This window comes from Canis lupus, chromosome 16 (genome assembly GCF_011100685.1).
Source record: "Canis lupus familiaris isolate Mischka breed German Shepherd chromosome 16, alternate assembly UU_Cfam_GSD_1.0, whole genome shotgun sequence".
NCBI classification, from domain to species: Eukaryota; Metazoa; Chordata; class Mammalia; order Carnivora; family Canidae; genus Canis; species Canis lupus.
In genome coordinates, this window is record NC_049237.1 from 14,957,829 (window position 1) to 15,089,759 (window position 131,931).

Genomic DNA, 131,931 nt, shown 5'->3' on the forward strand with positions numbered 1-131,931 from the left:
TTTTTGCCTGCCATCTTTTGCTTCCATTTAACCTGTTCGCATATTCTATCTTTTCTGTACCTTTTGGCTCCCATAAGTTTCTGTGTACCGTGACACCATGTGACTCTGATTCTTTTTTCCCTTCAGATTCTGAAGTGTGGGATCTGACTCCGCTCCTCTTCCCATACCAGGCCATGCAAGTTTCCAGCCAACCCTTGGATTGGCTGCCCTTGATTACATGCTCATCTAGATTCTGTCAGCTGTACTCAAGAGGAAAGGTCCTGTGTTCCCAACACCAGAGTCTGTGGGCCTGGTAGATTTACTTGGGAATGGCAAATGGTGGCACAGTCCTGCACTCCTAGTACTACTAGGATAGGGAAGTTACTAGGGGTAAGACCACCTGGGTAGGGGTGAGAAACTGGAGTCTGGTCCTAGCTAAACACTGTCTACCTACTTGATAAAGAGCAAGCCCTTAATTTGTGCAGATCTCACTTTCCTAATTCAGTCAGAACACAATGGTAATATAAACTCCCTTCCAAGTCCAAGACCACAGAATTTTTCACATGGGTCCTGTTTTCCTTGTCTGGTTTCTCCTTGCATTCTGCCCTATTGAGAGATTGCTTTGACACAGCAGAACAAACACCTCCGAGAGGTATGCGTTCTTAGAATCTCATTCTAACCATATAATTACTCCAAAGCCATACAAACTGACAAAGTTCTAGCAAAACTATAAAATTTTAAATATGCAGTATGCATTTGATTGCATTTTTTTTAAACCTAGGAAAATAAAAAGACATACCAAAACAGTAATGATGGTTTTAGGGTACTCAGGTCATTCAGTGTGGTTATTTTTCCCTCCAAGTGTTTATAATGTAAAATATTTTTATATAGCATTTATAATGCTTTTATAAGAATAAGAATTATTGGAATGGAAAAGTTCTTGGAAAGGAAGTCAGGAGGCCAGAGTTTTAATCTTGCCCTGGTTTTCTCATTCCTAGTATGAGGCTAATACCCACTTTACCAACTTTACATAGATGTTGGATACTCAGACAAGGGAAGGTCTTTAGAAGTGCTTTGAAACATTTCAGGCCTAAGAAAGTGTTGACATAGTAGATGCAGAATTACTTGTTGACTAGTTAAACAATTTCCTGGATGTTGTTGGTGCTTCTTTTCATTCAAGACTGGGCGGTAGTCATTTCTTCGCTTGCGGTCGGCTTGCCTGTGCTGGGGAGAAGCTAGCCTGAGATTGCATTTGGGGAGCAGTGGGACAACAGTATGTGTGAGCATAGGTAGAAGACAAAGTTTGCTGCAGAAAGTGTTGGGTCGACCTATTTAATGCGTTGACTTCTACCAGCAATTTATACAGGATAACCAGTTTTATGTACATGAGGAATTATAACAGGAAGGCAAGTACATTACTGGAGATATTGGGTTCAGCAACCAGAAAATAGGAAAGAAAAAATATATGTCAGTTCTTGGCTTTGAATTAAAGTTTTAAAAAATTGTGTAGGAAAAACAGAATCTGCAAGCCAACCTCACTGAGTAAACACCAGGGAACAATAATTAAATCAATCCTGTATTTATTAGCCACTAAATAATAATTCAGGACATTCATTTCCACGTGGTGATTCTGTGAGCTGAGACAAGCACATGTAGAAGGAGACTATTACACTGGTTTCTTCTTGGCTGGACATTAGAATAACTTCGGGTACTTGAAAGAAATATTTATGCCAGGCATAAATGGCATGATCTAATTTGCGGGGTGGAGCCTGGGTGCTTTGTTTGTTTGTTTGTTTGTTTTGCTTTGTTTTTTAAAGTTTCCCCATGTACCTGCAAGTTTAGAAGATCAGAGAATGAGGGATCCCTGGGTGGCTCAGTGGTTTAGCGTCAGCCTTTGGCCCAGGGAGTGATCCCAGAGTCCCAGGATCGAGTCCCACATGGGGCTCCTTGCATGGAGCCTGCTTCTGTCTCTGCTTCTCTCTCTCTGTCTCTCATAAATAAATCTTTATAAAAAAAAAAAATAGAAGATCATAGAATGAGAAAGTGAATTATTGGACTGGAAATGACCAGTGAGCCTGCTTTAGTGGAGCTAGGTACTGTGGACTGCAGATTAATAAAGTGCAGATGAATCCATAATGGGGGACATCATAATTTAGTAGGAAATAAGGCTATGAGAATTGTTGGAAAAATTGACTGATCCCTGTAGGTTAGGCCCTCTAGAGGCTGTGGGAAAAGCAGCATTCACTTCAGCTGTGCCCACTGCAGTCTCCGTCCAGAGACCTGGTATATGAAACACGGGCAGGATCCTGGATGAGCGCAGATGGGAACCTGATGGGTGCCTGTCTTGTACCCAGACTTCTGCTATGACGCTAGCATTTGCTGAAGAATGAAAAGGGACCATGGTGATGTCATTACCAGCTCGGATTTAACATAACAGGTGGTTTCACACCCTATTTGTTGCATTTAGAAAAACCAATATTATTCTGTATTCACTCTGGACTTCGTTTGGAATGAATTTTGACCATTTTTAGTAATCAAATCCACATTTAAAAATGAAAGGGACACCCCACTGAGAAGATTCAAGAAAACATACTGCAATTGTTAATTCCTGACACAAAACCTGTCTTCTGCATCTACAGGTTTTCTAAGCCCCAGATAGGTACCTGTTGCGGTTGAACTGTTGAGTAGCTAACTCACTTAGTCACCCAAGCAATTACATGTTTATTAAGACTGAGCAAAGTAGCACACAGTCATTAAGAACTGAAGAAAAGCCAACCAACTTCACTGTCTACTGTGTCAAGACTTGTAAAGAAGGTGATGAAATGCCTATTTGAAGTAGGCTGAGAAAGGAGGGGAAAAAGCATTTTCTCTAAACTTTCTGAAAAGCAGGAATCTTTCAGAAGTAAGTGAAAAAGAGGGAAAGTGTGTGTGTGCATGCTTAAGCTTGAATGAAAATGGCAAAAGGTAGATTGGAAAAGGCAAACATGCTGAAAACAAGAGGCAGCCGACCTTAAAACTGGGTGCTAGAAAATATTTTTCTGTGATCCCCACAGCAACACTTTCTGCCTTTTTTTTTTTTTTTTAAGATTTTTTATTTATTTCATTCATGAGACGGAGAGAGAGAGGCAGAGGGAGAAGCAGGCTCCATGCAGGAAGCCTGATGTGGGAACTGATCCAAGGACTCCAGGATCAGGCCCTGGGCTGAAAGGCAGGCACTTAACCACTTAGCCACTCAAGCATCCCACTTTCTGCCTCTTTCACATGGTGTGCTCTCTCCTCCATGAGCTCCACCTCTGATTTGTCACACTTAGGTGACCAGTGATTTGGACACCTACAGGTTCCCCTTCCTTTGGAGGCTGGCATAGCTAGATCCTCAAGTGAAGACAGGAAGTTGTAACCACTGACCTGTCTGTGGGTGAGGGGAGCTGCGGGTGCTCACCTTTCTCCTTCCCATGGATTATTTTGTCGTCCTTAAGCCTGCTTGTTGAATTGGGCGTGGGGAGACCCCAAGATAAAAGTGCAAATCTGATTACCCTGTTACCTTAGCTGAGGGAATCTGGAGGTTTCCTTCCTCAAATAAAGCTGGTAGTTGTTGAAGGGGCATGGAGCACACAGGAGAACCACCAATGTCTTGAAAATGGTGGAAACATGTATTGGGATTCTCCAGAGAAACAGATCTGAAAGGATATAGAGAGATATGTGAAAAGAGGCTTATTCTAGGAATCAGCTTCTCTAATTGTGGAGGTCAAGAAGTTCTGTGATCTGGGATCCCTGGATGGCTCAGCGGTTTAGCACCTGCCTTTGGCCTAGGGCATGATCCTGGAGTCCAGGTATCGAGTCCCACATCAGGCTCTCTACATGAGACCTGCTTCTCCCTCTGCCTGTATCTCTCATGAATAAATAATAAAATCTTAAAAAAAAAAAAGAAGAAGAAGAAGAAGTTCCATGATCTGCCATCTGCAAGCTGGAAAACCAGGAAAGCCCAGTGGTGGAATTCATTCTCAGTCCAAACGCCCAAGAACCAGGACAGTCAACATATGAGGATAGGAGAAGATATATGTCCCAGCCCAAAGAAAGAGCTAATCTGCCCCTCCTCCACTTTTCTCTTCAGACCCTCAAGGGATTGGATGGTGCTCACGCACATTTGTAAGGGCATCCTCTCAAATCAGCCTACTGATTCAAATGCTAATTTCTTCAGGAAACACCCTCACAGGCACACCCAGAAAGGTTTTTTACCAGCTATCTGGTCTTTCCTTGGCCCCATTCAGGTGGGGCTTAAAATTAACCATCACGACACATGCATCTCCTCTCCTTTGGCCTCTCCCACATCTTCCGGTTGGGCATCTATCATACCCTGTCCAGAACAGTAGCTATAGAATTCCTAGAGAGGAGATGAAAACAGTTCCCACCCAAGGGACAGTGGGGCCAGTCCTGGGTCCTTCTCTTTCAAGAGATGCTTATTAATAATGATACTTGACATTTTATTTTTTTAATATTTTATTTATTTATTCATGAGATACACAGAGAGAGAAGAGAGAGGCAGAGACACAGGCAGAGGGAGAAGCAGGCTCCACGCAGGGAGCCTGACATGGGACTTGGTCCCAGGTCTCCAGGATCACGCCCTGGGCTGCAGACGGCGCTAAACCGCTGCGCCACCGGGGCTGCCCCATATTTGACATTTTAGAATCCACATTACCCAGCTGCTCACTCTGCTCCTCAGTAACTTAGATAACTGCCTCACAGTTACCCAGTTATTCAGAGATGCGAGCCTAGTGACCAAACAGCTCTCCCAATACAGGATCTCTCCCTCCCCAGTAGAGCTCCCAGCCCTGTCGGCCCATCGGTCCCTAGAGTACCCATCAGAGGGTCCATGGCCAGTGCTGCTACAGCAGCCGCCTCCTCACACCCTTATTGTTTGTCTTCTGGGAGGATTCCCTCCCTGAGCCCCTCCTTCACTTCCCCCCTGCTGTAGCCACTACCAGGTTTTTGTGGCCTATGGTGGCTAAGCGTGGCCATTAGGAAACAACACTAGTACAATGAAACCTGTGCGTTTAAATTCTGTTTGAATGGAGTCGCTTTGCACATATCATGGCAGTGGGCAGTGAACTGTACTTTTGGCCCTGGGCAGCCACCCCAGCTGCAAGGGTCTAAAGTGTGGCTGGCTTTGTGAAAATCTACCCTCTGTGAAGGAGAAACATGATGTGGATGTACTATGATGGTCACTTATTGTGTAAGCCAGTTATTGTAACTAGTTTAATGCTTAAGGGAAGTAGTTTTAACTGTTTTTACTGAAAAGATGGCTTAAACCTTTGGGACTAACCCAGCCTCGCTTTCCCACCTTTAGGAAGACAGGAAGATAACCTCTTTCTTTCTTTCTTTCTTTCTTTCTTTCTTTCTTTCTTTCTTTCTTTCTTTCTTTCTTTCTTTCTTTCTTTCTTTCTTTTTTTTTTTTAGATTTTATTTTCTCTTGAGAGACACAGAAAGAGAGGCAGAGACATAGGCAGAGGAAAAAGCAGGCTCCCCACAGGGAGCCCAACGGGATTCCATCCTGGGACCCCAGGATCATGCCCTGAGCCCAAGGCAGATGCTCAACCACTGAGCCACCCAGGAGGCCTGATGATCAATGATTGGTGGGTCAGAATATGTGCTCTGAAATATGTCTCACTAGTGGAAATGTGTTTACCTGTGGCTTTCCAGACTCTGCTTGTCTGGTTCCCCTAACAACAGTGGACATATTTACAATCAAGAGGCAGCTTGCAGCCAGGGAATGGAGGGAAAGAGATCACAGACTTCCAGGAACATTATCTTCACTAGCCTGTAAGCTCCTGGAGGATAGGCTGGTCCACAGATACTCACTCTGTACCTGAAAAGGGTAGCTAGCTAACAGAGAGAGCACTTGGTAATTGTTCTGAATATGATGCTCTAAGCACATGTGTCACTTGGGCCGATAATGCCCTTTATTTTACTAAGTGCAGTGGGACAAAAGGGTACCCAGTCTGGGATAATTCTGTGGCAAGTCTGCCTCTACACAGGAGAGTAAGTAGTTCTGGAGATCCCTGTCTTAAGAAGATAGGAACTAAAAAAAAAAAAAAAAAAAAAAAAAAGAAGAAGAAGATAGGAACTAGTTATTTAGGAAGACAAAAGGATAATTATAGGATAATTTAAGGATAATTATAAGACTCATTTTTGTTGGGTGCCTACTATGTGCTAAGTACTGATCTCATTTGACTTTACAACTGTGGAGCACACATTATTTGCTTCATCTCTATAAGAGACTGAGGGAAGCTCAGAGAAGTTAAATTGCTCATAGCTAGAGAGCTGTGATTTTTGGAACTTAAACGCAGGTATATCCAGCTGCAAAGCCCACCCTCCGCCTAAGCAGTACCTGGCACATGGTAGCTGCTCAGTAAATATCTGTGGAATAAGGAAATTTCCCATCCTCATCCTGTCTTCTCTATCTGCCTACCTGGACCTTCCCTTGATTCCTCCTCTGACCTGGCTTGATGTTTCAAAGTAATGTTGACATTATGTTTAAATTCTTTTTTTTTTTTTTTTTTTTTTTTATTTATTTATGATAGTCACAGAGAGAGAGAGAGAGAGAGGCAGAGACACAGGCAGAGGGAGAAGCAGGCTCCATGCACCGGGAGCCCGACGTGGGATTCGATCCCGGGTCTCCAGGATCGCGCCCTGGGCCAAAGGCAGGCACCAAACCACTGCGCCACCCAGGGATCCCCAATGTTGACATTATGTTTAAAGGTTTTGGAAGAGGCTGTTGTTAAAGTGCGGTGCTCCTGACCTGGGAGGAAGAGCTTGGCCCTCTTCTGACACATTAGCCCAGATCACTTCTGCATCATCCAGACCAACGCAAAGGCCTGGAATTGGTCCTGGTAAATTTGGACTGGGGAGGGAGAGTGGGAGGTAAAGCCTTCCATGAGGGAAGGGCAAAGGCCAGAAGATAGAGTCTGCGGACACAATTATTAATCTCGCAAAATTTCCAAAAAGGTCAGGCCCCATTTTCCCTTGGGATGCCCAATACATATTTGCAGGATTAACAGAAACCAGAAGCTGGCTTTGTTCGGGACTTCAGGGCAGGCCATCCCACACCGAGGGTCCGCCGAGCGTCTCCTCCCAGGAACACTTGGGGGGGGGGGGGCGTGGCCCGGGCCCCGAAGTGGCCCCCGCCGGTCCCGGCGGGCGGGCAGGAGCTCGGAGGCCATTGGCTGGCGAGCTGGCTGCGCAGGGGCGGGGGCGCCGCCGAAGGGGACTGTTTGCTCCTACGGGCTGTAGATGGAGCTGTCCGGCCCCGGCGAGGGGGAAGGCGCCTGGAAAACGTTCTTCTTCTCCCTGGCCGGCCCGAGCGGGGAACAGGACTCCCAGGATGCAGTTTGTGTCAACACGGCCGCAGCCTCAGCAGCTGGGCATCCAGGGCCTGGGGCTGGACAGCGGGAGCTGGAGCTGGGCCCAGGCTCTGCCCCCGGAGGAGGTCTGCCACCAGGAGCCGGCGCTGCGCGGGGAAATGGCCGAGGGAATGCCGCCCATGCAGGTGGGTGCAGCCCCCGCCCAGCGCCATGGCCGCGCCGCCTGGCCGTGGGGGCGGGGCGCGGGGCTGCGGGACCCGGGGTGCGGGCGCGGGCGCCGGGCGCTGGGCGCCGAGGGGAGCGGGGCGGGGGCGCCCTCGCCGCCGGAGGGCCCTCGGCGTGCGGGCGCAAGAGCTCAGGCCCGGGGGGCGGGTGGGCCGGGGCGCGGACGGACTCGCGCGGCCGGCGGGGCGCAGCGGCCCGGAGCAGGCCCGGCCGCGAGTCCCGCGCCCCCCGGCGTCCTCCGAGCAGGCCCGGCCCGCGCGCGCCGCCGAGCAGCAGGCCCCGAGGCCGCGTGCGGGCCGGGCCCGGTGCGGGCGCCCAGAGCAGGCCCCGCGGGAAGGGGGCAGGGACCCAGCGGGGCGGCGACCGCCGCGCCTACCCCGGCCCGGGCTCCCGTCCGCGGCACTCGTGCCCCGGCCCGCGGTGTGCGCGCCCCGGGGACGCAGCGGGGCACCCCGTCAGCTTGACGCCGTAGCCACTTTGACAAAAAGATTTTTTTCAGTGTCGTGTTGCCGTCTCTCGCGGAGTATAAGGAGTAATTCACTTTTCCCGTGCACCGGCTGTGACGGAGGAAAGGGCCATTGAGAGGTGACTTTGTCTTCTTTTCAGCCGGTGGCAAACTTGGCTGCACTTTGGAGTCACCCGAGCAGCGTTTAAGACTCCTGATGCTCCACTTCGTCCCCAACCCGTGCAATCCCGTCTCTGGGTCGAGAGTAGACCCCAGTCAGTTCTTGAAGCTCCCTGAGAATCCCAGTGTGCACGAGTTTGAGAGCCGGTGCTTTGGGGTTGTGTACTGTGAAGCGGGCCGAGGTTGTGCGGATAAGACCTGAGTAGCGCTCCCGGGAGAGTGAGGCCGGAGGCTGACCCCGCAGAAGCAGCCCACCCCCCGCGCCCCCACCCTGCTCTCGGGCTGCTGCTCACCCTGGCTCTGAGAAGTTAGCCAGGAGTTGCTGTGCTATGTTGTGTGAGATCATTTTTCAGCCTTACATCTCCAAACCTTACAAAAGTCTATTGGGCCCAGTGGTGCTCTTAACTTCCAGTGTCAGCTCTGTAAACTTCTGTGGGTGGGGAGGAGTGAAGCCTCTATGAGCTCAGATGGATGGCTTCGATGGAAGAAACATCACCTCTTCACTTAACAGGTCTGGGACCCAGGGCCCTGCTTCCTTTGACCCCCATGTTGTGGAGCAGAGTGATTTCCTGGGAGCTGTGGGGTGTTTCTCTGTGGCTGTCACAGCTGCCCTGAGTTAGAGAGGGCAGTTGGCAGGCCTGTCCCTGCCAACCTGTTTTCATTTTAGAACATAGGAATAAGGACTTGTATATGGAAGAAAGGCTGCTCATCTGCTCACTCGGGCTCTCTGGGGTCTCCCTTGGTCACGGCTCTGCCAGGTATGGTGGCAGCAGCATTTACCTGCACTGTTTTTTTGTTACTGGCAGCACTTAGGGCTGCTCCAGTTGCCAGTGAAACCAGGAGCTGTAGAATGACTAGCCACGTCTCTGTGCCTCAATTCCATCATCTTTAAAGCAGAGATAATCATTCTTGCCCTAACCTGCTTAGAGATTGCAGGGAAGATTAGGGTCAGATGACTTACAAGAGAATTCTTACGTTGGAACAGAAGGCACTAGGCAACTCTAGAGATACTTGATCATCGAGTCTAGCCCCTGAAGAAAGTGGCTGTTCTGTGAAAGTGGTATGTGACATTGTAGACCTGCGAAAGGTCAGGTGGGCAAATGAGTGACCATTTTGACGCCTGCAGGCGGGAAATGGGAAGGTTGGCCAGTGGCTCCTTAGGCTCTTATTGGGAACAGAAATGAACGCCAGAGCCCGGTGCCGTGGTAGCATGGCAGGAGAGCAAGAATCTGTGGCATCCCATTAGTTGTTCCTTGACCTCAGAACCCCCTCCCCTCTCACACAGGGTCTCAATCCCAGGCTGTCACTTTCTCCCTCTGCACACAGGCTCAAGAGTGGGACATGGATGCCCGGCGACCGATGCCTTTTCAGTTCCCGCCCTTTCCGGATAGGGCACCTGTCTTCCCTGACCGCATGATGAGAGAGCCCCAGCTGCCTACGGCAGAGATCTCACTCTGGACTGTGGTGGCTGCCATTCAGGCCGTGGAGAGGAAGGTGGATGCCCAGGCCAGCCAGCTGCTAAATCTGGAGGGGCGGACGGGGACAGCCGAGAAGAAGCTGGCGGACTGCGAGAAGACTGCCGTGGAATTCGGGAACCACATGGAGAGCAAGTGGGCTGTGCTGGGGACCCTGCTGCAGGAGTACGGGCTGCTGCAGAGGCGGCTGGAGAACATGGAGAACCTGCTGAGGAATAGGAACTTCTGGGTGCTGCGGCTGCCACCGGGCAGCAAAGGAGAAGTCCCCAAGGTACGTGGCGGTCCCAAGGGGCAGGGGTAGAATTGAGGACCAGCACATGTGAACAAAACTCTTGATTTCATTTGGCCAGAAAACTCTCTCTCCATCTTGCAGGATTTCAGCGTCTCTTTCTCTCTCTCATCTGAATGCAGTCGAGGCAAACCATGCTAACTGGAATTGCTAGAAATTTGTGACCATTGCCTCTGCAGGCCTTTCTTGTACCTCAGAATTCATGCTCCATTTCACCCTTCCATTCCCTCTACTGCACCTGCCCCCATTCCCCAGTCCCCAGCCCCGGATCATCAACACTACAGTGTCCATTGATGACACAACCTTGTGATCCACTGAGAACATGGACATCACTGTGAGAAGCACACGTGCAGCTGCTACATCCACCCAACGCTGCCTTCCTGATTCCTGCGCCCTAGCCAGTTCACCCTTCACTGACCCCCCAGCTCACCCTGGCCTTCTCTTTCTCCTCTATGTCATCAACTCTCCCCCCTACCGATCGGTCTAGGTGTTCTAGAACATCACCCATCTCTGTGATGAAAACCTCCCTAGGCTCTGCCTCTTCCAGCAAGTGCCTCATCTCTCTGCTCCTTTTTAGAGCAGATTTCCTTAAACACATCATAGTTGCTGTCTCCAGTTCCTTCCCTCCCTCTCCTTTTTAACCTTTTTATTGTAGAAAACCCAAACACACAAGTAGGTAGAACAGTGTGATGGACCATCATGTGCCCATCATCTAGCTGCAACAGCTGTCGGCTCTCAACTAGTCTTGTTTCCCCTAAGGCCCCACCCACATCCCATTTTACTTACTTACTTACTTTATTTTAAAGATTTTAATTATTTATTCACAGAGAGAGGGGCAGAGACATAGGCAGAGGGAAAAGAAGCAGGCTCCATGCAGGGAGCCCGATGCGGGACTTGATCCCAGTACCCTGGGATCACACCCTGAGCCGAAGGCAGACGCTCAGCCACTGAGCCACTCAGGCATCCCTCTCCCATTTTATTTTGAAGTCAACCTCAGACATCAGTCTTTTTTTCTTTATTTCTTTTTGGTAATATTTCAGCACATAGATCTAAAAGGTAAAGACCCTTTTTCTGAAGTGAAACTTTGGTGTCACTATCACCACAAAAAAGCCGTAGCCTACTCAAGTAGCCAGTCAGTGTTCAAATGTTCTTTTCTTCCAAACACGTTTTAGTTTGTTTTCTGTTAGTTTGTTTGAATCAGAACTTTAAGAAGGTGATATATGTTTTAGGTCTTGTGGAATTTCTTGGTTTCCTCCTCCATTTCTTTCACTTTCTCCTTGAAATCTGTCTTTTTTTTTTTTTTTTTTTTAATTTTATTTATTTATGATAGTCACACAGAGAGAGAGAGAGAGAGGCAGAGACACAGGCAGAGGGAGAAGCAGGCTCCATGCACCGGGAGCCTGACGTGGGATTCGATCCCGGGTCTCCAGGATCGCGCCCTGGGCCAAAGGCAGGCGCCAAACCGCTGCGCCACCCAGGGATCCCTTGAAATCTGTCTATAGAAGAAGCTAGGCCATACGTCCTCGTGGCGTTCTGGCTGTCGGGATTCTGCCCCTGTGTCCATCGTCTCATTGAACTTGTGCCCCTATTCTCAGTATTTCAGTAAATTGGTGATTGGATCATTGTCCTGGATACTTCTGCCAATCAAGCTTTTGTTCCCACCTTTCCATCCTTTCAGTCTCACCAAAGTCCTCATGGTGTCCACACCTAGTTCTGCCTTCATCCTCTCTGCCCTGCAGGTGGCATTGTAGGCAGGTGGCCACGCCCTCTTTGAAATACCTTTCTGTGTGATCCAGGTTACCTCTCTGAGAGTAGCTCCATCTCCATCTTCTTCACTGGTTTCACCTCTTAGGTTTGGAGTGGTCCAGCGCTGGGTGTTGACCTTCGGTCCATCCTCTACACTTGCTCCTTCCTGATTTCATTCAGGCACCAAGTTTAAATGCAGCCCATGTGCTGTCAGCTCCCAAAGCAGTATCCCCCGCCCACTCTCTCTCTCTTGCCCAGATTCCCTTCTTGAATGCCAGATTCACATGCTCACCTGCTACTGCAGCAGGATTCAGTAAATATCTTAGGTTTAACACTACCAAATTGTCCCATCTTCTGCCTGAAACCTGTTCTTCTCCATCCTCGTCTCTGTGAAGACAGCTCTACCCTTCCAGTTGCTCCAGCTGAAACTTTTGGGGTCATGTTTGCTTCTTCTCTTTCTCAACCCTCCTTCCAATATATTAGGAAACACCGAGTTTTCTTCAAGATCCTGTCCATAGTCTGACCACTCCGTTCCACCTCTACCGCTCCCACCATCATCTGATGAGAGCCACCATCACCTCACCTCTATTGCCATGGCCTCTCACCTGGTCTCCTTGTTTCTGTCCTTGTCCCTCACCCTATACAGTGTATTCTCAACAGAGCAGCCAGAGCAATCTTTTAAAAATATAAATCAGTTAACCTCTGCTTAAAATCCCCAAAGGGCTTCCCACCCCATGCAGCATAAATGCCCCTATTCCGTCAGGGACCTCATCTGCAGCCCACTCTTTCTAACCTCATCTCCCCTCTGCCCCTTTCATACACTCCTTTGCAGCTACAGTCTCACCTCAGGGACTTCCCTTCACTGTTAAGCTCTCTCCCTGGGTACCTGCCCGGCTCCCTCCCCATCGCTTCCATCAGGGGTCTGCCCTTCCATGGCCTCTCACCACAAAAGAACCACATCCCCCAATCCCAGCACACTCTTTTCCCGTCCCTGCTCTCATTTTCTCTAAGGCACTGTGCCATCGGGCACCTTAAATATTTGCTTCTTGTTTTGTCTTCTTGGTTGGTTTTCCCTGACCAGAAGGTAATTTCTGCTTGGCTCATTGGTGAGCCAAGCAGAAATACTTGACTTGATTAGTCAATACTGACTTTTTTTTTTTTTTTTTAGATTTTATTATTTATTACTCATGAGAGACAGAGAGAGGCAGAGACACAGGCTCCCTGTAGAGAGCCTGATGTGGGGGGACTCAATCCTGGGACCTGGGATCACAACCTGAGCCGAAGGCAGACACCCAACCGCTGAGCCACCCAGGTGTCCCTCAATACTGACTTTTAGCTAGTATCCAAAAAGTATTTGCCGAGTGACTGTCCAGCTGGAGAGCTCACGCTTCCACATGAGGGACCAGATCTTCTAGGTCTCTTTATCTGCCAGTGACTTGGCCAGCAGAGTTGTTTGGTGGTGATTTATTGAGGCCTCATAGAATTGACTTGTAATAGCGGTCTGGTTCCTCCCTAGAACCTCCCCTCCCACTGCAGCCACAGAGATTCCTGTTTGGTATGGTTTGGCATATTGGTTCTCTGGCCCAATCAGCATCTCCTTACACGCTGCCCTCTCCTCCTATCTGTGCTGCATGTTTTATTTTTTATTATTATATTTTTTAATTTTTATTTATTTATGATAGTCACAGAGAGACAGAGAGAGAGGCAGAGACATAGGCAGAGGGAGAAGCAGGCTCCATGCACCGGGAGCCTGACGTGGGATTTGATCCCGGGTCTCCAGGATCACGCCCTGGGCCAAAGGCAGGCGCCAAACCGCTGCGCCACCCAGGGATCCCTGTACTGCATGTTTTAATTCAGTGTTGTGTCCTCACATGGCACTTCTTTGTGTCCCCTGCACAGGATCAGGCATTAGGAATTCTGAGTTGACATGAGTCCTCACGGAATGATAGAATAGTTATGGACCTGGAATCAGGGGACTAGGGTTGGTTGGCTTGTTTTACAGACTTTATTTGGGGCGGCCCTGGTGGTGCAGCGGTTTAGTGCCGCCTACAGCCCAGGGTGTGATCCTGGAGACCCGGGATCGAGTCCCACGTCGGGCTCCCTGCATGGAGCCTGCTTCTCCCTCTGCCTGTGTCTCTGCCTCTCTCTGTGTATGTGTCTCTCATGAATAAATAAATAAAATATTTTAAATAAATAAATAAATAAATAAAGACTTTATTTATTCATGAGAGACAGAGAGAGGCAGAGACATAGGCAGAGAGAGAAGCAGGCTCCCTACAGGGAGCCCAGTGTGATACTTGATCTCAGGATCCCGAGATCACAACCTGAGCCAAAGGCAGATGCTCAACTGCTGAGCCTCCCAGGTGCCCCGAGGACTAGGGTTTGAATCTTGGCTTTGCCATGAACTGTCTTCCCACAACTGGTCAAGTATGTTTTTGGTCGTCTCTGAACCTCCTTAGTCCCTCTTGAAAGAAGTGAAGTATAAGTAAGTAATTTCGTGAGTAAGTACCCAGCTGGCCCTTCTGTGTTTCTGTGTTCTCCTCTGTAAGATGAAGATGGTAACACATTTAGGACATGGGTTGTGAGGATTCACTGATTTTGTTGATGAACAGCACTAAGTAGCCCGTTGTTTTATTTATTTATTTTTAGCCCGTTGTTTTAGTTATCTATTGCTGTATAACAAATTACCCCAAACTTAGCAGCCTAAAAAAAGTTATTATTTACCACCTTCCAGTTTCTGTGAGTTAGGAATTCAGGAGCAGCTTGGCTGAGTGGTTCTGGCTCAGTCTTACGAAGTTATAAGCAAGCTACTGGCTGAGTTTATGGCCATCTGAAGGCTTGGCTGAGGCTTGAAGATTGGCCTCCAGGATGGCCCACTCACTCAGCTGTTGGCAAAGCCTCAAGTTGGCTGTTGGCAAAGCCTCAAGTCCCCACCTCCCAGCATGGCCGCTTGAGTGTCCTCACAAAATGGTGGCTGGCCATCTTGCGGAATGCGTGATGCAAGAGAGATCAGGTTGGAGCTGTAATTTATTTGTTAGAAGCCAGTCACTAGGGCAGCCTGGGCTCAGCGGTTTAGCGCCACCTTCAGCCCAGGGCATGATCCTGGAGACCTGGGATCCAGTCCCACATCGGGCTCCCTGCATGGAGCCTGCTCCCTCTGCCTGTGTCTCTGCCTCTCTCTTTCTCTGTGTTTCTCATGAATAAATAAAATCTTTAAAAAAAAAAAAAAAAAAAGAAGAAGAAGAAGCCAGTCACTAAATCCTGCCCACACTCAAGGGGAGAAGAATTAGGATCTACGTTTTGAAGGGGTTGTCAGAGAATTTGTGGACATATTTTATTTTATTTTATTTTTAAAAAGATTTTTAGGGCGCAGCCTGGGTGGCTCAGCAGTTTAGCTCCTGCCTTCGCCTGGGGCGTGATCCTGGAGTCCTGGGATCGAGTCCCACATTGGGCTCCCTGCATGGAGCCTACCTGACTCTCTCTTTATTCACTCATGAATAAATAAATTTTTTTAAAAATCTTTAAAAAATAATTTTTTTAAATTAAAAAATAAAAAGATTTTTATTTCTTTGAGAGAGAGCAAAAGAGAAAGAGAGAGAGAGAGAGCACAAGCAGTGGGGAGGAGCAGAAGCAGAATCTCCACTGAGTAGGGATCCCTATGCAGGGCTTGATCATGACCTGAGCTGAAGGCAGACACCCAAATGACTGAGCCACTGAGGTGCCCTGTGGACATTTTTTTTTTCCTGTGGACATATTTTAAAACCAAGCCATGAAGCACCATGAAAAAGTTAATAAACGTTGCTTGTGATAGTTATAACTCCTTGTGTACTATTGGCCATTCTAAATGCATCCTCTTTGTCGCAATCAAGGAAGGCTGTTGTCTCTCAGATCCTTCGTGCCTCTTGGATTCCATTGTGTCTGTTAATTGGCTGACAGATAATTCACAGGCAGTCTTTTCTGTCCAGCTAGGCTGTAGGCTCCCTGCGGTCTCTGGCCTGTCTCAGACTTCTGCTGTATCCTGGCACAGGGAAGTTTTTATGTAGTGATGTCTATTTCCAACTGTGAGAGTATGATTCCAGAATTGTGCGTAGAAGTGGTAGGGTGATGCAGAGGAGTTGGCATGTTGGAAAAGGCGATGAACTTGGTTTTGATTTTATCTAGTTTGAGGTACTTAAAAGGTGATTAAATGGAGCCACTCAAAGGGCTGTTGAAATCTGAACTCTGAAGGAAGCAAGGAAAACTGAAGAGTATCGTCTACAAAGAGGTAACCACTGAAGTGGTACAAAGAATGAACTTGCCAAGGAAAAAATGAAGGAACAGAGAAGGGGAAGAGCAGAGCCTTGGGATTGGGGGAAGAAGAGAAAGCAGTGAGCTGGGTGACAGGAGGAAGCAGAGTCGTGGAAACCAAGCAGAAGATGATTCCAGAAAGGTGATCTGACTTTGCAAAGAGGAATGAAAGAGTAAGGGTTAACAAGAGGCCACTGACGGCCTTCCAGGATGTGGTTTGAGAGGGAGAGGCAGCTGGGGGTCATAGACAGATTTTAAGAGGTTGAGGGATGCATGGATTGTGAAGAAGAAAACATAAATCATGTCTCTTGGGGTGTTTCAAGTGAAGAGGGAGAGTAGAGTCACTTGATACAGCAGAGTTGAGTGGCAGTTCATCTTAGGTCGGATGACCCTCAGGGGAAAGCCATTGGAGAGGGAGAGCCTGAGATGCCAGAGAGAAAAGTTTGTTCAGGTTGAGTTTCATGGACAGGAGATGGAGGAGAAATGAAGGGCACATTAGCAGGGGGTTGGCTTGGTGAGAAGGGCAAGGGAGCTTGCCAACTCTACCTGTGATCAGGATCCAGGCCAGATGGAGAGGACGGGGAGGGCTGGGGAGAGAGAAGAGTTTGAAAGAAGCCCCCAGGGAGCACAGGAAAGCTCAACAAGATCCACCAGAGGCTTCCAAAGCAGCCTTGAGACTAGTCCCAGCCTTGGGACTAGCAGTGGGAATGTATGGTGGATATCACCTGTAGAATCTTGTACTTTTGTCTAGGGGCAGGACGTGAAAAGAAGAAAGTGGTCTGTATCAGTTTTCGCAGGTTGGGGGTTTGCCCAAGGCTCTTGTAAGGCCCAGGAAATTGAAAGTTCAGTTCTGTCTTTAATAGTGGGTGGTAGGAAAAAAAAAAAAAAAAAATAGTGGGTGGTAGGTAAGCTGTCAGTGGGTGGCAGACAGGTGTGCACAGCACACCTGCACAGGATGCCCTCGGGGATATGAGCACCTGATGTGAGAACAGACATTTCTAATTTATGCAAAGGCGCTGCCCACTCACCAAGCTCTGCACCAATGGGCCCAGTGCCCGAAGGAACGTGTGCAAAGGGGCCACATAGGCCAGCTTTGGCCTAGTGTACAGGTTCAAAGACTGGAATTAGGGCCGAGGAGAATAGAGGGGTTGGATTTGAGAATGCGAGCAGAGGGCTGGTCCCAAGGGTGCGAGAGTGGGGGATGGGGTGGGGGCGCTGTATGTCTGAGAAGGGTAGTTCAGGTATTAAAGCCATGAAGGGAAACCAGTTTGAACGATTCGATCCAAGGCGAGGCCATGCTGGTGAGCATCTGAGATGAGTACAGGCAAGGACCCTTGTCAAACCGAAGCAACAATTTCATAGGACAGACGAGACTGCCTAGAATAATAAGGGACTGGCATCTGGCGACGGATGACTCAGGCTGCGGTGAAACTTCCTAGTATTGGCAACAGCCATTCCGTACAATCAACAAATATTTACTGGCTCCAAGCTCTGTGCCTCTAGATGCTTGGATATAGCGGGGAACCATACAGATTGCTATCCTGGAGCGTTAGCACATGCCCTTAGATTTACATGTTCTAATGATAAAGATGTAACTGTATGCCTTACTGGGGTAACCTGACTGGAAATACAGGTTTTTTTTTTTTAATATATTTTTTAAAGATTTTATTTATTTATTCTTGAGACAGAGAGAGAGAGAGGCAGGCAGAGGGAGAAGCAGGCTCTGTGCTGGTAGCCCAACGTGGGACTCGATCCCGGGTCTCCAGGATCACGCCCTGGGCTGAAGGCGGTGCTAAACCGCTGAGCCACCCAGGCTGCCCAAATACAGGTTTTATAACCGGGTTTTACTGTACTTGGCTCACTGATACCCATGCTGAGAGAACCTTCCATACCTCTGTTACCCCGAGTGCCAAAAGCAGCACATTGACTTGGGCTTTACCTTCAGGTACCTGGTTTCCCTAAAAGTAACAATACAGAGGATATGGTTAAATGCTAGAAATAAAGAGAAAGAAAGAGGAAGGAAGGAAGGAAGGAAGGGAGGGAGGGAGGGAGGGAGGGAGGGAAGGAAAGGAGAGGAGAGGAGAGGAAAGGAAAAAGAAAGAGGAAGGAAGGGAGGGAGGGAGAGAGAGAAAGAAAGAAAAGGAAGGAAGGAAGGAAAAGAAAGCAGTCTCGACTATCCTCGTTTTGGAAGCACGAAAAGATAAGAATAGAGTGGGCTGACTGCACTACAATACACTGGGCTGGGACTGGGGGGGATGAGGAGCCCTGGGAGCCAAAGCCAAGCTCTGGGGCAGGAAGGGCCCGAGGCCTGTGGAGGGGAGGCTGTGGGGAGAAGCAAGCAGGTGCCTGACAATGACTTCTGTTGGTCCAGGTTCCCGTGACGTTTGTCGACATTGCCGTTTACTTCTCTGAGGATGAGTGGAAGAACTTGGATGAATGGCAGAAGGAGCTTTACAACAACCTTGTGAAGGAGAACTATAAAACCCTGATGTCCCTGGGTAAGAGTGCCTTTCCTCCTCTGGGATGGGCAGTTTTTGCAGAGGGCAGTGAAATGCTTATCAACCCGCGTGCCCACCACCCGGGCAGAGTGTCATATTTATCCCTAATGGAAACACAAGAAACTGTCTGCTTCCAATGCTCTAAAGATAGAATGATTCTAACAAGGTGATAGATAAAAACCCAGTAACGGGCCTGTCATTATAGCACTGAGGGCTGTGCTGCTTATGTTCTGGAGCACGGCCACTCTGCGTCATTGGCACGGGACTATGTGCGACATCCCGCTAGCCTTGAATGAGCCACAGTCTGTCGTTGGCTTTCAGGGTCCAGCTGTTTCCACACCAGAAGTTGGGTATCTGTTGTTTTTAGGGTTCCTCCGAAGAGATCAGCTGACATATATCATGGTTCACAACTAGAGGGGCTCTGCTGGGGAAGGCCGGTGGGGTGGGGGAGACTTCTGCCGCTGCCCTTGATCGGGATCCATTGCTCAACCTCACTGTGTCCTTCCTTCCCTTCCAACTCGTTGCAGACCCTGAGGGTGCAGGGCCCAAGCCAGATGCTCCTTCCCAGGTTGAGCCCAGGGAAGAGCCTTGCGTGTGGGAGCAGCGTGACCCAGAAGAGAGAGAAATCCTAATGGACCCAGACACAGGTGATGGCAGTTGAAAAGAGCCCCGGGGCTGGGGGCAGGGCAGGAGAGGAGCCTTGCCATCCCTGCATGAGCTCGAGAGGGGTCTGTCGGGTTGTTTGTGAGGCTGGTTCTGCCCAGGAGCGCCCTGGGCTTGTGTATCTATTGGGTCAGAACCAGGCAACAGCTCTGGAGGCCCAGGTGAGCTGGACAGAGGAGGGGAGGAGCAGGCTTGTAGCCTCTCGGGCCTGAGCTCAGCCTGCAGTGGGGGCTGAAGACCTGGGAATGGCCTGGGCCCGGCCCCAGGAGGGTGGATGGGCAGTGGGGCCTGCCTGGATACTTGGTTCTGCTGGGGCCACGTCACAGACAGACTCACCCTCTGGCCTTTCTCAAGAAGGGGACATTCAGTTCCCGAGGAGACCTAGTTCCTGACAGCACTGCACCTGGTCAGCTCTCGTTGGGATGGAAAGTGCCAGGCTCTAGTCCCGGCAGGGCCCTGGACACCTTTCCCCAGGGCCTCAGCTCTCCTGAGTCATGCTGCCCTGTGAACAGCTGAGCCTGAGCCATGTTCTCTGCCATACTGTACAAACTCTGCTCTTCCTTAGAAGGTTGTCCAGAGGCGGCCCCCTCCTTTCCAGTGTTTTCTCTTCATTGGGATGTAATTCATGTGCCATAAATAAAGTCACCCTTTTAAAGTGTATAATTCAGTGGTTCACAAAGGTGTGCAACCACCCCTATAATCTAGTTCCAGAACATCTTCATCACAGGAAACCCTGGGCCCATGAGCAGGCACTCCCACGCCCCACCCCCTGGTCCCCATTGATGGACTCTCTCTACTGTGTATTTGCCTGTTGTGGACGATTCATCTGAACGACCCCTTCCTGGTCTTCAAGCACCACAGGTGCTGAGGTCAGTGCTGTGGCGACCTTTCACGTGTGAAGCCCTCAGCAGTTTCACCTTGTTGTCATTCATCCCCATGCATGAGCTGGGACAGTGACCGCTGTGTCCATGCTATGGGAGGAATGAGCAGGCTGAGAGCCAGAGAGGCTGGATGACTCACCTGCTGGGCTGAGAACAGAGTTGAAAGCAGGATCCAAGTCCTTTGGTTCCTTCTCTAATCATCCCCCTGCCACCTGAGCTTCCCACTGCCAGGGCTAGTGCATCGCACCATGGAACCTCAGAAGGGTACACCAATTTGTCACAGCTTGGGATCCCAGAGAGGATATGTCACTGTCTCGTGTGCATAAGGATGCTGTGCGTTATCCACCCAGAATGGGCCAGTCGGAAAGCTTGTTCATAATTGGTGTGTGTGTGTGTGTGTTCACGTGTGTGTCTGCTGTGTCTGTCTGTATGTGTGTTTTTTTTTTTTTAATTTATTTATTTTTTATTTATTTATGATAGTCACAGAGAGAGAGGCAGAGACATAGGCAGAGGGAGAAGCAGGCTCCATGCACCGGGAGCCCGATGTGGGATTCGATCCCGGGTCTCCAGGATCGCGCCCTGGGCCAAAGGCAGGCGCCAAACCACTGCGCCACCCAGGGATCTCTGTATGTGTGTATTTCTTTCTGACTGGGGTGAAAAATGAAAATGAACGTTTTGTACACAGAGATCAAACTTCTGGCATAGTCCTGATTAGCCCCAAACCCAGGTGGGGCAGTTTCTGGAGCTCTCTCCCAGCCTTATTACACTTCATCCTGCAGCTTGAGTTACCCCTTTGTCCTGAATTCTGATTATATCTCTGCTCCCAGGACCTTCTGCCTCTTAGGGGTGACCCCCTGCCAAGAACCCGAGGCCCCTGTGCTAACAGGTGCTGTCAGCTGCATTCATCACCCAAAGAACATCTGGGTGATGATTGATTGTTCAGAAAAAAACACCAAATGGCCATACTTCTCTCTCCCCAGAAGCAGAGCCCCTGGTGCCTGCACAGGATTCGTCCTCTCAGGTGAAGCGAGAGGAAGCCCTGTGTGTCCGGAATCAGCGGAGCTTGGAGGAAAGAGCCATCCCCACGGAGTCCATTACTGGTGAGTGAGCCCCAGAGCTGCCCCAGCCAGGGATGGAGAGGAAAGGTCCAGCATGGCCTACAGGCCCGTGCTGATATCCACGGACCAGCGCTGAAAATGGCATTAATGATTTGCCACACATCTGGGTGTAGCTTGTCTTGTTTCCTCTCTTTTTTTAAATCCTTTCTTAACTATTCCTTCTTTACCTTGAAAAGGAGCATCAGGGCAGAGGTACTAAGTGTAAAGAAACCTCATGATGAGGGGCTATGGTCAGGGAATAAATATATCAGTCCACAGGACCTGCTCCTGAGCAGGAAGAGGTTTCATTGTTCTCAACAAGTATTCACAGGCTGTTGCCTCTGTGCTGGGGAGGGGAAGGTCCGGGGAGCTCCTCCTTGAAGGCCCTGTCACTGGACTCTGTGTGTGAGAACCCTCTTAGAGCATTAGGGTTCTCCAGAGAACCCATAGGGTGTGTGTATGTGCCCACATGTGGAGAGACACAGACAGACTGGTTTTAAGGAACTGGCTTCAGTGGTTGTAGAGGCTGGTGTGTCCAGGATCTGCAGGGTAGGCCAGCAGGCTGGAGACCCAAGAATCTTCTGGCTGGTTTTCCTCTGCCTTGGGGGTGGTCTGTCTTTTTCTATGGAAGCCTTCACCTGTTGGGCTGAGGCCCACCTGCATTATGGAAGGCAAGAGCTACCAATTAATTTTTTATATATATATATTTTATAAGATTTTATTTATTCATGAGAGACACACAGAGAGGCAGAGACATAGGCAGAGGGAGAAGCAAGATCCCTGCAGGGAGCTCAGTGTAGAACTTGATCCCAGGACCCCGGGATCATGACCTGAGCCAAAGGCTGATGCTCAACTACTAAGCCACCCAGGTGTCCCAGGGCTACCGATTTAAATATTAATCTTCTCAGGCAGCCAAGGTGGCACAGCAGTTTGGAACCTGCCTTCAGCCCAGGGTGTGATACTAGAGACCCGGGATCGAGTCCCATGTTGAGCTCCCTGCATGGAGCCTGCTTCTCCCTCTGCCTGTGTCTCTGCCTCTGTCTCTGTGTCTCTCGTGAATAAATAAATAAAATCTTAAAAAAAAAAAAACATTCATTTTCATTTTTCACCCCAGTCAGAAAGAAATACACACATACAGGGATCCCTGGGTGGCTCAGCAGTTGAGCTCCCTGCATGGAGCCTGCTTCTTCCTCTGCCTGTATCTCTGCCCCTCTCTCTCTCTATATATATATCTATTGTGAATAAATAAATAAAATCTTTTAAAATAAATAAATAAAAAATATTAATCTTCTCTTGAAAAAAAAAAAAAAAAATCCTGGGGGATCCCTGGGTGGCTCAGCGGTTTGACGCCTGCCTTTGGCCCAGGGCACAGTCCTGGAGTCTCAGGATCGAGTCCCACATCAGGCTCCCAGCATGGAGCCTGCTTCTCCCTCTGCCTGTGTCTCCGCCCCTCTCTCTGTGTCTATCATAAATAAATAAATAAATAAATACATACATACATACATACATACATACATACATACATACATAAATCTTTTAAGAAAAAATCCTTTTACAGAAACATCTAGAATAATGTTTGGGCAAATATGTAGGTACTGTGGCCTGGCTGTCACAAAATTACCCCTCACCAGATCTAGTAACATACTTATCTACAGCTTAGAGCTCCCCAAATCTTAGCCCTCCTTAGTCAGAGCCTCACCACCCTCAGGTAAGTGATAGTAGCATCTGACCGGGGAAAGGCGACTCCCTGTCCATCAGGTGTGCTCTGGACAGCGGCACAATATTACTGTCTTCAAAGAAATCTGTAAGAGATAAGAAGGCAATAAAGTTAAATGAGGTTTAATAGACCACAGAAGAAAGAAGATGTAACACACATCTTAGAAAAATCCCAGTAAGAGGTTCCTGGGAGGCACTGTCAGTGAAGTGACTGACTCTTGGTTTTGGCCCAGGTCACGATCTCAGGGTTGTGAGATCGAGCCCTGTGTGGGGTTCCCGTGCTCAACAGGAAATCTGCTTAAGAGTCTCTCTCCCTCTCCACCCTCCCTTTGCTCACATGCTCACTTGGTCTCTCTCTCTAAAATAAATAAATCTAAAAAAAAAAAAAACCTAAAAATCCCAATAAAATGGTGGATTTCAGTGGCTTCATGGAAGGCATTGTGTCCTGGAAAATCCCCGCAGAAGGACTATCTCTGTCAGTAGTGGTGCTCTATGCTCAAGCTGAGTTTCACTCTAACGACTGAAGTGCCTGTCAGCTAAGCATCTGCCTTCAACTTGGTTTGTCAGCTCAGGGTCCTGAGGCCTTTCAGGCCCCTGAAGGGCCATATCTCTGCATCGGGCTCTTTGCTCAGAGGGGAGTCAGCTTCTCCCACTATTCCTCCCCACTAGCTCGTGTTCTCTCTCTCATGCTCTCTCTCAAATAAATAAATAAAATCTTAAAAAAAAAAATAGAAAGGAAAAGAAAGACTCTCTTGAAGTGTCACCATGAGTGACACTCCCCAAAGTACACACTTATTTACAGCAAAAACTCCATTAGTTGGGGCCCAGCCAACTTAAACCTTTAATTAATTAGCATAATTTAATTATTCCTGAATTTTAGGGAAAAGAAAGAATAGTAGGAAATGAGAGATTTACTCAGAGCACAAACTTGCAGGCATTTTGTGTCCCCTGACACTGTCACTGCTCTGTTCCCACAAGCAGACTCACCGGCCTCTGCCCAGGACCTCTTGTCCCGAATTAAACAGGAGGAGCACCCATGTGTATGGGATCAGCAGGATCTGGCAGAGAGAGATATTCCAACGGACCCCAATTCAGGTGAGCAAGTTACCAGGATGAATGTCAAGGACAAGGACCCTTATTGGGTTGTATAATTGCTGGGAAATCAATCTGGTCACTTTTGGTTAAAGGCTAATGAAAGGCTCAGAGAATAAACTAGTGTGTTCCTCAGCAACATCATACAGATTTGCAGTCTAACCATTTGTAAAGTACAGAGGACTTTTCTAAGAGAATCATTAAATTGATAATTTATCGTGTCAATGTAACTGATACTAAAATTATTTGAACAATGGCAGTTTTTGAACAAGAACTATAACGAGAAAGGCTTTTAAAAGTTCTGTATATTTCTGTGACAGAAAGAAAGGAATTTACATTTTCTGCAATTTTTCGTGAGTGAAGACTAGTTAAATATCTTCCAAGAAACTTCTGGGTAGGGTCCAGGCGTATGAAACAATGAAGAAGCTCCATCCGTCTGGGGCCTGCACACATGTGTGTGCCTGGGTGTGGGTGTGTGTGCACGCATGTGCAAAGCGCACGTGTGTGTGTGTGTGTGTGTGTGTGTGTGTGTTCACATGTGCTTGCAATGCTGGCAAAGTCCAGCGTCCTCCCATTTGGTTATGACCCCAGAGTCTCATCCTACCCTGCATACCAGAAAGAGAAGAGCAGACATAAAAATCTAACATTCCTTCTTGTTTCAACCCTGGAGAAATTGAAATGATCCAGGCCAGAGAGGAAGGCCAACCCTTCGGATAAGAGTCAGAAGTCTGTACTACGGTTCTTGCGAGACCTTTGTTTACCGCTTCTGCCACTGCTGGTTCTTAAGTCCTACTACTCATCCCTTGGTCCCTTGGGCTGTCAGACACCAGGCTTCCCTCTGGGGTCTGGGGCTCAGTGGACAGAGCTGGAAGACGCAGGATCTGATCTTGGTTCTGTGTCTGCACAAACTTTGGGTCGAGCCTCCTCCTCCCTGGCCAACTCCAGATGAAGCGAACACAAGTGAGCCTGAGGAGACTTGGGTTGGTGAGGATGGCCAGTAATGAAACAAAGAGACCACAGCTGCCGTGTGCTGTATGAGCACGAGCCATGGCCTTTGCATGTGATGGTTTTCTAACCTTTGATGGCAGGCTTGGTGGAAATGAACAGCATCTAAGACTGCCTTCTTTCTGTGAACAGAGTCTCTGATCTCAGCACATGACATTTTGTCATGGATCAAGCAGGAGGAGCAGCCATACCCATGGGGTCCACGAGACTCAATGGAAGGAGAGCTCGGATTAGATTCTGGCCCCAGTGAGTAATGCACCCTTTGGGGCCCCTGGGTATTTCGTCCATGGTGATGATTGCTTGCCTCAGCCACCCTTCCCACCCCCCACCCCCGTAGGGTGATGTTCTGTTGTGGCAGCCTTCACCCGTCTGTATCAAAGCACTATCTCCTTCCCTTTTGAGGGGGGTGGCAGGTGTTTGTTTCCTTGTGCTGTCTTAAGAGTAGCCCACAGTGGGTGGCTTAAAACAACAGAAATGAATTGTCTCTTGGTTCTGGAGGCCCGTAGTACAAAAAATAAGGGGTTGGCAGGGGTGTGCCCTCTCTGCAAGCTGTAGGGGAACCCTTTCTTGCCTACTCCTAGCTTCTAGGATTTGTGGCAATGGTTAGTGTTCCTTGGCTTGTAGGTGCATTGCTCCATCTCTGCTTTTGTCTCCCATGGCCTTCTGCCTGCATATCTCTAGCTTCACCTGGCTTCACCTGTGTCTTCCTTGTGTGTGTGTGTGTTCCTTTAGAGACGTAAGTCAAAATCAGGGCCCACCCTCATCCAATATGACCTCATCTGAACTTAGATCTGGGAAGAGCCTATTTTCAAATAAGGTCACTTTCTGCAGTACTGGGGGGTCTGGATTTCAATATCTTTCAGGGGGAGTGTAGTTCAGCTGGGAGAGGGCTGAAACACAGGTGCCTGAGCAGGAATCAATGGCAGCAGGTGGCTCACATACCAGAAAACACTGGCCAGAGTCCCAAGCCAGCCCTGAGCTGACACAGTAATTGGTGAAGATACTGATGCTCCAATAGGGAGAAGGGATTTTTTTTTCCCTCCACGACAGGTATGGGACAGAACGTCTGACCTGACTTGGGTCTCCTGAGTCTTTTTTGAAGTTCCACTTATTGGCCAGTGACCTTAGACACATGTTCTTAGGTTATTAAACACTCAGCATCTGGCTGGCATTCCTTGCCAGACCCAGTACCATCTCCTTGCTCTCAAGACAGCTGACTTAGTGTCTGCTGATGAGTTTTGAGGAGCACCTAGACAGTACGTTCCTTGTCCACACTCCTGGGACCCTCCAGGAGCTTAAAATCCAGGTGACAGCTGAGGACATAGATTATTTCTAATCTGGAAGGCCATTAAATACTCAAGTAAGGGGAAGCCTGGATGGCTCAGTAGTTGAGCATCTGTCTTTGGCTCAGGTCGTGATCCCGCGATCCCGGGATCGAGTCCTGCATCAGGCTCCCTGCATGGAGCCTACGTCTCCCTCTGCCTGTGTCTTTGCCTCTGTCTGTGTCTCTCATGAATAAATAAATAAAATCTTTAAAAAAAAATAGAAATAAAAGTCAGGTAAGTGGATCCCACTGTCTGAGACAGATTTCGTCCAATCTAGAAGGACCGCCTGGGGCTGGAGGAATGGGGAGAGAGTAGGAGAGGACCAGTGTATGCCCTTTGTTTCAAATAGAACTTAAAGTGGTCCTCTTCTTACCTGCTGCTGGGGTGGGATAGGACAGGGCGAGCCAGGGCACCATCCGTGAGGACAGGAAAAAGTGACAGCCATTTCCACTTCATTCTTGATGGCACTCAGGCCACTATTTCTGACCTTGATAGGTACTAGTTCATCAACTCTTGTGCCAGGAATTCTTCCCAGACCTTTGTCCCTCGGTGCTACTGTGTGATTTTCCATGTTGGCTAGGAGTACTTGGGCAGGGCTGAGCCTTTCCCTGGAGGCCTGTGTGGTTGTGGGAACGGGTCTAGTGAAGTCTGTACGAAGGTTGCAAGGTTTTGTGAATGACCATACCATCTTACCTCCTCAGTTGGGATATGCTGAGTCATAGAACGATTTGCTTCATGTTGTTTTTTTTCTGGGAGGCCTTCAACCTTAGCATTTGGGAAGCTGTGTCCAGAGTCTGGGGAGATAGGAGCATCTGGAAATGCTCCTACTGGCCCAGTCACCAGAGCCCCTTGTCTTTCTCCCAAAGTGGGCCTGCCTTCTGCTTGTTAGTGTTGAAATTCGTATCTCACCTGTGATTTCGTTGAGGTTTAAAGACATGATTCTCATGTCTCTGGAGAGCATTTGGAAGGGGAGAGGGTAGTGGGAGTAGAGCATAAAACAGAACTATAGGGTATCTGTCTGTGCCATAGTCCTCCCCCAGCCCTGGGGGTAGGCATGAAAGACCTGATGTCCTGTTTGACATCAGCCCAACTGGATATTACATTTTAGTCAAAGGGATTCCTCAGTCAGATATTAAAGACTCTGGGTTTTTGGGTTGTTTTTTTTTTTTTTTTTTTTTTTTAAGATTTTATTTATTTGAGAGAGCGAGAGAGCATGAGCAGGGGGAGGGGCAGAGGGAGAGGGAGAAACAGACTCCCCGCTGAGCAGGGAGCCTGATGCAGGGCTCCATCCCAGGACCCCGAGATCATGGCCTGAGCCAAAGGCTCTTGAGCCACCCAGGCGCCACTTGTTTCTGTCACTTAATAAATATTTACTTAGTGCCTACTGTGTGCTATGCAGCATTACAAGAACTTGGGAAAAGCAGCAAAGAAGAACCAGGGACCTTTCCTTATGTGGAAATGTGATGGAGCGTAAACAAGTCAACAAGCAAACAAGATAAAGTCAGGGACAGTCCATGCCCTGACTTGGGGAAAGGAGGAGGGTAGAAGTGGCCACAGGAGGGCTAAGGTAGGAAAGGCCTCCCTGGGGAGGAAAACACTTGAGTGTGTCCTAGACAGTGAGAAGAAGCTGATTTTGGAGATGTCAGGGAAGGGAGGAGTAGGGGCAGAGGCCTTGAGGCTTTGGGGGATGAGGGTGGAGGATCCTCAGCCCACATGACCTATGGGACAAGGTAGAGTTTGGATTTCATTCTAGGAAAGCTGACCAACAAAGGATTTAAAGCAGGTTACTGACATGATCTGGTTACTTTTTTCTTTTCTTTTTTTTTTTTTTTTTGAGAGAGAGAGCAAGAGCACTTGTACTTGCTACTGAGGGTGGGGGGGGAGTAGAGGGAGAGGGAGAGAAAGAATTTTAAGCAGGCTCCCCGCCCATCATGGAGCCCAAAGCAGGGCTCACAACCCTGAAATCATGACCTGATCCAAAATTAAGACTTAGACGCTTAACCAACTGAGCCATCCAGGTGCCCCCTAGTTTACATTTTGAAAAGATAAGTTCAGGAATGGAATGGAGTGGGGTGGGGACCATGAGCCGGAAACAGGGAAGCCATTTAGTAAGCTACCATAGTTGGTACAGACCAGGTGAAAGGACTACAGTCAGGCAGAGTTGGGATGGTCGCAGTGCCCGGGGAGAGAAGGGGACAGATTCAGGACAGACTCTGGACATGTAGCTGAGGGATAGTGTGATGGGCGAGTGGTCAAGAGTGACACCTAGGCTCTCCTGAAGAACCAGAAGAGCCATGGTGCCCTTTACTGGAAATGCTGAGTCCTGGGGAAAAACCAGTTTACTGTGTAAACCAAGTGCTCTCCTTTGGTCCTGTTAGATCTGAGATGGCATCCAAGTAGGCAGATGAACAAAGAGCCTGGGGTTCAAGAGAGAGCTCGGGGCTGGGTTAATGTGGGAGCTTAATTTATGACGACTCCTAACAGCAACTACCTGGAATTAGACCGAACTTCACAGGTGAAGGGCCCTCCTCCACCAGACTGCCCTCACTTCAGACACCAGCTGCAAGTTCGCAGGTCTCCTGCCCACTCATTTGTAACCAGCTGGTTACAAATCCAGGGGTTTCCACTAATCCCTGGGGTTCAGCTGTCCACTAGAAGAGCTCACGGGGCTCAGGAAAGCATCTATACTTATAATTAGTTTTATCAGAGCAAAAGGATTCAAATCAGAAATAGCCAAAAGGAGAGTTCCATGGGACCAATTCTGGAAGAGTCCTAACCATGAAACTTCGGTTGTCTGCTCCCTGTGGGATCAGAAGTGTCAAACTGTGCCAGGACAGTGATGTGTGACAATTCGCAGAGTGTTGCCCACCAAGGGAAGCTCAGCCAAGCTTCTGTCTGTGTCCAGAGCTTTTACTGGAGTTTCTTTACATACTTATGATTGCTTGAACCTACTGACCATGAGGTGGAACTCACCCTCTTAGCCTGTCCCTTCTCCAGAGTTTGGGCCCAAAGCCCCAACCCTCTAATCATGTGGATGGTGTTTCTGGCACACTCAGCTCCCTTCCGGAGTCCTCCTGTTAGCTTAAACTGTTGAAGCAAGGACCATGAATTACCTCATCAGCATAAAACCTCAGAGCCTACCATGAATAACAAAGACACTCCTATCGCCCTGGAAATTCCCCCAGGATGTAGAGGCTACAGCCTAGGAACCAAGGACAACCACCCGCTCCCTTATTACACATAGGCTGTTTTAAGGCTGGTCTGTTATTACACAGATCTCACTCTGAGATCTAGGGGCAAGATCTTTGTCTAAAGAATGAAAGAGGGCAGCCCCAGTGGCTCAGCGGTTTAGCACCGCCTTCAGCCCAGTGCCTGATCCTGGAGACCCATGATCAAGTCTCACGTCAGGCTCCCTGCGTGGAGCCTGCTTCTCCCTCTGCCTGTGTCTCTGTCTCTCTCTCTCTCTCTCTCTCTCTCTCTCTCATGCATAAATAAAATCTTAAAAAAAAAAAATGAAAGAGGCCTGGGTGTGAGCCTGGAGGAAATCCAGAGGAGCACAGCTTCACTGAGGCAAAGAGAAGAGACTCTCAAGAGAGGAGGGGTCAGCTATATCAAAGACAATGAGGGGTTGGATGTGCAGGACAAGGCAGAGGCTTGTTGATGACCTTGACAAAAGTTGTTTCGGTGGTGTGCTGGGACTCCTGTCTGATGTCAGGGTTTGAAAGCGAACGGGAAAAGCCAGGATAGAGAACTCCTCCAGAATATTGGTATGAAAGGAAAAGAGAGGAGTGTTGGGGTACCTGGAGCCTGGGAGCACTTGGGGCCGAAAAGAGTGTTCTTTTAAGTTGGGGGGTAAGTAGACCACTGTCTCTGGTAGGCTCCTCTCCACTGCTTTAGAACCCTGATTCCGGGCCCCCTGGGTGGTTCGGTTGTTTACGTGTCTGCCTTTGGCTCAAGTCATGATCCTGGGGTCCTGGGATCCAGACCCCTGTCCAGCTCCTTGCTCAGCGGGGAGTCTGCTTCTCCCTCTCCCTTTGCCCCTCCCCCTGCTTGGGCTCCCTCACAAGCTCACTTCTCTCCCTGTCAAATTAATAAAATCTGTAAAAAAAAAAAAAACAAAACAACCCTGATTCAGACTGCCTTGAGGAACAAAGGCATTCATTTACGTAACAGAGGCAGTTGATTCACCCTCAGTAGATTGCAGGAGGAGGCTACATTATCCAGGCCCCAGGTTCTTTGCAGCTCTCAGCTCAGCTTTGCTGTGGCTGATCTAAGCAGTCACATCCAGACTAGCGGGAAGGGAAAGACCATCCTCTTCCCTGCTGGAAACTCCCAGAAGCCTCCCGTGTCATCAGCCAGACTGAGGTCATATGCTTATGTCTGAATCTGTGAGGTCTGTAGTAGAAGTCCTCATGTCGGAGGCTGGAGGAGAATGATGACATTCTCGCAGATGATGGAAAAGTAGGGACGTTGAGGAGTGTGGTAGGGGTGCCAGGCTGTGGGGGCGGGGGGTTGAGATACACGCAGTTTTCTTCAGCTGTCCTCAGCTACTTGAGTACAGTTGGGCAAGCAGGGCAGAGACAGGAGCAGAGGCATAAAGGGTGTTTCATGGCTGATGACCCCAGGGCTGACCACAGGAGCCAGGCTGGGTCAGGAAGGGAGAACAAACAAAGGGTAAGGAAAGCAGATCGATGTGCACACTGAGTTTGCAGAGTTATCAGTAGGATTAGGACAGTTTTGGGGCACCTGGGTGGCTCAGTAATTGAGCATTTGCCTTTGGCTCAGGTCGTGATCCTGGGATGGAGTCCCCACATCAGGCTCCCCACAGGGAGCCTGCTTCTCCCTCTGCCTATGTCTGCCTCTCTCTGTGTCTCTCATGAATAAATAACATCTTTATTTATTTTTTTAAGATTTTATTTATTTATTCATGAGAGACACACAGAGAGAGGCAGAGGCACAGACAGAGGGAGAAGCAGGCTAGGCTTCTTGCAGGGAGCCTGATGTGGGACTCGATACCGGATTCCAGAATCATGTCTTGAGCCAAAGGCAGAAGCTCAACCACTGAGCCACCCAGGCATCCCTAAATATCATCTTTTAAAAAAAAAAGAATTGGGACAGTTTCAGGCCAGGTTTCCTGGGAAACAGCCCCTGGGATAGAGGCTCCTGTGCATGTGATGTTTCCTTGGGGTTCTCCTGAGAATAACAGCTATGAAGGGATGAGAGCAGCAGATTGGGTAGAGGGAGCAACAGGGCCCACCAGCAGTCCCCCAGGATTGAAGGCCTGGCACCCTGGGTTGAGGCGTGAGAACCACTTTATACTGGGCTGCTGGCCAGTGTCCTGTGGAGATGGCTCTCAGCCTGCTCAGTGTTCATGGGGAGGGAGAGGGCAGCCTGGGGTGCTTTGGGGTGTCATGTAAGGAAGACCGGCTTCAGTCAGACATTGATGAGCATGGGTCAGGTAGAAGGGTGGCAGATGTGAGAAATGGCCACCAGGGAGCAGATGGGACCTGCCCAGAGGATGCCAGCAAGAGGTGGGGACAGGGATTCTGTACTGTTCTTCCACTAGCTACCTGCCCTGCAGGGGAGGGGGTGCTCTCACGGGAGAGAGGACTGAGTGGGCCTCTGAGGTGGGGGTGGGGAGGAAGTGACCCAACAAGAAGAGCCCTGAATCCTGTGGGCATACAAACTAGTTCTTCAAGCAGAAGTCTAGAGACCTGGGCCTGGGTGTGCTGCTGTGCTGCTCAGACCTTGGACCTGAGGATTCACTGACTGCCAAGGTGGCAGAGCACCCAAGGGTACAAGGAGAAGGCCTCAGCACTTTCTGGGGAGGCTGGCAGGGCAGCTGCTTCCACACAGGACACAGCCCCGGCCGTGGGGTCAGGGCCCAGGTGGGGTCTGATGCCAGAGTGTGCCAGGGACCATGCTGCTGTTTATGTCTGAAGGCCCTCCACTTATAGGAGACACAACTGAAGATCATAGCATGGTGCTGGTCCCCACTCCCTGCATTTCATTTCTCTAGGCCTCCAGATAGGCTTTCACCTTGGAGAAGTTCTGGTAAATTCTTCCCCCCCAGTCGAGAGAGAGAGAGAGAGAGAGAGAGAGAGAGAGAGAGAGAGAGAGAGACTCTCCTTAGATAAATCAGCATTGAACATCAGAATGCAATTAACTCTTATTATTTCCTGCCAGTTCTGCCTTCCATCGCGGTTTCTGCATACCCCACCCCCACCCCCCAAACCCGCTTCTGCTTTCCGGAGGTATTTTCTCTCCTCACTGCGTGCTATACCCGCTCAACCCGATTCAGGGGCTTTGGGCAGGTCAGAGGGTCAAGGAGCCCCAGAGCCATAGGGAACATGACCTCTGGCCTTGCTCAATCCCCTCATTTTTTCAGAGAAACTGAGGCCCAGATAGCCCGCAACTCGCACGTTGCCGCCCAGCAAATCCCTGTGGGGACAGGGTGGGGCGGGGGGTGGGGTGGGCAGCGACCATAGCGCTGTCACCATGTCACTTCTCCGTGTCTTCTCCTCCCCAGGCGACAGCCTGCTGCTAGTGAAGAACCCGCCCCCTGCCCCGCAGCAGCCGCAGCCGCAGCCGCAGCCGCAGCCGCAGCCGCAGCCGCAGCCGCCTCCGCAGAGCCTGCCGGTGCTCCCGGGGGCTGAGAACCCGGGCGGCGGGCCCCCGGAAGAGGGTTTCCCCGCGCTGGCCGGGGAGCGAGGGGCGGGCGGGTCGCAGGCGGGAGGCGCGTGCAGCGGCGGGGGAGGGGCCGGGGGCGGCGCGGGGGGGCCCGGAGGGGGCGGGGGAGGCTGCGGCAGCTGCTGCCCTGGCGGCCTGCGGCGGAGCTTGCTCCTGCACGGCACGCGCAGCAAGCCCTACTCGTGCCCCGAGTGCGGCAAGAGCTTTGGCGTGCGCAAGAGCCTCATCATCCACCACCGCAGCCACACCAAGGAGCGGCCCTATGAGTGCGCCGAGTGCGAGAAGAGCTTCAACTGCCACTCGGGCCTCATCCGCCACCAGATGACGCACCGCGGCGAGCGGCCCTACAAGTGCTCCGAGTGCGAGAAGACCTACAGCCGCAAGGAGCACCTGCAGAACCACCAGCGGCTGCACACGGGCGAGCGGCCCTTCCAGTGCGCGCTCTGCGGCAAGAGCTTCATCCGCAAGCAGAACCTGCTCAAGCACCAGCGCATCCACACGGGCGAGCGGCCCTACACGTGCGGCGAGTGCGGCAAGAGCTTCCGCTACAAGGAGTCGCTCAAGGACCACCTGCGCGTGCACAGCGGCGGCCCGGGGCTCGGCGCCCCTCGGCCGCTCCAGGCGCCGCCCGAGCAGGACTAGGGCTGGGCTGGGGGAGGGGAGGGCCCGGCGGCAGGAGCCGGGGGTGGGGGTTGGCCAGAGCGCCCCTGATCCTGCCCCTGCCCGGGGTTCTCAGGGCGCCTTCCCTCCCTCGACCTGCCTCTTGTTGGAAATTGGGAAGAGGAATTGCACTCCACACAGGGTCCCCCAAGGGCTGGGCAGGGGGCCCCTAGATCTGTCCTGCCTGAATGGACTGGGCCAGTTCATCTCATAGGGTGGACCAGGGGGCGGGCTGAGCGTCTTCCCCCAGGGAAAGTGCTAGAACGTAGTGAGGAGGCAAGAGGCTTTGGGCATCTCCCTCAGACACCTAGCATGCCCGTTTGGCCACTGAGGTCACACAGTTTGTGATCAGGGGAAGCAACTAGGGAGTCTCAGAAGCCTTCTGAGATAAAGAAATAAGGTCCTATGGTTAAGAGATAATGAGTAAGGAAATGGAAGTGTGACGGGAAATGAGGGATGAGCTAAGGGGTAACATCTCTGATGACAGCACTGCCTTGCGTTTAAATAGCGCTTTATACTTTTTTAAACGTGTTTTCTGTCCGTTATCCGTTTTCACCCTTAGCCTGTCCCTCGAAGGTACGTGGGGTAGGATTGTTCCTACTTGATCACTGAGAAAAGAGCCCCAGGCGGTTACTTTACCAGGATCACACAAGAAGAGAGCAGCAGGGCTGGGACCAGGGCTCTCCTGACCCCAGTGCAGTGTCCCCCACCACACACACTGCCTACCTCCCATGTCCCAGAGACTTCTCCGTCCTGGCCTCTCTTGGTCTCTCTCCTGCCTCCTTCCCGAGCCACCAAAACTCAGAAGCAAGGAGGGTTACTGGGGGTGGGGAACCCATCAGCTACACAATGCCCTGGGTTGTGCATCTGAAAGGCTCTTCCTGTGTTAGCTCTTCTGGGCCGCAGGTCCCCTCCCCAAGCCTGTCCTTCCCACCTGAGTCCTTCAATCTGGTGCAGCATCTTTTCACTGCCCAGTAGTGACCCGGCCCTCCAGAGGCAGCTGGTGCCCTGAGTCAGACCTCACTTTGTTGATTTATTCCAGTTTCCCCAGGGCAAAGGGGTGAGGGAGAGGCTCCTGCTGCTGGAGCAGCCATCAAGAAAATGAGTCTCTTCCCAGGAGGGCCGGGCAAGTGGGTGCTAGAGTCTGAGAGTCTCAGTCTCCTGCCCTGAGCCTCCCAACTGGTGCTATCTGTTAATTGACCATGCTCATGGACACAGACCCTACTCTGCCCCAGACCCTGCAGGCGCCTCGGGAGGCACCCAAAGGACTCCCTTGAGTTGGTGCATCTGCTCCGTGGTCCTGAGGGGCCATAGTCTCCATTTCTGCATTTTGCATGACCAGGCACTGGGATGGGGTGGTTCCCCCGGAAAACCCTTGTTTGTGTCAAGAATGACTTTTCCTGCTCCCCCCATCGACCCTGCTTCTCTCCCAGTGGGGAGCACAGTGGGCAGCCCACAGCCGGCACCACTTTTGTGAGCATTCTGCTTCCGCCCTTCCCCTCATCTGTGCCACTCTGCTTTCCTCAGACCCCTTTTTGCCATGCAAAGGGAATTCTCAAAATTAAATAAAAGGTGTCCAGATTGCAGACTGCATTTTCACAAGGCCAGGGGATTCTGCAGCATGGCTTAATACAGTAAAGCCTTGAACTGGAGTCCAACTAACTGGTATTTTTTTTTTTTTCCTCCTTCTGCTTTCTAAGAAGAGATGAGAAGTTAAACAGACAAGTTCAAAGGAGTTTGTTTTAGAACAGAAGGGAACACTCTAGTCCAGTGTTTTGGTTGGGAGGAGGCAATGTTCTGCTTTAAAAAGTACATGCAGAAAATCAATATTTTCATAATCTAAATCATGGAGAATAAGACCAACTTTTTTCCTCTCTTTTTTTTTTTTTTTTTGGGCTGTTGAGAGTGTGAAGAAGGGGAAGAAATCACTTTTGAGACATGGGTTTGGGACACCTGAATATACAGCTGGAGTCCCTCTATTTTAAACTCAAGGAGCTGATTCCCAAAGAGGGTTACTGACTACGCCAGTGAGAGGGGCTGTCTGGTTCCCGCATCCTGGTCTGATGGAAGCTACTGCACCAAGTCCCCCTCCATGACACCACAGTCTCCTAGCACTGGCCTCAGGCATGTCCTAGAATGAACTCATTGGAGCTGATTGATCAAAGGTGACGCTCAGTGTGGACCTCTACCAAGCAGCAGGGGTCCTCACTGTGGACTCTTGGAGTCCACTTACTGAAGCAGGATAAAGGTCTTGCTTTTAAGGTGGATTTTTATTTTCCTTCTGATAATGTGTTAATTAAAATTAACTATTTTAATTTAAAAATGCATGCAGTAAAAATTTAAATGGTAAAAAGCAACAACAACAAAAAGAGTAAAGCTCTTTCCTACCAGACTCCCTGGTGAGAGATACCACTGCCAAGAAGAGCTTTTATGTCCTTCCAGAGCCTAAGAAGTCAAGGCTTGGAGGATGAGATGGATGGAGCTGGGGGAGAGGATATGGGAGGCAATGGGGGATGAAACTCGGCAGGGAGGCAGGAATTGGGATTCTAAGGGGGGAGACTGGCCTGTTCATAGGTTGTGAAGAAGTTGTAGGTGATGTAGTTTCAAGGTAAAAAGGCCAGACCATGAAGGGCCTTGTATGCCAAGACTATTTCATAGCCTGGGATCTGTTGTGCCATTAGAACCTTTAGAAGCCCAGAGGTACCTTGCTGGGTCAGTCCATAGAGAATGTGACTTGATTTCGGAGTCAAGCCCCATGTTGGGTTACTTTAAAAATCTTTAGAAGCCGAGAGTGTATTGCTCTGAGAGGTCAGACACAGTGGAAATGGAAGTCTTGAGACAGCAAATTTAAATAAGACACCACTGGAAACAATGACAAGTGAACAATAATCCTATTCAAGCTTTTGGGCACCATAATTGACCCTCTGAGATCTGGTCCAAGGATATTGGATGTTGGTGAGTACGGGGAAGGAGGAAACCTCATACTGGGCTCCAGATGAATCAGCCTATGACTATTTAACAGTATTGGTTTATTGGATTGTTAGAAAAACGTGCAACAGGGCATCCTATCAGCCTCAGGCCCTGAGAGTAGGACCATTTGGGGGAGGCCATGGCTGCCATTCCATCTGCCATTGATTCAGGGAGCCATTGTGCAGAGATAATTCTAAAAGTAATTCTTGAGAAGAGGATTCTTAGGTGTGAGAATCTCACTCCCCTCTCCCTACCCACACCACCCCATGAGGTACCCCTAGGTCCCCTTCCACAAGAATCTTCTAGTATGATGCTGGCACTGTGTCGCTAAGGTTAAGAACCTCTAGTCAAATCTCTTGAGATGTATTTTAAATCAACATCATCCTCCAGCATTGGAATTTCTATAGATTTACTGTCCTGTTATAAGAGAAAACTGCCCTTGGTTTGTATCCCATTCAAGATTCAAGGGAGATCCCTACCCAGTCAGAACTGAAAACGTGTGTTGGTTACCTGGGTGTCCCCACAACTTCCATCCCTATGGGACCAATATCCTTTAACCATAAAAGGACTTGAGTCCCCATCCTACAAATAGTGTCAAAAGCAGTAGCCCCCACCCCACATCTCCCCTGTGGAGAGGAGGACTGGTTCCTTGTCCTTTGTTAGCTCCTGCTTCCTGAATTTGCAAATTCGCATGTGTCTGCTCTCAGCTCTGCATTAACCCAGACAGGTCTTTTGCCTTTTCTTAGTTTTCCCCAGATCAGATTTTTTTTTTTTTTTTTTTTAAAGATTTTATTTATTCCTGAGAGACACAGAGAGAGAGAGAGGCAGAGACACTGGCAGGGGAGAAGCAGGCTCCATACAGGGAACCTGATGTGGGACTTGATCCCGGGTCTCCAAGATCCTGCCCTGGACTGAAGGCGGCGCTTAAACCGCTGAGCCACCGGGGCTGCCCCACAGATCAGATTTTATGTGCAGTAGTAGATTTTTATCCTTTGGAGATTTTAGAGGGTCTCAGCACAGCTAACGACCCAAAATTAGGCCTAAAGTATTTACTGTCTCTTCTCTTTTAAGGTTTTACTTATTTACTCTTGAGAAACCCACAGAGAGAGGCAATCTCCCTGCGGGGAGCTTAATGCAGTACTCAATCCCAGGGCCCCCGGATTACGACCTGAACCAAAGGCAGATATTCAGCCACTGAGCCACCCAAGTGCCCCACTATCTCTGTTCTTAAGATGTTGGAGAGCTTTTGCCAAGAATTTCTCAGAATTCACCATTTTCCATTCTTGATCTGGTATCTTACCTGCCCCTCTAAAGACTAGCTCTTCTCCCCCTTTCTGAGATCTCTCATTCCCCCCTCCCAGAGTATCCAAGGAAATAAATCCTCATTTATTAGGGGACCAATTGAATTTTGTTGTTCCTCACCTTCTCTCTTCCAAGCCATTCCTGGGCCTATTTTTCCCCGATTAAAATGGTAAAATTTGTGAAACAAAACACTGAACTCTAAGAAATTCTGCATTATGTTTTAATCCATTTATGGAGTTTCAAATAGATCTTACCTTAATACATGCAAAATTCAAAATGGATAAAAGGATGTGCAGAAAACAACTCGTCACCCAGTCACCCGGTTCCTCTACCTGAAGCTGACTAGTCAACTCTGGAGAACGGAGAAGATTCTGGAAGGAAGCTGGAATCATTCACAGAGTCAAAGGAACAGTTGAACAGTCAATCCTGGACAGGGGCAAAACTGTGTCCCTCATTTCTGCTCCTTTCTGTATGTTGGGATCATTCTTTCAAACCAACTTACTCCAAAAAATGGGGGGATGAACAAAACTGAAGCAGGCTCCCCACAGGGACCCCCACCCAGTGCCCAGTACAGAGCTCTATCCTGGAACTCTGGGATCATGCCCTGAGCTGAAGGCAGATGCTCAACCACTGAGCCACCCAGACGCCCCTGAGGATTTTATTTATTCATGAGAGACAAAGAGAGAGAGGCAGAGGGAGAAGCAGGTTACATGCAGGGAGCCCGATGTGGGACTTGATCCCAGGACCCCATGATCATGACCTGAGCCAAAGGCAGATGCTCAACCACTGAGCCACCCAGGCATTCCCCAGAAGATTATTTGAGAGAAGGAGCACAAAAGACCTGGTCTCTGTCATCTAAAGATTTCGGGATAGTAAGGGGAACAGAATAGAAAGGGTCTCAACTAAGTGGAATAAAGCCATGATCTATAAACTTTTTCAAGTAAAAATATGTTTGGGCATACATATATGTATATACACATGTTAATATGTATGCTATAAATCATGCACAATAGAAAATTTAAAGGACAAGATAGTTTTAAAGCATTATTTTAAACTTGTAATATATGTGGTTCAAAGGATACTTCTTTGTCACTAGAAATGATGTGGGTGAGATAATGTCTAAGGTCACTTTCAGCTCTGCATGTTACGTTAATATTTTACAGACACAGATGACAGATTAAAGGTACTAAGTCTATTTTCTTGATTCCTGTAATACCACTGCCACCAATTGGAATAATCATGAGCCTTATTGGAAAGTTTATTTAAAGGCCTGCATCAAGGGATCCCTGGGTGGCGCAGCGGTTTGGCACCTGCCTTTGGCCCAGGGCGCGATCCTGGAGACCCGGGATCGAATCTCTCATCGGGCTCCCGGTGCATGGAGCCTGCTTCTCCCTCTGCCTGTGTCTCTGCCTCTCTCTCTCTGTGTGTGTGACTATCATTAAAAAAAAAAAAAAAAAAAAAAAAAAAAAGCCTGCATGAAGATCTGAGTGTCATTGGGAAAGGACAAATGAGCAGCTTCTAAGGAACATAACAAAGTGACATTTATGTTGGTGGATTCATCACAGCACAAGCTTGGACGTTGCCACAGCAAAAACACAAAAATGAGAAATTGCCTGTCATTGAGTGCTTGTTATATGCCAAGCATTCGGGTACACAAGCACTTTAGTTAGACATATTATTTCTTTTAATCCCATCAACACTGCTAGAATGTGATATATTCTCAGTGGGAAGACACTGAAGCATAGTGATAAAATGTCACCAGTGAAGGAGTCAGGATTCAAAGAATAATAGTGATCAGGGTGCTTTTTTTCTAAAATGTTATTTATTTATTTGAGAGAGAGAGCAGGCACACATGGGGGTGGGCAGGTGACAGGTAGAGGGAGAAGCAGACTCCCCTCTAAGCAGGGAGCCCGACATGGGACTCGATCCCAGGACTTGGAGATCATGACCTGAGCTAATGGCAGACACTTAACTGACTTAGCCACCTAGGTACCCCAGCACTCTGGAAATTTGATCTAAATATTTTCCCACTGTTCCAGGCTCAGAGTCAGGGATGTTGAACAAACCATAGTGACTCTCAAGAGACTGGTGGATAGGGAGTCCTGGGTGGCGCAGCGGTTTGGCGCCTGCCTTTGGCCCAGGGCGCGGTCCTGGAGACCCGGGATTGAATCCCACATTGGGCTCCCGGTGCATGGAGCCTGCTTCTCCCTCTGCCTATGTCTCTGCCTCTCTCTCTTTCTCTCTCTGTGACTATCATAAATAAATAAAAATTAAAAAAAAAGGGGATCCCTGGGTGGCGCAGTGGTTTGGCGCCTGCCTTTGGCCCAGGGCGCGATCCTGGAGACCCGGGATCGAATCCCACGTCGGGCTCCCTGCATGGAGCCTGCTTCTCCCTCTGCCTGTGTCTCTGCCTCTCTCTCTCTCTCTGTGACTATCGTGAATAAATAAATAAAATCTTTAAAAAAAAAAAAAAAAAAAAAAAAAAAAAAAAAAAAAAAAAATTAAAAAAAAAAGAGACGGGTGGATAAGCCAGAGCATCAGTTTATTTTATTTATTTTTTATTATTTTTAAAAGATTTTATTTATTCATGAGAGACACAGAGAGAGAGGCAGAGATACCGGCAGAGGGAGAAGCAGGCTCCATGCGTGGACTCGATCCCCGGTCTCCAGGATCACGCCCTGGGCTGAAGGCGGTGCTAAACCGCTGAGCCACCCAGGGATTCCCACTAGAGCATCAGTTTAATAATTGCCAGAGGTGGACTGGACATTTGTATCAGCCTCACCTGCATGTTGCCTCCCAGTAGCTATATGGGAACCTGCATAATCAGACTACCTGATGAACACAGAAACAGAACAGAGGATTCTAGAACTGAACCACTTGGTAACATCTGTGCCCAGTATCCTATGTCCCGACATGTCTGTCTCCACAGTCATGATACATTTTTTTCTGTGTCTGACAGTAAGTTTTTATTGGTCTGAGAAAGTCAATCAGACCCTAGACATATCTCAATGGCTGATTGGTTTCCTCAGCTTGACCCACCCTTTCTTTAGATGTGTTCATGATTCAGTCAGTCTCCTGCTGATCTGATTGCCGTGGACATCATGCCTTCTCTTGGAGGTGACTTTACCTATCCTTATTCTCTGATTTGCCATTCAATCATTCAGACATATTTATAGGCACCTCTGTGTGCAAGAAATGGTGTATACCATGGAAGGACATTTTTAGTAAAAAAGACACATAATTGGGCAGCCCCAGTGGCCCAGTGGTTTGGTGCCTGCCTTTGGCCCAGGATGTGATCCCGAGGCCCCGGAATCGAGTCCCACATCAGGCTCCCTGCATGGAGCCTGCTTCTCCCTCTGCCTGTGTCTCTGCCTCTCTCTCTAGCTGTGTCTCTATGAATAAAAAAAAAACAAAACAACAAAAAAAAAACCTTTTAAAAAGAAGACACATAATTACCATATAAACGAATAAAAAAATGAAGTCATTTTGCTTAGTGATAATGCTGTGAAAATGTCTATCAGGGTGTCAAAATGGAGTGTTGGGATGGAGAAGGGTGTTGGGCGGTAGCTGGGATGGACAGGGAATGTCTCTCTGAGGAGGAAAAGTCTGAACTGAGCCCTTCATGCTAAGAAGGAGCCAGTCTGTTGATCTTGGGTTTAGTTCTCTGAGGAAGCGCTTTGAAACTGTAATTCAAAGTGGAAGTTCATTGCCTATCTCTATAGAGACCATGTGGTACAAATTAGGCAAGTATGGTTGCAGTAGTGTTTTGTATCGGGTGATCAAATGGAAATGCAACCATGCTTTCTAAATCAAAATTCCAAACTCATCATCCAACAGTAACATGTGGGCTGTATTAAACATTTGAAATCAGGGCTATCTTGGATTTTTTTTTAAAGACTTTTTACTTTTTTTTTTTTTTTCTTTTTACTTATTTATTCATGAGAAACACACACACACAGAGGCAGAGACACAGGCAGAGGGAGAAGCAGGCTCCATGCAGGGAGCTGGATGTGGGACTGGATCCCAGGTCTCCAGGATCACACCCCGGGCTGAAGGCAGCATTAAACCGCTGAGCCACTCGGGCTGCCCTGATTACCATAATTCAAAGGACCGTGAGTTGGTCTGGGAACCTTGACCACCGCTATTGATGTGGAAAGTTGATGTGGCTTTCTAGTTTCTAGAAAGCCAAGTAACAGCTGACCTAGTGGAATAAAACGACATGCCATTTGGGGCCACATCTCCTTTCCCCAACTAAATTTATTCTTCCCTCAGAGCAATCTCTGATTTTTATACATTTTTTATTCTTTTAGAGCACCTCGCGGAGCGCTGCGCACCTAGAAGACACACAAAGTCCAGCGTTTGCCTTGGAGTCTGAATCTGCCCTTGACTTGGAGGAACCAAGCCCTCTGGCCCGAGCGCCGAGCTGCTGTTCATCCTCCTGCCGCGTGGAGGCGGTCTCGAAATCCCGCGGGGTTAGGACGAGCCGCTGGAGCCGCTCCTGGCGCGGGAGGGCCGAACTCCCACAATGCACCTTGTATCAACACGGCACTGGTGGCGGCTTGGAGGTGGGGTAGGGGGTGCCCGGCGGACCGGCGCGCAGCGAGAGGGGTATCAGGCGGGGCTCGGGTGTTGAGGGGCGACTGGCAGCCATGGCGGAGTCGGCGCCTGCTCGGGTAAGGGTCCTCCCGGCACGGGTCGCGGCCGCGTTCGGGATGGCGGAGCTCCTGGCCAGGGCGGGGCTTCGAGGTCCGGACTCCCGTGGTGCTGGGGGTCTCGGGACTCCCCCGGCTGCTCCTGACGAACGCCGCCCCCCTCTCACGCCCCCAAAGCTCTGTCTTCCCCCTCTCGGGCTCCTTCCCCTTCGGGCCGGAGCGCCGGCGCCACACACCGTCGCCGAGAAACTTCTCCGAGGCTTGTTTCGTGTTTTGTTTGTGTGTGTGTGTGTGTGTGTGTGTGTGTGTGTGTGTGTGGTGGGGGTTGTTTGTTTTTTTGAGAGAGCGCGCGCGCACGAGCTGGGGGAGGGGCAGAGGAAGAGGGAGAGTTGTGGGTTTTTTTTTTTAAGAGGTGAGAGAAAAAAAAGAGGTGAGAGAGGGCGGGAGGAGGGGCAGGAGGAGAGGGAGAGACTTTTTTTTTTTTAAGTGAGAGAGCGCGAGCGTTGAGGGAGAGGGAGAGAGATTTTTTTTTAAGAGCCCGAGAGGGGGAGGGGCAGAAAGTCTTTTGAGAGAGCGAGCGGTGGGGTAGGGGGAGGGGCAGAGGGAGAGAGAAAACGTTAAGTAGGCTCCACGCCCACCATGGAGCCGGAAGCGGGGCTCCAGCTCCTGACCCTGAGATCGTGACCTGAGCCTAAATCAAGGGTTACTGGTTTAACTGACTGGTCCACCTAGGAGTTGGAAAATGTAAGGGATATACTTCGGGTAAACGGAAACTATTCCCGATGGAAAGTCTGAAAATGCAAGCACGTGTGGCGATCTGTGGAAATGGGTAAATCTGAACATTGAGGGAAACTAATAATCTTTCGTGAGGTTAAAAACAAAAGCAAATTAAAATACACGCAGCGTTGATGTAAAAAGAGGAGATCAGAATTCAGTTGTTTGAAGGTCTTTATAAGTATGCTTCCCGTAATACTGGGATACTTGCTAAAAGACTTTCTAGTCTTGGCTAGAAAGCTTACAAGTTAGAAGGGGAGGGATCCCTGGGTGGCGCAGCGGTTTGGCGCCTGCCTTTGGCCCGGGGCGTGATCCTGGAGATCCGGGATCGAATCCCACGTCGGGCTCCCGGTGCATGGAGCCTGCTTCTCCCTCTGCCTGTGTCTCTGTCTCTCTCTCTCTCTCTGTATGACTATCGTAGATAAATTAAAAAAAAAAATTAAAAAAAATATTGCTGGAGTTGGAGGGCTACTATTTTTTTTTTTAAAGATTTTATTTATTTATTCATGAGAGACACAGAGAGAGAGAGAGAGAGAGGCTGAGACACAGGCAGAGGGAGAAGCAGGCTCCATGATGGGAGCCTGACATGGGACTCGATCCCAGGACTCCAGGACCATGCCCTGGGCCGAAGGCAGGGGCCAAACCGCTGAGGGCTACTATTTTTAATAGTGGTGAGACTCAGTTAACCACCTTGATACGACATTTTTAATATTTTGCAACTAATTACATGGCTTAAAAATATGTAAAACGAAACTGAAAGAACTATAAGGAAAACTCTCATAGTAGAAGACTGTAACAAAACCTTAGTTTTTATCAAGCCAAAAAGTAATTAGGCTGTAATGCATCCCATAGAACTTTCTGAGGTTATGGAAATATTCTGCTTTGCACTGTTCAAATAGTCACTAGAACTACATGGCTATTATGGCTATTAAGCACTTGAAATGTAGGTAGTGTGGCTGAGGAACTGAATTTAATTCAATTATAATTAATATAGATTTAAGTAACCATATGTTTCTAGTGGCTGTTGGACAGCACAGATACAGATTTTTTTATCCATATATCTGTCAACATATAATACCAGTGTATAGCATACCTCAATTGAGCTGTGCTCAATACTGAATGCAGGATACTGTATTTTCTTACAAATTGAAGGTTTGTGGCAACCGTGTCACGTCTCAGCTTCCTTTTTTTTTTTTTTAAGATTTTATTTATTTATTCATGAGAGACACACAGAGAGAGGCAAAGACACAGGCAGAGGGAGAAGCAGGCTCCATGCAGGGAGCCCGACATGGGACTTGATCTAGGGACTCCAGGATCACGCCCTGGGCTAAAGGTAGGCACTAAACCACTGAGCCACTCAGGGATCCCTCAGCTTCCATTTTTCCAACAGCATTTGCCCACTTTGTGTCACACAATGGTAATTCTTACAGTATTTTAAAGTTTTTCATTATTGTTGTATTTGTTACATTGTTCTGTGACCAGTAATTATGATTTGCTAAAAACTCAGGTGACGGTTAGCCTTTTTTTTTTTTTTTTTTTGCAATACAGTATTTTTTTTTAAGATTTTCTTTATTTATTCATGACACACACACACACACACACACACACACACACACACACAGAGGCAGAGATACAGGCAGAGGGAGAAGCAGGCTCCATGCAGGGTGCCTGATGTGGGACTTGATCCTGGGACTCCAGGATCATGCCCTGAGCCAAAAGCAGATGCTCAATCGCTAAGCCACCCAGGCATTCCCAAAAATATTTTATTTAAATTCAGTTTGCCAACATATAGTCTAACACCCAGTGCTCATCCATCAAGTGCCCTCCTTAGTGCCCATCACTCAGTTATCCCATCCCCCATCCCTCCTCCCCTTCTGCAACCTTTTGTTTCCCAGAGTTAGGAGTCTCTCATGGTTCTACTAGAAATAATGCTATTGTTTACTTAAACTACAGTATGGTGTAGATTTATATGCACTGGGAAACCAAAATTTTACTTCATTACAATATTTGCTTTATTGTGGTATTCTGGAACTAAATTTGCAATGTTTTTTTTTTTTTTTTTTTTTTAAGATTTTATTTATTTATTCATGAGAGACACAGAAAGAGAGGCAGAGACACAGGGAGAGGGAGAAGCAGGCTCCATGCAGGGAACTCGATGTGGGACTCGATCCCAGGTCTCAAGGATCACACCCTGGGCTAAAGGCAGCACTAAACCGCTGAGCCACCTGGCTGCCCTAAATTTGCAATGTTTCTAAGGTACGCCATTATAGAAAGATTAATGAAGACCAAATGAAGAGAGTAAGAGTCTCGTTAGAAATGAGAATGTGTTCTGGCAGTTGATGCTGACTGTTGACTGGGACCTTAGGTAGGGCTCTTGAACAGAATATCTCCATAGGGCTTGGGATCCCTCATGTGTTTTCCAGAGCCCCCTGCCAGTTATTTGCTCCATTTGACATGGAGTGGAGTTAAAAAAAAAAAAAAAAACACTGTCCTTGACAAACCCTTCTTCAATTGCAGATTCTTGGGTAGCCCGGGTGGCTCGGCAGTTTAGCGCCATCTTCGGCCCAGGGTGTGATCCTGGAGTCCCGGGATTGAGTCCCACATCGGGCTCCCTGCATGGACCCTGCTTCTCCCTCTGCCTGTGTCTCTGCCTCTCGTTCTCTCTGAGCTGAGTGTCTACCGCTGAGCCACCGGGCTGCCCAATAAGGTGAATTTTTAAAATGCACAAGTAAGGAGAAAATGTTTACAGTGTGTATAGAGTGGATAAAGATTCGTACCTAGAATTTTCAGAGAAATTCTGAGATAGTGAGGAAGTCAGATAATCCAAAAGATAAATGGTTAGAAGACTTGAGCAGGTAATTCACTGAAGGAATTTGAATGGACAATAAACATTGAAAAGATGCTTACCTTTGTCATTGTAATCAAGGAAAGTGTAGCTGGAAACCATGATGACATATTTCAGACCTACCGGAGGAACGATTTTAGTCTGACAGTACCAAGTGTTGATATAGTTGGGGAACATGCAGAATACTTAACATACTTCTGACAGGAGGAAATTGATACAGCTACTTTAGAAAACATTTGGTATTATTTACTGAAGTCCAAGATGTGTACATACCCTATTAGCCAACAATTCCTTCCTGGGACTATATCCTCAGGAAACTTACCCATGCTACTAGGAGCCACGTACAGTCTTGTTCACTGTGGCTCTGTTTGTGAAGACAAAGATGGAGACACATCATTAATGGAATGGAAAAGTAAATGGTATGGTCACACTGGAATATTATGAAGTGAAAATTACAGCCATCTGCTACAATAGGATATTTCGAGGAGTTGTGGAATAAGGATTCCCTTTTTTTTTTTTTTTTTTTTTTAAGATTTTATTTATTTATTCATGACAGACATGGGTAGAGAGAGAGAGGCAGAGGGAGAAGCAGGCTCCATGCAGGGAGCCCGAAGTGGGATTTGATCCCGGGTCTTCAGGATCATGTCCTTGGCTGAAGGCGGTGCTAAACCGCTGAGCTACCCAGGGATCCCTCCTTTTTTTTTTAAAGATATTTTTTATTTATTCATGAGAGACAACAGAGAGGCAGAGACATAGGAAGAGATGTGGGACTCGATCCTGGGACTCCAGGATCATGCCCTGGGCCAAAGGCAGGTGCTAAACCGTTGAGCCACCCAGGCGTCCCTGGATTCCATTTATATAAAGTCCTAAGATAGGCAAAGCTAAAGAACATGTATTGTTTTGGGGAAAAAATTGGTGATAATGTAAAAAACCATTACTAGTGAAAATTTAAATTCAGAATAGTAGTTACTTTAGGTGTCGTACAAAGGACCTCAGAAGCAATATTTATATAACTGAGTGGTAGTTACTGGAGATTTGTTGCCAGTACCTTATACATCTTATGTATTAAGTTTTTCTTTTTAAACTATTCAGTATTAAAAAGTCATGGTATTGGGCAGCCCCTGTGGATCAGCGGTTTAGTGCCACCTTCAGTCCAGAGCGTGATCTTGAGACCCGGGATCCAGTCCCACATTAGGCTCCCTGCATGGAGCCTGCTTCTCTCCCTTTGCCTGTGTCTCTACCTCTCTCTCTCTCCTCTCTGTGTATTCTCATGAATAAATAAATAAAATCTAAAAAAAAAAAGTCATGGTATCTCAGTTGGAGGTGACCTCTTAAATATTATCTAGTCAACCTTAGATAGATGCCACTTTAGAATGTTACTTGTTCTGGGGCTCCTGGGTGGCTCAGTGGTTGAGCTTCTGTATTTGACATGGGTCTTCGGCTTGGGTTGTGATCCCTGGGTCCCGGGATTGATTCCCACATCAGGTGCTCCGTAGGGACCCTGCTTCTCCCTCTGCCTTTGTCTTTGCTTTTCTCTCTGTTACTCATGAATAAATAAATAAAATCTTTAAAAACAATGTTATTTGTTTTGTGTTTCACTCAAGCAGATTGAAGTTTCCTTAGGTACAGGGACCGGTCTTACACTTAATGGCAACAGGTTTCAGACGCAGGCCCATTGTATACTTCATCTGACAGTATGATAGAATACCCAAACAGAAATGCCCCAGAAAATCCAGAAGCATGGGCAGTGTAGGCACTTTTTGTATTTTTCACTGCGATCAGGAATATTCTTAAATAATGGAATTTATGTAAAAAATAAATTATGAAAAAATACATGTTTATTGAAGAAGTCAAGCAATAGTTTACAAGGAAAGATTAAAATCTATTCCTCTCCTCTCCCTGAGGATGTCATATTAACAATTTAGTTTGGTGAATATCTTTCTAGACCTTTCAGTGGGCTGAAACAAACATATACTCATAAATTTTCTGTTTAGGAAAGTGGGATCATAATAAATATATTTCCCTAAAAGTTGGATTTTTAGCTAGTAGGGTATGATTAAAAACTCTTCCAAACCATATGTATAGGCCTAACTCATTTTTAAAGGTAGTATAGTGTCATTTTTGATTGTGCCATAGTTTATTTAACCATTCCTTTATGAATAGTCCTTTAGATTATTTCCAGGCTTTAACTATTCCAAAGACTATTACCAGTAATCATCTTTGTATGGATGTCAGTAAATAATACCACTTGCTTTTATAAGAGAATACCATGAGTGGGATTGCTAGTTTTTTGTTTTGTTTTGTTTTGTTTTTAAGATTTTACTTATTCATGAGTGACACAGAGAGAGAGACAGGCAGAGACACAGGCAGAGGGAGAAGCAGACTCCACTCAGGGAGCCTGATGTGAGACTCGTTTCAGGACTCCAGGATCATGCCCTGGGCCGAAGGTAGACACCAAACTGCTGAGCCACCTGGGCGTCCCTGAGGTTTTCTTCCATAAAATTTGTAGTATTTTTCATTCCTTCTAGGAGTGTTATAAAACTGCCCAGTTAAAAAAAAAAGTACCCAGTTTTATATTCTAGACAGCTCCAAATGTAGTTCCTTAACCCTCTTTTTCAAGTGTGTCAACCTGGTGGGTAAAAGGTGGTTTCCCTTGGTTGTATTTGTACTCCTGACTGCTTTTTGACCACCTGAATTTCTTCTATTTGAGAGAGATAGCAAGAGAGAGTTTGAGTAGGGAGGAGAGAGAAGCAGTCTCCCCAGTCATCAAGAAGCTCAATTGCAGGACCCTGGGATCTTGATCTGAGCTAAGGCAGATGCTTAACCAACTGAGCCACCCTGGTACCCCAACCACCTGCATTTCTGCTCTCATAATTACTTAGTTTGCAGTTTTGTTTGGGGTTATTATTTTTCTTTCCCCTTCATACTCTATTTCTATTTTTTTTTTTTAATTTTTAAAAATTTTTTAAATTTATTTTTGATAGTCACAGAGAGAGAGAGGCAGAGACATAGGCAGAGGGAGAAGCAGGCCCCACGTACCGGGAGCCCGACGTAGGATTCGATCCCAGGTCTCCAGGATTGCACCCTGGGCCAAAGGCAGGCGCTAAACTACTGCACCACCCAGGGATCCCCTCTATTTCTATTCTCATGTTTTTTTTGTAGTTATGCTTATGGCATCGTTCATTGCAGCTAACATTTTCTTCGATCTATACTCTGTATCTATATTTATAAGTTGTGCTTATTGAGATAATTTTTGTACATAGAGTAAAATTCAGTCTTCAGGCATATAATTGAGTTTTGAAAAATGTGCAGCCATCATCATGTTACCAGATTAGAGAATATTTCCATCATCCCAGAAAGTGTTCTTTGCATTCACTCTCCTTGCTCCAACCCCAGCCCTTAGCAACCTCTGATCTGATTTCTGTCCTTATAGTTTTGCCTTTCCTTTTTTTTTTTTTTTTTTTAAGATTTTATTTATTCATGAGAGAGAGAGAGAGGCAGAGATATAGGCAGAGGGATAAGCAGGCTTCATGCTGGAAGCCCAATGTAGGACTTGATCCCGGAACTCTGGGATCACGCCCTGAGTCAAAGGCAGATGCTCAACCACTGAGCCACCCAGGTGTGTCCCCCTCCCCCTTTTTTTAAGTTTTTTTTTTTTTTTTTTAAGATTTTATTTATTCATGACAGACACACAGAGGCAGAGACCTAGGTAGAGACATAGGCAGAGGGAGAAGCAGGCTCCCCATGGGGAGCAGGATTTGGGACTTGATCCCGGGACTCAGTGGTTGAGCTGAAGGCAGCTGCTCAACCACTGAGCCACCCAGGCATCCGAATCTTGCCTTTCCTGAATGTCATGTCAAGTGGCATTTTGTGTCTTCTTTGATGTAGCATGATTTTGAGATCCATGTTGTTAGGTCTGTCAGTAGTTTGTTCCCTTTTTATCACTAACGTAGGATTAGCTTTAATGTGTTAATAATATATATATTTTTTTAATGTGTTAATAATATAATGGTATTTTATTATATGGTGTATTAGTACTCTAAGGCTTCTCTATCAAAGTATTGCAAATTGGGGCTTACACAACAGAGGTGTATTGTCTTACAGTTCTGGAGTCTGGAAGTCTGAAATCAAGGTGTCCACAGACTTGGTGCCTTCTGAGGACTACCATGACAGATAATCTGTTCCAGGCTTTTCTCTTAGCTTCTGGTGGCCCCTCATGCATTTTATTGGCTTGTGGCAACAGAACTCCGACCTCTACCTCCATTGTCATGGGATGGTTCTTCCTATGTGTGTCTACATCATTTTCCCTAAGTGTACATCTGTGTCCAGATCTCCCGTATTTTATAAGGATACCACATCATATTTGATTATAGCCCATCTGATGACCTAATTTAATTTGATTGCCTCTGTAAAGATTCTTCTCTCCAGATCAGATCACATTCTGAAATAGTGGGGGTGGAGACTTCAACTTTTTTTGGGGGGGGCGCAACAAAATTCATCACAAAGCATATGGATGGAACATAGTTTATCGATTCACCAGTCGATGGACATTTGAATTGTTTCCATCTCGATAGGTAGTTCAAAACAAAAAGCACCTCTTTTCAGCCTTTTGCTATGTGGAAGAGGAGAGGAATTATTCAGTGCTCAGATCTTGACTCACCTTCCTGTTTGCACAGAGTGCTAAGCAAGCAAGAAAATGCCAGACCTCAGAAAGGCAGGGGGAGGCTCCAGAAAGCTAGATGAGCCACTGAAAGTGAAAAGCAGAGTATGGGACAAAATGAGCCTCTCCAAAGGTCGCATGTCCTGTTTGTTTCATTTATATTTATTTTTTACATTAAGCTTTTAAGTCTTTTTTTAGGGGGCACAGTTAGGCTTTAAACCCACATATTCAATAAGAACTGAGTTGAGTAACTAGAGTCGGTCATGGCCAAGCTTACATGTTCATTTCTGTGCTACTTATGTTCGTTTTGTCCCTTCTTTTTCCAGACCCTAAGTCCTTGCCACTGCAATTCTTTCAAAGCTATTTCCTCTCAGTGCCGTCCTTGTGGATAGAGCAGCTGCCTTGAAAAAAGTGTATGGCATATAAATGGGGTCAGCAGGGGCTGTGGGGAGACTTCCCATATGTTGACTTTAGTAATGTTGAACTTCAGCTGTAGTGGTTTTCCTGGTTAGGGACAGATCATGAAAATGAACCATGTAAGGAAAATGTCAGTAGGCTTCATCAAATCACGTACATAAACATTTATGAAGGATTTAGTCAGTGTCATCCATTGTACTAGCTGCTCAGGTGCAAAGGTAAATGAGTTGAGCCCTGTAGTAGGTCTTGCTGAGGAATTGTCTTTGTTGGTTTTAGAGACTATAGAATAATGTCAAGTGTGAAGCGCAGATAATAAGGTGTTATGTGTAATATGATTTCACCTTTGTGGGACAAACCTTTTTTTTTTTTTAAGGTAGAAACTAGGTAGCTCTAATGACTCTTGGACCCATTGTTTTCTTTCCTTACATTTGGAACTGACACTGACTGACCCTGGGTCTGATTCTTCATTCAGCACAGGAGGAAACGCCGTTCCACACCTTTGACTTCTTCCACGCCACCCCCACAAGTGACAGAGAAAAGCTCTTACCTGCAGACTACAGAGCTCTCTCTCTGGACTGTGGTGGCTGCCATCCAAGCTGTGGAGAAGAAGATGGAGGCCCAGTCTGCCAGGCTACAGAGCCTGGAGGGGCGGACGGGGACGGCCGAGAAGAAGCTGGCAAACTGTGAGAAGACCGCCATGGAGTTTGGGAACCAGCTGGAGGGCAAGTGGGCCGTGCTGGGAACCCTGCTGCAGGAGTACGGGCTGCTGCAGAGGCGGCTGGAGAACATGGAGAACCTGCTGAGGAATAGCAACTTTTGGGTGTTGCGGCTGCCGCCGGGCAGCAATGGAGAAGTTCCAAAGGTAGTCAGTCCCCTTGGGGGTTAAGAGTCAGACTAGATGGGGATCCAAGCCCTTTATTATTTAAGATTCTGAATTGCTGGCTTTTCCCTTGTGGCTACGACTGGAGGCATTCATTGTGTACTATTTGTGATTTCAGGTGTCCAGGTCACTTGAAAATGATGGAGTCTGTTTCTCAGAGCAGGAGTGGGAGAATCTGGATGACTGGCAGAAAGAGCTCTACAGAAATGTGATGAAGAGCAACTATGAGACTCTGGTCTCTCTGAGTAAGTAGCACTTTTCTCCTGGGAATTCTCTTTCAGGTATCTTTACATCCCTGGCCAAGTAGCTAGTGACTCGGACTACACCTATAATTCTAGGTGGCTTTGGCTCATCTGTTGGTCCGCGCTGGGTTGAGAAATGGGAGTCTCCAAAAAAGAGAGAGAGAACATAAGAGACACTTAACAGTAGAGAACAAATAGAGTTGATGGAGGGAGATAGGTTAGGTGTTAGGCTAGATGTATGACAGGCATTAAGGAGGACACTTTTTAAAAAAAATTATTTATTTATTCATGAGAGATAGAGAGAGAGGGGCAGAGACACAGGTAGAGGGAGAAGCAGGCTCCACGCAGGGAGCCTGACGTGGGACTTGATCCCAGGGCTGAAGGGGGTGCTAAACTGCTGAACCACTGGGGCTGCCCAGGAGGGCACTTGTTGTGTTGAATACTGAGTGTTAAATGTAAGTGATGAATCACTAAATCCTACTCCTGAAAACAATATTATGGGCAGCCCGGGTGGTTGAGTGGTTTAGTACCACCCATGTTGGAGTCCATAAATGGGAGTCCATAAAGATTTTTGGAAAGGTCTTGGTGTTGAGTATTTTATATTTCTTATCTATGGTCACATAGTTCTTGATATTATTTACTAATAGAGAAGATGTCATCATTATGGTATAATGTGGCCAGGGTTCCTCATGCTGTTTTTCATACCTAAAACTGTGTGACAAAGAAATCCTTTGTTATCTGAGATGAGCCAGGCAGCATAGGCTAACCAAAATTTTTTCTTGGCATTTGGCTGGAATTCTATTCAGTCCCTGTGAGCTCAGTGTCTATTTTGTGTTAATTAGAAGTGCTGCTTAATAGATAACACATTCTTATATATAAAATATTAGCTATTATTAAGTAGGTTTTGGTAGACAAAAAAAAATTTGTTTTTACAGATTTTATTTATTTATTCATAGAAACAGAGAGAGAGAGAGAGAGAGAGAGAGGCAGAGGCACAGGCAGAGGGAGAAGCAGGCTCCATGCAGGGAGCCTGATGTGGGACTCAATCCAGGGTCCCCAGGATCAAACCCCAGGTTGCAGGCGGTGTTAAACCACTGCACCACCGGGGCTGCCCTTTTTTTTTTTTTTTTTAAGATTTTATTCATTTATTTGAGAGAGAGAGAGAGCAGAAAGAGGAGCAAAGGGAGAGGGACAAGCAGACTCCTAGCTGAGTGCAGAGCCTGACTCGGGGCTTGATCTCATGACCCTGAGATCATGACCTGAACCAAAACCAAGAGTCAGACGCTCAACCTACTGAGCCACCTAGGCGCCCCTGACAAAATATTTTCAAACTGAAGTCCATAGAGTTGTGTCAAAAAGGCCAGTGTAACTGGAGCAGAGTGTGGAGCAAATGGGTCAGAGGGGACTGCATGACCTGGGCTGAGTTCTGTGCTCTGCTAGTGGCTGCTTGCTTGTCTGTCCCAGCTGGGGATAATGGTGCCCGCTTTGCCTTGCAGTGTGTCAGCCTAAATGAAGTTTGATATGCTGAAAGGAGGCAGCACTTGAGACTGTGTACAAGTGAGGGCAGGGTGGGGGAGAAGGGGAGTGGATTTCTGGAGCCTGACTGCCTGAGCCACAGTGACTAATGAAGGAGCACTGAAGGCAGCTGACTGAATAGGTTTTTTGAACTGGCTATAATTTTCCAGTTGTCCCAAGCTGCCACTGGTGGGAAAGTGGGAAGAACAGTGGCCTTTTAATCTTTTGAACTTTTTTTTTTTTTTTAAATTTTTATTTATTTATGATAGTCACACAGAGAGAGAGAGAGGCAGAGACACAGGCAGAGGGAGAAGCAGGCTCCATGCACCGGGAGCCCGACGTGGGATTTGATCCCGGGTCTCCAGGATCGTGCCCTGGGCCAAAGGCAGGCGCCAAACCGCTGCGCCACCCAGGGATCCCTAATCTTTTGAACTTATAATATCAGCCCTGACATTGATTACCGTGTTCATTGGCAGTTGACCAGTGTGCAGTGAGCTTTTACTCTCTCCTGGGCTCACACTGTGCTTATTACAACCCAGAGGTCCTTGGCCAGCCAGAAGGAGAAGCAGAATTGGGTGCAGGGATGCTGGGTGACTTGGAGGAGGAAGGCCCTGGTGATGTCAACCCAGGTAAGTGGATCCAGAATATTCCATCCCTCTCCCTACAGCCTATAACGAGCTTTCTTTTTTTTTTTTTTTAATATATATATATACTTTTTATTGAATATAACAAGTTTTCCAACTGCTAAACTGCCAAATGCTGATTATCAGCAACCTCATCTGATATTATTTTAGATTTCTTTATAATTTTCGTTAGTTCATCTAATTAGATGTGCGTCTTCAGTTATTACTGCTGTGGAGAATCCTTAAGTGTTAAGTGTTGTGACTATATTCTACCTCATGCCTCTCTACTATACGGAGTAGAACACATAATAGCTCTAGTGAAAACCCTCGAGGTTGAGGATAGGATTGGTCAGATATTAGGAGTGGAGCTGTCTGGGTGAGAGGCATGCAGAGCATTTATAAGTCAGCTATTTTGAGGGGAATGTGCAGGAAAATGGGCTGGGTACATGAATGAATATTAGGTTTAAGAGTGGTTGATTTTTTTTAATAATTCATATTTATTACTTTAACACTCTTAAATTAGTTATAGTATATTTTGTCATTTTTCACAGGAATGGAGTATAAATTTATGAACAAGCTTAGAGAATTACCATTTATAACATTGTTCTAGAAAAGTAATCTATTCAGATTTCTCTACCTGAATATAGGTTTAGTTTTTCAAGTCTTAGAACCCAGTCTTCTCCAAATTGTCCTGATCCCCTTAATCCTGGGGTACTTTGATTTGAGCCCTTCTGAAATTCACAGATGTTTGTTTAGCTCTGAAGAAACCGAAGGTGCTAGAATGTGATCTTTTTTGTTGGTCTTTCTCTCGGCAGCAGAAGGGGTTCTGATCAAGCAGGAGATACAGTACACTCAGGAAGGCTCTGCGGATCTTCCTGGAGAGTTCTCAGGCATTGCTGAAGAGCAGGCTTTCCTGAGCCCAGAGCATGCTGAACTCTGGGATGGTCAGGGTGGTTCTATCCTCTTGGATTCGAGCTCCGGGGACACTAATCTGGAGGATCCCACTGAGGGCAGTAGAGATTCTAGCAGTGGCAGAACTCTGAGCTGTCCCCCGAAGCAGAAATCTAGTAGGCAGGTGCAGCTGGGTCAGGAATGTGGGCAGGGCCTAAAGCTGAAGAGGGACACCTCTGGTCCCTATGAATGTTCCGAGTGCGAGATCAGCTTCCATTATAAGCAGCAGCTAGCTACGCATCTGCAGACCCACTCAGGGTGGGGGACTTACACAGCCTCGGAGCCAGAGGAGAGCCTTAGACCCAGGCCACAACTGAAGCCCCAGTCCAAGAGGACAAAGCTTCATCAGTGTGATGTGTGCATGAGGAGCTTCAGCTGCAGGGTGAGCCTGGTAACCCACCAGCGCTGCCACCTGCAGGAGGGGCCTAGTGCTGGCCACTATGTCCAGGAGAGGTTCTCACCTAACAGCCTGGTTGCCCTGCCCGGCCACATCCCTTGGAGGAAAAGCCGGAGTTCCCTCATCTGCGGTTACTGTGGCAAGAGCTTCAGCCACCCATCTGATCTAGTGCGGCACCAGCGTATCCACACGGGAGAACGGCCCTACAGCTGCTCAGAGTGTGAGAAGAGCTTTGTCCAGAAGCAGCACCTTCTGCAGCACCAGAAGATCCACCAGCGGGAGCGGGGAGGGCTGGCTCTGGAGCCTGGGAGACCCAATGGCCTGCTTTAAGGGTGCCAGCCCCTCGTCGGTCCTGGGGGGTGCAGAAGGGGCTGGCATTGGTCCCCCCAAAGAGACACTATGCAGAGTCAGGGACTTTTTCCTGAGAAGAGTCGCTTTGATTGCCTTCCCTTGGCCAAGCACCAGGCCAAGCCCAGAGGCTCTCCTGAAAACTGTGGAAGAGGAGGAGTCCAGGGCCACTCCTCTCCCTGCCATCTCTCCCTGCTGTGGAGCTTGTCGTCTCTGGCACCTTCAAAGCTCTGGTTTTCCCATCGTGGCTGATTCTTGTGGCGGGCTGCAGTGGGCTCTGACCCTCCAGGGACTGGTGGCTGGTTCCAGGTCCTGTCCCAGCATTTTAGGTTTTCCTGTGAGGTTGGGTTGGGCCAGTGGAGAAACCAGGAGAGTTCTGGTTTCTCCTGGTTTGTGGTGTGTGGGAGAGTTCTGGGACCTAACCTTCTCTTTCCTCTTCTTTTGTAGTCTCTTTGTTAAAAACAAGTAGAAGAAATAATTTAAATGACTGCTTACCCTGTTCTGAGGAAACTTTTTTGGAATTAGAGTTTAGTTGATTTAAAAAAAAAAAAAAGTCTTGATCCTTGTTTTTTAAAAATTTCCAGTGTTGTAGAAGTTGTTCCTAACATGGGGACTGGGCCTACCCTCTAGGAGGGATTTGTTTATGGGGGTCTTTTAGCCCACCCACACTTAGTAAGGTCAGAGATCAGGTGGCAGAGTGCTGAGCTCCCTCTTTTTGGGGGGGTCTTTGCTCACAAGGGGCTAACTGAATCTAGAGGAGCAAGAGGAGGAGAGTGGTAGAGGTAGACCTCAGAATCCCTGCTGGGAATGAAGAGTCTTGTGACGGAGCCCAGAGCATGCTGCTGCTTGGGAATCTAGGTTTTTCACCATAATCCTCTTCCAACATGGTCCTTGCTGGTTTCTGCAGCCACCCAAGGTAGAAGACTATTTTGTTACTTACGGTTGTCTAACTTGTTCCAGTGGGAATTGGAGTTTGTTCTTATTACACCAGTTGTTTCTTGAGACTGTGTAGATTACACATTTTTCAAATTAGTTCTGAGATTGACTGTTCAGAGATGATGGAGAAAAAGCACAAAAATGCTTCTTAGGAGTGTTGAATGCCTGCCCCACTGTTGTTTGGGGAGATGGGACTGGGCTCCTGGGTCCTATATGTGAATGTCTCCTTTGATGATTTGCAGTTGCCTAGAATAAAACTTGCTACTAGCAAAAAAACAAAAACAAAAACAACCCTCATGTTGGATATTTTTCTCCCTTTGTCAAGAACATCAAGGTAGGAGGTGGCTGACCTGGAGCAGTGACAGAGGCCTGAAGTCACAACCTGGCCTGCATTTTTACTTAAACCTAGGACAGACAAGCAGAGGGCATGTATGAGAATATCCATGGGACCCTGTGTGGTGGTTGAGGGCTGGAGACAACCTGCATATTGATTTTTGGAGATGGCAGAAAGACCGGGCAGGTAAAATAGGTGTGCCAACCTCTACTGGGTAGCACTTAGGGACATTGGCTTAGAGCAGCGTATAATGCTGAGTGGGAAAATGTTAGAGATTGAATGAGGTTTATGACAGTACAGTTTATGTACATTAAAAATGCATGTACACAAAACATTTGACAAGAACACTTGGAAATGCAGACTTATACCTTAAAGGCATTACAGCTGCTTGTGGGAGCAATGAGTGGGATATGGGGATAAAAAGAAAGAAATAGATAAAAATAAACTTGGCTCACTATAAAGTATAGGATTGTCTTGGATTGTCTTGGTGTAGAAACAACGTGGAAGTTGTCCTAGAGCAGGCGCCATGCTCAACTGAGGTGCTCAGCTTCGTTATATGTAGGAAAACCTCAGGAACTGCTGCTCTCTTAAATTCTTTCTAGTCTCCCTTGCCCTTAAGCTTTTGCATCATAGATTTCCTTATACTCCGTCCTTGATTATTTTTACCTCCAGATTGAGTGGTGTGTATGTGTATATGTATGAATGTATGTATGTATGTATGTAGAGATCATGAGTGGGAAAAGAGGGTGAGGAAGAGGGAGAAAGAATCTCAAGCAGACTACATGCTGAGTGTGGAGCCTGCCATGGGGCTCAATCTCACTACCTGAACCAAAACCAAAGAGCCAGATGCCCAACCAACTGAGCCACCAGGCATCCCCCAGTCGAGGTTTTTATTTATTTATTTTTAAAGATTTATTTATATATATATTTAAAAGATTTTATTTATTTAAGATTTTATTTATTTATTCATAGACACAGAGAGAGAGGGGCAGAGACACAGAGGGAGAAGCAGGCTCCATGCAGGGAGCCTGATGTGGGACTCGATCCCAGGTCTCCAGGATCACACCCCAGGCTGCAGACGGCACCAAACCGCTGTGCACTGGGGCTGCCCTATTTGTTTATTTATGAGAGACACAAGGAGACACAAGGAGAGAGAGAGAGGCAGAGACTCTGGCAGAGGGAGAAGCAGGCTCCATGCAGGGACCCTGACATGGGACTCGATCCCGAGTCTCCAGGATCACACCCTGGGCTCCTGGTGGCACTAAACCGCTGAGCCACCTGGGCTGCCCAGATTTATTTATTTGAGAGAGAGTGAATGAGTAAGAGCAGTGGAAGAGGGGCAGAGGGAGAAGCAGACTTCCCTGCTGATTGAGCTACCATGGTGCCCTTCAATTGAATGTTTTAATGTGTGACCAGTCTTTGTTTTGCATTGTGGGGTAAAAAAAGTACCGCATAGGAGTCTGGTTCTCTGGTAATGTTAAATTTTCCTTGAGACAGGAGGATAATTGTATGAGGCAGTTGGACTATAGTAATAATGGCTAATATTATTAATATTCCTGAGCACTTAATGTGTGAAGCACTCATAAATGAACTTAATCCTCTGTGGTGGGTATGATTATACTCCATTTTACACAGGAGATGTGGGAAACCTTCTGAGAGGTGAAAGCAGCTAGGAACCCAGGCCATCTTGCTTCAGATCCCACACACTTGACCATGGATGCTTTTTCTCCTGGTTGACCACAATCAAGCACTTTGGGTCCAGGCTGGTTTCTGAGTCCTTGTTATGGAAGGTATGGACCCGTAACCAGCAGTATCGGTATCTCTTGGGAACTTGGTGGAAATGCAGACTCAGACCCACTGAATCAGAATCTGGAGATTTTAACAAGATCTTCAGGTCAGTCTCTGTACACAGAAATACCTTCTTGAGTGATAGAGTATCAACCTTGTACCTGCTTCAACTGTCCATCAAAAGCTTGCTCTGCTAAGTGCTGAGAAGGAGATAAGAAACAGAGCTCTCTGAAGGGTTGATGAAATTAGATTAAATCAACACATAAGAATTAAATGCCAAACATTAGTGACTAATCTGTCCATCTTTCCTTCCTGTTCCTGCAGGTAGGGGGGTCCTGATCATTGCCCACTTAAACTTTCCAATAACCTAACTGTTCTGTCCTTTAACCATATCCTTTTTACTACCAGAGTTACTGTCCTGGCACATGAATTGGTCATGGGCCTTCCTCTAAGACTCGTAAGGATGTGACTGGCTACTGGTAAAGAGCAAGCTTTTTAGTATAGAACGTAACGCTTTGACAAACCTGCTCCGAGTTTTTTTCTTACTTTTTTTTAAAGATTTTATTTATTCATGAGAGACACACAGAGAGAGACAGGCAGAGACACAGGCAGAGGGAGAAGCAGGCTCCATGCAGGAAGCCCAATGTGGGACTCAATCCCAGGACTCTGGGATCACACCCTAAGCCAAAGGCAGACACTCAACCCCTGAGCCATCCAGGCATCCCTGCTCCGAGTTTCTTCACCTTTCACTTTAAATTATCTGCTGCTACCGCGTTGGGCGTCCTGCCATTTAGTGAATAAGCCATGTCTTCTGTTTTCCAGGAATTCCCTTCTCTGAACCAAATTTACTTCTCACTGCTCAGTTTATAAGCCCCTTTCTATGCACGCTTCCCTTATTTTTATTTTAACAGATATATATATATATCAAACACATAGTACCTAAGCACCTAGAGAAAACCACAAGCAGGGGAGTGGGAGAAGCAGGCTCCTTGCTGAACAGGGACCTTCCTCCCTCTACAGGGCTCAATCCTGGGATCCTCCTGGGATCATGACCTGAGCTGAAGGCAGGCCCTTAACTGACTGAGCCCCACAGGTGCTTAGGCTCTGTTTTAAATACTTGGGATACATAAGTGTACAAAACATCTTTGCTCTAGTTGAATTTACACACTATAAAAATCTTGTCTCCTGCCTGTGCTGCATGTTTGCATAACCTTTCCTCAGACTAGTGCAAGATTCCATTCTGGTTGAGTCTCTTATTTTTTATTATTATTATTATTATTAAAAGCCTCAATAGTTTTTTTTTTTTTTTTTAAGATTTTATTTATTTATTCATAGAGAGGCAGAGACACAGGCAGAGGGAGAAGCAGGCTCCATGCAGGGAGCCCAACGTGGGACTCGATCCCGGGTCTCCAGGATCACACCCTGGGCTGCAGGCGGCCCTAAATCACTGCACCACCGGGGCTGCCCTGAGTGTTCACTTACAAGTATCTAAGTACCCTCCATGTGCAAGATTTGCAGAGGCTACTTGGTTAAATCAGAGATCTTGCTCTTCGGTTTACAGGCTAAGGGAATCTACTATAATTAGAGAATTCTATGTCCCAAGTGATGTTGAAGGTCTAAAAATTCAAGAGAACAATTTACATTTCGTTGTGAGGCATTGGGGAAGACTTTATGAGAGGTGATTTTTGAACTGGACCTGTAAAGATGAGAAGGACATTGTAGTTGGAGCAACAAGAGCAAAAGGGGAGATGTTATGGGGCATATACAAATCATTCATTTAATTTGGCTGGAGGATAGGATGTGAGAAGGGGAGTAGTGGAGGATGTGTTTGGAAAGGTAGGTTGGGTTCAGACTAAGGATTTTGGATTTTATTGAGTTAGTAATGGGGAGTTGAGAGTTTGAGCAAAAGGGTGACCTGATTCTAGCTGGGATTTGGGAATATTAAACTACTGAGAGTTATGTGGGTTTTTTGGTTTTGTTTTTGGTTGGGATGGGGGATGTTAGGAGGATTCCGGTGAGACGAACAAGAGCCAATGAGGACCTGATTGGGTGCAGCTGCAGTAGGAAGAGAGCCATGGACAAGGATGGATGGACGATACCGCCAAGGCAGAAATCAACAGGATGTGATGCTTTTTGAAGACAGGGACCAGACTCCACAGCTCTGAGCACCATAGGTGCTCACCACATTTGTTGGATGAACATGTATAATGGGTATTCACAGAATAGGTGGCTCAGTATTGCCTGAACTAGGGGAAGCTCTGTGGAGGAAGGGGGACTTGGTTATACTTCTGGTCTCCCTCTGCCAATACTTCTCTTCATAATGCTGTATAATTCTGGTTGGGTCTACTTTCTAATCTAAATTACATGCCTGGAAACTGGGGATGTGTTTGTCATAGGGATTCTTTCTCTGAGGTGCCTATCTCTTGAGAATGTGCTGGTGGGGACACTAACCCTTGAATATCTTGACCCCACTTGAGTGACCCTAGGTGGTATTTTCTTGGCCCTCAACTTAAGATGATACTACCTGCAGGAGAGTCTTGATGGGCTGTTTCAGTGACCTGCACCTTGGCAGAGTCCCCCCCCCCCCCCCCCCCCCCCCCCCCCCGTTCCTCCAGGGGCTGCCCCTCTATTTTGGAAATCCAGTGCCAGCTCACCAAGAGGGATTCAGGTCCAGGAGGTCTGATCCCCAAAAAAGCAAACACAGGAAACAATAATTAAGGATGTGGGTAATTGTAGTTAATATTCAAGCTATACCAACCAGGCTGGTCTGCTCAGCAAACCAAATCGTGGTGTAAAGGTTTTGTGCTTTTTGTTTAATATATTTGTAAAATCAGAGCAGGGGAATGGGAGGCAGCTGTAGGAACCTGATAAACATGCAGTGTTTCTCACTGTGATCACCATGTGGTAGAATCTGCATCACCTGGGAACTAGTTAGAAATGCAAATCCTGGCCACTGCCACTCCATCCAGCCTCAGACCTGGACACTGATAATGGTGCCCAGCAGTCTGTTAACAAGCACAACACGGGACTATGATGCATGCTAAAGTCTGAGTACCACCGATTTACAAAAGTTTTTTTTTTTTAAATCACAGAATTATTATTTTTTTTAATTTTATTTATTTATGATAGTCACAGAGAGAGAGAGAGAGAGAGGCAGAGAGACAGGCAGAGGGAGAAGCAGGCTCCATGCACTGGGAGCCCGACGTGGGACTCGATCCGCGGTCTCCAGGATCGCACCCTGGGCCAAAGGCAGGTGCCAAACTGCTGCGCCACCCAGGGATCCCAAAAGTTTCTATAAAAATCTAAGACAGCTGTCAAAAATTAGAGCACTCTTCCCTGAACAGTTTTTTTTTTTAAAGATTTTATTTATTTATTCATGAGAGAGAGAGAGACAGAGACACAGGCAGAGGGAGAAGTAGGCTCCATGCAGGGAGCCCGATTTGACTCAATCCAGGGTCTCCAATATCAGGCCCTGGGCTGAAGGCGGGGCTAAACCGCTGAGTCCCCTGGGCTGCCCTTGAACAGAGTTTGTTAAATAGTAATGTTTTCTTCCTCTGCAATCCATTTCTCAGGCTCTTTGTGTTTGCACTGGGCATTAAATCTTAGCTCACAATTTACCAGTATTTTATAATCCTTAATATATGGGTCTGATCAACCCCTGATGAGATCCTAAGGATGCTGTTAAAGGTTTCATCACACATTTGCAAGTTATTGGGTTATTTCAACAAAGATCTCCACAATGAATGATGTGAGATGTTGATTTTCTTACTGAACTTCCTCAGCTTGCCCCAAAGTCTAGGGGTGCACCTTACTTGGAGAAGGTATCTGTTTATTATATGTCAGTTGACCACACTTTCACTTAGATCAAATATATGGGCAAATAATCTCCCCTCCCTCCAAAAGGAGAAAATACTAAAAATAAAAACCCCTGCAGAATAATTTCTACTGGGAAGAGTTTGTAGGCTTGTTGGACAAAGACTAGGATGAATGGGAAATGCAGAAAAGATAGAAGGTAAAACCTGCATATAGCACATTTTACTTTATATTCAGAGGATAACTCTGATTTTTCCAAAGTAAGGTTCTTGGGTTACAGTCGAGGAAGATGGGTATGAGCATGAGTGGTTTATTCAAATGTGTAGGATCTGAATTGTGTTGCTGCTCGCCCAGCCTGGAGCCCAAGCCACAGAAGATCCCTGCCTGGTGGCTGATGGACAAGTGAAGACTGGGTGTGGCATAGAAGGCTCCAGAGGGCTCTGCAAAAGCATGCTTGAGGGGAGTGTCTGCTGGGGTAGTAGGCCCCAGGGAAGGTAGAGGAGACCCAGGAGTCCCAACGGGGATTTGGGGAAGGGAGAGAGAGCTTTATTATTTTTTTTTAATGAAATAAATTTTTCCTGATGTCTGTGTGTTCTGTAAAGTTAAACAAGTAGCTTTAAGACCTTTATCTGTCCCGCCCTACCCCACTGCCGGGAATAACGTGTATAACCAAACCAAGTCACTTTGGGTCCATTGCAGGCGTTAAAACGGTCAATCGACGTAAACTTCCGATTCCCGGGCAAGGACTGCCCCTTGCACGGGGAAACCGCACCCCTGCTTCATGAGCTCCCTGACCGAGTTCCCCTCCCCTACACGGGGAAACCGCACCCCTGCTTCATGAGCTCCCTGACCGAGTTCCCCCCAGTGGGCCGTTGCCCCCCGCCCCGTGAGCCTACCACGCTGCCCCTGCTCCCCTCCCGGCGGGGGCCCAGCCGGAGGGGCCCGCGGGGAGTCCGCCACCGGCGTCCACTCCCGCGGCCTAGGCCGGGGTGGGCGGCCGGCCTCCCCCGGGCTGACCCCCGAGGCCGCGAGGACCCGCGGGGGCGCGCGGAGGGCCGCGGGCCGCGGGCGTGCGGTCCTTCGGGCTGCAGGGGGCGCTGTGCGCACCCTCGGGCCCGGCCGCGAGCGCAGCTCTTGTTTAAAGGGCCGACGGGGCACGTGGCTCGGACGCAGCTCGCGGCCTCCCGGCAGGAGCTCCGAAGCTGGGCGGCTCCGCTCCGCCTCCGCCTGCGCGCTGCGCCAGGCCCGCCAGGCCCGGCCGAGGAGAGCCGCCGACAGAGGGACGCGAGCAGCCATGGCCGAAGCGGCGCCCGCGCGGGTAAGCGCCCCGGCGCGCGGACGCCCAGACGGGCCAGGGCCGCCGCCTCAGCCGCCGCGAGGGCCCGTGAGGGTCTCCGCCCGGCCGGCGTGGAGCGGCCCCGCCGCGCGGCCTCCCCGCCCGCCGCCTCCGCCCAGGCCGCCGCCCGCCCCGCCGCGCCAGCCCTGTCCGCCCCGCCGCCCCGGTTTGCGTCCGGGCCCGGCTTTCGGGACGACCGACCGACCGGGCGGCCCAAACGGCGGGGGAGGCGGCCCCGACGGCGGGGGACAGGCCCGGCTTCTCCGCGGCGCTTCCGATGACAGGCCGTGGCTGGAGCGGAGCGGCCGTGCCCCCGTCCATTGTCTCGTTGGAGGCACGCAGGGCGGACCGGTCGCCAGGCCCCGTGCGGTTCTGACAGCCGGTCGGGCTCGGGGAAGGGACCGGCCCAAGGTCGCTCACCTGGTCGGGGCCACGGCCCAACAGCCCGACGTCTAGGCCAGACCTTCGGGATTGCATCCCGGTGAAGGTACCCAGTGTTGTACTTTTACCTAAGAGAAAGGTGCTGAATGCTGCTTACGAGAGGGAGTGTAGGTACATTTTTTTTTTTTTTTTTAATTTATGATAGTCACACAGAGAGAGAGAGAGAGAGAGGCAGAGAGACAGGCAGAGGGAGGAGCAGGCTCCATGCAGGGAGCCCGATGTGGGACTCCATCCTGGATCCTGGGATCACGCCCTGAGCCGAAGGCAGACACTCAACCGCCAAGCCACCCAGGTGTCCCTATTTTTTTTTTTTTCTTTTTTAAGATTAGTGTGTTGGATTGAATTATTTTGATGACTTTATAATGTTGGCCGGTAATGGGCAGTATGCCCAATTTGGAGAAAAGAATCCTTTGGCTATTTTTGACACACCAGAAAATCACTTGCATACAACGCTCAATAGGTGCCTTCTGTTATTATTAATACATCTTAGTGAAGTTTCTGAAACCTTGATCTTGGGGGATCCTTTTGAAGGAGGAACTTCCCCTCCCTTTCCTTTAATGAGTTTGGTGTGTCCTTCCCTTAGGATTCCCCGAGTGCAAGGGAGAGAAGGGGGGTGGGGAGTACTGCAGTTTGTGGCCCTGTCCCCTGGGAAATACCCCCCAAGCCATTTCTGTAACTGCACTGGTGACATCACCAGCTTCCACCTAGCCCAGGACCACTCCCCAGAACTTTCTCTGGCTATTCCTATCCATACACTCCTTCCCCTCTGCCATCTTTAATTAGAGTACCTGAGATTCCCGAGAAACTCCCCAAACAGAACAGATGTGCCCCCAACTCTTGTCAGCCCGTCATATCATACTGTGGTTTATCATGACTGTTTCTATACAGAATTTTTCTCCTGGAAAAGGAAGAACCACATAATTTTTTCTGCATTCCCCTATTGCGCCTTTACAAGGCAGGTGTTCAGTAGTTGGTACTGAATGAATGTTGTGAGGTTATTCATTCATTCAGTAGGTATTCATTGAGCATCTGCAGTGATTGAGGCACTCTTTTAGAAGCTGAGAATACAACAGTGACCCTTGGAGAACTTGGGTTTTGCAGGAAACAAACCACACATGGACTTGTCTTGAGTCCTTAGTGCTGTCAAAGAAGGGACTCACAAGGTCCTCTTTCAGCTTTGCCAGTCAGTGAAGGTTTCTAGAAGGCTTTGAGTTGCCGGAGCCTTAAAAATAAGAGGAAGCCAGATGCACAGAGAGGTAGGTAGGTAGGTAGCTAGGTGGGGTGGGGTGGAACTAACACATGCATGGAGGAGAGTGAGGTGTGTGTTAGGAATCCAGGGAGGCCGAGGTGGCTGGAGTGTAGTATATATAAGGTTAGAGAGGCAGGCAGAGGTACAAGAAGTGGTGTGGATTCTGCTCGAAGTATGCTGGCAAGCTACTGAAGAGTTTTAAGCAGGGGCCTAAAATGATCTAGCCTGTATTTTTATTTTATTTATTTTTATTTATTTATGATAGTCATACAGAGAGAGAGAGAGAGAGAGAGGCAGAGACATAGGCAGAGGGAGAAGCAGGCTCCATGCACCGGGAGCCTGATGTGGGATTCGATCCCGGGTCTCCAGGATCGCGCCCTGGGCCAAAGGCAGGCGCCAAACCGCTGCGCCACCCAGGGATCCCTAGCCTGTATTTTTAAACACTTCCTGACTGCTCTGGGAAAGTGTACTGAGGAGGAGGAGGTGAAGTGGGGGAGTTAGGGGGCATTGCTGCGGCTGGGACCAAGTGATGACAGTGGAGAAGAGGATGGATTTGAGATAATTTTGGAAGTCAGAGAGGACTTGAGGTGGTCTGACCATGAAGAGTGAGTGAAGGGGAGAGGTGAGAGGTCACTTCATTCTTCCAAAAAGGCTTTTAGTACGAGGTACTTGGGACCAGGCCATTGCACACACTCTGGCTCATGCACCAGGCACTGGTGTGAGCTGAGGCACTTTAGAAGCTCTTTCCAAGGTGCCCAAAGGTGAGGGAATGAAAGAGGTGGAGGAGAAAAGCCCATGTAAACTTTTTCTTGCTGAGTCCCTGAGCCAGAACCATCATCATCAGCATTGTCAACATCATTATCATCTTAATCAAATCAACGTGGGGCTTTGTGTGCATTGAGTATTTCCGACATGCTAGACATTGGTGAGGATTGTGTCATTAATTCTCACAATCCTGGGGATCCCTGGGTGGCTCAGTGGTTTAGCGCCTGCCTTCGGCCCAGGGCATGATCCTAGAGTCCCAGGATCAAGTCCCACATTGGCTCCCTGCATGGAGCCTGCTTCTCCCTCTGCCTGTGTCTCTCATGAATAAATAAAATCTTAAAAAAAGAAATTCTCACAATCCTCCCATGTAAGTACCATTTTCTAGATGTGGAAGTGAAATTGAAGGCTGTGTGAAAAATCTTGCCCGATCCAGCCAGCTTGGGAGCAGCAGAGTTGCTGGTTGGACTCGGCCTCTGGGTGTGAGACAGAAGACTAGGACCCAACATGGAAGCCCACCTGAGAACTGCAGATATTTTCTCCCGCTTTCCACTTGCTAACACCATGGTCCCGCCAGTGTTTCCGGTCCTGAGGCTGCACTCCTAACTGATGTCCCTGCCTCCCGTCCCACACTGCTGCCTGACTGGCCCTTAGGATCCCACGTGGGGCTTTGCAGGAACAGTTGAAGCTTCTTTCTGAAGTATGTGTTTTGATTATATCATTCTGATAATATCTCCCCTTTCTCTTCTTGTGGACAGGCTCCAGAGAGGGACAAGCAAACAGAGGACGAAAGCCCTTCGACGCCTTCTTTGTCACCCCAGCCAGCAGCTGAGAAGAACTCATACCTATACTCCACGGAGATCACACTGTGGACCGTGGTGGCCGCCATCCAGGCCTTGGAGAAGAAGGTGGACTCCTGCCTGGCCCGCTTGCTGACCCTGGAGGGGCGGACGGGGACGGCCGAGAAGAAACTGGCGGACTGTGAGAAGACGGCCATGGAGTTTGGGAACCAGCTGGAGGGCAAGTGGGTCGTGCTGGGGACCCTGCTGCAGGAGTACGGGCTGCTGCAGAGGCGGCTGGAGAACATGGAGAACCTGCTGAAAAATCGAAATTTCTGGATCCTGCGGCTTCCGCCAGGCAGCAAAGGGGAGGTCCCTAAGGTATCTTTTGGGCACCTGGGGTGGGATGGCCTGAGGGGTGGTGCCTGTAAGTGTGTGGGTGAGCGTGCGTGACACTGTTCCAGGTGCCCGTGACCTTTGATGATGTGGCCGTGTATTTCTCTGAGCCGGAGTGGGGCAAGCTGGATAACTGGCAGAAGGAGCTCTACAAGCACGTGATGCGGGGCAACTATGAGATGCTGGTGTCCCTGGGTAAGGCTGCATAGGTGGGGATCTGGGTCTGCGTCCACAGATTGGCCTCCAGAAGTCTGTGTCTTTGCTTTCAGTGCTGTTTTTCTCGGTGTCTCTCCATCTCTCTGGGTAGCCGGGTGGCAGGTGTCCAGTCTTGACCCAGCTCTCTTTCCATTCTGTGTGCAGATTATGCCATCTCCAAACCAGACATCCTGACCCAGATGGAGAGGGGAGAGGAGCCTTGCCCTGAAGGCCCATGGGGCCAGGAGGAGGGAAATAAGAGGGAGGCAGCATGCCCAAGGAGGCCAAGCCTTGGTGAGTGGGGGTGAGGTGGGGGAGTGAGCGGGGCACACTGAATCGTAGTCCTGCTCTCCTGGGCTTTCCAGATGTGCTGCGAGGCCAGGAAGGGATCACAAGCCCTTAACCCAAAGTGGGGCCCACTCTGTCTTAGGCCAGCCTGGTCGGGGCGGGTGCAGAGCTTTTGTCTTTGAGCTGTATTGTTTCTGCTTCTGAGTGAGTGGCCAGCAGTCCCGGTGTCGTGTGGTTGGTTGTTGTGAGGACTGCATGACACGGCAGACGTAAAGCTCATACTTATTGAGCATTGTATAAGTGGGGGCTTATTACTGACAGTGATACTGCTAGCAGCAGCATTATTGCTGCCCCTCTTGCCTGCCCCTTCCACCTCAGCTCCCCAACTTGAACCTGGAGCTCTAAGGCCCGTTGCGTACTGGCTTCCCTTTGTGGAAATGGCCCTCTCAGGGGAGCGGCCAAGCCAACTTCATCCTGAGAGCTAGTAAGGTATGGGACAGTGGTTCCAAAGTTGGCAGCCCATCAGAGTCTTCTGGGCTGTTTTTTTTTTTTTTTTTTTTTTTAAGTTTTAAAAAATAAATGGAAGTAGAGAGAAGAGTACAGTGAGCCTCCAAGTGATCGTCACACACATTCAGCAGTGACCAGGGGTTGGCCACACTGGCTTCACTGTCTCTTCCCTTTCTCTAAACAGCCCAGATACCACTGTTCTACCCAGCAGATTAACATCTAATCCCTAGCTCACATTCTCTTTTCCCCAGTTGTCTCAAAACTGTTTTCTGCAGGTGCTGGGTCCTAATTCTAGTATACCAGAGTCCACCTGTTGTATTCAGTTTATAAAAAGTCTGTTATGAAGCCTGTGAAAACCTCCCCCAATGCCACGTTTAACAGCTTTATTGAGATTTAGTTAACAGACCATCCAATTCAATAATTAAAGTATACTGCTCGGTGTTTTACTGTATTCACAGTTTTTTGACCATCACCATAAGCTGTTCTTAGAACCTCTCTTGCCCACCAGAGAGAAACCTGTAGTCACGGGAGTTAACTTCCCTTTTCCCTCCCCCTGCTCTGTAGCCTTAGGCAGCTACTGATCTATTCCATGTGTCTTAGGTTTGCCTGTTCTAGACATTTCACTTAATTTTTTTTTTTTAAGATTTTGTTTATTTATTCATGAGAGACACACAGAGAGAGGCAGAGACACAAGCAGAAGGAGAAACAGGCTTCCTCCAGGGAGCCTGACATAGGACTTGATCCCAGGTCTCCAGAATCATGACCTGAGCTGAAGGCAGATGCTCAACCACTGAGCTACCTGGGTGTCCCTAGACATTTCACTTAAATGGAGTCATACTGTGTGTGACCTTTTGTGTCAGCCTCCTCTCACTGAATGTGTGTTTAGGTTTATGCACATTGTGCCTGCGTCCGTATCTGTGTGGGTACACCGCATTCACCACATTTTGTTGCTCTGCTCCTCAGGTGATTGACCATCCTCAGATCTCCTTCTTCCATGTCCTTTATTTGTTGACATTCTTACACCATTTATCTTTTTAAATGCCGTTACTTCCCATATTTTGGATGTGATGTCATTTATTCTTCTGTTTCTTGCATTTCCTATAAACTGGTAGATCAAGAGGCTTCTTTAGATTTCGGCTGAACTTTATGGGCAGGATGACTTCAGAGGCTGTGTACTCCCTGTTAGCCCCTGCCTGCCTGCCTTTTCTGGATCCTGAGCCCTGTCCTTACAAACCTCCCTGTCACCTTCTCACCTAATGATTGTAATAGTCATTGAACATTGTTGCCCAGATTTGCTACTCTATTAGGGGTTGCAGAATGTTAAGAGTCTGTCCTACTTACGCACAGAATAGCTGAAATTCTTTTATAAAGAAGAATTTCCCTGATCAACTCTTAGTTACCCTGAAATACAGTCTGTACAGAAAAGGCAGGATAAAAGCTTAATTCTTTGCCTTCATCAGTTTTCAGAATGAAGAGTTACTACCTTAGAAGCCTTCAAAGGTGACCGATACTTGGGCTTTTTTTTTTTCTTTTAATGACTTCATAGACTGTTGAATATTTTATATATGCCAGTCTTTCACAGCCATTATTTTTTGTGCTTAACTTGTCCCATCTTTAGCTCATGGGAACGCCTTCAAGTTGGCCCGTAGGCCATTTTGATGTGACTTCTGTGGCTTTCAGATACCATAAGATGTTCTGGAATCATCTAGCATAGTTCTTGCCCCAGACCCGGAATACAGATTTCTCCAAGGAGTTTTGATTCCTTTCAGCAACGAATGCTATTTGGAGACCACAATATGAGTGCTGGTAGTTGCTCATTTTTGCCATTACTTCTAGGGCTTTTTCAGAATTAAAAAAAATTTTTTTAGAAAATATGTATTTTTGAAAAGGAAAAAATTGAGTCCATAGTGCTATTTCTCATTCAAATTTAATTTTTTTAACGATTTTATTTATTTATTCATGAGAGACACAGAGAGCGAGAGAGAGGCAGAGACACAGGCAAGAAGGAGAAGCAGGTTCCACGCAGGGAGCCCAATGTGGGACTCAATCCCAGGACCCTAGGATCACGCCCTGAGTGGAAGGCAGATGCTCAATGCTGAGCCACCCAGGTGTCCCATTGTTCTTTGATCTTATACTTGTATATCTCTTTTATTTTATTTATTTATTTTTTAAATAGATTTATTTTTTATTGGTGTTCAATTTGTCAACATACAGAATAACACCCAGTGCTCATCCTGTCAAGTGCCCACCTCAGTGCCCGCCACCCAGTCACCCCTACCCCCCAATCTCTTTTCTTTTACATGGAAATCTTAAACAATTAGACTTCTGACTGAAGGCTGAGTTTCTTTGCAACCTCTTTTTGTCCTCTGAATGCATTCCATTCAGGACTTACAGATGAAATTCTACCACTTAAAGTCACTTGAAATAATTATTATCTCTATGTGGTTATGTCACCAACCCAATATACAGTTAAGTTTATTTGTTTCTATGTATTTTTCAGTTTTTTTTTTCAGTTTTTTTTTTTTTTAAATTCTTTTTTTATTTATTTATGATAGTCACAGAGAGAGAGAGGCAGAGACACAAGCAGAGGGAGAAGCAGGCTCCATGCACCGGGAGCCCGATGTGGGATTTGATCCCGGGTCTCCAGGATCGCGCCCTGGGCCAAAGGCAGGCGCCAAACCGCTGCGCCACCCAGGGATCCCCGATTTTTCAGTTTTTTAAAAAAATCTGTTTTTAAAAGATTTTATTTATTTAGCCTGCATGATGGGGGAGGGGCAGAGGGAGAGGGAGAAGCAGACTCCCCCCTGAGCAGGGAGCCCCACGTGGGGCCCTGGGAGCATGACCTAAGCTGAAGGCAGACACTTTTTTTTTTTTTTTAATTTTTATTTATTTATGATAGTCACAGAGAGAGAGAGAGAGAGAGGCAGAGACACAGGCAGAGGGAGAAGCAGGCTCCATGCACCGGGAGCCCGATGTGGGATTCGATCCCGGGTCTCCAGGATCGCGCCCTGGGCCAAAGGCAGGCGCCAAACCGTTGCGCCACCCAGGGATCCCGTGAAGGCAGACACTTAACCAACTGAGCCACTCAGGTGCCTCTATTTTTAGATTCTTAGAAGTGGCTCTTTTTACCTTTTCATTTAACGTTTTGAATATATAAGCCATGTTGTGTTTGCAAAGTCCAAATGGTTTAACAGAATACATTCAGGGAAGTCTTATTTCCATTCTCATCCCCTTCTTGTACCTATGGATACCATTCTTATTACCATCCCTGTCTCACACAGTTTCTCCTGGAGATCACTTCATACGTGTATGTAGAGATCTTCCTCCCTTTTTTTGTGGATGCAGAATGTTCCATGGTGTCGTATACCATAGTTTGTTTAACCAGTCCCTACTGGTGGACACTTGGCATACTTCTAATATTTTGGTGATATAAATAATGTTGTAGTGACTACTTTGTGCATAAGGCAGTTCATATTTTTGCCTATGTATCTTTGGGATAGATTTCTAGAAGCTACAGTTACGGTTCAGAGATAAATGAATATGTAAATATTTGAGAATTTATCACCAAATACACCTCCATGAAGGTTATATCATTTGCATCTCCTTCAGTGTTCTGAAAGAAGGCCTGGCCTTGCCAAAGAGAATGTGGTCAAACTTGTGGAATTTTTGTCTGCCTAATATGTAAGAATATGTCTGCTTAATATTTCTGTGTAGCTTTAAGTAACAGCTTTATTAGCTATAATTAAGTCACTGTACAACTCTCCTATTTAACCTGAGTGGTCGAGTGGTTTCTAGCTTATTCATCGATATGTGCAACCAGTAAACCCCACAGTCAATTTTATAACACTTTCATCACCTCCAAAACAAACCCTGTACCGTCTGGCTGTCACCACCAGCCCCTTCCCAACTCTCCAGCCGTAAGCGATGACGAGTCTTCCTGGCTATATAATTGCCGAGCCTGGATGCTTCATAGAAATGGAATTTACAATACATGGTCTTTTGACTCTGGCTTCTTTCCCTTAGCGTAATGTTTTCAGGGTTCATCCATGTGTATCCATATTTCATTTCTGTTTTGTTTTCTCTTTTCCTTATCGTGGTCAAATACACATAACATAAAATTTGCCATCTTAGCCATTTTTAGGTGTACTGTTTGGTGGTATTAGATACATCATAATGTCCTGCAGTCACCCCCGCCCCCATCACCACCATCCATCTCCAGAATTCTTTTCATCTTATAAAACTGAAACTCTATACTCATTAAATGGTAATCCTCATCTGCCCCATTCCGAAGCCCCTGACAACCACAGTTCTTTCTGTCTCTGATTTTGCCTACTCCAAGTACCTCATAGAAGTGGAATCGCACAGCATTTGTCTTTTCATGACTGGCTTCTTTCATTCAGCATATGAAGTTTCATCCGTATTGTAGCAGGTGTCAAAACTTCTTTCCTTTTTTAGTCTAAATACTCTACTGTATGTGGATACCACATTTTGCTTATCCATTCATTTGTCAATGGATGCATGGGTTGTTTCTGTGTTTTAGCTATTGTGAATAATGCTGCTTATGATCATGGACACATAAATACCTCTTAAGAGACACTGCTTTCATTTCTTTTTGGCTTAGAAGTGGGGGAAAAAACAATAAAAATAAGTGGAATTGCTGGATCATGGTAATTCTATTTTTAATTTTTTGAGGACCATTATGCTGTTTTCCACAGTGACTGTACCATTTTATAATCTCACCAACAGTGTACAAGGGTTCCAGTTTCTCTACATTTTTGCCAACACTTACTATTTTCTGTTGTTTCTTTTTTCTTTTTTTTCCTGTTGTTTCTTTTTTTTTTTTTTTTTTTTTAAATATGGAACGCTTCACGAATTTGCGTGTCATCCTTGCGCAGGGGCCATGCTAATCTTCTCTGTATCGTTCCAATTTTAGTATATGTGTTGCTGAAGCGAGCACTGTTGTTTCTTTTTAATGGTAACCATCATAATGAGTGTGAAGTGGTATCTCATTGTAGTTTTGAGTTGCATTTCCCTAATGATGAGTGACGTTGAGCATCTTTACCTGTGCTTTTTGGCACATGTGTACATCTTGTTTGGAGAAACATCTATTCAAGTCCTTTGCCCATTTTTGAGTAGAGTTGTTCGTTTTCCTGTTACTGAGTTTTAGTAGCTCTCTGCATATCCTGGGTATTAATCCCTTATCAGATATGTGACTCACAAATATCTCTCCCATTCTGTGGATTGCCTCTGTACTGATGATAGTGTGTTTTGATGCACAAATTTAAAGTTTTCATGGAGTCCGTTTGTCTATTTTTTTCTTCTGTTACCTGTGTCTTTGGTGTCCTATCCAAGAAATCCGTGTCAAATCTAGTCTAAGAGTTTTATGTTTTACGCCTAGGTCTTTGATTCATTTTGAGTTAGTTGGGCTTTTTTTTTTTTTTTAAAGATTTATTCATTCATTCATGAGAGACACACACACAGAGGCAGAGACATAAGCAGAGGGAGTAGCAGGCTCCCTATGGGGAGCTCAATATGGGACTCCATCCCAGGACCCCAGGATCACAGCCTGAGCCGAGGCAGATGCTCAACTGCTGAGCCATCCAGGCACCCCTTGAGTTCGTTTTTGTATATGGAGTTAGATAAGGATCCAACTTTATTCTTTTGTATGTGGATATGCAGTTTTCCTACCACCATTTGTAGAAAAGACAGTCCTTTCCTCATTGAGTGGTCTTGGGACCCTTCTCAAATATCATTTGACCAGTTTTGTGAAAGTTTATGTCTTGGTTCTATTTATTAATTCTATCTATGCCAGCACTACCACACTGTTATGATTATGGTGACCTTTAATAGTAAGTTTTGAAATCAGGAAGTCCTTCAACTTTGTTCTTCCTTCTCAATACTATTTTTGCTCTTTGGGGTTCCTTGAGATTCCATATGAATTTTAAGATGGGTTTTTCTATTTCTCTAATAAAATGTCATTTAGAGTTTGATAGAAATTACATTGAATCTGTAGGTCAGTTTGGTAGTATCAACACCGTAACAATATTAAGCCTTCCAATTCATGAACATGCTATATTTCCATTTATTTATTACTTTAATTTCTTTCTGTAGTGTTTTGTAGTTTATTTTTATTTTATTTTTATTTTTTATTTATTTTTTTGTAGTTTTTTTATTTTATTTATTTATTTATTTATTTATTTAAGATTTTATTTATTTACTCATAGAGACAGAGAGAGAGAGGCAGAGACACAGGCAGAGGGAGAAGCAGGCTCCATGCAGAGAGCCTGACATGGGACTCATCCAGGGTCTCTAGGATCATGCCCTGCGCCACCGGGGCTACCCCTGTAGTTTTTTTTTTTTTAAGACTTATTTATCATTCATGAGAGAGAGGCAGAGACACAGGCAGAGAGAAGCAGGCTCCTCTCAGGGAACCTGATATGGGACTAGATTTCCAGACCCAGGATCACTCCCTGAGCCAAAGGCAGATGTCCAGCTGCTGAGCCCCCAGGCATCCCAGTGTTTTGTAGTTTTCATTATAAAAGTCTTTTACCGGGATCCCTGGGTGGTGCAGCGGTTTGGCGCCTGCCTTTGGCCTAGGGTGCGATCCTGAAGACCCAGGATCGAATCCCACAACGGGCTCCCGGTGCATGGAGCCTGCTTCTCCCTCTGCCTATGTCTCTGCCTCTCTCTCTCTCTCTCTGTGACTATCATAAAATAAAAAATAAATAAATAATTAAAAATTAAAAAAAAAGTCTTTTACCTCCATGGTTAAATTCCTGAGTATTTCATTTTTTATGATACTATTATAAGCGGAATTGTTTTTGTAATTTCCTTTTCAGATTGCTTATTATTAGTGTATACAACTGATTTTTGTATGTTGATGTTTATCCTGCTTATTTGCTTAACTCATTTGCTAGTTCTTACAGTTCATTGTGGAATTTCTAGGGTTTTCTGCATATATCATCTTTGAAGAGATAATTTTACTTCCTTTCCAATTTGGATGTTTTTTATTTCTGTTTCTTGCTTGCTTGCTCTGGCCAGGACTTTGAGTCCTTTGTTGAATAGGTAGTTTTAAAAGTGGATATCTTTGCCTGTTCCTAATCTTAGAGGAAAAGCTTTCATTCTTTGACCATTGAATGTAATGTTCACTGTTGGTTTTTCAAATATGCCTTTTATTATGTTGAGATAGTTTCTTTCTGTGTCTAGTCTATTGAGTGGTTTTATCATGAAAGGGTGTTAAATTTTGTCAGATGCTTTTTCTGTATCAATTGAGATGATCAGGGGGTGTTTTCCTTCATCCTGTTAATGTGGTATATTCCATTGATCTAGTTTATATGTTGAACCAGCCTTGCATTCCAAGAATACACTCCACTTGGTTATGGTGTTTAATCCTCCCTTGCTTTTTTTTTTTTCTTTAAGATTTCATTTGTTTATTAGAGAGAGAGCATGAGGGGGCCTGCTGGCAGAGGGAGTGTGAGAGGCAAATTCGCCACTAAGCAGGAAGCCTGGAGGTGGGGCTTGATCCCAGGACCTGAACCAAAGGCAGCTGCTTAACCAACTGAGCCACCCAGGCACCCTGGCAACAGTGTTTTTTTTAACGTTACCTCTCTTATATGTGTGTGGTTGAGTATCTTTCTGTTTATGGGTCATTTAAATTTCTTATTCTGTGAATTCTTTGTTCATCTCTTTGACCTAGGAAGCTTTTTTGAAATGTATACTAATGGGTGCCTGGGTGGCTCAGTTGGTTAGGCGGCTGCCTGCAGCTTAGGTCGTGATCCTGGGGTCCTGGGATTGAACAACTTGCTCAGCAGAGTGTTTGCTTCTCCATTTCTGCACCCCCCACCTCTATCTTCCTCTCTCTCTCAAATAAATAAAAAAAAAAATTTGTTTTAAGATTTTATTTATTCATGAGAGATGCACAGAGAGGCAGAGACATAGGCAGAGAGAGAAGCAGGCTCCCTGTGGGGAGCCTGATGTGGGACTTGATCCCAGGACCCCAGGATCATGACCTGAACCGAAGACACATTCAACTGCTGAACCACCCAAAATTAAAATCTATGAAAAAATGCATACTTCCTAGGCCTACCCAGAACTACAATGAGAATCTTGGGTTGCTTCCAAGGGGATCTATATATATCAGCCTGGTATAGGACTTTGGACTGGAAGCTACTGTTGTGTTGTTCTGAGTCGGGAAGCCCTAAAAAGCCACATCCTTGGCCCTGCCATGTCATGACTTGTCTGTATGATCAGATGTTTCTGTGCTGTACCTTTTCCTTCTCTTTTATCCACTAAGGATCAGTGAAGTTCACTTAAGTATCAAAATTTGTCTTTGACCCGATGCCTCCACCTCAGTCCCATTGATTACAGTTGGCCATTCCTCACTGGCTCCTGCCTCAGGGGGTATCTCTGTGTTGTCCTTAGTGTCACTGATGTGCATTTTCCAGGCCTCCCTCCACACCCAGAGCACATCCTCAGCCCCATCATCCCTACCCAGGAGGAGCCAAAAGAAGGGCAGGCCTCCAAGCATCAGCAAGATTCAGAAACAAGGGTAACCCTACCTGGAGCGAGCACTGGTAAGTGAGAGCTGCCAGGCGGCAGTGTGAATAGCATCAACAACAGTGGCAGGCAGGTGCCACTGGAGCAAGTGCTAAAGCTTGAAGGTGGAAGGGATAGTTGGGGACAAGGCTTGGCTGAGCTGGACAGGCTTCCTGGGAAGGGGACCCCTGAGACGGGCCTTAGAGGAATGGTAGATGCTGCATGGGAACAAGGCATTTTCAGCAGGAGAAAATGGTCTGAGCAAAAGTGTGGGTCCCTGAGGCATGCTGGGAACCAGGCACTCTGGCCTGGCTGGAGTGAGGGGCCAGGCACACAGGGCCAGGCACTGGGCCTCCTCAGGTTTCCTACGATGGTTCTGTTAACTGGACAGTCTGTATTGTTTGCCTCGAACAGTGCTGGTGTGTACATTCCTCAGTAAATGTCCTCTTTCTGGAGGCCTGTGAGGGGCTCTGTGGCTTCAGTCCCCCCTTCCAGTGAGCTCTGTCTGCTTGTGTGGAAAGGAAGTTCCTGTCTATCCTGTCATGAAAATAGAGTATAACTCCGAGAGCATTTAGCCCATCACGTGGTACAGAGCCTTGTCTGCACTCTGCTAGCTTGGCTTCTCCTGCCCCCTGTTCTCCTCCTTCCTAGAGGCTTGACTTTGCAGTCTTTCTCTCCAGCTATTTCTGTGAATCTCCCCCAGTGAACGTGAGCTCTCTGAGGGTGAGGATAATCCTCCTGGTCCCCACCCCTGTCCCTCCTTCCCAGTCTGTAAGGAGAGAGGACCTTCTTCTCACTGTCTCTGCTCCATTGCAGACCTGGCGCTGTTCCTCAGGGGCCTCCCCAAACCCTCTGTCCTTTTGAGATCCATCAGGGTGATGGGAGTGGTCAGCACTGGCCCAGATGGGACCTGGGGGCTTGGCCTTCGCAGCTCTCCTCTCACCTCCGAAGCAGAGGCCAGGGAGTGGGCAGTCCTCTGGGCAGAGCCCTGGGCCCCCTCTTCCTGGTGGGCATTTGAGCATGCCTGGGCTCTGCTTAGAGATGCCGGTGGCATCCTGCAAGAGCCTGGTGTCAGGAAAGGCCCTCACAGAGTCTCTCTCACAGGGCCTCCAGCCTCAGTTAAACAGGAGGAAGAATCTTCAGGTGAGGAGTCTCCAACCTCCTCTCTCAGGAACAACCTGCCCAGCTTGGGGCCAGGTGAGTAATGGGAGGAGGCCCTGTGGCCACAGCAGCACTTCAAAGGAGCCCAGGGGCCCTTGGGAGCAGGTTGGGAGGTGGCTCAGGGGGCCCTGAGGAGGGGCTTCCTCCTGAGGATCCCCTCCTCATTCCCAGATACTGTTCCCTGGGGCTCTTGGAGGCCCAGACCATCTAGGTCCTGGTCCTCCTCTGTCATGTCTGGCTTGGTGGCAAGGTGCTGCTTGAAAACAAGCTGCATGCACCAGGTTTGTGGTCTGGTGACAGGCCTCACAGCAACCCTGTGGAGTGGTCCAGGTGCACACCTCCAATGTCTTGCAGTTTGTATGTGGTGGCCTGTGATTTAAATTTAGTTTCCCCGCCTGGAGTTCATAAAACGAGACTCACACTCTGATGAGCAGGAAAAAAGAAAGTAGTTATTGCTCATTCTGGCTTTGGGGTATTTTTCTGTCCTCATAGAAAGGAATCCTGTTCTCTCCTGGTTCCATCCTGGTACCAGCTCTGAGGGTAGGCAGAGGTGAGGGGTGGGCCCACCGTGGGGTTGTGGTGTGGTGGGAGTCCCAAGCTGGAGATGGGCCTCCCACGGAGAGGTCTGGGAACCTTGGTCTTCCATGGAGTGCGGCCCAGGACCCACACTCCTCCCTAAGTTTAGGAATAGTACGGGAGCCCATTAAGTGCAACAATTTAGATGGAAAGTTTAGATAATTCTTATAGACTCTTAACTGATGCTGTAACTCTAGGACCAAATACAAACAGCTGGGTCATTTCTAACATAGAAATAAAGTTCCGTCAGGAGTTATTTGTGAGGGTTGCCGGGCAGCTGCGCTGAGCAAAGACCCCTGGGGTCCTGACATCAGGTGCTGGCCCAGAAGGTTCAGCAGGTAGGGGTTCACTCCTCGGCAGCAGTCTCCTGGGCATTTAAGTTCATGCTTCAGCAAGAATAGATAGAAATCGTTCTGCCCTAGACCTTGGAAATTGCTTGTAAAGGGCTACAGGTTCTGTTTTAATAGGCAGAGGGTAAGGTCCACGGTCAGTCTTTGAACAAACCTTCTGCTGCAACAGTGGAGCTGCTGGACACCGGGGGAGGTCAGAGAAGCCAATAATGGGGGTGCTCAGTGTAGATTTGTTATGTGGATGAGCAGCTCAGAGTATGGCTAAGACTGCTACCGCCTCCAGGCCTGAGGTTTCTTACCTAGTCTGATGGCTCCAGGGCTCATTAGGGACTAACGTTGTCAGAACTCTCGGGGATCCTGTGCAGCCAGAGTATCTCAGGGTCCAGGGTCTCCCCTGCACCCTCCCACCTGTTGTCTTTCACTCCATCTGACCTCTGACCCCGCTGGCTCCTTGGCTTCTATTTTTGAAGCTTTGTCTCCTCTATCCTGATGTCCATAGCTTGACCTCCAGGAATGGGCCATTGGAGCATCTGGGCCACATGACAATTAACAGACTGGATGATGTTAGGAGGCAGTGTCTGCTTGGTAGGGCCAAGTGAATTGGGTCCCTGATCTGTGCTGTGAGCGCTCAGAAGAGAAAGGACTCTGGGAAGGCAGGAGCGGAGGGTGGGTACAGATGCGACTAGAGATGTGCTGGAGGCCAGGACTGGGTGCAGTGGCCTGGGTGGGGGCTAATGTGGCCCACTTGAAATCAATGGAGATTCCTTTCTCCAGGTGGTGGTGGTGTGGTCATCAAGACAGAAGCACAATCTGAGGACCAGATGATGTCTGAGCAGCTCTTCCTGGAGGAGTCCCGGAACCAGACCATGTGCAGAATGTCCAAGGGGCCGAGGAGTGGGACTGGGGGCCCCAGCCAGCTTCATGCTGCAGGAATGCCATGCGTGCGGGCAGGGGACCCACGGCCACCAGGTTCCGTTGGAGAGCCACCCCGTGTTCTCCCTCGACGACGAGAGCGGACCTTCCCCTGCCCCGACTGCGGGCAGAGTTTCCGCTTGAAGATTAACCTGACCATTCACCAGCGGACCCATGTGGAGGAGGAGCACAGGGAGACTTCGGGGAGCCCACCTGGCTGGGGGGAGGCCCACTCCACCCTGGAGCCCGGGGAGGTGGTGGTGCCTGGCCCTGTCATCCGCTGGCTCCCTGAGGAGCCTGGAGGCCACCGCTCCCTGGCAGGCCGCTCCTTCATGGGGCGGAGGCCAGCGGCCACCAAGGTGTACCACTGCAGTGAGTGCCTGCGCTTCTTCCAGCAGCGGAAGAGCCTGCTGCTGCACCAGCGCCTGCACACAGGCAACAGCCAGGGCTGGCCAGCTTGTCCCTACTGCGGCAAGGCCTTCCGCCGGCCCTCTGACCTCTTCCGTCACCAGCGCATCCACACTGGCGAGCGGCCCTACCAGTGCCCCCAGTGTGGCCGGGCCTTCAACCGGAACCACCACCTGGCTGTCCACATGCAGACTCACACCCGTGGCCAGGCGGGCCCACACTTCCCAGCTCCCTCTGCCCTCCCTGGGAGTCCACCCCTGCCACGGCCCAGCCACACCGAGGAGGGCTGACTGGGCAAGAACCTGCACGGGTACCCTCCAGCTCTCCTGGGGCACCCCGGCAGGACCTCTGTCCACTTTCAGGCCTTTCCACTTGTGCCTGATGCTGGTTCTTCGTTCTGGAATAGCTTTGGAGAGATCTTTTTTTTCATTCAGATGGGAAGCAGTGGCCTTTTTGGTGACAGTATGTGTGTGACCAGATGCCTCAATTTCCTGTTTCCTAAGTTTGTCACTCTTTGCTGCCTTTTCTACATTCCTGACTTATAAAGGATCCCTTAAGGCTTAGAGGATGCCAAATTTTGGTGAGAGTCTTTGGCAGGTATCTGAGATAAGCAAGAGGCCTGGAGTTAGTGGCCCTTCCAGGAGGGGGCAATAGAGACATTGAGGGCCCGCAATTTGGACATTGTACACAGGTCACAGCAGAATGGACAGTTTGGAGAGTAGGCACTGGAAATTCGAGTTTCCTACTGTGTTATTCTGAAATTTTTTTCTCTTTTTGGAGCTTTTCTAGTGCTTTTGTGTTATATGTGGTTGCAAAGGGGACCAGGAGCTCTGAGAGGCAGGAAGTACTCTGCTAACCTCTTTGTGTGTGGGGATGGTAGAGGGGCTGTCCAGTACAGCCTAGGAGTTAGTGGAGGTACTTGGCTGCTGCCCTGGACACCAGGTTCTTCTCAGTTATGCTTTCTTTGGCCTGGAGTGATTCCCAATATCCCAACATCCGTGGTTGATTTTGGTTATTAGTTGAGAGGGGGAAATAGGCCCGGGGTGGATGACCCTTTCCCCAGGGTCTCAGTATTATGGGTATGCACACTTCCTGGACTGGACCCCATAGAACACCTTGGGGGGTGAGGGAGATGCAGACCCAGCCCAGGAAGCCCCTGCCGGAGAGGAAGATCCTGATGTGAGTGAGGCTGGCCAGCCAACCAGGACTCCTGGGCTCCCAGGCCTCAGGTTTCACGTTAAAGGAGAGGTCTGTGTCCAAGAACTCGGGGCTGGTAGCAGAGATAGGCCAGGAGATGTGAATGAAGTTTTTTAACTTCCTCTGGCCTCATGTTCCTCACCTGTCAAAGGGGGTAGTGACCCCAGTGCATCCTACCTCACTTTAGGGTTTTCAGGGTCATAAATGATTCAGAGGCAGTGGGACAAACAGCCAGGTTTTGTCCTCCTTTTCCAGTTCAGGGCCTCCTTTTTTATTCCACATTGATCTCCAGCCCTTCCCACCCATCAATCCTTCAGGAAGGACCTTTATTTTCTGGAGCACATGGAAGACCCCTTGGGTGCAGAGCCAGGTGAGACTTTCCCATTGGGCCACATCCCCAAGGAGCCCTTTGTACTTCAGTGGAACAAATTCTTACCAAAGCGATGAGGTTCAAACCGTGGAAATTCGGGCAGTAGCATCAGGCCTCCTAGAGAAGCCTTTTTGGCAGTTAGCGTCTTGTGCCTCTTAGTCACACCACTTAGGGTGCTGCCTGCAGACCAACCCTTGGTTTGGGTGATTTTAAACTGGAGGACTGGATCCTCAGCTGTTTTGATTGTTGTCTTACTTGCCTTGGTACTGTGTGAAGTGGCCAGCGTTCAGACCTGCTTCCAGGTGCTGGGTGCCTGGCTGTGCCACTTCCTGTTGCCCCCTCTGACCCTCACACCTCTCCCAAAGTCAGGGGCAGAGTTGGGGGCAAATGGGCCCTTATCTCTGGAGCAAAAGTTAAGTATCCACGTTGGTGAGAGCCCAGCCAAGCTCTCCTGGGCTTGGGGAGAAGAGGTGCCACCCTCCCCAGCTGTGCATTCTGCTTGTCTGCTCTGGCATCCCCAGCCCTCACCAGGGGCCCCACAAGCAGGGCCCTGCTGTCAGCAAGTGTTCAGACAGGATGTGGTGCAAATGTAGCTGCTCTGTGCTTATCCCTTTGCTGCAAGAGCTAGTTTCAGGTGTTTCCTGGGGTGGGGGTGGGGGGGCCTCAAGGCTCAAAGTTCGTAGACCTTTCTAATGCTAAATGCCCTGTGTAAATACAGGTACTACAGCACAAACCAGGAGTGATTGCAGGGCGGCACAGGCCCTCCCTCCGCTTTATGGCAAAGCGCCAGGTCCAGTTAGGGCTTGTGAGTTTGCTTGGCACTCAAGTAAGTGGTCAAAGAACATTTTTTTTTAATTTATTTATTCATGAGCGACACAGAGAAAGGCAGAGACACAGGCAGAGGGTGAAGTGGGAAAAGAACATTCTTGACACTGAAATGACTCGACGGATGCAGCGTGGTGCAGGAGCAGAGCTGTGCTCCGGCACCCTGGAGGCTAGAACCTGGTTTGGCCTTGACTCGCTCCTAGCTCCGGGTCTTGGCTTCCTCATTTGTAAACAAGAAAGGGTGGGGTCCTGGTGCTAGAGGCTCGGAAGAACTGTGACGGGGGCGGCCCTCAGCCTTCGTCGGTGCTCAATAAATATGTTGGACTGAACGAGTATGCGCGCGACCTGCTTCCTGCCCTCCGGGAGGCGGTCCCACAGAGCTGTCGGCCCCGCACAGTCCGGGGTCCTGGGCCGCGTCGTCATCAGGGGCTCTCGACCGCCGGCCACGCCCACCTACGCGTCCGCTGCGGGGCGGGGCCTCGGGCCGGCCAATGGGCGAGGGCGAGGAGGGACGCGGGTGCGGTGCGCGAGTTGGGGGCGGAGCTTTCCCGGGCTGACCAATGGGGAACGGGCTCCTGTTTGCGGGGCGGGTCCACTCCCTGCACGGCTGCCGCCTGCCGAGCCTACCACGACGCCGCAACCCTGCGCGGCCGCTGCATGTCCCTGCATCTACTTGTGTCTCTCCAGCCCTTCGTGTCCCCCCAGCCTCGCGTGTCCCGGCAGCCCTGCAAATCCCTCAGCCTCGCGTGTCCCCCTAGTCCCGCGTGTCCTCCCAGTCCTGTGTGTCCCCCCAGCCCTTGTGTCCCGCAGCTCTGCGTGTCCCCAGCCCCGTGTGTCCCACAGCCTCATGTGCCTCTTGCAGGTCGGGATTGACGGGCACTGGAGAGTCGGGAAGAAGCCTCGCAGGGCCTGGGCCTGTAAGGGCAGCCCTCTGGGAGGGTGCCTAGGAATTGGGGAGGCGCAGCCTGAGGAGCAATGACGTCCACCAGGGCACAGTGGCCAAGGGGTGCTGTCTGAGGTCAACGATAAAGTCCCTTCTCCTTTCTTGGCCGCACCTTGCCAGTGTGCAGACTTAGCCACAAGATTTCCCAGGTTCCAGGCATCCCTGACCTTTATTGGAGCCAGCCCTGTGGGTCCTGGGGGTGGGAGAGGAGGATGGACCCTAAGCGCCCTCACTCTAGAGACCCTCGGGGCTTTCCTTTTTGTACCTGTCCTTCAGCCCACCCACCCCACCCCCAAAACTGACACCTTAGGGAGACCATCACCCCACTGTCACCCCCTTTCCATGCTGAGAGGTTACTACTTTCTCCTGTGCAGTGGTCTTGCACCTGACTGTGAGGATCCCCTGAAACTCTTCTGGGCCTGGACTCTGATTTCTGTCAGGATGCATTTGAGTGCCTGCTTGCTCTTCCAAAAGTCTCCAAGAAGTCCTTCCTATTGCTGTTGGGAGGGGTCTGCATTATAGAGGACTTTTGATTATGTGTTTCAGGCTCAGATTTGACTTAGTCTGTCCCTGGCCTGTGTGACAAGAACTATCAACACCAGACTTTTCCATGTCTCTGAAGGTAGAGGTATCATCTCCTGGTAGAAATAGTTTTGAAATGGTTTTATTTATTTATTTATTTATTTATTTATTTATTTATTTTAATTATTTATTTATTTATTCATGATAGTCACAGAGAGAGAGAGAGAGGCAGAGACACAGGCAGAGGGAGAAGCAGGCTCCATGCACCGGGAGCCCGATGTGGGATTCGATCCCGGGTCTCCTGGATCGCGCCCTGGGTCAAAGGCAGGCGCCAAACCGCTGCGCCACCCAGGGATCCCCTGAAATGGTTTTAGATACATTCCTGAGCACCAGATTTGCAACAGGGCCTTACAGGAAGAGAAGATGTCCAGTTCATCCTTAATCTGAAGAGATGGGATCTTCCTCCTCCAGGCTTACCTTGTACTGATCAGGGGCCAGACTCAGAGATGGAACAGTTGTCCCTTGAGAGTAGGAGGGAAGGGACAGGTATCTGAAGACCAATACCCAGTATGTGTTGGACATTTTGTGAAGTGCTTTGGAGGAGGTATTCGAGGAACCTCAGTTGCACAAGATTGGGATAATCGGGTTTTGGTTCATAACACATTCTGATTGGCAGCCCAGACTATATTTGTTTTTTTTATGTTTGTTTTAATAATAACATGTGCCAAGGCCAGTAATAGATGCTAAGTGCATTTCCACACCTTTAGTTCACTTCGTCCTCACAACTACCCCCAAAACATGCAGGATTCAAATGGCAGGAGAGGTATTGAGTCAAGTTCTAGTAAAGTTCCATTTCCAGGAATGTTTCCACTATACCTTGGCTGTCTCCAGCGAGCCATTCCTGAATTTCTTGTTTTATTACTTCTAGTAATAAACGATCAATTTTCCATGTCCTGGGGCAAGATATTTTTTGAAACATTTCCTTGCACTTACTACTCTTAAGTGCTGGCTTTCAACTTTCTTTGGCTCCACTTCCTGGCAGCTAGGACCTGGCGTCCTAGTGTGGAGGCCTCTCTGGGGCTGGTGAACAAGGCACCTGGGTCACAGGGCCCTAACAGGTCAGGAAGTCACGTGCCAGTGAATGTCAGGGTGGGAGGGCATTAGAGATGCCAAAGCCAGAACGACAGAACCTTACCTCTGAGACCAGAGTAATGGGAGTGGGTTTGCTCTACAACACTTGCCTGAAATACCATTCTGAGTGTGCATTGGTCCCCTGGGAAGTTTTCCGGACCACTCACTTCCTAACTTCTGCCGGGCCATGTTCCCAGCTTGAGGAAAAAAGTTAAGTAATTGGCTAAGCTCATATCACTATTATGTGGTAGTGCTATGATTCAAATCCATTGCACTCTGTCCATTCATGATGGTAAAGCTTTGTTATTCATTTTCCATTGCCCCTGGGTCTTGGTTCAAGATTTTTCCCTTGGGGGCTCTGTGGTGTCCAGTGTCTGCTGTCTTTGAAAGTCTGCCAGCTAGGGTCTGTTTGGGGGTCTGACCAATGAGGTTTTCTGGTACCCAGAACAAGTTTCCCCCACTCCAAGGGACCCTGTAGCTGGGAATGACTCTGGTACCCTCTCTTATGGAGGCTGATTCATCTCCTTGTGTCTGGTTGCAGGAATGGCACATGGGGACTGGCCTCCCATGAGAGGCCCCCAATTCAGTCTGCAGAGATCTCTTTTCTAGCCATCTTGGTTACCATTTGGATTGTGGAGATGATGGAGTCCCAGGGCTGCCAACCTCAGAGCTAGGAAAGGCAGAGACAGCTGAAAAGAAGTTAAACAACTGTGAGAAGATGGCTGTGGAGTTCGGGAACCAACTGGAGGGCAAGTGGGCCATGCTGGGGACCCTGCTGCAGGAGTACAGGTTGCTGCAGAGGTGGCTGGAGAACATGCAGAACTTGCTGAGGAACAGCAACTTTTGGGTGCTGTGATTGCCACCGGGCAGCAAGGGGGAGGTCCCCAAGATACAGGAACTTGGTGCAGGTGGAGAGGGCTTGCGTGGCTTCAGCAGGGTCCTCAGACCCAAAGTGGAGGGAGCGCCATGTCTGCCAAAACTTGACCTCTTGGCACTTTTTTTTTTTTTTTTTAAGATTTATTTATTTTAGAGAAAGAACATGGGGGTGGTGGAGCAGAGGGAGAGGGAGAGAGAGAGAGAGATTCCATGTCGAATGTGGAGCCCCACGTGGGGCTCCATCTCATGACCCTGAGAACGTGACCTGAGCTGAAACCCATAGTCAGATGCCTAACTGACCATACCACCCAGGTGCCCCTGGACCTCTTGGCTCTTAATACCAGTCGCCAGTTGACTTTAAAGGGCTTGAAAAATCTCAGAAGAGGGAAGCCTAGGTGGCTCAGCGGTTTAGTGCCTGCCTTAGGGCCAGAGTGTGATCCTGGAGTCCCAGGATCCAGTTCCGCACTGGAGCCTACTTCTCCCTCTGCCTGTGTCTCTGCCTCTCTCTGTGTCTCTCATGAATAAATAAAATCTTTCAAAAAAAAAAAAAAAAAGAGAAAAAGAAAAAAGAAAAAACTCAGAAGAAAAGTGTGACCCAGCAGAGATGGCTGCGTGGCAGATGGCGTGGGCTGGCTGGGAGGGCTGTGGTTGTGCTCGCTACTCCAGAATGAGCTCTGAGCAAGAGGCCGGGAAATCACAGAAGGTACGTGTGAACCTGGGAGAGGGGACGAGAACCCAGGAGCGTTGACCCTGAATCCTTCTGGCCACTGGTCCCTGCTCTGATCTGAAGCAGATGTGATGGAGGTTGCATTTTCCCGGAAGTTTCGGGGTGGGGAGAGGAGGCTGGAGCTGGTCCTAACTGTTCTCTGAAATGGCTCTGACTCACATTGGCGTGGGGGACCTGTACTTCCAGGTGTCCGTGAAGACAGAAGGTGTGGCTGCGTGGCTCTCTGCTTGGGTGGGTGGGTGGGGCAGCCTGGAGGACTGGCACAAGGGGCTTGGCAAGCACATGAAGGGAAATCATGGGACTCTGGTCTCCTGGGTAAGAGGCTGGCTCCTCGGGGCTTCCAGGCTCAAAGTCCTCAGCTTTATTCCTATTTATTCCTCAGGATTTATTCCTATTGAATCAAATGAGCCTCTCGGATTTGAGAACAGAAAGCGCTTTGAGATTATTTGATCAGCTGTCTTCAAGCAGGAAGAAGATATACTTAATGCCATGTTAGATTTACTGAAATGAAATGAAATGCAGGGGGTAAATGACTTGCCCACGGTCTCATGGAGACTGAATGTGAATTGGCACCTGCTCCTCACTGTACTGCCCTTCCTGTGGCACCAGGGGCAGCTCTTACCCCCACATCTTCTCTCACATGCCAGCCTGTTTATTTCTGGTGAGCTGAGGCCTCCCCTAATTTGTATTTGCACTTCTAGGACTCACTGAGCTGTACTCCGCACACTGTGAGTTCTCCAGAAACTGCCGGATGAAGGCTATATTGTGAGCATCTTTTCAGGGATACCCCAGGCCCAGAAAACGAGGTTGAGGCCCGGACCATGAAGTTCTTCAGGCTGCAGATAAAGAGCCAGGGTGTGTGTGTGCTTGCGTGTTTGTGTGAGAACGATTAACAGATTTTGTAGCCGCCACACTCCCATCCTGCCTCCGCTTGCATATCTGAGTTCTCCCACTAAGCAGTTCATTTTTTTGGTCCACTCGCCCCAGTTGGGAGGCTGAAGCCCAGAGCAGGGCACCTTCCTTTCCTTTGCCTGGCCACAGATTATCCTCTCCCAGAAGATGGTCCCCGTGTGCTGCAAGGCCGCAGGCTGGGGGAGGATGCCAAGCTCTGGGGTTGCAGTGGTGCCTGTGGGAGTGAGAGCTGTGGCAGGTCTGCCCTATGGGGTGTGCAAGCAGAGTTGATCCCACGCGTGCCTCACTCCCTGTCCCGGACCACAGGTTCCCCATCTGTCAAATTAGGTGATTGGACTAGATGACTTTGCGTTCTCCCTGCCTTTCTTGGATTCTACTTTGTCCCCTGTGATGGCAGCAGGGCAGGAGCCTTCCTCCTGGCTGGGTCATCCACACCACCTGCCGGAGGGAGGTGATGGGGGGGCTCTACTCACCCCAAACTCGGTGCTGTCCTCCCACATCTTGAAGGGGGGCAGATCCTACTCCTAACCCCTGGGAGGCACCCTTTCCCTTCAAGGCTTGCAGAGCCAAGCCCTCATAGACTTTTCCACCACCAAGCCGGACCTCAGACCCCAGTGGAGACAGAGTCTCCCAGAGTCTGTCCCCTCAAAAGGAGTGTAGGCACAACATTCCACCTTCCCCTGGTAAGGGCATTCTGGTGTCGGGAGTCCCCCCATTTGGAGAAACAGAGAAAGAGGAGGGTACAGTGAGCCGCCTGCTGTCCCAAAGCTGTTAGGGCCCGACCCAGTGTCCCGGTGCTCAGGGAATGCCTGTGTGACCCCCTGCACTCCATGGCCCTTTGGAAAATTAGATGAATGATGAACAGTGGTTGCTCAGTTTTCTCTCTTAGATGATAGCAGTGTCTTCAATATGCAGTTTTCAAAGCCTTTTATTTTTTTGGCGAGGAACCCTTTATTTGAATGACAGCTGGAAACATATAGCAAGCACAGGGCAAAGCAGGACGAGTCTGGTTGAAGCAGGGGACAGGTACCCTGGAGCCCGTTCTCTCAGAACACAGGGTCATGCCAAGACACCTGTTCCTTGCTTTCTAGGCTCAGACACTTTATTTAGGGGAGAAAGGCTTACCTTTGAAGCAAGTTCTTTGAGTATGTGAATGAAGTCACATTGACCTCAGAGTGTAAAGAAGGTGGGTTTTGACCAGGGTGCTGAGTGACGCATGTCAGCCAGCTAAGCACAGGCCCTAGTAAAGGGGCCGCCATGCAGCAGGGATGAAGCAAGGAGCGGGAGGCCCAGTGGCTGTCTGGCTCTCGTGCTTTCCCTCTGTCTCCGTGAGAGCTCTAACCGCAGGAGCCTGGATAGGTGTTGCAGGACACCTGTGGCCACCAGGCTGGGCCCCTGTGGCCTGTGCAGCAGGCCTGGGCTATTTGGAGGCCAGGGCAGGCACCACAGCTCCAAAGAAGTGCATAGCCAGCAGGGCCTGGCCAACATGCCCCCAGGCCAGAGGCTCCCCAACCCCAGCTCAGCTCTGTCTGCTGTGGAGCTGGGGTTTACTCCTCAGTAGGGCTCAAGTGAGCACTGGGAGGTGGGGGGAGTGAGGTCCTCAGGGTACTTGGGGTCTGTCCTGTGGCCTGATGTCCCTGCTGTTTTAATGGTACTTTCTTGCCTCCCACCCTCTCTGTAAGCTCTTCCAGACCTGGCAGGAGAGAGCTCTGCTTCCTCCCTCACCCCCAGGGCAGGCTTTGCTCCAGGAGCCTTTTCTGCGCTCTCTGCTGCCAACACGGAGGTCCCAGAGACAGCTTCATTTACTGGATGCTTCCACAGGCAGGCTCCTCCTCCTGGAGTCCTAGGAATGTATGGACGTGGGTTCTCCTTCAGGAGGCCTGGTGGGGTCTGGGTTTCAATGTGTTCCTCAGGGGACCCTGGGCAGGTCCATGTGTGACAACCAAAGTTGACGATCATGAAATATAAAAAGTGTAGATGAAGCTGAGGGTGCTCCCTCTTGGCCACCTCCCAACCCTGGCCCCTCCCGGGGGCCACATTGTCACTGTGGCATGTGTGTGACATTTTAAGCTCCTTTCTTAAGCATTTCCATACACATGGGAAGTGGAAAAATACAGGGTTGCAAAGACCCAAAGGCCATAGTACGTGTGTCATCCTGTAGCTTCTTGTTTTCACTTCACAATGTGTCTTAAGAACCTTTAGGGAAAGGTTCGGCACATTTTGACCTACTTTACCCTCTGGGAGCCTGGGCTGGATGCATGACAGGAACTTGGTACACAGAACCTGGATTTATCATGGACCAAGCCTGGTGTGTCACAGCGGGCACCGGGGCTGGGCTGGCCATCTCCCCAGCGGGACTATGCTACAGGTGCCTCCAGGTACTGCGGGAAAGGGACACACTGAGCCCTCATCGTCCTCGGGGCAGAACCTGGCTCAGCGTTGCATGATGTGGATGGCCGTTAGATGTTGGTGGCCTGGAATGTTCTCTGTTCTTTCATTGATTTAACAAAAATTGTGCATACCCTGATGCCTGAGGCAGGAAGGAGACATGGGGTGATTATTTCCTGTTCTTTTTTTTTTTTTTAAAGATTTTATTTATTTATTTATTTATTTATTTATTTATTCATGAGAGACAGAGAGAGAGAGGCAGAGACACAGGTAGAGGGAGAAGCAGGCTCCACGCAGGGAGCCCGATGCGGGACTTCATCCCAGGACCCAGGGATCACACCCTGAGCCAAAGGCAGATGCTCAACTGCTGAGCCACCCAGGTGCCCATTATTCCCTGTTCTTAAGACAGCTCTTAGAGACTGGTGCCATCAGTGGGGTCGCTGAGTCCTTGAAGGACAGTCCGTCACGCTCCCATGTTGTGCAGGATAGGTGACCGAAACAAAGTAATGAAACAGTAGCTTCGACAAGGTGGTGCTGATTGCTCGCTCTCCCCTGACAGGCTCTCGGTGTCACAGACCCAGGCTCATTCCAGCTTGCTGCTCTACCCTTCCCAGGATGGGGCCTTGTCGCCGAGGTTCAAGACGGCTCGCTACCTTGTCCGTAGCCTGTCAGAGGGAGGCCAGAAGGGGCGCAGCGTCCTTTCCCTTTAAGGACAGATTTACTTTCTTTATTTACTTCTTTAACGAATGCATACTTGGTGCTCATCATGTACCTCATCAGTATTTTTTTTAAAGGTTTTATTTATTTATTCATGAGAGAGACAGAGAGAGAGAGAGAGGCAGAGGGAGAAGCAGGCTCCCTGCAGGGAGCCCAACATGGGACTCGATCCCGGGTCTCCAGGATCAGGCCCTGGGCCGAATGCGGCACTAAACCGCTGAGCCACTCGGGCTGCCCTACCTCATCAGTATTGACTCACTGAAGCCTCATTACAACCTTTTGTTTACTCATATTACAGATCGAGAGACCAAGGTGCAGAGCGGCTGAATAAATTGTCCCATTTCATGTAGCTGTAGGACACAGAGCCTCTCACATCCCGTTGATGAGAACCAGGCACACAAGCACATCTCCTTGCAGCAGGGAGGCCTGGAAACATGGTCCTATTTAGGTGGCCACGTGCTTGGCCAAAAAAACCCCAAATGTTGTGTGACTTGAAGGTGAGCCGCGGTGTTGGAAGACAGTCTGACAGCCTCTGTCCTAGTTCATGGCCTGTCACCTGCAGGCCGATCCCTCCTGGCTCTCCTGACAACTTGCTCAGGCCTCTTTCCACCACGACACCAGTGTCTGTCCTCAGAAATCCCCAGGACAGGCCCACCTGGGAGATACTGCGGGTTCGGGTCCAGACCACTGCAGTAGAGCTAATGTTGCAATAAAGGGGGTCAAAGGAAAGCTGTGGTTTCCCAGTGCATGTAGGTCACGTGCACACGATGCCGCAGTCTGTGCGGTGTGCAACCGCATTGTGTCTGAAACAACAACCTACACGCCTTCATCGAAAGACACTTTATTGCTGAAACCCGCTGACCGCCATCTGAGCTTTCAGCGAGTCCTGATCTTTCTGCTGGTGGAGGGTCTTGGCGCCGCCGGGGGCTGACCCATCAGGGTGGTGGGCGCTGGAGGCCGGGCGGCTGTGTCTCGTTTTATTCCTTAAAACAAGCCAACCGTGCAGTTTGCCGCATCGATGGCTCTCCCGGCACGGACGGTTTCCCTGCAGCCGGCGGTGCTGCTCGGTGGCACTGCACCCCCCGGAGAGCCGCCTTCAGAACAGTCTGTCCTCGGGCTGGGGGGCTGCACCAGCTAAGCTGCTGTCCTGCTCCCAATCCTTGGTTGTCGTTTCAACCGTCTTCACGGTGTGTCCACCAGGAAGAGGCCAACTCGGGAAACCACTTTCTTGGCTCGTCCCTGAGAAGCACCTGCTCGTCCGTTCACGTTTGGTGCTGAGCTCGCGGCCGTTCAGTCCCTCGGCTCCACTCCTCGTCCGGTTCTCTCGCTGTTTCCACCGCACGTGCAGTGACTTCCTCCACTGATGTCCTGAATCATCAATTTGTAAAAAAGAGTATCTGTGAAGCACTATAAAGCAAAGTGCGATAAACTGAGACAGACTTGTACAGAAAATTAATTAATTAATCAAAGATTTTATTTATTTACCCATGAGAGACACAGAGAGAGAGGCAGAGACACAGGCAGAGGGAGAAGCAGGCTCCATGCGGGGAACCTGACATGGGACTCAATCCTGGGTCTCCAGGATCACGCCCTGGGCAGAAGGCTCAACCACTGAACCACCTAGGCATCCCTGTCCAGAAAATTTTTTTAAATATGTTTAACCCAGGCTCTCCCAGAGTCTGGAACTTTTAGCAGCCTTGGTCCCCATTGCCCTAGCCCTGCGGGACCCCATGAGAACAGCCAAGGAAGCTGCACACGGTGGCATCAGTACTGGGGAGGAGGGTGAAGGGTGGTGGGGAAGAGCTGAACTGTTGGGGGGGAGGGGAGGAGAGGACAGAGGGGAGAGTTGATGTGGCGAAGGGGGGCGTTAGACATTACTCTGAGGATGAGGAACTCCAGAGTTCAGACTTCTGGAGGTGGGCGCTTTGTAGTACCAGCCAGGTCCCAGCTGTATCCTCTGGTCAAAGAGGAGCCGAGGTCAAGGCGCCGGAGGACCAGGGAGGGGGATGCTCATCAACGTGGAGGCACAGGTCCCTGGGCACAAGCAGAGAGTGGAGCTGAGGCCTAAGCCATCATCGGGGAAGCATCCTGCAGGTGGCTGGGCCACAAGGCTAGGAGGCAGGTTTTGCAAGAGGGAGCGCCAGGATTTAAGGAGGAGGAACACAGCCAGAGGGAGCACGACGGGTGGGGTCACGTCCTGGGAGTGAGAAGGACCTGCCTACAGACTGTCACGTAAACTTAACAAGCAGTCAGACCAGAGGGCTGTGGATGTCAACTGCTCAGGGCACTTCTGAGAGGCCCAAGGAGATGGGGCCACGCATCACACAACCACCATGGACTCCTGGGGTGCGAGTGAATCAGTTGTTTCCCCAGACAAGATGAGGGGTCTAGGAGCAGCAAACACCCCTTCCAGGTGTGAAAGTAAATGCTCTGCTGCTAGTGCCCCTGATGGAGAGAGAGCAAGGGGCTGCGGCCCACAGAGGGCTGAGAGGGTGCAGAGCCCTGGGAAGGCGGGGAAGGCAGGACAGGACCAGAGCCCAGAACCCACACCCCTCTGCCACTAGGCCTTTAAAATATCGCTACCACCCCAGGCAACCTCTGATCAGCTTTCTGTGTTCACAGACTAGGTTTCATTTTCCAGAATTTTATATAAATGGAATCATAGCATATGTCCTCTCCCCCACTCCCCACCTCTTTTTGTTTGTTTTTGGTCTGGCGGCTTCTTCTTTTTTAAGATTTTATTTATTTATTCACGAGAGATACACAGAGAGGCAGAGACACAGGCAGAGGGAGAAGCAGGCTCCATGCAGGGAGCCGGTCGCGGGACTCGATCCCAGAACCCTGGGATCACGACGTGAGCCAAAGGCAAATGCTCAACCAATGAGCCATCCAGGGGTCCCACAGTCAGTCTTTCTGATTTGAATTCTAACATCATGTAGAATCTCATCGGGGTTTTAATTTTTATTTCTCTCATTACTAATGATGTCCAGGATACTTTGTATGTGCTTACTGCCATCAGATGTTTTCTTTGGTGAAGTATCTATTCGGATCCTTTGTCTATTTTTTTCATTTGGCTTGTTCGTTTTCTTATGATTGACTTTTGAAAGTTCTTTCTGTGCACGGGTGCAAGTCCTGTACCAGATATGCGGCTTGCAAATCCTTCCTTTCTGTCTGTGACTTGCTTTTTCATTGTCTTAACAATGTCTTTCAAAGAGCACAAGTTCTTAATTTTGATGAAGTCCAGTTTATCAAGTGAACTTTTGGTGTTGTATTTAAGAAATTTTTGCCTACCTTGAAGTCACGCTACCACCCCTCAATCTCAGAAAGAAACCAGTTTCCTTTAATGATTGGCAATATGACATATCAGTAAAAATGTTATGAAATTTTCTACGTGAAAGGCCAAATATTTTTAGTTTTGGGTCTGGCAGTGTAAAAGTTGCCAGTTCCTTCTCAACATGATGCAGCAAGATTTGAACATTGTGTGTAACAAACAGGTCAGGGAGCCTCTCATCCTGTCCTCTGTCCCTGCTGCTGCTGTGACCCCGTTCTGCCAGAATTCACTTCATCACGTTGAAAACTGCACAGCCCTGCACCGCTTAGAACCTACATTTTTTGCTTTCCTGATAAATTTAACATTTTGGCTATTTTTACTTATGGTTTCTTTCTTTCAAGATTTTATTTATTTATTCATGAGAAATAGAGAGAGGCAGAGACACAGGCAGAGGGAGAAGCAGGCTCCATGCAGGGAGCCCGAGGCAGAACTCGATCCCGGGACTCCAGGATCACGCCCTGGGCCGAAGACATATGCTCAACTGCTGAGGCCCCCAGGCGCCCCACTTACAGTTTCTTTCTAAGTGACCTCAGTTCATGAAAACAGTGTCAGAGAACCGTCCCTTCCCAGCCCCGGGGCCTCAGCAGCTCGGCCTCTCCCAGATTGTCTCCCTTTCTGGCCACCTCCCGAGGGGCCAAGCCCCACAAGAAGCTTCTCTGCCCTGGATGGGTACTAGCTCCTTGTGCGTCTCTGTCCTGCCGACCCCAGGACACACACCCTTGGCTGCTTCAGCCCCTCAGGCCCGGTTCCAGGCACAGCTGCTCAAACAAGCCTCCTCACAGAGGGGGCAGGAGTGGCCCTCAGCTTCGCGGGTGTGGGAGGGGGTCCGAAGGGTGGGAGTCGGATGCGGAGCAGGGCCCAGCCAGCACCCTCACTGCCAGGTTTCTTCGGGGTGGGGGGAGGGTGCACACAGGCTGGGCTCACCTGAGTTCATGGACATTCCCTAGAGGCAGGAGGCTGGGCCCCAGGACCCCCAGTCAGGGACCAGTTCCCACTCCATCAGCTGCCCCTGCTCACTGCTCTCCACCTCTGTCCACTACCATCAGAACTAAAAATATCACCCGCTCAGGCCAGTGGACCAGTGGGCCCAATGGAAGGGGTTGTGGTCAATTTTGGTGTGTCCTGGAGGCCTGGAGAAAAGAGGAGAGCCCAGCAAGTGTGAAATCACTTCAGGTGCTAGGTACTTTGGCCCAGCACCCCAGGCTCCAGGGCCTTTGTCAGTATTTCTGGACAGGAGAGCTGCTTCCCCAAAGCCCTGTGAGCAGCGTAGACGGTATGGAAGAGTGCTTCTATGGGACGGGGCGGTGTGGGGGGGGGCGCACCCGGGAGGGTTGACAGGGCCTCAGACCCTCCTTTAGCTTCTCCATCAATGGGTGGGGGTGGGGTGGGAGGCACCTTCTTTGGCCATGGCCTCCACCAGCGCCCAGACTTCAGATGAGAGGGCAGCCCATCCCGGCCGCCTCCTCCTTCCTGCTTCCTGCATCTGTTCTGCAGCCTTGGGACTCACGCCCCCAACTCCCCCCCCCCCCCCCCCCCCCCCCCCCCCCCCCCCCCCCCCCCGCCTTGCCATGCCCTGGGGGCTCAGGAGCAAGCTCCCCAACCTCCCCAGAGCCCTTTCCTCCTGGAGCAGGAATCTGGAACTGGTTCACCGGGTTTCTCTGCAGTGTTCAGTAGGTGGAGTGGATGAGCCTCTGGTGGAAAGGGAGAAGGGGGGTCCTCTGGGTCTCAGGGTGTGGTGTCAGGACCAGGTTCTTGGCCCAGACCTGCTCCTCGATCTGCGCAGGGACCTCTCTGCTCAGCGCCGCAGTGCAGGGAGGGAGGAGAGGACCCATGTTCCGCTCAGATGGGCCAGCCGATGACGGGCCATCGCAGCCAAGACGGATCGAGGGTGGCAGAGGTCAGGAGCCAGAGGGACGAAGAAGTGGAAGGAGAAGGAAGGCTGAGCCTGGCATGGAGAAGCTGCTCAGTAGGTGTTGATACGGGGACAGGGACGAGTGAGCGCAGGGTGATAGGGAGGGCTGGGCTGTCATGGACCAGCCTGCCTGCTTCCAGGAACATGGCCTTGGAAGTCCAGGCGACAAGCCAATGACATGGTTCAAGAGGTGCAATTAAGGCTTAAAGGCAGGTGTGGGGGTATAGCTCAGGGGTAGAGCATTTGACTGCAGATCAAGAGGTCCCCGGTTCAAATCCGGGTGCCCCCTGGCTGGCTGATGTCACTTTTGGCGAGGAAGTAGTAAAGCCTGGGTTCTGTTCTGTCCTCACTCCTCTCTAGGACTTGGACACCAGGGAGGGTGGTTGTGAGGATTCCTTGAGGCCACAGCTAGTCATGCTGTGTTGTGTCACAGCTTTCCCCAACCACATTAGCAGGAATCCAGACTTCCAAGATGCTTCCTGGCCGGCTGAGCACACCTTCCTCAGTCTTAAGCCTCACCAATCTCCAGACACACCTGACCCACTTTTTTAAAAAATAGATTTTAATTATTTATTCATGAGAGACACAGAGAGAGGAAGAGACACAAGCAGAGGGAGAAGCAAGCTCCCCGCAGGGAGCCTGATGGGGGACTTGATCCCGGGACTTCAGGATCACGACCTGAGCCAAAAGCAGATGTTCAACCACTGAGCCACCCACTGCCCCCTGATCCACTTTTTAAGAACATTTTTCTTCTTACTCCTTCCCTGGCCTTATCCCTCCTTGGCCTCCCCAGCTTCTTCGTTTTAGCAGGCTCCTCCTTGTCCATCTCCTCCAGAAAGCCCCTCCTGACTTCCTAGCAGCAGAGCTTCCTACTCCCCGCTCCCACAGCTCTCCGAGTGGACTTCCACTGCCACTCTGTGGAAATACTTTGGTTCGTGGGTTTGTCTCCTACTTGGACTCTTTGAGGAACAGGGATAATGTTTTGTTAGTCTGTGTCCTCAACATGAATGACAGAGCCTAGCACCTATCATGCTCCAAGAGTGTTTGTTGAATTAATGAATGAATGAATGAGCGAAACGATGAGCACGCTCCTGAGGCTTCGAGTATGGAAGAGGCTCTCCTTGGGCTGAGTGTTAGGTTCACTTAAGACCCAGAAACGACCACTCCTGTTCTGATGACTATGTGCCAGCCTAGGGAGAAAGACTAGTACAGACTTCAATGATCTTTCCAGGTGTAAAGGTTGATGCCGTTGCTACAGCCTGAGGCAGAGATCAGGAGAGAAGAGGACCCCTTAAGGTTGAAAGGGGAAAGATGGAAAAGTGGAGTATAGTGGAGGAGATTTGCCACCTCCTGGACATGCAGAAAAACCCCAGCAAAATATGGACAGAGAGATCCTGAGTGCAATGCATGGGTAAAAGGTAATAATGCAAAGCTATAGGCAGGTGGGGGTATAGCTCAGGGGTAGAGCATTTGACTGCAGATCAAGAGGTCCCTGGTTCAAATCCAGGTGCCCCCTTCCTTATGTTTTAAATTACTGAAGCAGGTCCTGGCATCCTGCCTCTTCTCCCCACATATAATCACTAAAATTAATGTTCTTTGCCTTGGGATACAAATTTAGGCTCTGCACCAGGACCAGTTCCAAGAATCTTTCCCTGAGTATCATCTAGACAATAGCTAGAGGGATCACATTTCACTGAAGAGGTTGGCTCAGTCCACTCCTACCTTCCGTGGAAAGACTCTTGCCTTCCTTGGCCTGCAGGGAGCCTTCACTTCCTTTCTCTTTTTTTTTTTTTTAATTTTTTATTTATTTATTTATGATAGGCACACAGTGAGAGAGAGAGAGGCAGAGACACAGGCAGAGGGAGAAGCAGGCTCCATGCACCGGGAGCCCGATGTGGGATTCGATCCCAGGTCTCCAGGATTGCGCCCTGGGCCAAAGGCAGGCGCCAAACCGCTGTGCCACCCAGGGATCCCCCACTTCCTTTCTCTTAATGTCTCATTTTCTCAACCTTCTCATAATCTCCAGAGAGAAGGCTATTGCTTTGTTCCTACTGCTACCACTTGTGAGGTATGGATATGCATCTTCCTAGTTCCCAGAAGTGGCCATCGGAGTCAGAATGCATATCAAAAGCAGAGCCTCTGTCCTCTCCCTGGGAATCTCTCAGAGGGGCTGCCTCCACCACAGGCTTAGACCACTTGATTCTCCCTTTTCTCTCCTACTGCTCTTTGTTTTTTAACCTGCATCAGTATCTCCTTGGTGAGAAAGCCTAGAAGTAGACCCTAATTTATATAATAATTTTTAAAAAATTTAGTCAAAATATTTAAAACATAAAATTGGTATAGAGAATCCTGCAGAGGAATCTCCATGTTCCTTAACGAAGAAGATAATTTGAACTAATCTTTCCTAGGAGGACAAATAAAAAAGCTGGGAAAATATTACAACATATCATTGAAAACCTAAAAGAGGGACATGTGAGTGGCTCACTGGTTGAGCATTTGCCTTTGTCTTGTGGTGTGGTCCCGGGGTCCTGGGATCGAGTTCTGCATGGGGTTCCCCACAGGGAGTCTGCTTCTCCCTCTGACTGTGTCTCTGCCTCTCTCCCTCTGTGTCTCTCATAAATAAATAAATAGATAGATGATAGATAGATAGATAGATAGATAGATAGATAGATAGATAGATGATAGATAGCTCTCAAAAAACAAACTAGTTAGATAGGAAATAAGGTGGAAATTTAAAACACATGGGAAACAGAAAGATAAAAGCTCCCATGAGAGGCTGCTGTGGCCCTGACCATGATATTCAGTCCAGAAGAGGCAGTGGAGAGGCTAAGTGACTTTCTGGAAGTCTCTCAGGACCAGGCGGATAGAAATCAGAATTCTGGGCTCACCTAGAGTAGGGACATGGGTAAAACCATCTTTGGCTTTTGGCTAGGACCCTGAGGAGAAAGAAAGAGAATGAAAACAGTCTCTGCAAGAATTTGTGGTTGGTCTCTGTGATATTTGGATGGCCCAGAAAACTCAAGCCTTTATATTATATCAAGGTGTCCTGACTGCTAGAATCCCTCAGATATTGGAAAAAGCAATAAAGGATATTATTATCTCGACTGGCCTTCAAATTACTTCTAAAAAATACATTTTTAAATACAATGTTCAGTATGTAGTCAAAATAACTATGCACCCAATGAGGCAAAAACCATCAATGAAAATCAATAGAAACAACAGACTATAGAACTAAACACAGGGACCTTTTGTACTAGAACTGCCAGAAACACACTGTAAGAAAACAGTGCTTGCTATTTTCAAGAAGATAAGAGAAAAACTTGAAAATTTCAATAGGAAGCTGGAAAGCATAAGTAGTAACTAAGAAGATGTGAAAAGAGAACATAGGAATCTATGTTATCTAAAAATTGATAGCTAAAATTTAAAACTCAGAGAGTATTTCCATGTTACAGTCAGTGAATGGTTTCAGCCAAAGAGAAAATAGGTGAATTAGAACGTTGGGATGAGGGGTGCCTGGGTATTTAATAATACCCTCCAGTTTTACCCATGTTGTTACCAATGGCAGAATTTCCTTCTTTCTAATGGCTGAATAATATTCCACTGTGTGTGTGTGTGTGTGCCACTTTCTTTATTCATCCATTGATGGACACTAAATCAGCATTTTTTAGTATATTTTGTATTTTTTTAGTAGAGTCGATTTGCCAACACATAGTATAACACCCAGTGCTCATCCAGCCAAGTGCCCCACTCAGTGCCCATCACTCAGTCACCCCATCCCCCACCCACCTCCCCTTACAGAGTTAGGAGTCTCATGTGCTGTCACCATCTCTGGTATTTCCCACTCATTTTCTCTCCTTTCCCCTTTATTCCCTTTCACTATTTTTTATATTCCCCAAATGAATGAGACCATGTAATATTTGTCCTCCAACTGACTTATTTCACTCCGCATAATACCCTCCAGTTCCATCCACGTCGAAGCAAATGGTGGGTATTTGTCATTTCTAATGGCTGAGTAATATTCCATTGTATACAGAGACCACATCTTCTTTATCCATCATCTTTCGATGGACACCGAGGCTCCTTCCACAGTTTGGCTATTGTGGACATTGCTGCTAGAAACATCGGGGTGCAGGTGTCCCAGTGTTTCACTGTATCTGTATCTTTGGGGTAAATCCCCAGCAGTGCAATTGCTGGGTCATAGGGAAGTTCTATTTTTAACTCTTTGAGGAACCTCCACACAGTTTTCCAGAGTGGCTGCACCAGTTCACATTCCCACCAACAGTGCAAGAGGGTTCCCCTTTCTCCACATCCTCTCCAACATTTGTTGTTTCCTGTCTTGTTAATGTTCCCCATTCTCACTGGTGTGAGGTGGTATCTCATTGTGGTTTTGATCTGTATTTCCCTGATGGTAAGGGATGCAGAGCATTTTCTCATGTGCTTGTTGGCCACGTCTATGTCTTCCTCTGTGACATTTCTGTTCATGTCTTTCGCCCATTTCAGGATTGGATTGTTGGTTTCTTTGCTGTTGAGTTGAATAAGTTGTTTATAGATCTTGGATACTAGCCCTTTATCTGATACGTCATTTGCAAATATCTTCTCCCAATCTCTAGGCTGTCCTTTAGTTATGTTGATGGTTTCTTTTGCTGTGCAAAAGCTTTTTATCTTGATTAAGTCCCAATAGTTCATTTTTGCTTTTGTTTCTCTTGCCTTCATAGACGTATCTTGCAAGAAGTTGCTGTGGCCAAGTTCAAAAAGGGTTGTTGCCTGTGTCCTCGTATAGGATTTTGATGGATTCCTATCTCACATTAAGATATTTCAACCATTTTGAGTTTATCCTTCTGTGTGGTGTAAGAGAATGGTCCAGTTTCATTCTTTTGCATGTGGCTGTCCAATTTTCACAACACCATTTTTTAAAAAGATTTATTTATTTATGATAGACAGAGAGAGAGAGAGAGAGAGAGAGAGACAAGCAGAGGGAGAAGCAGGCTCCATGCTGGGAGCCTGATGTGGGACTTAATCCCAGGACTCCAGGATCACACCCTGGGCCAAAGGCAGGCACTAAACCACTGAGCCACCCAGAGATCCCTTCTCAACACCATTTATTCAAGAGACTGTCCTTTTTCCAGTGGATAGTCTTTCCTGCTTTGTTGAATATTAGTTGACCATAGAGTTGAGGGCCCATTTCTGGATTCTCTATTCTGTTCCATTGATCTATGTGTAAATCAGCATTTAGAGAAATACTTAGAGCTTTGAGCAATATACTGAAAAAGAAGAATAGAAATAAACTAAGAATCCACCTCAAGAAGTTAGAAAAACTGGATAAAAGAATACTATGAGAGACGAAATAAAGAGCAGAAATTAATAATAGAAAACAAATGCTATAGAGAGGATTAACAAAGCCAAAAGTTGGTTTTTGAAGAGAAATTATTGACATTATTGACATTATCTGGTGAAACTGATAAGAAAAATAAGAAAGGAGAAACAAATAAACCTATATCAGAAATCAAAAAGAAAAACTATAGATTCTTTAGACTTTAAAATAACGATTATTTAACATTATGAAAAATAATATACAAAAAATTTAAAATCAAACAAAGAACTAACTGTGTGGCAGGCATGATTTTACATACTTTAAAAATATTAATGTATTTAATTTGTGTAGCGTCTTTACAAACTAGGCACTATTCTTGTTCTCATTTCTATCATCATGCCCATTTTATATATGGCAAAACTGAGGCTGAGGGAGTTAATCAATTTCGCTGAGGCCACTCAATTAGAACCCATAATTTGAACTCCTGCATTATGTCTTAAGAGTTCAAGGACTTTGCCACCATGCTATCCTGAAATTGAGCAAGAACTTAAAAATACTACAACTTAACAAAACTGACAAAAGAAAAATAGAAAAGCTGAATAGTCCTCTAAGTTTTAAATAGTTATTTTATTTATTTATTCATTTATTTATTTATTTAAATAAATTAATTTTTTATTGGTGTTCAATTTACCAACATACAGAATAACACCCAGTGCTCATCCCATCAAGTGTCCCCCTCAGTGCCCGTCACCCATTCACCCCCACCCCCCGCCCTCCTCCCCTCCCACCCCTAGTTCTTTTCCCAGAGTTAGGAGTCTTTATGTTCTGTCTCCCTTTCTGATATTTCCCACACATTTCTTCTCCCTTCCCTTATATTCCCTTTCACTATTATTTATATTCCCCAAATGAATGAGTAAATAGTTATTTTATTTAAACTGTTATTTGAAAATTTTCACAAAAAATTGAGACAGGATGGTTTTACTGGTGAGTTTTGTCTCATACTTTAAATAAGCAATAGGTATTTTTACATAAAAATCTAATAGAAAAGATATATATCTTCTACAACTCCTTTTGTGAGACTAGCACAATCTTGATACCAAAACCCAACAAAGACAGTATAAAGAATGCAAAGGCTAATTTCACTCATAAACATAGGTAGAAAAAATTTTTTTGAAGATTTTGTTTATTTATTCATGAGAGACACAGTGAGAGAGGCAGAGAGATAGGCAGAGGGAGAAGCAGGCTCCCTGTGGGGAGTCTGATGCGGGACTCAATCCTGGGACCCAAGGATCATGCCCTGAGCCAAAGGCAGATGTTTAACCACTGAGCCACCTAGGGGTCCCCATAGGTAGAAAAAATTAAATAAATTATTATCTAACCTAATTCACTAATATATATAAAGGATAGGACATCACCAAGTTGGATTTGTAAATGGAATACAAAGTATGTTTAATTTTATAAAAAGCAATGAGTGTAATTTACCATGTAACTAGACTAAAAGAGGAAAACCATATGATTCTCAATAGAAGCAAAAAGGGGGTTTGATAAAATTTCACATCCATCCATGATAAAAAATATTTTTGCAAACTAGAAATTGAAGAAAATTTCCTTAATTTAATAAAAACCACTTACAAAAAGCATAGTTCATGATATGTACTTACTGATGAAATGCTGAGAGCTTTTTATTTGAAATCAGAATGAGGGATCCCTGGGTGGCGCAGCAGTTTAGCGCCTGCCTTTGGCCCAGGGCATGATCCTGGAGACTCGGGGTCGAATCCCACGTCGGGCTCCCGGTGCATGGAGCCTGCTTCTCCCTCTGCCTGTGTCTCTGCCTCTCTCTCTCTCTCACTCTGTGTGTGTGACTACCATAAATAAATAAAAATTAAAAAAAATTAAAAAAAAAAAGAAATCAGAATGAGTCAAGGTATCTACTATCAACACCCTTATTCAACATTACGATGGAGGTCTAGTAAGCACAGTAAGGTAAGAAAAAGATAAAATCTATATGGTTTGGAACAAGGGAAATAAAACTTGCTGACTACTTAGTGTGAGCATACACATAGGAAATCCAAAGAATCAACAAAGAAATTATTAGAATTAATGGGTGTTTAGCGAGATGGCAAGCATATACCCTCCATTCTCTTATCCCCTTTTGCATGACAAAATTATAACTTTTGAAGTGATACAGTAGAAATTTCTACTTTCAAATCTTAAAATTCTAATGTTAATCGATATTTTTATCCTCCTCACAAATTACATAAAGACACCTCAACTCTTACCATTCTGTTCCTTATATGTTGTTGTTAGTATTTTAGTTTTATCTTTAAAAAAACTTTGTAAATTAGATACGAATATTGTCAATGATTTTTAGATTTATTTACATATCCTATATTTTTTTTGTTCAATGTTCCTTTTTGTGTCTCAGACCTCCCATTCTGGGATCATTTTTATTTCCTCTAAAGTATATTTTTAGGGTAGCCCCGGGTAGCTCAGCGGTTGAGCACGGCCTTCAGCCCAGGGTGTGATCCTGGAGACCCGGGATCGAGTCCCACATCGGGCTCCCTGCATGGAGCTTGCTTCTCCCTCTGCCTGTGTCTCTGCCTCTCTCTCTCTCTCTCTGTCTCTCATGAATAAATAAATAAAATCTTAAAAAAAATAAAGTATATTTTTAAAAATTGCTTTAATGAGTGTCTGTTAGCAGCAAACTCAACTTTTGTCTGTTCTTGAAGAATAGTTTGGCTGGGAATAGAATTCAAAGCTGTCTGTGATTTCCTCTCAACATACGGAATATGATATTGTACTGCTTTCTGGCTTCCTTTGCAACTGTTGATAAGTCATATGGCAGCTGAAATATCATCCTTTTATAGATGATCTCAGATTTCCTTCTGGCTACCTTCAAGGGACAGAGTCCTCACCCTCAACCTGGAGACTAAGTACACACTGGTGAGTGCAGGGACCAGGTGAAGGGAGTGTGGGGAGATCAGAGGAGGGGAAAAACACAACACCTGAGCAGAGCTACCTGCTGCGGTTTGCAAGAAAACTCAGAAACCAGATTCAGCAAAGAGGAGAGGACATTGGAACTTCCTTATCACCTCTAGTGGCTAAAATGCTAGGGGGCATCCAGATTTGAACTAAGGACCTCTTGAGCTGCAGTCAAATACTCTACCCCTGAGCTATAACCCTTGCTACACCAGTGAAATCCAATTGGTACCCTTTCCCTGAGCAGCCACACCCAGAGCTTCTACCCTAGATGCCCCTTCAGCACGGTTGGCTGAGTCGCCAGACCTGCTTTACAGCTACCTCATCTGCCTGCCTCAGAAGAAGCAGCAACATGTTGCTTTCTCACCACTGCTCTGCAAGGTCTCCATCTTCAGTTCCCAGGTGAGGGCAGCGCTTGGGATGCATTCCCTGAAGGCTGGAAGGCTCCATTGTAACATCTGTATTGTGGTTTTTGTGCTCAGCACCTGAAAACACAGACTCACAAGGCCCAGTGGCTGGCCCAGGATGCACCCCTTAAAAGGCAGAAGATGCACAGACTGGGGATGGGTCAGAGCTCTGTACGCATTGATGCACCCTCGGATGCAAGCAGAGCCCGCTCTCATTGCCTCAGATCTCCATGACTTCAACCCTTAGCCCACTGGGTGAGATGAGCCACCTGAAGAAATGATTGTCCTTAGGCTCCAAGTCCCCCTTTCTGTGCTCCGCTCTGCGATGCTGGCTCTGGGACTCTGTACCCCATGTTTGTCCTTTGCCAAGTGGCTTCCTAGTTGGTCCCCAGTAGGGCTCTCAGAAGGAGACTGGAAGGTCGGAGCGGGACAAAGCACCTGCTCTGCCTGCTCTGGTTCCTGCCACTGTCACCTAGCAGCGACAGCTCGTCCCAGGAGCAATAGCGATTGCTGCCTGTGGTTTGGTGCTCACAGGACCAGCCTTGTCACAACTCTTTGGGGACACCAATGCCTCCCTAGAGATCTGAGGCTGGGATCCACAGAGGAACTCCCCAAACCTGCAAGAGTTCCAAAGTTCATCCTCCTCCTGTGTTCTCCCGACTTCTCACAGGTACTACCCCCGTGAGACTTGGTCCCTCCTTTTTGTCTTTATGAAGGGTTGAATCGCCAAAAAGATCTGCTGAAATCTCCCTCAGTACCACTTGGATCGGGTCACTGGAGAGACAGCGAGGTGGGATGAGGTCACAGCGGCGTTGGGCAGGACACAGTGTGATGGGGTCCTGGTAGGAGGAGGAGAGACATACTCGGGGAGAGACAGCCTTGTGAAGACAGAGGCAGAGGCTGCATGGGTGCCTCATCTACAAGGGATGTCAAGGGTTGTCACCGGACACCAGAAGCTAGAGGCACAGGGAGGACCCTCCTCTTCTGAGAGAGCACTGCCCTGTGCATATCTTGATTTCAGACTCCCCAGAGCTCTGCGACAATAAAGTTCTGTTGTTTTACACACTCAGCTTGTGGTGCTTTGTTACAGCAGCTTTAAGAAACTGATACACTCATTGATGATTATTTATATTAATTCTCTATTAAAATAACAGAGGCAGCTTTTGTCCCTGGACTGGACCCTGGATGATACTGAATTGGTACCATTGTGGCTCTGGGGAAACAGACCCTCAAAGAGGACATTTGGGATGGATTTGGTCTTGTCCTTGATCTTCAAGGCGGTGCTGAGGGCCCGATTGGAACTTGGATCTACAGAATGGCTGAAAGTGTGTACAGGTTCATAGGCCAAGCCAGCCTCGACCTGTTTGGGGATCGAGAGGGTGGTGTCTATACAACTCGATTTTGTCATTTCGGATAAAGGAGGAAAAAGTAGGGTTTTCAAAGGGGGCACCTGGACTTGAACCAGGGACCTCTTGACCTACAGTCAGATGCTCTACCACTGAGCTATACCCCCTCATGCTAAAAAGGGTGTGTAATTAATAAACTCCTTACACTTCCACAGGACTGCTGGTTCTGTGCAACTATAAATGCACCCTCTCATGCCATAACTATCCTCCTTTCCCAGAAAGGCACCATCACTTCTTGGCATCAGCTCGGAAGATCAGTGAAGTTTTCATCTGAGACCATGACATCTGTACCTGGCTTAGTTTTCAGGCTGAACATGAAGCTCAGGGGTAAGTCGGTGCTCGCTGAGCAATGACTAGAATGTTCATCACCAGCCTTTCAATTTGTCATATTAGTTTACATTTTTATATAATCAGATTGATCCTTTATAGTGTGCGATTTGGGGGCTGTGTCAGGATGGTGTCAGGATGTGCCAGTGTCTGCCTTTCGGGCCTTGAGCATTTGGAACAGATGTTGGTGCATGTGCTGGTTTGTGGCGGAAACAGATTGGCGCCTAGTGCTGGGCAGTGCCAGGGGTCATGGTGGTTTCCTCAGTCTGCTGAGGGCGCAGCTTGCTTTGGGGCATCGTTCCTAGAAGGTGAGCTTGGAGACTCCTTTTCCATGCCTCTTCCTCGGTGACATATATATTTGTAACGTACATCTGAGACTCCATCTGGCTTCTGCGGGCTGGACCTGAGGGCTCTGACTGACACAGGGAGCTAAATCCTGAAGTGCCTTCTGTCCCACCCTGCTGACAAATGCATCTCTGAGTGAAGCTTTTCCTACTCTCTGCAGTGAGGGATCAGTTGTATTTTTCTTAAGATCTATCGTGGCTCAATACCCGTGCATTGGGCTTGTGGACATTGAGACCCACAGCGCCAGAGCTGGTGAACACTTGATTGTTGCAGAATCTCCAAGCAGCAACAGAGAGCTTATGGACACTTTTTTTTTTTTTTTTAAGATTTTATTTATTCACGAGAGACAGAGAGAGAGAGGCGGAGACACAGGCAGAGGGAGAAGTAGGTTCCCTGTGGGGAGCCCAATGCAGGACTTGATCTCAGGATCCCGGGATCACTCCCTGAGCCCAAGGCAGACGCTCAACCACTGAGCCACCCAGGCATGCCCGACTTTTTTTTAAGATTTTATTTATTTATTCATGAGAGACACATGAGGGAGTCAGAGACACAGGCAGAGGGAGAGGGAGAGGCCCTGGACAACACTTTGAAGGGCACCAGGCTCTTGCTCACTTTGGCAGCTCTTATACTGATGGGCACTAGCCTCAAGGATGTGCTGACCATGAACTCCTCCAGAATACAGAGATGACTTTCTGACTCTGTGATGATAGTTATGTGAGCCCCACTGTACAGCTGCCTTTTCCAGCCGGCAGGAGAATCCTACCCCACCAGTTAGCAGCTGCGTTCAGTGGCTTAGCAACGGGCCAGAAACAAGAGTGTCATTGTGCCGGATGGTATAGACTCACTACAGTACCATGCATTTCTAGTGGGAAAGACAGGGAGTTCCTGGGAGAGTTCACAGGCAAGGAAGCAGCCCGATGCACAGTGCCCCTGAGCTCTCTCTATTCCATAGAGAGGTGGGCTTGGACCAGGCAGAGCCGGGTGCACCACAGAAAGTGCGCCCTTGGAGGGATCTTTCCTTGTGCTGCCATACATTGTCATGGGAGCACTGGGAAGGCCTTGGGAGCACCCGAGTGACTGCACCAGGGGTAGTTCCTGGTCAAGGACATGGCCTCGTTAGAAGAGCCTCCTTCTAATGAGTAACTCAGACCTACACTGAGCTAGTACTCATTGGTCTTGTTGGTCATTGATAGGGAAAGGGCTTGAGCCTTCTGACTCATCTTGATTTGTGGTATAAACACATCTCCTTTGTGGTGTAAACAAGCTAGGCACACACACTTTTCTTTTGTAAAGGGGGTGTGGAGGTGAGCAGACCAGGACTGGCATGGCCACTCCAGGGTGTCTTTAGGGACACAGGCTCCTTTTAGCTCTCTCTGGTCAGCCTTTCTTGAAATGTGGATCCCATCCTCAAGGTTGATCCATGGTACATGTTGGCAGCTGGTGCTCCAGTCATCACATCTATGCTCCAAGTAGGAAGCAGGAATAAAGGTCAAAAAAGGGACATAACCTTTTCTAAAATTTTCTCAGAAGTCTTGTCCAATGACTGCATTTTATCCCTCTTTGCCTCCCTTAGCCAAAGAGAGGCCATGAAATGTGGTCTTTTGGGTGGGACATACTGCTTGGTATAAAACCAGGTATAAAAGAGGGAAGGATGTATATCGGCTAGTTAACTGGCGAGCTCTGCCCCCTTCCGCACACACATGCAAACTTACACGCATACATACACACTTGCACATTTATACATATGTGTGTGTTTCACAGTTTCTACTTTTTTTTTTTTTGTAAAGGGGATAAAATGTGGCCAATATCTAGGTCACTATACTGCATATCTGCAGGGTCCTATGTAATTGGTGGAGTTGTATAGTACACAACCTGTGCATCCGTACGTGGCTGCCCTGTCAATAACCATCTCTCCAGCATTCCATCTATCAAGACCTCTCCTATGAATACCTGCTGTTTTTTCAGAGCTAATGAAATATTTCACCCTGTTGGTAAGTTGGTCTGTTTCCACTCCTGTTTGATTAGAGGAAGCTTAGAGATGAGTTTTATATTCAGCTAGAGTCACTTCTCCGAACCTGGGCTCTCAGGAATAATCACTTACTTCCTCTCCTAAATGTTCAGCCCTTGCCTTTTTCTCCCCTTCGATTTGAAAAATCCATGGTAAAAGATACATAACATAATATGTATTGCCTTATCCATGTTGAAGTGTACAGTTCAGGGGCCTCAAGTACCTTCACACGGTTGTGCAACACCACCCGTCTCCTGATCTCCTTCGTCTTTCCAAGCTGAAACCCCATTAATCAATGACTCCTTACCCCCTGCCCCCTGACACCCATCCTTACGCTTCTTTGTCACCATGATTTTGGCTACTTCATGGAAACCAGTCCTGTTTATCCTTGTTTGACCGGTTGGACTTTTATGGTACCTTTTATTGCAAGCTGCCTCCGATTCAATTTTTTTGAAGCTAGCTTGGTGTAAACAAATAAAACCAGGATGGTAATAATTAGGCACGAGGGAAGCACCGAAAAAGCCTAGGGCAGATTTCCTCTCTCCCTTCAGGAAATGAGTGTGGCTGAGGAGGTAAACAGAACACACTGGAGTCTCTACTACTTGTTGGGAATGTAGACTCCAGGAGGCTGGGCCTGGCGGGTCTCAAGGCTGTCCTTCCACCGGAGCGGTCGGTCCACTGCGTAGAGACACCGGGATCTGGACCGAGCACCTGTTGGTTTGCACTCAAATGCTCCACCCCTGAGCTCTACTCCCACCCTGAGCTGTGCTCCCACGTTGTCATGTCTCCTGGGAAGCTGCCCGAGCACCTTCTCTGGGCACCCACCTCCACACTTGTCAGGGGCTGCTGTCCAGGGGTGCCTGGGTGGCTCGGCAGTTGAGCATCTGCCTTCGGCCCAGGGCGTGATCCCAGGGTCCTGGGATCGAGTCCCGCATCGGGCTCCCTGCGTGGAGCCTGCTTCTCCCTCTGCCTGTGTCTCTGCCTCTTTCTCTCTCTCTCTCTGTCTCTCTGTCTCTCATGAATAAATAAATACAATCTTGAAAAAAAAAAAGAGCCCCTGCTCCATGGCTGATGCATTTCGAATATTGAGCCACCGTTGCATTTCTGTTTGAGTCTTTCTCAGTTACATTGTCCTGTACGACTGGATGGGGTTTTCTACACTTGTACTGAGATGATTCTGGAGTGAGACTGGCCTTTGCCATAGAGGAGGATGGCTCCTTGCTCGAGGGCATCCGAGCTCCCTGTGCTAGAACCCCCAAACCAGGGCTCGGCTCCGTCTGTAGGAGGATGTAGGCTAGTCAAGCTCCCAGGACTCCAGACACATACAAATGAGCTGCTATCTGCGGCAGTCTGCCTTTTTTAAAAAGAAATAAGAGTCAAGAGTGTTGTTAAGTGGATGATCTTCCCCCCCAGGATTATAAACAAGGCTCTGATGCACATAAGCACACATTTGCCCACTTCTCACGATTCCTAAAAGTGAAATGTCAGGCTTCAAGGACGTGGCTTGGTGAAGCAGCCCAGGCAGCCCTTCCCGGGAGCACTCCGGGCAGGCAGCTGTCATGTGTTCCCCCTTCGCTTCCATCCCCGTGGTCCTGCCAGGTCATGACAGGGACTCTGCCTCTCACCTGAGCGCTGACAACCGGTGGGCCTCAGTGAGGCCATCAAGGTACGCAGCTTGGCTCCCAGACGCGCACAGCAGAGACCTGAACTTGTACACGCAACCTGATTTAACCTGCTCCCGAGACCTCCGGAATCAGACTCTCAAAGGAGGGTATTCCCTCCGTAAGCCAGAATGCCCCCCAGGTTCCCCCAGAAACCAAGTGAACTGTCAGAAGGTTGCTGAGTGAGGCTGCAATCAAAGCAAATGGAATTGGATGCTCTGGAGGGTTTTTGCGCAGGCCGCAGAACATTTTCGTGTTCTATTCCGAGTCCAGAGTACTGTCCCTTCTCCAGAGGTCAGAATACTCACATCCATTGCAGTGGGCATCTCGGTGTCCTTGGTCACCCTCACTGGGTGGCTGAGTCCTTGTCACCCCATCCCCTGAACACATGCACTCCTTCTCCATCTTGCGCCTCAACCCTGTGACCTGCTAAGGGTGTGCGCATCTTGGTCCACACTGAGGGCTCCAGGATACGTAACTGCATTTTTCTACAAAACAATTTGATCTCTCTTTTGTGTCCCATCCTGCTGAATGACAGAAATTTAACCCCTCGACTCTGAGGTCCCCGACCACTTCCCCTGTGCTGAACCTACCTTCTGAAGGGACTTTTAGAGTACTTCGGCCTTTGGGGCAGGGGCGGGGGGCCATCTGGTCTGCCCCATGGTCTTGGCTGTATGGTGAGCTCAGGAACCTTCTGATCCCATGCTGGTCCCCTCTGCATCTTCTCCTTGCTTCCCTGGTCCTGGCCACCATGGCCATGTGGGTCTCCCATGCTGGGACACAGTCAGCTGCTCTAGTGCTGATCTTTCTTCTCTGGATCCCCCAGTGCCCAGACTGCTGGAATTAGAAAGGTAGGGCTCATCCCTTCCCTCTGGTACGAAGGACACAAGTTCTCCCTGGCTGCCTGGGGCAGGGGGGCGGTAGCAGGGGGATAGGGGCCAGAGGGGCAGGAAGTCCTGGTTACCATCCCCATTATGACCAGCCACACCTGAACCATAGGAAGACTCGGCTGTCTGTCTCCCCTCCACTGACCCCATGACTCCTCATCCTGACAAGACAGCTCTGGCAGGGGTCTTCCTGTGACTCAGCGGGGAATAGATTCTGTGAATTGTCGTCTTTTGGCTTCATGTCAACCCTGAGCTGGGTACAATTATTACCCCCATTCTGCAGATGAAGAAACTAAAGCTTAGAGAAATTCAGGGGTCCAGCCACTCTAACTCTGAGACTAAAGCTTCTAACCACATTGCAAGGTTTTTAAATTTAATTTTTATTTTTTTAAGATTATTTATTTACTTATTCATGAGAGACACAGAGTGAGAGGCAGAGACACAGGCAGAGGGAGAGGCAGGCTCCCTGCAGGGAACCCAATGCGGGACTCAATCCCAGGACCTGGGATTACTCCCTGGGCCAAAGACAGATAGATACTCAACCAATGAGCCACCCATGTGTCCCAAGATTTTTTCTTTTTTTTTTAAAGCACAGAGTGAATCGTGTCTCTGCATGGCAGGGCTAGATAAAACATCAGCCATTCCTTCCTGTGTGATTTCTCTCCTGAAATATTTGGGAGATACCAGCTCATCACCTGCTACTGCAGGCTGCTAGGCTCTGATGCACTTACTGAGATCGTAGCTCCCTTTTACTGATACTCCCTCCCGTCTCAAGAAGTCACATCGAGGGAGGCGCAGAGGTTTAGCTCCTGCCTTTGGCCCAGGGCGCGATCCTGGAGACCCGGGATTGAATCCCACGTCCGGCTCCCGGTGCATGGAGCCTGCTTCTCCCTCTGCCTGTGTCTCTGCCTCTCTCTCCCTGTGTGATTATCATAAATAAATAAAAATTTAAAAAAAAAGTCGTCATATCGAGTGCTCCTTCTCAAAAACATGTCTCTTGGGGTCACTTCTACCCATGGCCAGTCCCATCCATTGTGCACTGATTCTAATTTCACTTTCCTGGGGCGATACTCTCTTCAAGTTTTAGGGGTATCACCATCCTAAGTATAAACCAAAGTGGGATGGGTCCTGGGAGCAGTAGGGAAATTCTTTCCCCCCTAATCTGTGGGCAAGATGAGTCACTTCATCACCCCTGAGGCAGGAGCCCAGCTGGCTGCGGGGACACACTCATCGACCTGTCCATCCACTTGTTACCTCGTCCTGCGTTGCTAGTGATGCTCCTGGCACTGCTAATGAGTCTGAAACCATAGTGACTGGTTCTAGAAACATGCTTCCGCGCTTCCCCTTGCTTTTCAGCAAAGCTCCTTTTGAGAAGTCAGCCTATCTCCATGGTGCCAAGAGGAATATAGTCAGTTGTCCTCCCTCCTCACACGCCAGTTCACCGTTTATTAATGGAAGATACGAAACCTAACCAGAACCAGAAGATGAAAAGAGTATTTTTTTTAAAATTGGGGAGCATAATTCATTTCCCTCTGTGTCATTTAAAAATACTTATCTTCCTATGGTTCCTATGGAGAGGGATTTTTAATTTTTTATTATGGAAAACCTCAAATATATACAAAAGCAGGGACACCCATCATTCCATGTAGTGGTCAGGGGTCTCCACAGAGACAGAGAAACAGAAGCAATGGGGTGGGGGGTGTGGAGGTAGAGAGAGAGAGAGGTTTATTATCAGGAATTGGTTCACGTGATGTGGGAGGCTGAGATAACCGTGATTGCCCATCTGCAAACTACAGACACAGGAAGGCTGGTGATGGGGTTCTAGTCCAAGCCCACAGGCAAGGAAGTGAGGCCTTTGTAGAACTAGAGAGCTGCTGATGTAAGTTCTAGTTTGGGGCAGGAGAAGTCAGTGTTCCAGCTTAAATAGGGAGAGGATGACTTGCCCTGCCTCTGCCTCTTTGTTCTATTCAGGCCCCCAATGGATCGCATGATGCTCATGGGCCCTGGGGTGGGGGTGGGGGGGTTGGCTTCACTTGGGTTTGACTGATCCAAATGCTAATGTCATCTGGAAATACATCACAAGCACACCCCAAAATAATGCTTATCTAAATATCTATGTCCCTTGTGACCCAGTCAGTTGACATAAAACTGGCCATCGTATTCAGCTTTAACAATTTTCAACATGGCCAAGCTCTTTAGAGATGGAGGCTTGATAGGAGTCTAAGAAGATGTCAGTGGAAGAACTGTATTCTTCCTTTGTATAGGGATGCTCTTGTGTCTGCTTGTTTCTCTATTTGTGAAGTCAGGATTAACTGGTGTGTTGAGGTGTTGTTAACTTTGTCAATTTCCCCAGCAAACATTTATCTCATGGTTTTATTTTATTTTTTAAAGTTTTTATTTATTTATTCATGAGAGACACACAGAGAGAAGCAGAGACACAGGCAGAGGGAGAAGCAGGCTCCCTGTGGGGAGCCCTACAGGACTCGATCCTAAGACCCAGGATCATGCCCTGAGAGGAAGGCAGATGCTCAACGCTGAGCCACCCAGGTACCCCTATCTCATGGTTTTAGCATCTATATCATTAGGAGCTGCAAGTGATTTTATTCCAATTCTCTACCTCTTAGCTCAAATTCTTCTGTAAGGAAAGGTATCTTTTATCAGCTATTTGGTTCTGTTGGAACATATTTAATACAAAGGTATAGAACAAATGCTTGATTATTTCCTTTTCCTTATGAATTTTCAGAATAACGAATCCATGCCTTAGCAACCTCCAGATTTGACCAGTGAGAGCTGGGCAGCGCCAGGGCTCAGGCCTTAGGGAAGGAAGCCCCACAGGAGCTGCTTGCCTGGAAGAGGCCGGAGCAGACCTGGCTGAGGAGTGGACCTTGGTGCAGATTGTCCACACTGGGGATCCTGGCAAAACACAGCAGAAACAGGGAGGACATTCCAAGAGACCCCTGCTGGATTCACCGCCGATGTTGGTGGGTGAGACCTCATATAATTTATTTTTAAGTTGTAAATTTTATTTTAAAAAGATAAATACTGAACTCGCAGAATTCACTTGATTCAATGTTCAAAAAGTATGCAGCTGGGGACAGCCTGGGTGGCTCGGCGGTTTAGGGCCGCCTTCAGTCCAGGGCGGGATTCAGACCCGGGATTGGGTCCCACGTTGGGCTCCCTGCATGGAGCCTGCTTCTCCCTCTGTTTGTGTCTCTGCCTCTCTCTCTGTGTCTCTCATGGATAAATAAATAAAGTCTTAAAAAAAAAAAAAGTATGCAGTTGGAAGCAATTGTCCCCCAGGAAGCGAGTGGATAAATAAACTGTGGTACATCCACACAATGGGATTATTACTCAGTCCCAAAAAGAAATGAGCTCACAGGCCAGGAAAAGATGTGGAGAAAGCTTACATGCCTGTTACTAAGTGAAGATGCCAGTCTGAAAAAGCTGCAAACTGAATGGCTTCCCAAAAAAAGCAAAACTATGGAGTGGGTAAAAAGTTCAGTGGTCCCAGAGGATCTGGGGGTGAGGAGAGATCAGCAGGGAGAGGGGACTTTTAGGGGGTGAAAGTACACTGCATGGTACTGTAACCATGGATGTGTGTCATCGTATGTTTGTCCAAACCCATGGGTGATTATGACGTGTCACCATATGGGCATCACTGTCACAGACACGGGGTGCTGGTGGGGGATGTAGATGGTGGGGGTTTCTGGGGGAGGAGCAGAATGCAGGGGTATGTGGGAAATTCCTGTACCTTCCTCTCAATTTTGCTATGAACCTAAAACTAGAAATAGATATATTAAAAAATAGATATATTTTATAATTTAAAGATTTTATTTATTTATTTGAGAGCGACAGAGACAGAGAATGAGCCAGGTAGAGGGACAGAGGGAGGGGGAGAAGCAGACATCCAAGGAGCAGAGAGCCCCACCGTGGAGGGCTCCATCCTAGGACCCTGAGGTCATGACCCGAGCTGAAGGCAGTGGCTTAACCAACTGAGCCCCCCAGGAGCCCCCTCCAGAAATACAAAAGGATAAATAAATAGATTGAAAGAATAAAATGTGAAAAATGTAGGCAGTCAAGATTCTCCTGCTTACTCATCTGACAACCTCCCTCTTCTGGTGCTTGGAGGAAAGCCAGACTAACAGTTTCTTTCACGATCTTCCATAGTCTGTACCCGTGAGTAATTAGCACATAGGCTCTCTCAGACTTTATTAACACAAATGGTAGCATAACCTACACACACTTGCTTTTTCAGGTAATTTAATATAAATAATGGCATTTACTTGCCCGCAACCATTTCTCTCTATAAGAAGAGAACTCTCCACCCCCAGTCCTTGGAGAAAGGCAATCCTGGAGCCCAAGACCCAAAGTCTCTGCACACATGTCAGGCTGTGAGCTAGACAACAGCAGGCTAGAAGGAATTTTGGGATAATCATAGAGAGCTTCTGGACTTGAACCAGGGACCTTGCAATCCAGAGGCAAGTGCTCTACCCCTGGGCTATGCTCCCTGCCTGGGCTAACAGACCTGCTCAGGACTTCTCACTTTGGTAGCTATACCCAAGCCGCCTGGGAGAACTAGACTTAATGTTCATTGAACACTTCTAATGTACTAAACTATTCTAAGAGCTCTCTCTCTCTATATATATATATGTGTGTGTGTGTAACATACACACATATATATGTTATTTATTTATTTTTTAAAGATTCATTTATTTATGATAGACATAGAGAGAGAGAGAGGCAGAGACACAGGAGAGGGAGAAGCAGGCTCCATGCCAGGAGCCTGACATGGGACTCCAGGATCACGCCCTGGGCCAAAGGCAGGCACTAAACTGCTGAGCCACCCAGGCATCCCTATATATGTAATTTAAAAACCATTTGTGGCAGTACTATCCTCACCACCAGTATCACCATCCTCATGGAGAATGACAGTGACACAGGGGATTAAGCAACTTGTCCCAAATTCCAGAGTAAGTGATAGAATAAGAGTTAGCCACCACTGTACTCATGCTCCTACATCATACTCATTTGAAGAGCTTTGTATTATAAATATTTTTGTGAAAATATTTGTCTTATGAATATCGTGTGGAAGAAATGTACTTTGAATGGAAGCAAAGAGTCAATACCTATGAAAATCTTGTGACTAAAATACTTACATATTGCAATACAAAAAGATTAGCACAAAGAATACTCTTTAATTAGCATAGTTTGCTTCAAGCTTACCAGTGACCTCAGCAGTTGTATCAAAGCATTTTCATTGGGTTTTCCTACCCCCTCCCAGAGCCATTTTCATTGGGTTTTCCTACCCTCTCCCAGAGCCACCTGCCTACTGCAATCTCTTTTCTGTAATTGGTGGAGCAGCCCACCACACTCTGGGGAGCAAGAGGAGCCTCTTTGTACCCTGACCAGCACACCCATACCCACAGCCACCTGTCCCCTAGAAACTGCAAGAAGACAAGGAAGCCTCCCACGCTCAGGAGGCTGCCTATCATCTACAGGTGGCTGGTCTGGATTGACAGGTGCTTTAGGAGGAAACTGAATACCAGATTTCAAAGAGTCCAAAAGTTCCACAAAACATATAGTATCAAATTTATAATGTTTATAAATGTTTATATTGATTACATGTTTATAAATGTTAATACTGATTACATGTTGAAATTATAGTGTTTTTGATATCTTGCATTAAAATACGGAAATCAGGGATCCCTGGGTGGCGCAGCGGTTTGGCACCTGCCTTTGGCCCAGGGCGTGATCCTGGAGACCCGGGATCGAATCCCACATCGGGCTCCCGGTGCATGGAGCCTGCTTCTCCTTCTGCCTGTGTCTCTGCCTCTCTCTCTCTCTCTCTCTGTGACTATCATAAATAAAAATTTTTAAAAATAAAATAAAATATGGAAATCAGTTTCACTAATTTCTTTTTACTTTATTTATAAATTTTTATTTGTTTTTAAATTTATTTTCATTTAAAAATTATTTTTATCTTAAATTTATTTTATTTGTAAAGATTTTATTTTACTTATATATTTTATTTATATTTTTAAAATTATATATTTTTATTTATTATATTTTTAAAATGTATGTTTTATTTATATTTTTAAAATTTGAAAATTAAAAGTTTTCCAACTTTTGTTGAAATATAATCGATATAACACTGTGTTAGTTTAGGGTGTATGATATAATAATTAAATATTTGTCTATACTGTGAAATGAGCACCACAATAAGTCTAGTTAACATCCAGCTCCTGTAACTATCCATCCATCAACTATAACATCCATCACCCATAAAAATATATAGCTATATAGTTATATACACTTTTTCCTTGTGATGAGAACTTTTAAGATCTATTCTCTTAGGGATGCCTGGATGGCTCAGTTGGTTGGGCTCCCAACTCTAGATTTCATCTCAGGTCATGATCTGGGGTGGTGGCTGGAGACCCTCCTCCAGCCCCTGGAGTGCAGAGTCGGCTTGGGATTCTCTCTCTCTCTTCCTCTGCCCCTCCCCCCCTTGTAGGCTTTCTGTAAATGAATGAATGAATGAATAAGTAAATAAATAAATAAATAAATAAATAAATAAATAAATAGAATCTTTGAGGAAAAGAAAGTCTACTCTCTACAGCCACCACGCTCTACCTTACACCCCAGGACCGACTTATAGCTGAAGTGTGTACCTGTTGACTCTCTTCAGCCATTCGAGCTCTGTTTTATTTCACGTGGCTACTGGCAAATATAAACTTAGGTATATAGCTCATAGTCTACTTCTGGGCTGGACCTCATGGGTGGGGGCAGGACAGGGCAGAATGGACCAGGGTGGTGCTTTCTGACCTGCTTTGCAGCCAGAATGTGGGCTAAAACATGCAGCCCTTATAGGGAACATCTGGACTTGAACCAGGGACCTCTAGATCTGCAGTCAAGTGCTCTGACCCTGAGCTATGTCCCAGGTACACTTGTTTTGTGTCTCTCACACAGTCTTCTTCCCACACAACCAACCCGGGCCTGCCAGCCTCTGTGGCCTCCGTGCCTCCAGCTTCCTTCTGAACTGGCCTTTCTGCTCTGAACGCCAGCTGGCTCCCTTACCTGAGCTGGGTGGATCGCTGGGTCTGGCGCCCACAGGCAGAGGCAGCAGAGGTGCGGGGACCCTCTCCTTGCCTAGACGTGGAGACCCAGCCCCCCGGAGCCCCTTGCCTCGCTCAGCACACTGGCTCTGGAGCACGCGCCACCTGGTTTTCCGTCCAGCAGCTACTCTCATCTGCCCCCTGGGGCCCATTTTCCCCACCACCTTCCTCCTCCTCCTCTTCCCCCTGTTCCTCACCCAGGGCCCTCGCTCCACTCTCCTCTCCTGGCCTGCGCTGTACCTGCGAGACCAGGCCCAGGGAATGAAACAGTAGGTGCCCTAAGCCATGAGAATTGTGACAACGACAGGAGCTATGTTGCAGGGCTTGTCCTGGGAGATCTGAGGACGTTTACTCAAACACACAGCTGTAAACAGCCTAAAGACAGAACACCCGAATGCCAGACATGGGGAACCGCGAGGGGAGATCGACCAGTGTAGGAGAATAATCACAAGGGTTTATCAGCAGTCATTCCACTGGTGACAACCCCAAACCATGGGGCTATGATCGATCGTTAAGCCCATTTTACAGATGAGGAAACTGAGGTACCCAGATCTTACATAAGTAGTCTAACCTGCAATGATTAGAAAGTGGGGTCACAAACCCACGCAGTCTGGCTTGCCCACACAACAAACCACTGGGTTTTACTGCCTGATAGTACAGGGGTCATAGATGCTCAGAAAGAAAAAGCTGTTTATGTAAATTATAAACTGGGACAATTCAGTTGGCTGTTTCTGAAAAAGTATTCAAGTAGCAACTAAACTTCTTCAAATTTTTTTTATTTTTATTTTTTAAGATTTTATTTATTTATTCATGAGATAGAAAGAAAGGCAGAGACACAGGCAGAGGGAGAAGCAGGCTCCCTGTGGGGAGCCCGATGTGGGACTCAATCCTGAGACCCCAGGATCAGGACCTGAGCCAAAGGCAGGCACTCAAACCGCTGAACAACCCAGGTGCCCCTGAACTTCTCCTTGTGCATCAAAACAAAGTCCAAGTGGATTAAAGCATTGTGTATAAATAAATAAAAGTAAGTGGGTGCCTGGGTGGCTCAGGTCATGACTGGGGGCGGGGGGGGGGTCTTGGGATAGAGCCTCACATGGGACTCAGCATCTGCTTCCCCTCTCCCTCTACTCCCCTAACCTCCTCAACCGCGTTCACTGTGGTGTGCTTGTTCTCTCTTTCTCTTTCAAATCAATCATTCGATCTTAAATAAATAAAAGTAAAAGAATATAAATGAATATCTAACTGATTTTGGAACAGCAAGGAAAGCATTCCAGTGAAAGAAATCGCAATAGAATATAGCAATAGATTTGGCTAGAAAAGCATTAAAAGTTAGAAATGTGAACAAAATAAAAAGGTTAACAGCAACTTGGGAAAATATTCTCATAATTTATGATAGACACCATATTACAAATTAATATCCTCTACATGTAAAGAGCCCACAGATTATGACAAAGGCCATCAAGGATGTGTTCAATCTCAGTAAATCAGAATAAATCTTGGTTAAACCAAAGAAATACAAATTGAAACATTATAATATTTTTCAGCTATCAAATTAGAAAAAATTTTCTGCAATAAAATGTATTACTTTCAAAATCAGAAAAACCAATATTTTAAAAAAGATTTTATTTATTTGAGAGACAGAATGAGCAGTGGGGAGGGGCAGAGAGAGAGAGAGAAGCAGACTCCTCACTGAGCAAGAAGCCCAATGTGGGGTTGGATCCCACCTGGAGATCACCACCTGAGCCCAAGACACTTAACTGACTGAGCCATCCAGGCACCCCCAAACCAATAAATAATATAAATTTTAAGAATATTCCTTTCTAGAGGGACCTGGGTGGCTCGATTGGCCTCCGACTCTTGATTTTAGCTGAGGTCATAATCTCAGGGTTGTGGAATTGAGCCCCGCGTTGGGCTCTGTGCTTAGCATGGAGTCTGCTTGTCCCCTTCCCTCTGCTGCTCCCCCAACCGCCCCCCAAATAAGTACATAAATAAAATCTTATTTTATTTTAAAGATTTATTTATTTATGAGAGAGAGAGAGAGAAAGAGAGAGAGAGGCAGAGACACAGGAGGAGGGAGAAGCAGACTCCATGCCGGGAGCCTGACACGGGACTCGATCCTGGGACTCCAGGATCGCGCCCTGGGCCAAAGGCAGGCGCTAAGCCGTTGAGCCACCCAGGGATCCCCAAAATCTTTTTTTAAAAAAAGAATATTCCCTTCTAGGGGCACTTGGTTGCTCAGCTGGTTAAATGTCCAACTCCTGATTTCAGCTGAGGTCATGATCTCAGGGTGCTGGGGTCGAGCCCTGGGTCGGGCTCTGTGCTTGGGTAGGAGCCTGCTTAGGACTCTCTCCCTCTTGCTCCTTACCCCTGCCCCCCATCCCCGCTTCTGCATGATCTCTCTCTCTCTCTCAAAAAAAAAATTATTTCCTTCTAGTAATTACAAGACCATTTCTTATTGACATAACTAATAAGTAATTGCTTTAAGATCAAAAGAATCAATGGAATACTCATTTGGGAAATTTGCATTATAAATTTACATATAATTCATTTAAGCTTTTTTAGGAATAGGTTCTTCCATTTTAAAGAGGAGGACACAGCTTCAGAAAGTTTCCAAGAGACTCAATTTCAAGGCCTCCCTGTCCAAGTCCATGGCTAGTTCCACAGTACCACACTGCTTCCATCTATTTGTGGTAAAGGTTGGGCAACTGGAAGAACATGAGGGTGGACTCACTGGGGGTCTGGGAGACTTACCACCTCATCCTCCATCTCGCCCTCCTCCGTGGTTAGGCTGTGTGTCCATCTAAGATATGTGTATGTGGAGTGTTTGCTACGTCAGAGGCACTGCTCATACCTCTCTTTTCCCATTTAATTCTTCCAAGGACCCTTCAGGGTGGGTACAGTTATTATCTCCTGTGAGTAGCCAAGATTACCCCCGTTCTGGAGATGAAAAAGCAGAAACTAGGGGGGTTTAAGGAACTTTCAATCCTTTAATGAATACTTAGTAAGCGCCCACTCTGTTCCAGGTTCCAGGCTAGCACCGGGGCTCAACAGTGAACAAGGCAAATATGGTCCCTGCCCTGGAGGAACATGGGTCCTGAGAGGTGTGGGGTGACAGACAAGAACACAGACAAAGGAACGGATCGTGGCAGATATGGAAGACACCACAGGAACACGAAGCGGGGTGATGTGATAGAAGATGATGGGAGACAAAAGGTTGTCAGGTGACAATTTGAGCCAAGGTGCGAATAAGCCAGAGGGTAAACGGTGGATGCTGAGCACTCGGGGCTGCGGGTACAACACCCACCCACAGGGACTAGCTGGGCAGCAGGCAGCGGTGTGAACAGTGCCAGTGTGGCTGCAGCTCAGGGACGGGGAACACAGACAGGGGTCCAAGGAGAGGTCAGCGAGGTGGGGCAGGTCAGATGGTGGGTTTGTTTCCCTGGGCCACCTGGGGCAAGGTGGGCCTGCACTGAATGCGGTTTGTCTCGGTGCACAGGAGCCACTGTGCCCCTCACCGGCTCTCTGCAGTGACTCAACACAGGGCCTGCCGCCTCTGGCCTGCTGTTGGAATAGGCTTCCCTGGGTCAATCCATGAATTTCAGTTTGTTATTGTTCTGTCCACCTGGGTCCTGTTCTCTCGGAGGTGATTTTCCAGTGGAGGAGCCACAGACGTCCCCAGGAGACACACTGTCACCCAGGTGACCATGAGGATTGCCATGAGCCCATAAATGGGTCAGGGTGACCCTAGTTTGTGGAGGGGCTCCGAAGGGCTTCTCTGAGGCAGTGATACCCCCATAACACTGTGTGGGAGAAAGGGAAGTTAGGCGGAATGGGTGATCCAGGAGGAGCCTGGCTCAGGTGGAGGTCTGAGCCAAAGAGTGGAGAGAAGGCCAGGATGCCTGCCTGAGTCAGGGGAGACCACCTCCTGTGGGGTGAGTAGCGTCCCCACAAAGTCATGTCCTTCCAGGGACCTCCGGATGTTGCATTATTTAGAAATACGGTCATTGGGCAGCCGGAGTGGCTAAGCAGTTTAACTCCACCTTCAGCCCAGGATGTGATCCTGGAGACCGGGATGGAGTCCCACATCGGGCTCCCTGCGTGGAGCCTGCTTCTCCCTCTGCCTGTGACTGCCTCTCTCTGTCTCTCATGGATAAATAAAACTCTTTAAACATAAAATAAATAAAATCTTTAAAAAAAAGAAATACAGTCACTGCATATATAATTAGTTAAATTGAGAGGAGATCATACCGGATTAGGGTGGGTCCTTAATCTAATCCGACTATAAAAAAGAGTGACACGGAGAGAACACGAAGACACACACACACACACAACCATGCAGGATGCCACGTGATCCCAGAGGCAGGCATTGGAGCAAAGCGTCTATAAGCCAGGGGATGCCAAGGAACGCTGGCAACCCCCAGAAGCTAGAAGTGAGGAACAGATTCCCCTTCAACTTCTGTTGTGTAAAGCCACCCAGTTTGTGGTACTTTGTTATGGCAGTTCTAGGAAGCTGATACGCAGCCCCAGATAGGGCGGCAGAGTAGGCAGGGCCTCGTGGGCCCTGTCAGAATTCTGGATTTTACCCCAAGAGCAATGGGGAACCACTGCTCTTAGGGTGCAAAGGCAGGCCATGGGCAAATCTGCATTTTCAGAGATTCCCTCCAGCTGCTCAAAGCATTGGGAGTCGGGCCCCCCAAGGACTCAGTCACGGCTCCAGAGCCTTGCCTGGTTACGCGGAACCACACAGGCTGTTCCTCCGACGCCAGGCGGTTGTGAACCTCCCTCCCCTCCCCGCAGGAGCCGGCCTCGCCCTGCCCAGCCCCGCCTGCAGGTGCCCGCCTGCAGGTGCCCGATCTACTTCCCGCAGATAAGAGCAGAAACTGGTGGGCATTCTGGAAAAAAGGTTTGGCAATATGCATCGAAAGTCTTAAAAAAAAAAAAAAAAAAGTCCCTCGCCTTCGATAGGGCAATTCCACCTCTTGGAAATAACTAGACAAATACTTGAAAACGTATGAAAGGACAAACAAAAAGTCCAGCCCACGGTCAGGGCGCTTCTCCAGGTCCACCGCGGCGCGGTGCACACACGCTGCAGCAGCGACTGGAGCTCGCGGATAGCGGCCAAGGGGATGCGGCCCGCGGCAGGGTCGCTGCGGCCTGCGGCTCGGGGGCCTGCGGCTCGGCCCCGGCCCTCCCCCGCGGCCCCCCGCGCCTCGCTTCCCGCTCTCCCCGCAGCAGCTGCAGGCCTCGGGGGAGCTGGGCCCGTGTTTGCGCCGCCGCCGCGCGCCGAACCCCGAGGCCGCCCCTTTGTGTTCGCGCCCGCCCGGATCTGCACAAAGAAAGGGCCCCACGAAGCTCGGGGCTCGGGGCCGGGCGGGCGGGGAGACGAGCGCGCGAGCCAGGGCTGGGCCCCGGGGGCACGGGCCGCGGCAGGGGCGCCCGGCAGGCAGGGTCCCCGCGCTTCTGGGGCGGGCCGCCCGCGCCACCACCGAGAGGCCCGCCTTCCTAGAGCGGCCGCGGGCGGCCAGGTGCGCGCGGCGGCCTCCAGGCCCCAGGCTCCAGCCGGCAGGGGGCAGCACGGCCGCGGCCGCCCCACGTGGCGGGGGCGCGGGCGGCGAGGCCGAGGGCCCGGGCCGGCCTCGGGGGACGCTGGGCGGGCGGCCGCTCCGGCCGAGCAATTTTAAAAATTCAAGTCATTAAAGATTAAGGGTACAAAACGCACATACATTGATTTAAAGGAAACCCGTAGACATAACGTTGTGAGGTCAAAAAGTGTAGGCTTCCCGGCTGCTCCATCAGCTCGCCGCGCGGCTGGCAGCGCCGGGCCCGGTTTCCCAGGCGCGCGCTCGGGGCCCGGCCTGCTGGGGTCCGGGAGGGCTCGGGCGGGAAGGGCGGGAGCCGAGGCCGGCGCGGGGGCTGGGCGGGCGGCGGGGCCCGGGGCCGGGGCCGCGCGGTGGCCGAGCCTGCGGCCGCGGACAACAGGCCGGCATCGCAGAGCCCGCCGGGTCCAAGCCGGGGCGCCTCGGGGGCGCCGCGGGCCGCTGCAGACGGACGGACGACCGGGTCGGCTCGCAGCCGGCCGCGGGACGCTGGGGGGCTGCCGGCTGCCGGGGAGGCGCGGACGGCCCCCTCTCCCCGCTAGTCCGGCTCGGCTGCCCGCGGGCCCTTGGGCTGGGGAGGGAGCGGGGTGACCGGCTTTCCAAGGCAGGGCGGCCCAGAGGACTTCTGTCGTCGCCCTAGGCACCCCGGGACTGCGGCAGTGACCCGGGGGCCCTACCTAACACTGGGGCTGAAATATCGGAGGGAATGATAAAATACATTTTTAACCGATATCTTTGAAAGGGTTTGGGTTAGCTTTAATGAACAAAAATGGTCCGCATCCCGATCGAGCGGAGACTGCGGGCTTTACCTGGGTTTCCTGCCTGCCCGCAGTCACCTGTGCCGCCTTCACCCTATCACTACATTTATTGAGTATCCCGCGTGGGCCAGCCTTGGTTTGGGGAAGAACAGCTCACCCCTGGGAACATGGGGTACATGTGCGCCGAGCGCCAGCTGCAGGCCTGCACAGGGCCCCGGGGGGAGCCCCGAGGAGCCGGGTGACCCTCAAAGCTGCCCACTGCCACCTTGTGTGGCCCAGGAGCCTGCAGGTGCACGGTGCACCTGGATCTCCTCTTGCCTTCACAGTGCAGGCGGGTGCTCTAAAAATAACTTTGGGGATCCTTGTAGCTTTTGACAGGGCTTTTCTGGACATCTGTGCTATTTCCCCCTCGCCTTCCAGGGATTCTTGGAGAGTGTCACTTTGCTAGATTTTGCAGGGACTTGCCACTGCCTGATGAGAACATCTGCCCGGTAATGTGGAGGTTATAGAGGATAGACAGGTGTATAACCTAAAAGGAAGAAATAAGCTTAAGGAACCCAGTGTCCCATCAGAGAACTAAACAAGCATGCGGTGTGTCATTGGATCAATTAAACACAGAGTTTGGGGATCCCTGGGTGGCGCAGCGGTTTGGCGCCTGCCTTTGGCCCAGGGCGCGATCCTGGAGACCTGGGATCGAATCCCACGTCGGGTTCCCGGTGCATGGAGCCTGCTTCTCCCTCTGCCTGTGTCTCTGCCTCTCTCTCTCTCTCTCTCTGTGTGACTATCATAAATAAATAAAAATTAAAAAAAAATAAACACAGAGTTTGGATTGAATTGGAGATTGCAGTGAGGGAGAGGGGTGACCAGAGATTACCACACACACACACACACACACACACCCTGCAGCCCCAGGGCTAGAGGAGGGCTGAGCAGGTGGGGTCAGTATCCCTTCTTTCACTTGTTTACCTTCCAAAAAAAGTTATTATTTAAATAGGATTCTGGGGCTAAAAACAAAAGCTCAAAAACACTGACAGAACATTTGGCCAATCATTGTAAATTTTATGAAGATTTTGTGTCCTTGATCCTAAAATATTATAGATTTAGTTTCTACCGATTTGGTTTCTTCCAAGTAATCTGCTTAATTTCACTTAATTTTCGCTTAATCTGCTTAATTTCGCAGGTGTGGAGATGGTTACACGTCCTCATACCAGGTGGTAAATAAAATGGTTTCTTCTATTACATTTATGGAGGAGACTTGATACCTTCTCTTGAAGAAATAAAGGGCTCATTCAATTTTAAGACACACTTTTTCTATTGTTTGGGACTCAGAAATTCCTTTCACAGATAAAAATAACAATGCTATTTTCTTTTGGGAGAAAAGGGTTTTGAATTAAATTCTGAAATTCTATTATGTGATTATTACATACTAATGTGAATTCATCTTTTTGGTAAAATGAACACCCAAGCATGTTTGTATGCAGTTTATGCTCCTTCCAAGACTCCAAGGAGCTGGCACAGATTCGGGCAAGAAAAATGTGTCTATTTCTTTTCAATATGTCTACTGTTTGAATTAAATATACTGGAGACTGGTGTAATTTGGTCTGGATATTGACTTGCTTTTTTTAGCAGTGCTCTGAAATGTTTGAGGTTTCTCTTTTTTTTTTCCTCCAAACCTATTTGAAAATGTATTACAAACCTTTGGCTTGGTGAATCATCAATTAACTTGAGATAAGCTAAGGAAACCACTGCATTAAAGTGGGAAGGGAATAATAATAATAATTTTAGTTGGATATTTATTATTAAATTGTTCAAGGGGTAACTATGCAAACCAATTTACTGCTTTTACTTTTGGACAAAAATTTTTTTTTTTTTTAACTTTTGGACAAAATTAATGTGACTTTCAGGGATGACAATTAATCCGAGTAGGACAATACACACATAAACATCTCATCTTAGATTTTATTTATTTATTTATTTTTAAAGATTTTTTATTTATTTATGAGAATGCACAGAGAGGAGAGAGAGAGAGAGGCAGAGACGCAGGCAGAGGGAGAAGCAGGCTCCATGCACCGGGAGCCCGATGTGGGATTCGATCCCGGGTCTCCAGGATCACGCCCTGGGCCAAAGGCAGGCGCCAAACCGCTGCGCCACCCAGGGATCCCTCATCTTAGATTTTAGAATTTTTCTAAATAATTTGCCCACAGAAAATTTGATCATGGAACCTCGTGGCTCTTGGATCACATCTTCTGTGGGAGAATGACAAAAGCCATGTTTTATAACCTGTTTAATTTTCTGCTGAATTTAGCTCAAATCTCATCAATTTCAATCCTTTGGAGACAAAACCTTAGTATTTGTGTATCCTGTAAATAAAGAACTGATCGAATATAGTTCTTTAAAAAGGTTGTATACAGGGCATCTGGGTGCCCCAGTGGCTGAGCATCAGCCTTCGGCTCAGGTCATGATCCTGGACTCCTGGGACTCCTAGGATTAAGTCCCATATCAGGCCCCCACAGGGAACCTGCTTCTCTCTCTGTGTGTCTCTCATGAATACATAAATAGAATCTTTAAATTAAAAAAAAAGGTTGTATACGTAGACTATGCTGATTCTAAAAGGAAACAGTTATCCTGATATTAAATAAAAATTACTAACAAGGATAGAATTCCATTTCATTGCTATAGGTTGTCATTAAGACTCAGCTTCCATTACCCTGGTTGGTAGACAGTCATGGTGCTCCTATTCTGTACTCGAGTTATTTTGAGAATCTGGATATTCATTTACAACTTGAAGCAGGGAGTTTCATTCATGTGGTTGTGGTGGGAGGGATGGTGAGGAGCAGTGAGAACCAAAAGGTGGTGTGGACCTGGAGGATGAGAGTATTATTTTATTAGGGAGCAGGTGCATTTTCTCTGTAATAATTCCCCTCACCCAGCTCTTTCTTTGTTAAGCAAATGGCTTGTTACTTCCCAACTTCAGAAACTAACAGAAGGGGAGCCCCTGGCCTTAACATACAGCTCTGTGCCCACATGTCTGAAGCAGGAGAGCAGCTCATTTTAATATAAGGGTTGGGGCGCCTGTGTAACTCAGTCGGTTAGGGGACACTTGATTTTGGTTCAGGTCGTGATCTCAGGGTCCTCAGATTGAGCCCCTGGGGTTGGGCTCTGTGCTTAGTGGGGAGTGTGCTTGAGGTTCTTTCTCCCTCTCTCCCTTTCCCTCAGCCCCTCCCCCCTCTCAAATTAATAAATCTTTAATTTTTAAGTTTTAAATTTTTATTTATTCATGAGAGGCACACAGAGAGAGACAGAGACACAGGCAGAGGGAGAAGCAGGCTCCCAGCGGAGAGCCTGATGTGGAACTCGATTCTAGGACCCTGGGATCACAGCCTGAGCCAAAGACAGATGCTCAACCACTGAGCCACCCAGGTGCCCCAACAAATAAATCTTTTTCCCCCCCAATAAATAAATCTTTAAAAAATAAAAAACAGGGACTAGCTGGGCGGCCCAGCCACGGAGGCACCCAGCAACTTTTACATGCGGCCCCTCCCCACCCGCAGGTGAACTGGGCCTCCCCAGGTGGCCTGCCCGGCTGGGCCTGGGCTTGAGGCCGGGCCTGGGTTTCAGCCACTTGCAGAATTTCCGCGCAGTGTCCATGGGTCAGTCAGAGCTGCAAATCAGAGAGAAACAGTGTTCTTTGCCTTTTTGTTTTCTTTTTTTTCCTTTTTTTATTAAGGATCCACGTTGAAGAAATGGGGAGGCAGAATGTAAGAGCAGTTAACAGCACACACTTTGGGTCCCACGCACTAAGGTTCCAATTCTGGCCACGGTGACCTGGGGCTAACTGCTTAAGCTCTCTGAACTGCATGTGGAAAGGGCGGGATGAATCCCGATTTCACAGGTGGTCACAGGATAGAATGAAATGGAAGCATTTACAGTGCCTGGAACATGGTAAGACCCAATGAATCGTGGTGTTGCCTGTATTGTCCCTAATAAGCTCGAGGCTGGGGCTCATCACTGACGGGAAGTTCTCAGGTAAGGCCACTGCCAGTAGTGCGAGACTTAACTTTTCCTTTTCTCTTTATTTTCTTTTCCTTTCTTCTCTCTCTGTGTGTGTGTGTGTGTGTGTTTTTTTTTTTTTAATTCTTTTAGCCTGGAGTTATCTTGTAGAAATAGAAATAAAAGCGTTAGATTCTATTGTATTTTAACCAACAATACTCATGTCAAGGAACTCGACTAGAAATGGGGAGTGCAGAACTGATTTATTAAAAATTTAAATCTACAAGTTCCCACTATGCCTGGGAAGCAGTGAGAGGCTTCAGTAGCCAAATGGCTTCCCAAAGCTGGAGAGGCCTTGGCCTGACTCACCGTTGCCCCAGCAACAGTAGGGCCTGGAGGCCTTGTCCCTGATGCCTTAATCTGAGGAGCCTCCGTGACTGTGCCTCGGGAAAGGTCTCCCACAGACACCTGGCTGGTTAAAAGCGACCCTGCTGGACAGGAGGGACAGAGAAGAGGTGGAGGATGGGGTTCTTTCTGTGAAGACGCCTCTCTAAATGTCTCTGTGATGGTCCCAGCTTTCCAGACCCCCTCAGTCTTGGTCTGGATGACTAGGCCACAGAGGCTCCACTAGATTCTAAACACTTAGGGGAGTAGATGGCTTCCTAGTCCCTCCGTGTTTCACTCTGGAGCCCAGCACAATGCTCTGCACACAAGCAGTACTTCCAAGGTACCTGTGGCTGTAGGACGCTGAGCATCCCTGAGGCACCTGGCCCAGGCCCAGCTGCACTGGCTGCTCCCCCTCCACACACACTCGAGTGAGGAGCCCACACAGGCAAGAATTTCTCAGGGTGTGATGCCATAGACTTGACCCTGAGGACTTTTTTTGCCTCTCAAATTCTTCTTTTATTCTCTTACTGTGTTCATAATTTTGGCAAATATATGGCTCCCAGCATATGCTGCTTGAGAGAGACACTGTTTCCTCAAATTTTGTCTTAAATCTGAGGGTGAAATAGGAATAGTTTGAAAGAATGCCGGCTTTCCTTTTCCAATAGCCATTGAGTCCCAGGGAAAGAATGTTGCAGCTGGGCCACATGGGTTTGGGAGTCAAAAGGACTCAAGTTCAAATCCCGCCAGTACCTTTTGGTTGCTGTGTGGCTTTAGGCCTACTTAACCTCTCTGAGCCTCAAGCTCTCCACCTCTAAAATGAGTATAACGTAAAATCTTTAAAAGTAAGAATCATTCAATTAATGGCAATTACTCCCTTTGGTGCACAGCTCCGTGAGGCCAATGGTAACTGGCAACAGTAATGTAGGAGTTTGAAAGTCTAGACTTCTAATTAAATTAAGTGCAGGGCAGCCCGGGTGGCTCAGTGTTTTAGCACCGTCTTCAGCCCAGGGCGTGATCCTGGAAACCTGGGATCGAGTCCCTGCATGGAGCCTGCTTCTCCCTCTACCTGTGTCTCTGCCTCTCTCTCTGTGTGTGTCTCTCATGAATAAATAAATAAAATCTTTAAAAAAAAAGTGCACCCTAAGAAAGCATTGTGGAAGGGTACCGACCCCTAGAAAGGTGGGGTGCTGCCCACTGCAGATTCTGGCTTGTGGCTGGGAAGGGAGTTTAAATCCCTGTCCACTCTGATATCGAGGCCAACATGTAGTTGCTTGCATGCTTTGAACGTCCTCGCGCATAACACTTTTCTGCTCCTGCCTGTGGGGGAAATCTCCTTCTCAGAAATTCAGTCTTTCAGGATCCAACTCTAGTTCACCACATACCTGAACTTCTGAGTTTGCTAAATGATGTTGTCTTTAATTAGGAGCTAATGAGGATATTAGCAAATTTTTATTGAGATGTTAGTGTGTGCCAAGATCTTGCTATTATCTATTCTGTGTGTTATTGAAGCCTCAGAACAATGGAAGGCTTATTATCCCCTCTGAACAGATGATGAAGTTGATGTTCTGTTAATTAACTGGTTCAAGGCCATACAATCGTCAAGCTTAAATCCACATCTGCTGGACTCCAGAGTCTGTCTATGCTTTAGTGACCATCCTCTGATAGCTGTTGGCCTCTGGAGCCTCGGAGATCATGGTGTATGGGAAGTGAGAATCGTGATGGGGCCAGGGAGTCGGGAGGAGCAGAGGGATAGCTTTGGAGTAAAGGGGTGCTCGGGGAGAGAGGTGTGAGGAGAGGGTTAGAGCCAAGGACGGGAAGGTAGAGGCACAGAGACGCCCTGACAGCCCAGCTCCGCACAAGAAGTACTAGTCTCTGACTATATTTAATCCTTTATAATCAGATTTCCTACAAAAAAAAAAAAAAAAAAAAAGAAAAGGCTGACCAGTCCCACG

The 131,931-nt window shown here is 48.2% G+C and overlaps 3 protein-coding genes, 3 long non-coding RNA genes and 4 other non-coding genes across 20 annotated transcripts; 6 read left to right on the forward strand and 4 right to left on the reverse strand.

The window, feature by feature from the left end:
• The first annotated feature begins 7,195 nt into the window (after positions 1-7,195).
• ZNF282 (zinc finger protein 282) lies at positions 7,196-35,878 on the forward strand. 2 transcript variants are annotated; one of them, XM_038559618.1, is made up of 9 exons: positions 7,386-7,522; positions 8,062-8,147; positions 9,514-9,933; positions 18,356-18,482; positions 19,010-19,129; positions 21,007-21,126; positions 23,821-23,934; positions 25,069-25,182; positions 32,791-35,878. In XM_038559618.1, exons 3-9 carry the CDS (start codon positions 9,529-9,531, stop codon positions 33,591-33,593), a joined length of 1,803 nt encoding a protein of 600 aa, XP_038415546.1. In that variant the 5' UTR covers positions 7,386-7,522; positions 8,062-8,147; positions 9,514-9,528; the 3' UTR covers positions 33,594-35,878. The 2 variants fall into 2 exon arrangements, with proteins under 2 accessions (XP_038415545.1, XP_038415546.1); XM_038559617.1 differs by lacking the exon at positions 8,062-8,147 and having other exon boundaries at positions 7,196-7,522.
• On the reverse strand, positions 20,646-38,322 carry LOC119869559. Its single transcript, XR_005371310.1, has 3 exons — positions 38,138-38,322; positions 22,823-22,925; positions 20,646-21,780 (listed from the first exon to the last, which is right to left on the reverse strand). It is a non-coding gene; the product is annotated as an uncharacterized LOC119869559 (long non-coding RNA).
• A 4,078-nt stretch (positions 38,323-42,400) lies between these two features.
• On the forward strand, positions 42,401-57,921 carry ZNF212 (zinc finger protein 212). 6 transcript variants are annotated; one of them, XM_038559624.1, is made up of 5 exons: positions 42,401-42,556; positions 51,704-52,096; positions 52,230-52,356; positions 54,408-54,497; positions 55,307-57,921. In XM_038559624.1, the coding sequence occupies exons 1-5, from the start codon at positions 42,533-42,535 to the stop codon at positions 56,167-56,169; spliced, it is 1,497 nt and encodes a 498-aa protein (XP_038415552.1). In that variant the 5' UTR covers positions 42,401-42,532; the 3' UTR covers positions 56,170-57,921. The 6 variants fall into 6 exon arrangements, with proteins under 6 accessions (XP_038415552.1, XP_038415555.1, XP_038415553.1 ...); XM_038559627.1 differs by lacking the exon at positions 42,401-42,556 and adding an exon at positions 43,157-43,279; XM_038559625.1 differs by lacking the exon at positions 42,401-42,556 and adding an exon at positions 43,161-43,279 and having other exon boundaries at positions 51,709-52,096.
• Positions 57,922-64,234: 6,313 nt separating this feature from the next.
• On the forward strand, positions 64,235-83,674 carry ZNF783 (zinc finger family member 783). 4 transcript variants are annotated; one of them, XM_038559619.1, is made up of 7 exons: positions 64,235-64,376; positions 67,605-68,006; positions 68,090-68,216; positions 68,382-68,510; positions 77,456-77,584; positions 78,651-78,743; positions 80,408-83,674. In XM_038559619.1, the coding sequence occupies exons 1-7, from the start codon at positions 64,353-64,355 to the stop codon at positions 81,241-81,243; spliced, it is 1,740 nt and encodes a 579-aa protein (XP_038415547.1). In that variant the 5' UTR covers positions 64,235-64,352; the 3' UTR covers positions 81,244-83,674. The 4 variants fall into 4 exon arrangements, with proteins under 4 accessions (XP_038415547.1, XP_038415548.1, XP_038415550.1 ...); XM_038559620.1 differs by lacking the exon at positions 64,235-64,376 and adding an exon at positions 64,678-64,942; XM_038559622.1 differs by lacking the exon at positions 64,235-64,376 and adding an exon at positions 64,681-64,946.
• Positions 73,862-73,968, reverse strand: LOC119869646. Its single transcript, XR_005371740.1, has one exon. It is a non-coding gene; the product is annotated as a U6 spliceosomal RNA (small nuclear RNA).
• A 13,347-nt stretch (positions 83,675-97,021) lies between the features above and the next one.
• TRNAC-GCA lies at positions 97,022-97,093 on the forward strand. The gene has a single exon. It is a non-coding gene; the product is annotated as a tRNA-Cys (tRNA).
• A 1,155-nt stretch (positions 97,094-98,248) lies between these two features.
• Positions 98,249-98,320, forward strand: TRNAC-GCA. The gene has a single exon. It is a non-coding gene; the product is annotated as a tRNA-Cys (tRNA).
• A 5,599-nt stretch (positions 98,321-103,919) lies between these two features.
• LOC111090247 lies at positions 103,920-112,212 on the reverse strand. 2 transcript variants are annotated; one of them, XR_005371312.1, is made up of 3 exons: positions 111,842-112,212; positions 111,557-111,736; positions 103,920-103,977 (listed from the first exon to the last, which is right to left on the reverse strand). It is a non-coding gene; the product is annotated as an uncharacterized LOC111090247 (long non-coding RNA). The 2 variants fall into 2 exon arrangements; XR_005371311.1 differs by lacking the exon at positions 103,920-103,977 and having other exon boundaries at positions 111,419-111,736; positions 111,842-112,210.
• TRNAY-GUA lies at positions 106,943-107,014 on the reverse strand. Its single transcript has one exon. It is a non-coding gene; the product is annotated as a tRNA-Tyr (tRNA).
• Positions 112,213-114,620: 2,408 nt separating the features above from the next.
• On the forward strand, positions 114,621-123,391 carry LOC111090248. The gene is made up of 3 exons (XR_005371313.1): positions 114,621-114,682; positions 114,879-115,116; positions 122,271-123,391. It is a non-coding gene; the product is annotated as an uncharacterized LOC111090248 (long non-coding RNA).
• Positions 123,392-131,931: the final 8,540 nt, after the last annotated feature.

Excerpts from the sequence above, each read along its gene's own strand:
- ZNF783 (XM_038559619.1), top strand. The coding sequence starts at position 64,353 with ATGGCCGAAGCGGCGCCCGCGCGG. Across the intron at positions 64,377-67,604 it reads CCGAAGCGGCGCCCGCGCGG|GCTCCAGAGAGGGACAAGCA; the intron begins GTAAGCGCCCCG and ends TCTTGTGGACAG. Across the intron at positions 68,511-77,455 it reads CCCAAGGAGGCCAAGCCTTG|GCCTCCCTCCACACCCAGAG; the intron begins GTGAGTGGGGGT and ends TGCATTTTCCAG.
- ZNF282 (XM_038559617.1), top strand. The coding sequence starts at position 7,358 with ATGCAGTTTGTGTCAACACGGCCGCAGCCTCAGCAGCTGGGCATCCAG. Across the intron at positions 21,127-23,820 it reads CCCCACGGAGTCCATTACTG|ACTCACCGGCCTCTGCCCAG; the intron begins GTGAGTGAGCCC and ends TCCCACAAGCAG. Across the intron at positions 23,935-25,068 it reads TCCAACGGACCCCAATTCAG|AGTCTCTGATCTCAGCACAT; the intron begins GTGAGCAAGTTA and ends TTCTGTGAACAG.
- ZNF212 (XM_038559623.1), top strand. The coding sequence starts at position 43,318 with ATGGAAAGTCTGAAAATGCAAGCACGTGTGGCGATCTGTGGAAATGG. Across the intron at positions 43,365-51,708 it reads GTGGCGATCTGTGGAAATGG|GAGGAAACGCCGTTCCACAC; the intron begins GTAAATCTGAAC and ends CATTCAGCACAG. Across the intron at positions 52,094-52,229 it reads GCAATGGAGAAGTTCCAAAG|GTGTCCAGGTCACTTGAAAA; the intron begins GTAGTCAGTCCC and ends TTGTGATTTCAG.